Genomic DNA, 118,507 nt, shown 5'->3' on the forward strand with positions numbered 1-118,507 from the left:
TAGCAACTGCACTCGGTCTGTTTTGTTTTAAGAGATAAGGTCTTGCTGTGTTGCCCAGGTTGCCCTCAAACTCCTGGGCTCAAGAGATCCTCCTGCCTCAGCTTCCCAAGTAGCTGAGGTTACAGGCACAAGCCACCATGCCTGGCTAGCATATTTGTTTTTATTAACTAATTTTTTCTTTTGTTTCCTCTTTTATCCTTGTTATTTTATAGAAGGATTATTGGCAGGAGCTTGTAGGTTATAAACTCTTCAGGCAGAACTGCCAAGGAATAACCTCACTCAAAAGATGGGTGCAGTGTCTGTTGGGGCTTCCTATCTCCCCTCTGTGGGAGAAGGGGAGAGGGCCTTGTGTTAATATGAAGGATGCATTGAAACTTGTTATACAAAAAATATACATTTATTAATGTAGTACAGAAGACTTAATATCTGTAGAAGAATGTGTGTGGATGCTGAGCAACAAAAGGGGTGGCTGGGCCAGTGAGAAGCTATTGACACCTGGTTAGGTGCAGTGTCAGGTAATTCCAGCACTTTCGGAGGCCGAGGTGGATGGATCACCTGAGGTCAGTAGTTCAAGACCAGCCTGGCCAACATGGCAAAACCCTGCCTCTGCTAAAAATACAAAAATTAGCTGGGCATGGTGGCGGGTGCCTGTAATCCCAGCTACTTGGGAGGCTGAGGCAGGAGAATCACTTGAACCTGGGAGGCAGAGGTTGCAGGGAGCCAAGATCGTGTCATTGTACTCCCGACTGGGCAACAAGAGTGAAACTCCATCTCAAAATGAAAAAAGAGAAGCTACTGACTCTCAGCTCCAAACAGCCTTCCATACTTAACTTGGCAATGGTGGGACTGGAACTGTCTGAATTACATTAGTTTTGCCAGCCGGCTCCTTGTTAGGGGCTGTCAGGCAGACAAAGATACACTCTTTTCTGTTGTCTTTGTTGTTCATGCCAATGTCATCTCAGCAGTGTCATTTCACTTCCAGTTTCCAGTTTTTTCCACACTCCTAGAATCAGCTTCATCTCTCTCTTCAGAGGCTCCACTGGGCAGTGCTCCCCCACCAGAGGTCTGGGTCCCAGCTCTGCAGAAGCCCTGATCTGAGCTCCCAGGAGCCAGCCCCAGCTGGTCTCTGCTCAGGTGTCTGGGTTGCAGGTCCTGGGGGGTCCCTCTGTTGACCTTCTAGGTTCTCACAACCTAATCTCTTACTATTGTCCCCAGTCCTTGAGGGGGTGCCTGCATCCTGCAGTTACTTTCTCTGTTACCTCAATGTCTTCCTTTGCTTTTCTAGTTCCCTGGTAGCCACCAATTTCCTGATATTAAATTCTTTCCATTTTTCTTTTTCTTTTTTGAGATGGAGAATCACACTATCACCCGGGCTGGAGTGGAGTGGCGCTATCTTGGCTCACTACAACCTCTGCCTCCCAGGTTCAAGTGATTCTCCTGCCTCAGCCTCCTGAGTAGCTGGGATTACAGGCACCCACCACCACGCCCAGCTAATTTTTTGTATTTTTAGTAGAGACGGGGTTTCACTATGTTGGCCAGGCAGTCTCGAAATCCTGACCTTGTGATCTGCCTGTCTTGGCATCCCAAAGTGCTGGGATTACAGGCGTGAGCCACGGCGTCCTGCCTCTTTCCATTTTTCTAACTGAACTCTTAGTGATACAAGATAATGCAGACTTCCTTCTCACACGGATCCTACAGTCCAGTGGGAGAGACAGATATTAAGCAAATAATTACATTTAATTATGTTGAAATAAGTGCCATGAAGGAAAAGTACAAAGTTTATTAGCATATTAAAGGCCCTGAGAAGTTCTGCAGTAAATAAGCCTGGTTAGCATTGTTTAGGGCAACATCTCATTTTATTTGACCAAGAAACTTCATGGTAAACCTATTAGCACCCAGCAGAGTTAGCGTGCTACATAGTAGTGCATTGTGCAAATGGAAAAGGGAAGTCATTGAAGAAATGTGAGCTGGGGGACTTGGAGTGTGAGCATTTGCCATGTTCCTCCAGTAGCATCCAGTGGGTTAGGGGCATCTTAGCTGCAGGATTCCAGTCATAGGATCAACTGACAATTCTCCTTGCTCTTTTCTTTTCTTTTCTTTTCTTTTTTTTTTGAGACAGAGTCTCGCTCTGTCGCCCAGGCTGGAGTGCAGTGGCGCGATCTCGGCTCACTGCAAGCTCCGCCTCCCGGGTTCACGCCATTCTCCTGTCTCAGCCTCCCCAGTAGGTGGGACTACAGGCGCCCGCCACCACACCTGGCTAATTTTTTGTATTTTTAGTAGAGACGGGGTTTCACCGTGTTAGCCAGGATGGTCTCGATCTCCTGACCTCATGATCCGCCCGCCTCGGCCTCCCAAAGTGCTGGGATTACAGGTGTGAGCCACCGCGCCCGGCCTCTCCTTGCTCTTACTCTAGCCCCATGAGGCACCTTTCTGGTCATCACCGACTTACTGAGTAAATTTCCCTATAGGGAGAGGATGCTCTCATTCACCAGCACAGATGTTCTGGTCTACCTGGCAGTTTCTTTCTCATTATAGAGCAAGGTTTCTTGACCTAGGTCTTTAGAGGGACCATCCACCCCTTAAGACTATCTGCAAAATGTGTGTGTGTGTGTATGCATGTGCGCGTGTGGGCGCACGCGTGTGTGTGTGTGCATGCATGGACATTTTTCCGGCAAGAGGGTCCATATCTTTTGATATTCCTAGTGGGAGTGTGACTTCAGAAAAGGATAAGTTTAGGAATCACTGCATTAAAGGAAAATGTTCTATTATTTGTGTATTGATCTCCTGTGAGTGTGGTCACTGTAAATGGGTTCTTCTTCGTCTGATCAGCCTTGTGTTGACTCACCAAACTGAGGTTTTGGATCCTCCAAGGTACCTACTCCCCTGGCTAAAGGATGAACCAACCTTCTTGGACCTCAAGGGATCACTCCCCTCTAGGCCATTGCCTGTGCCATTTCCTCTCGCTGGGAAACCCTCTCCCCAGGCCTTGTGGTCAACTCCCAGTTATTCTTCAGGTCTCAGCTTAGAAGTCATTTCCTCCTTGAAACCTTCTCTGACTAACCGCTTCGGGATTTGATGGCCCTTATTTGTGCTCCCACAGCATCCGTCCCACCTCTCTGGGGCCCCTACTTTCCCTTCCCACAGGACCATGTTTTTCCCTTCATTGTGTCTGTTCCATGATACAATTAACTGTTTATAGTACTTCTCTGCCACTTTTAGAATGCAAGCTCCACAAGGAAGGGGGGCTGTGTCCAGCTTTGCTCTGCTTTTCCCCCAACACCAAGCACAGTGTCTAGCATATATTAAGTGCCCATTAAAATCGAAGGAATGCATACAAAAATAAGTACCTTAATCCTTTCAGTGCGACATTTATGTGCCGTCACAGCTAGACCACGAATGTCCTTTTACCTCACTCTAGGACTATGTACAGATTTGCCAGCCACGAGAAGTCCAAAAAATAAAACATCCAGGTAATCAACTTTCATCTTCTATCAGCAAAAGCTTCTTTCTCGTCAAGTGTGTGCATACATTTGTACATACAGATGCACATACTTATATGTGGGTGAAGAGAAAACGTGCTGCAGTGTCGGAAGAAACCTACCTGTGTTTCTTAGAAAGCGGTTCCTATAGCCCTTGACTACCCTTGTGACTGGGTTATAGAAGCCATCTCCACAATCGTAATAGCCCCTGGGGATTTTTCTAGGTGGGTCCATATTGGTGAGTTGAGCCATACCTTGAAAGAACATAATGGGCAATTAGTTCACCATCAAGGCCAAATCCAAACCCAGTGTTCCCATAAGGTCCACTTGTGGCTGGTGGCTCATGTGACTATCTGGCTCCCCTGTTGAACTAAATACCCCCTACTCAGGGCAAGAAGCAAACCCAGCAGAAACAGTGCCCCAAAGGAACTTTCTGAACATGGCTCTTGGGAACAGGGTCTTGGGAACGAGACCCTCTGTCTTCTTCTTCCTTTGACCCCATCGTCCTCCATTTCTTCGGATACCATGACAAAGGGCACAGGTTCTGAAGTTAGACAGATGCTGAGGGTAAGTCAGAGTTGGCAAATGGATAGGAGAGCATCAGATCCAGAAGAGGGGTGGCATTCAAAGCGTGGGCAGAGGCCAGAGGCATGGATCCTTAAGCCCCACTCTGGAAACCTTGTAGAGCAGAGCACGTATGAAGGAGAACAGCAGAAAAGAAATGGATCAGGTGGACAAGGGGCAGGTGGTGGAGAACTTTGACTCTTGCCAAAATTACCACGGTGGCTGCCACTCATTGAATGTTTATTATGTGCCAGGCATTGTGCTCCTCTTTTATTTAATCCTGAGAGCAACTCTGTGGCTCCATTTTACAGATAAGAAAACTGAGGCTCAGAGAAGTTAAAGTAACTTTCCCAAGGTTATCCAGCTAGGAGGCAGTCCAGCTCTGGAACCTGTATGTTCAGGTGCCAACATCAGGAGAGGAGACAGCCTAGGTGCAGCCACAGGTCCAGGGACACTGAGATCTCTGGGAGAGAAAGAAGATTGAGTGCACCTTTTAGGTCATGCACGCTAGGTATGTGTATCTTGAAACGCCATGGCTCAAGTAAAGGGAGAGGTTGGAATAAATAACTTCTCAGGTTCCTTCTAACTATAGTTGCTATAGTTCCTTGTTCTCTAGACTGAAAGCTGGATGCCCACTGAGCACACAGCACCACGCCCACAACCCAGAGTCTTGCACACAGTAGGAACTCTTGTGTTGCTTAATGACATGCCTAACCGTAACCCTGACACTGACCCTGATCCTAAACCTAACCCCATATGTACTGGCTAATGACTACCGAGAACTTACTCCATGTCAAGCACTTTACAGCCATTCTCTCACCAAAGCCTCATGCCAATGCCCATCTCACAGATGCTCCAAGAGGTCACGGGGCACTTTTAACCCTCACCCTGCCTTACAGGCAGGACGAGTTGCCCTAACAATGCCAGCCCTGAGAGGCAAAATGTGGAGTGACAAGGGAAGGAAGTAGCTACTTAGAATCAAGCTGCTCTTCTGAGGGTCACAGGAGAAGTAGGGGAGAGCCAGGCAGGTTCGGGGAGAGCCAGGCAGGTTCGGGAAAAGCCACCACGAGACTGGCAGAGGCTTAGCTTTAGCAAAACCAGCCATTGTGTGAGAGCTAAGGCTTAAGGCTGAGGGCTTTTTCCTACAGCCTTAATTGGGGTGAAGAGCCCATGGCAAAGTCCAGGCCTCCCATCATAACTAATCCGGGAGGAGTGATTTGCAAGGTTCTCAAGCTGCAGCTAGACTGGCAGCTCTTTGAAGGGAGAGATGATGTCCTCTTAACTCTGGTCTCCCTGGGTCCAGCCAGTGTCTGACATACAGTAGGAGCTTAGGAAATATTTCTTAATGTCATTGCCTTAACTCCCCTAAGCACATACTTCACCCTGCACTGTGATGTCAATATCATTATCCCTGTTTGACAATAACTCTTTAACGAGTACCCACTGTATGCCAGACAATGTGCTAGGGCCCTGTCCTCATGTTGCTCACAGCTTGGGAAGACGAGATGAACACTCACGATCCAAGCCCTGGGAAGAGGTCATGGCTGCTGTGATATGCCACAGGGAGACCTTACCTAGTGTGGGAATTCAGGGAAGGGGCTCCCAGCTTCAGGACGTTGAGCTGAGACCTGAAGGATGGGAAGGAGTTATTTGGGTGAAGTAAGAGGGTTAAAGTATTCCAGGCAGAGAGAATGGCAGGAAAAAGTGTGGTCTCTTTGAGAAATAGAGAGAAAGCAAGCATGGCAAGAAGGGAGAGAGAAAAACCGAGAAGGGTGGGTAGCCTAGGATGAGGCTGGGACATGAGCAGGAGCCAGAGAATGTCACTGTTTCTGAGAATTTGAAACCTTATCTTGAGGGTATAGGGAGCACTCAAGGGGCGGGGCGGGAGGGAGGCAATCAGATTCACACTTTAAAAGATGTAAGCGGCCGGGCATGGTGGCTCACGCCTGTAATCCCAAGTTAAGGAGGGAAGGTTGCTTAAGGCCAGGAGTTCTAGATGAGCCTGGGCACCATGGCAAGACCCATCTCTACAAGAAACTTAAAAAAAAAAAAAATTAACCAGGAATGGTGGCACATTCCTGTAGTTCCAGCTACTTAGGAGGCCAGATCACTTGGCAGGAGGATCGCTTGAGCCCAGGAGTTCAAAGTTACAGTGAGCTATGATCATACCACTGCACTCCAGCCTGGGCAACAGAGCAAGACTCTGTCTCAAAAAAAAAAAAGATGGACGTGACTGCAGAATGGAGAATGACCTCAAGGGGGCCAAGTGGGGATCTCTGGACTCAGGTCATCAAGGGGAAAGATGATGGAGGGCTGGAACAGGGCAGTGGCAAAGAGTATGAAGAGAATGCTGCCTGGCACATGGAAGTGCTCAATAAATATTTGTTGAATAAACAAATAAAGTCTATATTTCAGAGGTAAAATCCATAGGACCATTGCACTTAGGGGGCAGGGGAAGGGAGGATTAGGCTTACCTAGGTGGATGGGCATGACATTCAGTGAGGCAGCCATCACGGTGGGGGTGACAATGAATTCAGTGCAAACAAGTTGAGAACGACCAATACAGGTGTCAGGGAAGCTTGATGCAGGGATCTTAGGCTCAGGGATTCTGATTTCAGTTTAGAAGCCGATGGTAGTTGAAGGCTTAGAAGTGTATCAACTTGTTCAGGAAGAGCATATAGAATGAAAACAGAAAATGCCTAAGCCAGAGAGCCCCGGGAACCTCAACGTGAATAACTGGGGGTGGGGGGATGTTGAGGAGGCAGTGGCAAAGAAGCCTGGGGATAGGAGGAAAATAGCAGAGTAAGTGTCAGGAGGGCAAAGGGAGAGAAGGCGGCTCACCCGGTCAACTAACTGACCCAAGGTCATGAAGCTGGGAAGGGAAGGAGATGGGGGTTTGAGCTCAGGTCTGCCTGACTCCAGTGCCTGGGTGCTTCCTGGAGGCTTCTGCCCTGACGGAGGTTGACTTGTGCAGGCTCATCCAGCTATAGACAGAGAATGCTAGGACTCAAACCCACAATTTCTGGCTCCATGCTCTGTCAACCACAGCTCATGGTCTCTCACAAGCTAAGTTGGGATTGTTTTTATAGTATACAGAGTTGTTTCCCCATCTGTCATTTTGGATATATTATCTCTGCTGTGCCAAAAACTACACTCTTCTTTTTTTATTTTTTTATTATTTATTTATTTTTTATTATACTTTAAGTTCTGGGGTACATGTGCAGAATGTGCAGGTTTGTTACATAGGTATACACATGCCATGGTGGTTTGCTGCACCCATCAACCTGTCATCTACATTAGGTATTTGTCCTAATGCTATCCCTCCCCTCCCTTCGTCTTGAGGCTCACCTGACCTGGAACACGTCTCAAAATTTTAAGGTGCCACTCTCTGAATCCAGACTTATAGTCCAAATGTAGCCCTCCGTGATGAAACACGGTTTTTGCAGGGAGGTAGCATGATACAGAGGACCTCAGAGAGGAAGACTGGGCTGCCAGTGTGAGCTCTGCCACAGGGAACCATGTCTGAACTCCACAGCCTCAACCTGGAGTGACATGGGACTAGGAAGGCTGACTGGGCAGGGTCATCTGGACATTAGGGAGACAGGGATTACAGAGAGCCTCCCCCAGCACCTGATACACAAAGCACATGCTCTGTCAGTACTGCTTTCGTCCTTAACTCTTTCTTTTTAAAATATTTACATAATTTTAGTGTTATAGTAGGTACCACGAATAAGAACAGCTGACATGTACCGTGCACCCACATGCATTCAAGGCATTGTTCTAAACACCTGACATGAATTATCTTATTTACAACAATCTTGGGAGGTAGATGATGCTGTTGACCCCATTTTGATTTTTTTTTTTTTTCCTGAGACCAGAGTGTCGCTCTGTCGCCCAGGCTGGAGTGCAGTGGCGTGATGTCAGCTCACTGCAAACTCCACCTAGTGAGTTCAAACGATTCTCATGCCTCAGCCTCCTGAGTAGCTGGGATTACAGGCATGCCACCATACCCGGCTAATTTTTGTATTTTTAGTAGAGACAGGTTTCACTATGTTGGCCAGGATGGTCTGGAAGTCCTGACGTCAAGTGATCCACCCGCCTTGGCCTCCCAAAGTGCTGGGATTACAGGCATGAGTCACCACGCCCAGCTGATTGACTCCATTTTGAAGGGGAGAAACTGAGGCACAGTGGGTAAAGTCCCTTGCCCATGGTCCTCTGGCTAGCACAGTGGAGCTGAGATATGAGGACTGGCCTTCCTGGCTCCAGGACCTGGCTCTTTTGTATTCTTCTACGCCTGCTCAGTTCCTCTTCCCCTTTAAGTTACTTCAGTAGGACACAGTCCACTTATCCGAAACTGTCTTAGTTTCCCTCTCAGTTTGGGTATGAAGGAAAGGGTGGGTGCCTGGGTACCTGCAGGCTTCAAGCCATTGAGGATCTCTGTGTAAAACCTCCGATCATAGCCGTCGCAGTAATGCCAGTTCTTCTCATCATAGTGCAGCCCATCTACGAAGGTATATGTGCCCTGGAAGACAAGGAGCACACATGTGCATCTGAGGAAGCTGAAGGCTTTTGGCCAGGAGGTTCAGATATCAAGGGAAGTGGGGGCCTTTCTGATGGCTGCAGTAAAGAAGTGGTAACTATCACAATTACTATGGTTGTGACGACAAGAGGGAATGGGTATAAGTGCAGAGCCCTGTCCCTGCCGCTCAAAGTGGGTGAACTCACTTTGGCAGATGAACTTGGGCAGATGACCCACTCTCTCTGGTCCTTCATTTCCTCATTTGTAAAATTAAGTTAATGATACTGTACATAAAATAGGGTTGATTGAAAATTCAATGAGATAGCACACGTGAAGCATTTAGCACAGTGCCTGGCTGTGATGGTTGATTTTGTGAGGCAACTTGACTGGGTTAAGTGAAAGGGATGCCCAGATAGCTGGTAAAACATTTCTGGGTGTGTTCATGAGGGCGTTTCTAGAAGGGATTCACATTTTAATCGGTGGACTGAGCAAAGAAGTTCCACCCTCACCAAAGTGGGTGGGCACCATACAATCCGTTGAGGGCCTGGATAGAACAAAAAGGCAGAGGAAGCGCCAATCCCCTGTCTCTGCTTGTGCTGGGACATCCATCTTCCTTGCCCTTGGACATCAGCATTCCTGGTTCTCAGGCCTTTGAACTCTGACTGGGACTTACACCATTGATCCCCCTGGTTGAGGCCCTTGGGTTTGGACTGGAACTACACTAACAGCTTTCCTGGGCCTCCAGGTTGCAGAGGGAAGATTGGGAAGCTTCTTAGCCTCCATAATCTTGTGAGCCAATCCCTAATATAAATCTCTTTCCATACATCTCTGTATATCCTATTGGTTTTGTGTCTCTGAAGAACCCTGACTGACACACTGACACAAAGTAAGCCCTCAATAAATGTTATTATTCTTTTATTATTATTATAGCTGGAAAGGTCAGAGCCATCAGCCACGGCCCTTTGTCCAAACGCATACATTCTGCCTTTGCTGCCTTACTGCTAAAGGAAGCCTCAGGATGTAGAAATTGCATTGGCCTGGGCATCAGGAAACATGGGTGGAAATTCCAATGATACTATTAATTCACTGTGTGACCTCGGGAAAGTCACATCCCCTTCCTGGGGCTTAGACTCTCCAAGCTATAAAACAAGGAGCATTTCTTAACCTTTTTTAGGTCATGAGTCAGGCCCCAAGATGCTCTTAGTGAAACTGATGAAAGCTATAGATGCTTTTCCTGGAGAAAAACTTAGTCCCCTTTACACAGAAATTTCTGTATATAAATCAAGAGGTTTCAGTGACTCCCTGAATTCTATTCATGACTCACAAATACCAGGGGGTAAGAATCCTTGGATTAGGTAAGTTATAATGATAGTAGCAGTGATGGTGGTAATAAGAGCTAACACTTATTGAGTGCCTCTTGTGTGCTGGGAACTTAGCAAAGTGTTCACATATATATATTGAGGTGCCTTGTACTATTGTGGTAGGCTGAATAATGGTCCCCCAAAGATGTCCCTGTCTGCTGCAACCTGTGAGTATGCTACTTTACATGGCAAGAGGGATTTTGCAGATGCAATTAAATGAAGGATCCTGAAGTGGGAAGATTATTTGGATTATCTGGGTGTGCCAAATATGATTGCAAGGTTCCTATGAGAGGGAAATAGTAAGGTCAGGGTGAGAGAAGATGAGATGACGATGAAAGCAGAGGGATGAAGGGTGGCGTGATGATGAAAGCAGAGGTCGGAGTGATGCGTGGCCATGAGCCAAGGAATGCAGGCAGCCTCTAGAAGCTGGAAAAGGCAAGGAAACAGGTTTTCCCATAGAGCCTCTGGACAGAATGCAGGCTTGCTGACCTATTTCAGACTTTTGAGCTCTAGAACTGTAAGATAATACATTTGTGCTGATTTCAGACTAAATCTGTGGTAACCTGTTATAGTACCAACACATAACTAATGCAACTAACTGTCCTGAGTTGATAGGTGAAGAACTCTCAGGGAGGTGAAGTCGTGGGCCTAAGACCAGGCAGTAAGTGGTGTAACAGATGCAAACTCATCATGGCCTCTCCACAGATCCTTCCAGATCTAGAGGGAGAGGATTCTAGAGCCCTGGGAGATCCAGAAGCAGGGAGAAATTAGCCGGGCATGGTGGCACATACCTGTAATCCCAGCTACTCAGGAGGCCTAGGCAAGAGAATAGCTTGAACCCAGGAGGCAGAGGTTGTGGTGAGCTGAGATCACACCACTATGCTCCAGCCTGGGCGACAGAGACTCGTTTTCAAAAAAAAAAAAAAAAGGTCAGGTGTGGTGGCTCGCACCTGTGCACCTGTAATCCCAGCACTTTGGGAGGCCAAGGCGGGTGGATCACAAGGTCAAGAGATTGAGACCATCCTGGCAAACATGGTGAAACCCAATCTCTACTAAAAATACAAAAATTAGCTGGGCATGGTGGCGCATGCCCGTAGTCCCAGCTACTCGGGAGGCTGAGGCAGGAGACTCGCTTGAACCCAGGAGGTGGAGGTTGCAGTGAGCCGAGATTGTGCCACTGCACTCCAGGCTGGTGACAGAGTGAGACTAAAAAAAAAAAAAAAAAAGTTGGGGGAGTGGGGGAGAAGCAAAGAGAAGAGTGAATGGAACGAGGTGGGCACCAGACAGGGACGATGGGGCGCCAGAGGGTGAGGCTCTTCTTGCCCGAGGATCTCTCCTCCACAGCACCCGCCCCCCCAGCTGATCACCTTTATGGCCAATCCGTTTTCCCAAATGGCGTCGTATTGGCTTCCACTGGGGAGGTACAGGGTTCCTTCGCCGTGAAACATGCCATCCTTCATTTCCCCAACATATATTGTTTCGGTAGGGAGGATGTACTTGGCTTTGCCCTCCATCCTGTAAAGACACAGGGAAATCACTGAGCCCTGTGTGACAGCTGGAGGATCAGAGCTGGCAGGCAACAGAGTGAGCAGGAACCCCGTTCTCAACATTCTCATCCTTCTCATCCCATCAGTACTCTGCTGAAAACAAAATTTTTGTTTTGTTTCCCTCAAAAGCTCAAAAACGAAAAGAGGGGAATAGAGTTTGCTCTGTTCATTCTCCCCTTCACCTAGAGGCTCACTCTCACCTTGGAGTTCACACTGCTCCCTGAAATAAACCCCCTTAGTAGGCCCAGAGAGTGTAGAGATGTGCCCAAAACCACACACAGTAAAAACTGTGGACACTAGAGCCCAGGTTTTCTGGCAGCTGGTTCTGTGATTTCTCTGTCCCCCATGACCAATCCATCCTTGCCTATTATGCCACTAGTGGAATATTAGGGAAAACATGAAATTTAGAGACAGGAGTAAGGGTTTGAAGCTTACCACCATTATATATATATATATAAAATCGTGGATATTGATATTGTTTGGCTGTGTCCCCACCCAAATCTCATCTGGAATTGTAGCTCCCATAATCCCCACATGTCATGGGAGGGACTCAGTGGGAGGTAACTGAATCATGGGGGTGGGTTTTTCCCATGCTGTTCTCATGATAGTGAATAAGTCTCATGAGATCTGATGGTTTTATAAAGGGCAATTCCCCTGAACATGCTCTCTTGCCTGCTGCCATGTAAGATGTGCCTTTGCTCCCCCTTTGCCTCCACCATGATCGTGAGGCCTTCCCAGCCATGTGGAACTGTGAGTCCATTAAGCCTCTTTCCTTTATAGATTACCCAGTCTTTGGTTATGTCCTTACAGCAGCATGAGAACAGACTAATACAGATACTTTCCCAAACCTCTTTGCTTGTGCCTCCCTCCCTTCCTTCCCTTCCTTCTTTCCTTCCAAACAGATATTTACAGAGCACCTACATTTTGTCAGGGACTATGCTGATGGTCCAACTTGCTGAATACAACACAGATTCAACAGTGATCAAGGCAGATGCAGTCCCTGTCCTCGGGGGCTCACAGTCTAGTGGGCGACAAAATTGAGTAATTATACAATGTGTGATAAGTGCTATGCAGGAGGAAGACAGGCTCATACAGGAGAACAAGGCAGGGACACCAGCTTGACCAGTTGACTAGCTTCTTTGTTTTGTTTTTTGTTTTTTTCCCAAGACCAGATCTTGTTCTGTCTCCCAGGCTGGAGTACAGCGGTGTGATCATGGCTCAATGCAGCCTCAATCTCCTGAACTCAAGTGATCCTCCCACCTCAGCCTCCCAAGTAGTTGGAACCACAGGTGTGCCCCACCATGCCTGGCTTATTTAATTTTTTTTTTTTTTTTTGTAGAGATGGGGTTTCCCTATGTTGCCCAGGGTGATCTAGAACTCCTGGGCTCAAATGATCCTCCTGCCTCAGCCTCCCAAAATGTTGGGATTATAGGTGTAAGCCACTGCACCGGGCTGACCAGTTTCTTTATGGGTGAAATGGCTGCTATTAATACAGGTAACATATAACTATTTTCCTAGTAAAGGGCCTGACATATAGTGAGTGCTTAATAAATATGCTTTCATTCATTCCTTCTCCATTCCTCCTAACAAGCTGAAGGCTCCTCTCCTAACTCTGACCTTTTTAAGGCTTTTGCTAGTACCTCTGTCGGGATGCGTAACACTTTCTATCTTGTTTTGTAATTAGATATCTTATCTCCGGTATTTAAGAAAAGCTTCTTTAAAGGAAGACTTTGGTATCCTCAGCTCCTAGAACCACTAAGCAGGTGCTTCATAAACATCTCCTGAGTAAAGAATGAAGGAAACAGAAAGAGTAGTCAGTGAACAGAGTGGATGACAAAGTTGTTGAGATAACTGAGTGAGACGATGGTTGTGAAACTATAGCAGAATGCCCGGCATAGAACAAGAAATTGAAAACTATTTCACTTTTATTCTAGTGCAAGACATGGGGGGAAGGGAGAATTCCTCTTCTCCTTCCCTCCTGTACTCTTTGCTTGAGCTCACATCTATCATTTCTAAGCACCATCTCCATATTCAAGTTCTACACCCTTCTCTGAGGTTAGACCCCACCCCTTTTCTTACCTCGAACTGGACATCACTGTTCAGACCTCTCACAGACATCTCCAACTCGCCTAAAACAGAATCATCTCCTCCTCCCCTAAGCAGCACCTCCTTAGAGTTCTCTATTTCCATGAATGGTATCAGAATCCTCTGGTTCAAGGCCAGGAGCTGGGCCCAGGGCTGGGGCTGTAAGCCATCTCTGGACGGGACTGGAGCCAATCAGCTGCCAACTCCTGGCAGTAAAATCCCCAAACCTCTCCTACATTTTTCTCTTTCCTGCGGCTTCACTGCTTCTGCCTTGGCCCAGGGTTCTGCTGCCTCCTACTGGGACAACTGCAGTGAGCTCTGAGCTGATCTCCCCATCTTCACTTTTCCTGCTTCCCTCCTCTCTGTCCCTCCTTCTCTCCTTCTCCTCCCTTCTTCTTTTTCTCCTTCACTCTCTCTCTCTTTCCCTTCCTTTCTCCCTCCTTCTCTTCCATTTTAAAAAATTCATTCAAGGCGAAAAGCCTGCCTTCTAAATTCAAAGTAAGTTAAAAAGAAGAAAAAAACCACTTTATAGTGAAGGCTTCAATCCATAATAAGGATATGATTTCCAGATCTCAAATACCTATCAATTAGCTGGGCATGGTGGCGCATATCTGTGGTCCCAGCTACTGGGGAGGCTGAGGTGGGAGGATCGCTTGAGTCTGGTGGGGTGGACATTGCTGTGAGCCAAGACTGCACCACTGCACTCCAGCCAGAGCCCTCCAGAGTGAGACCCTGTCTCAAACAAACCCCTCAAAACCTATGATTCATTCATTCATTCATTCAGCCAACATTTACTGAGTCTCTACCACACATATGCATTATGAGGAGAGTTACAGAGATGAAATAAGTTTTATTTCCTGATGCTTGGCCCTACCAGGATCTATCAGTGGTTCCTCCACCACCAGAATTGTGCACGGTATTGAAATTTCTTTGCCAGAGCACAGACCGCCTGTCCAGCTTCCCTTTGCATAACTCCTCTGGGCACAACCCACTCTCCTGCCAAACTGAACTGCCAGCTCTACTCCATACGTGCCCTCTGGGCTATTGCTCATGCTGTTCCCTCTGCCTAGAAACTTCTAGAAAAAGAATTCTTCACCTTGCATCTCCAACCACCTAAATCCTACCCAACCTTCAAGGCCCATTTCAAATACTATCTCTTCCACGAAGCCTTTAAGGACGGCTCCGACTGTATGTGGCCTCTGAAGGGCCCCAGCAGCAGGGCTCTATTGTAGGAAGCACGTGGGCTTTACAGTCTGATCGACCTGGGTTTTAATACCTGCTCTGCCAAATGCTAACTGGGTGACTTTGGGCAAGTTTACTCCGAGCCTTACTTTTCCCATCTGTAAAACAGGATAACGATATCTATCTCAAAGAGTCCCTGTGAAGAGAAGATGCAGGCAAAGCCACCCAGAGCACAGTAGTTACTACATAAATGCTATGGGCGTCCCTTCCTCCCCTGTGTCTGTAGGTCTCTTCTGGCACTTACCTTGTGGTGCTTTGGAGTGGAGTTATCTAGAACTCCATTGTGCGACTACTCCAAAGAAACCATAATATTGAGGTCAGACAGATACTACATTAACCTTTTTTTTTTTTTTAATATTCACACGTGGTACAGGGAAATCATGTCTCTTTAAAGGTTTTTTTTAAAGTAGATTTATTGAAGTGTAATTGACATACAATAGGCCACGTGTTTAAAGTATACAATTTGACATGTTTTGACATCACCTGGGAAAACATTATTACAATCAAGACAAAATATCTACTTCCCATAAAAGTTTCTGCATGCCTTTCTGTAATACTTCCTCCTTGCCCCTGACCACAATCCTCATCTCTAGGTGACTACTGATCTACTTTCTGTCACCATAGATTTGCATTTTCTAGAATTTTACATAAATGGAATCATACAGTATCTACTCTTTTTGTCTGGCCTCTTTCAGTTAACATAATTTTTTGAGATTCATTCATGTTGTTCTGTGTACCAATAGTTCACTCCTTTTTATTGCTGAGTAGTATTCCAATGAATGGATATACCACAATTAGTTTCTTCATTCCCCTGTTGATGACATTTGGGTTTGTTTCTAGTTTTGGTTATTATAAATAAGGCTGCTATGAGTACTTGTATACATGTCTTTGTGTAGATATACACTTTCGTTTCTGGGGTAAATACCTATAAGTGGAATGGCTGTTTAACTTTTCAAGAAACTGCCAAACTTTTCCAAAGCAGTCGTACCATTTGATGTTCCTATCAGCCATGGAGAGTCTACATAAACTTTTTAAACCAAACGTTAAATATCAACTTCCTACTGTATAGAGAGGTTACTCTATTCATTTAAACTCCAAGAGGAAAATATCCCCTCCCTAAATTAAAAAAAATCGATTGAGTATCTACCATTTGTAAATAACACCCATATATGATCATTACATATTCCTTGAAACACTGCTGCTGAATGTGCATTGCTTTCCCATTTTACAGATGAGGAAACTGAGATATGGATGGTTGATTAAGTGTACAACAAGCAAATGGCAGACTTGAGCCCAGACCTGTCTCATGCTCTCATTACATGCTGAAATTTGAGATGCCCCAAATAGAATTCTAGTTAACTGTTGTTAAAAACACAAAATCAATACAGAATAACACATGTCCAACTTATGAAAAGAAGTATAACAAGTGAAAAACTGCTGACTTCTTGCTAGTTATGGGAAATTGGGAAGCCCTGTTCAGGTCTGGAAATCCCTATTGTGGTTACAGAGGTACCAGACAACCTCAAGCAAAGCCCAAATTCCTAGGGCCAAAGCATGGAAATGGCTGATTTGGCACAAAAACCCAATGAAAATACACAGAAGGCCAAAGGCAAATGGTTGAAAGCCTTCCCTCTTTTACCTTGTCTGTGTGTTTCTCTCTCACCCATATACAGCCCGTCAAAAATTAATGTAGTTTCTCAACTTTTTGTGCCTGAAATGCCCAATACCCCATCTCTATCTGCCAAAATTCTACCACCTTCACTGTAGCAGGGCCTTGTGAAAAGTAAGAATGTGGTTTGGACAGAGGATTGGGTTCAAATCCTGACTCTGTTACTTCCTAGCTGTGTATCCATAATGGTGGGCCAGTCATTTTGCTTCTCTTAACTTCTGTTCCTTTATTTGCAAGGTTAGCCTGAACTATCTCACTGAGTAGTGAGAGGGAGTACACACCAAGCACCTCAGCCACTTACCTGATGAGTAGGATAAGTGTCTCAAGCCCTGTAAGGGTCACCTTTGTTACCTGGAAAGATAATAACATCTTCCTTGCAAAATTGATGTAATGATTAGAGAGATAGCATCCCATAGCATTCCTACCACCCTCTCTAGGAATCTATCTCCTATCCCTGTCCAGACCACAGATCCCTCTTTCCTATTAACTCAAAATGCCCTGGAATTCCACCAACTTGTGAATACAGAGCCCCAAGGTGGGAGTGCTTCACAGTCCCGACAACTAGCACTGGTTCAGCAAACCACTTCATATCGTCCAGCCTTGGTTTCCTCAGCTATAAAAACAGAGATTCCACTTTCTTCATCCAGGGTGGTTGGCAAAAAAGAGTGGCCACCTCTGTGTTTCCTCTGCTTCTCTCTACTACAGCTCTTATCACACTGAATCGCAGTTATCTGTTATGTCTACTTGTCGCATCATGTTTGAATGAACTTTCTGAAGACAGGGATTGTGCCCAGAGTCAATTCCAGGGCCTGGTACTTGGTAGCCACTCAACATTGTTGAATTGCTGGGCACGGTGGCTCATGCAAGAGGATCACTTGAGCCCAGGAGTATGAGACCAGCTTGGACAACATAGCAAGACGCCGTGTCTACAAAAGGCGTTGAAAAATTTGCTGGGGGTAGTGGTGCACACCGGTAGTCTCAGCTACTTGGGAGGCTGAGGCGGCAAGATTGTTTGAGCGTAGGGGGTCGAGGCTGCAGTAAGCAGTGAACAGGCCACTGCACTCCAGCCAGGGCAACAGAGCGAGATCTTGTCTGAAAATAAAACAAAAACGAGAGAGAGAGAAAGAAAGAGAGGAAGGTAGGAAGGAAGGAAGGAAGAAAGGAAGGAAGGAGGAAAAGAAAAGAAAAAAAAACTGTTGAATTGTTTTTTACTACTAGTCCACTACAGTGATTTGTGTATAAAATCCTCTATAATAATCCCTAGATCGTGAACTCCTCCTGGAAGGAAGCGACCGTGTAGATTCAGATTAGCCAGTCTCTCTTCCCTAATCTTCGTGTTTGTTTTTGTAGCATTTACCATTATCTGTAATTATTTTATTACTTATTTGTTTATTGGCAATACATCTCCAACTGGATTATAAACTCCCTAAGAGCAAGGATCTTGACATTTTAAATATTCCTATGTTTAAAACTGGCAGATAGCACACACACACAGTCAATGCACACACACATATAAGTATATATGGAATGAATGCATCTCAGCTTTGCTGCTTGTTAGATACGGTCCTTGAAAAAATCACTCGGGCAAGTTTGTGAAAGTGCCTGGCACAAGGTGTTTCGCAGAAGCAAAAAGCCGTCTTTTTCCAGTCACAGCTATTCAAGGTATAGTAAGTGAATCAAATGAGCCCCTTACCTCCCATCTACATATTCCCCGATATATTTGCTCCCTGTGTACTCCATGGCGCCTGTTTTTAGCTTCCAGCTGTTAGGATCCGGAGTCTCAGTGGATACGGCATCACTATGACAACCTGGAGGGGTGGGCGGAGCCGAATCGAAGCCCCACCCCGCCGGAGGCCGAAGAGTTCTCGGTATTGCGCACGCTCCCTCGCTCGTGGTTGGGCAGGGCGATACGCCTGCGTGTTGCCGGATGCGCATGCGCAGGCGCCGTGTGGCACTCGGCGGTCGAAAGGGGAGTTCGAGGAGACGGGGGCGACGCGGCTGAGGGCTTCTCGTCGGGGTCGGGGCTGCAGCCGTCATGCCGGGGATAGTGGAGCTGCCCGCTCTAGAGGAGCTGAAAGTAGATGAGGTGAGGCTATCCGGAGGACAGGCAAGGGAGACATGGGGCTGCGGCTTCTCGGGCCTGGGCCTAGCCCCGCTTGGGCTCCGCGGATCCTGGGACCCGGGCCCCCCTCCCCAGTCCTCCAACGCATATACAGGTCGACCCCCGGAGGTCCCCTCCGCAGCTTTGGGAGTCGCCTCCCCTCTCTACCCCACCCTGTCGCATCCTGCAGTGGCTCTAGAATCCTCCCCCTTTCGCCCTCCACAGCGACCTGTTTCTCCTTCCGTGAATAATAGTGATACATTTTATTAAGCACCAACCAGTCATTTTCCTTAGCTTATGTCGCTTAATCCTCAAACTTGCATGCGAGGTGAGTATACAACCCTAGGGGCTCACAGTCGAGGGGGACGGTCACCTACCTTAAAGTGGTATCACCGGTGCCGAGTGCATAGAGTGGGGTGACGAAGCCGCGGGAAAATGAGACAATATTGGAGCGTGCATCTACTCACAGCCTTGGGAAGGTGTTTGGTAACAGGACCCATTTAAAGCATTCGTTTATTCAAGAGATATCATTTGAGTAATTAACGTGTACACGTAACGCTGGAAGAGATGTACTTCGTGCTTTCATGGACTTTACAATCCAGTAGGGAGACAGACACATAAAGAGGCAGTCACAGTACAATGTAGTTAGTGCTGTGAGAAGTGAAGTAGAAACATACCCTACTAATTATAGCTAACATGATCAAGTCCTTTCTAGATACCAGGCAGGATGCTAATTACTTTCCATGCATTAATTCATTGAATCCTCCCAGCAACACTATAAGGTAGGATATATATATATATATATATACACCATATATATATATATACACACCATATATATATATATACACCATATATATATACACACCATATATATATATACACCATATATATATATACACCATATATATATATATATACACCATATATATATATATACACCATATATATATATATATACACCATATATATATATATACACACACACAATTGGTCATATATATATATATACACACACACACACACAATTGGTCGTAACGTTATAAATAAGGAATTAGTCCCCGAGAGTAGAAATGATTTGCCCAAGGTCACGGAGCTCGTAAGTAATAGAGCTGGAAGTGAACCCAGGTCTGATTTTAAAACCAGTGCTTTTCCACTATATTATGGGTGAGAACTCACAAGAATGAGACGGCCTAGCAGAACTTGTGTGTTTAGGGAGCCAAGTACAGTTTGATGTGACCCTAGTGGTGGTGGTGGGAAGCAGCAGGTGCTGAGCCTGGAGAGGCAACTCGGGCTGAGATAGGACTTGGAAGCAGCTTCTACAAGGCCAGACCAAACAGTTTGGACTTGATCCAGTAAGGGAGGTGGTGGGAAGAGGTGGAAGGTTTTAAGGCAGAGGAGTGTCATGGCCGGGCTGGATAGTAGAACAGGCTGTATTAAAGGAGAGGAAGGCCAAGACTAGAAATGATGTACCAGCAATGATATACCAGGCACCATGTTAAGTATTTTGTTTGTTTGTTTTGTTGTTTTTGAGAGTCTCGCTCTGTCGTCCAGGCTGGAGTGCAGTGGCGCGATATTGGCCCACTGCAACCTCCACCTCCCGGGTTCAAGCGATTCTGCTGCCTCAACCTCCCGAGTAGCTGCGACTACAGGCGCTCATCACCACACCCGGCTAATATTTTGTATTTTTAGTAGAGACGGGGTTTCACCGTGTTAGCCAGGATGGTTTCGATCTCCTGACCTCGTAATCTGCCTGCCTCGGCCTCCCAAAGTGCTGGGATTACAGGCGTGAGCCCCCGCGCCTGGCCATATGTTAAGTCTTCTACCTGCAATGCTTCATTTAATCTTAGATGCCTGTGAGAGTGGCAACTGTTATTTTCCTCAGAGGAAGAAATTATTAGCTATGTTCAGGGACTTTATTATATTAAAGTGACATTTACTCTGAGGTGGCAGAGGAGAGCTGCCATGTGGCCCCCACTCTTTTGTTCCCCCCGGTGAACCACCCCCCTGCCCCCACCCCATGTAGCTGGGTTAATCTTGAGTTGCTGTATTTCTTGTTGCAATTTTTATTAGGTTCAACAAACATCTGAAGTTCTACTTCATACAACTGATGTATCTGAAATACATTTGCCTTTACTCTTCACACAATTGAATGAACATACGAATAATTACATAAATAACTAAAATACAAGACAAGGTGTGATTAAATACTATGAAAGGGGGAAGATGTGGTTTAGGAAAAGATTTGAAGTTGTATCTAAATTCTAGGCCTACCTGCCGGTCACCTTGATTACTTGATTTTAGCATTTGCAGACACGGTTATTTGTAAGATGAGGTGATCCCAGCTATAAAATTCTCTGAAACTAAAAAGGGAATAGAGAAAGCACTTTTTGGGCATAATGTAAGACATGACTAAATGGCATATGAAGAATGGCATTTATGGGCGGAGATGAAGAGAAGACCCCTCCCTCTAAGTGAGGGTAGGGTCCGAGCAAAAGTAAGGAGATAGGAAAATGCAGAGAGTCAAAAAGGAGTTCAGTGTTTTGAGAGAACAGTAAATAGTCAGTCCCTTTTTGAAATGTTGCGGGTGAGAAGGGTGGAAAGATAGTTTGGGTCCAGAAGCCTTTCGGTACCCGTTAAGAAGTTTAGGCTTTATTCTGCTGTTAAGGCTGAATGAGAGTTTGGTTGCTAATATAACAGCAGAGTAAAATAAGAATTGTCATTTAGGGAGATCACGGTAGCAGCTGTGTGAAGAATGGATTGAAGAAAGAAAAAGAAAAGCAGGGAGACTGGTCTCAGTGGCTCTGAAAATTATTGAGAAAGATGTTAATGATCCCAGTGTAATTGGTGCTTACAGAGACTGTGCTTACAGAGAGCAAAGAACAAGTATATCTAGAATTGATCAGACTTAGCAATGGATTAGATATTGGAGGTAGGGAAGGTTGAAGAATCAAAGTCAGATTTGCAGCGTGGCAATAGTACTGGTGAAGCCAGAAAAAGAAGCCCGTTTGGAGAGCGAGTTAAATACATTTTGGGCCTCATTGGCTTAGGAGTTATGACACATCCCCATTGAAAAAGCAGTCAGAAGCTTTGGACTGGAAAGTCCTTGGACACATTTGATAATTTTGAGTAAAAACAAAAATAGCTAATATTTATGGTGTGCTTTCGATGTGATAGGCACTGTTCTTATTATTTTTATATATATTAACTCATTTAATCTTCATAACAGTTCTATTAAGTACTATTCTCTGTTTTACATAAATTTAGGAAAACTCAAGGCATGGTATAAATAAAGTACTATAAAAAGAGGTACAGACGTAGTTTAAGGAGACAAGGACAGGACTAGAAGGTTGATTGGCTCTAGATGGTGACTTTGTCTCAGTTTCCACACCTGCAGACTGTGTAGCCCTGCTGTGCAGTGAGGCTGTTGTGAGAATAAATGAGAAGGATGTTGAAATTCTGTGTTGTTTGAGACAAAGAGATCTGAATGAATTTGAGACGATATTCATGGTAAACAGCTGTGAAAGGATGTTGTTTCTGTTGGAATTCATCAGTCTCAGTGAAGAAGCAGGTGAGGGGATATGGTGACATCTCAGGCTCATCCACCTCAGTGATGGTGATATAATGGGAAGAAGCCTGGTTGGAGGTCACAATCACTGTGTTCTAGTTCTGGGGTTGCCACTGACTCACTGTGTTGTCTCTAGCACATCCCTCTTTTTCATTAATTATGAAACAGACTCAATGTCTTCCTTTATTTTCCTGTGACAGGGATGGTGTTTTATATGCTCAGCAACATGTGTATACCTTCATTTTGATAAGATTTCCACATTTGTAGGGAAATAAATAATGTGTCAGGCTTTTTGGGCCGTATAGTTTTGGGCCTTTGAATAATTGAATCAGCCAGTTAAAGCTCTTTTAAGGCATATGACAAGTAAATATAACTAACTTAATTATTAAAATATATTAAGCTTTTAGAAAAGTTTGAGTGTTAGTTTTTATTCTCCTAGCTGTTTATAGGTAATAAAACAAGCAAATGTGTGCCAGTTTACCTAAATAAATTCTTTTATTTTCAAAAACTTTAATACAAAAACTTTACAGATTTTAAACATAAATTTATTAGAGTCATCATGGCAGATTTCACTTATGTCATAACTTTATCTTTGATAATTATAACAGTTGCACTATTAATAGACATAGTCATAACTTTATTCTCCTTTCTGTAGTGTATAGATTAATTACTCTTGTCATCTTTCCTTGCCTTTTATTAATAACCTAGCTGCATAAAGTGCATAAAAAATAAAATTACAGCTGGGCATGGTGGCCCACGCCTATAATCCCAGCACTTTGGGAGGCTGAGGTGGGAGGATCATCTGAGGTCGGGAGTTTGAGACCAGCCTGACCAACATGGAGGAACCCGGTCTCTACCAAAAATACAAAATTTGCCGGGTGTGGTGGTGCATGCCTGTAATCCCAGCTACTCAGGAAGGCTGAGGCAGGAGAATCACTTGAACCCGGGAGGTGGAGGTTGCGGTGAGCCGAGATTGCGCCACTGCCCTCCAGCCTGGACAAGAGCGAAACTTGGTCTCAAAAAAATAATAAAATAAAATTACAGACTGTTCTCACACAACAATTTTTAATTTTACAAATCAAATTCAGTAGTGTATTAAAGCATAATACACTGTGACAGACTAGATTTTATTCTAGAAATACATTGGATCAGTTTTACAAAATCTGTTAATGCTCTATGTTACATTTATAAATTAATGAAAACAAAGCCTAAAAATTTTAGTCTTTTCTGGTATAGAAAACAACAGTAAAGCAAAACTAATTAGAATTAGAAAGAAGCTTTCTTAACAAGGAATATCCAAACAACTATATTCCAGATACCAACAGCAAATATTATACCAAACTTGCTTTTAATTTTAGAAAAAGGGAAGGTTGTCTGCTGTCATTGCTCTTCATCTGTATTGTCCTGAAGGGGTTGGTTAAAGCAATAAAATAGGAAATGAGAATAAGAAGAAAAAAATAAAGTAGCAGAAGGGAAAGAGACAGTTTTTATTTGTAAATGGCAGTTTTTCTGTTAATCTTCTTGAGTTTTGTGTCAGAACTAACAAGAGTTCAGTAAGATGGCTGGAGAGAAAATACAGTATACAAGCAAGCAGTAAACAGTTTGAAAGTCTAATAGAAAAACTATCCTATTTAGATAGTATCAAAAGTGCTAAAATACTGAGGAATAAACAAGAAATGTTCAAGGTCCCTATAATGAAGGAAACTAGTTTTAACCAAAGGACAAGAATGACTTGACTATGAATAAATGGAGAGAAATACTGTGTTGTGGATGAGAAGGTGTGATTGATGTATTCATATCTGTTTTCTAATTATTGTATCCCCATTTTCTAGCAAAGAGTGGGTGCTCAACAGCTACTTGTGCTAGACACTATTTTGGGTGCTTGGTGTGTACCGTATTCAACATTATATTTAATTACCATAGCTTAATATAGGGAGAATTGATATCTTTACAGTAGTGGATCTCTGTTGAAAACAAAATCCCTTCCCTCTGGGAGCTTATGTTCTAGTCACACACAGACCACTCAGGGGCTCTTAAAATTATTGAGAAAGATGTTAATGACCCCAGTGTAATTGGTGCTTAATACAGAAACTGTGTTACAGAGAGGAAAGAACAAGTATGTCTAGAATTGATCAGACTTAGCACATGAATGCTAAGACCAGACCACATGAGTGACCACTGATGATAGCTTATATAAGATGATTAGAGAGAGGCTCTCTGAGGATGTGAAGTTTGAGCAGGCACCCAGTATTATAAAAAGTGCCTATTGTTCCCTAATTTAACATATAACTAAATTTAATACTATTTGAATGCAAATTATTGGGGGAAGGTGTTCATCTGAAAGAATAGCCAAAAAAGTTTTGAAAAGGAAGAATGAGGAGGATGGTTCTCCCAGATAACAAAATGTTATCTTCAGTGACAGTAATTAAAACATTGTGGTATTGGTATAAGAAAAGGTAGTACAGAAAAGGGACCACAGGTCTCTTGCTTAAGCAGCTGTTTGTAGGCCCTGGACAGTTTGCAGTTCTCTCTGAGCTGGCTATATCTACACTGTGTATCTTCTCAAGAAAATATCACTAAAATACTATTGAGCGAAACTGGTGGGCATAGTTAAAGGGATGGCAACCTTGGATATGCTCTGATTTTTAAAAAATTTGTAGATTTTAGTACTTTATTATTAGTTATTACTAGATGGACTAGATGGACTATTACTAGATGGACTAGATGCTCTTTGTGATCTCTTCCAGCCTCATCTTCTGTGACTCCGTAGTCCTCTGGGAGTTTTATTTATCCTTTAATTTAATTTAATTTAATTTAATTTTTTTTTTTTTTGAGACAGAGTCTTGCTCTGTCACCCCGGCTGGAGTGCAGTAGCGTGATCTTGGCTCACTGCAACCTCTGCCTCCTGGGTTCAAGCAATTCTCATGCCTCAACCTCCCTAGTAGCTGGGATTACAGGTGTGCACCACCACGCCCAGATACATCTCTAGTATCTTTACTAGAGACAAGCTTTCACCATGTTGGCCAGGCTGTTCTTGAGCTCCTGGCCTCAAGTGATCTGCCTGCTTTGGCCTCCCAAAGTGCTGAGATTACCTGTATGAGCCACTGTGCCCAGCCTTATATATCTATTAATTTTATTCCAGCAGCAGAAACTCAGCAAAGCTCTCCAGAGTTGGTTCCTCTCCCTGCATCCCAGAAGACTTCATCCTTCTCTACACCCCTTTTCTCTCTACCATAAATAAAGATTCTATTAGAGGTGCCATTTCTTCTGCTCTAAAATGGGAATATTAATCTCTTCATGAGACTATTGTAAAAGTGAAGAAAATAATATATGTGAAAGAGCTTCGTGTTCTCTAAATCACCATAGATTTTAAAGAATCGCTGGGCGAGGTGGCTTATGCCTGTAATCCCAGCTACTTGGGAGGCTGAGGCAGCAGAATCGCTTGAGCCTGGGAGGCCGAAGTTGCAGTAAGCCGAGATCGCGCCACTGCACTCCAGCCTGGGGGATGGGAGTGAAACCCTGCCTCAAAAAAAAAAAAAAAAAATTATTATTATGACAGTGTTTAATTTTCTTGGTAAAGTCAGAACAGTGCTACTTTTGTGTTCTCTATTCTGACCCGCATGAGGTAAAGCTGAGAAAGTGGTATTCTGGTTCACAGTCTGTGGCCTTTGTCCCATCTTTCCTTTCCTAGGTGAAAATTAGTTCTGCTGTGCTTAAAGCTGCGGCCCATCACTATGGAGCTCAATGTGATAAGCCCAACAAGGAGTTTATGCTCTGCCGCTGGGAAGAGAAAGATCCGAGGTGGTGTTTAGAGGAAGGCAAACTGGTCAACAAGTGTGCTTTGGACTTCTTTAGGTAAAAATCTTTGGTATCAGTGCCTACTTGGTTGAAGCATAAAGGTTTAAATGAATAAGTGAACAGCCAGCTAATAATCTGGATTTTATTAGGAAGTACATAGGCTTTGAAATCAGACCAAGGTAAAACATTCAAAGGATGATAATTATTTTTGGTTTTGTTTTTATTATCTGGCAAGTTCTTTTATCTCCATGAATCTCAGTTTCCAAATTGTAAAATAATACCTATCTAGGTTTGCTAAGCAAGTGACTGGTGACCATTTTTGCTACAGCAAGGGGAAAGCCTTTTTGCTGTGAAAAATTTGAAAAGGCACGTAAAACAACCTATCACAGTCCTTTTTAAGCAGGCATTCACTAGGTTTTGTCATTACTACAGAACACAGGTATGATGGAAAGAAAACTGTATTCAGAGTTAGGTTTTAGGTAGGTCATTGTGCTTGATACTTAAGTAAAAAAAAACTAAACAGTGTAATTGTAGGAAAATGTTTTAACAAGCATATTAGCACTCTATTTAAAAGGAGAGAGAGTGAACTCAAAGGAAATTGGCTCTTGTAACTCTGAAGTCCAGAAATAGGCCTGGCATCAGGCAGGGCTGGATTCAAGGGCTTAAATAATTTCACAACTACTTGATGTCTTTTTGCCTCTCCTCTTTTCACAATCTCTTAGTCCTGGTTTTCTCTGTTGACCTCATTTCAGAAAGACTCTCACCTTGCTGTACCAAAAATGGCCACCAGCCACTCGAGTTGCTGTTCTGTTGATACTTGCTTAGCAAACCTAGACAAAGTGTGCCCTTTATCCAGAAGTGAGCAGAAGCTCCTGAACTGAGTCTAATTGTCCTGGCTGGCAGACTTCGTATACGTATCATTGCATCACTTGTGCTTCAGGAGATAAAAAGCTCTAATTGGTCAGGCCTGAGATGGGGAGTGGACTTAGCTTCATCCAAACCACATTGCTGAGAGACAGGGAGGGGTTGTTCCCAAAGGAAAATTAGAAGGATGTTACAGAAGAATGGGGAATGACTGCTGGCTAGGCAGAAACCACCGATGTCCACTACAATGAAGTTAGAGAAAAAAAATAGATACCTTAGCACAGTAGCTGCTTTCCTCCTTTCTTGCATCTGCTGTCTCTGTCCCTATGCAAAGATATTTTTGTGGTTATAATCATAGTATGTATACATTGAGAAATTCATTTTTCACTTGATATTATTGGAAACATTCTTCGAAGTTGCTATATAGTCTTCATGATCATCTTTTTTTTTTTTTTTTTTTTTTTTTTTTGAGACGGAGTCTCACTCTGTTGCCCAGGCTGGAGTGCAATGGTGTGATCTTGGCTAACTGCAACCTCTGCCTCCTGGCTTCAAGTGAGTCACATGTCTCAGCCTCCTGAATAGCTGGGTCTACAGGCCTGCGCCACTACGCCTGGCTAATTTTTTTGTATTTTTGGTAGAGATGGGGTTTCAGCATGTTGGCCAGGCTGGTCTTGAACTCCTGACCTCAAGTGATCAGCTCTCCTTGGCCTCCCAAAGTGCTGGGATTGCAGGTGTGAGCCACCGCACCTGGCCATGATCATCATTCTTAATGGTTATATATTATTCCATCAGTGGATAAACCAACCATAACGTACCTGACCAATTCCTGTTATTGAACATCATTGTTGATTTCAGTTTTTGATTATTTTGGATAAATCTGCAGTGATTACCTTTGCGTACAGATCATTTTCATCAGTTAATAATTCCTTGGCATAAATTTCCTAACAGTGAGTTTACTCTATAAAGGGCTTTGAACATCATTATGGCTCTTGAACTGTATCGCTTTTTTTTTTTTTTTTTGAGGTGGGGTGTCACTCTGTTGCCCAGGCTGGAGTGCAGTAGCACGATCTTGGCTTACTGCAAGCTCCGCCTCCCGGCTTCACACCATTCTCCTGCCTCAGCCTCCCGAGTAGCTGGGACTATAGGCACCCAGTACCACACCTAGCTAATTTTTTGTATTTTTAGTAGAGACGGGGTTTCACGATGGTCTCAATCTCCTGATCTTGTGATCCATCTGCCTTGGCCTCCCAAAGTGCTGGGATTACAAGCGTGAGCCACCGTGCCCAGCAAATGCTTTTGTTTTTTAAATGTTGGATCAATTTATGCTGTCCTCAGCGCTGGATTCTGGTATGCATAGTATTTAAATATTTGGGAGGTGCAAATATTTAATTTGCAGTATTTGGGAGGTGCAAATGTTTCAATTTGCATTGATTTGATTGCCAGCGAGATTGAGTGTGTGTGTGTGTTTATTTAAACAATTTTTCTTTTTTTTTTTTGAGACAGAGTCTCACTCTGTCACCCAGGCTGTAGTGCTGTGGCGTGATCTTTGTTCGCTGCAACCTCTGCCTCCTGGGTTCAAGCGATTCTCGTGCCTCAGCCACCTGAGTAGCTGGGATTACGGGTGTGTGCCACCTGCCTGGCTAATTTTTGTATTTTTAGTAGAGATGGGGTTTCGCCATGTTGGCCAGGCTGGTCTTGAACTCCTGGCCTCAAGTGATCCACCCACCTTGGCCTCCCAAGGTGCTGGGATTACAGGCATGAGCCACAGCATCCAGCCTAAACAATTTTTATTTTCTAAGAGAACTTTTGCAAAGCATTTTTTCCATGGCCCAGTGGTAGTACATTTTAAGGAATGTTTGGATTTCACAAATTCCCAAGGTGCCTAACTGCCTCCATAGAGGAATTTCTCACTGCTGAAGTTGCTGGTTTTAGGCATTAGTAGATAATTGTTAGGTATGGGTAACAGGGTCCAGAACAGGGATCCGTGCTACTAGAGTAGTGGCTTGCAGCCCGTCTGCTGCTGCTGCGTTTTGGAGGAATATAAAACTCCCATTGGAAATGGTTGCTTTCTACCAAAGTGATTCTTGAGTAGAAGTTATGTGGGTGCAGGTTATGCTTAGTATAGCCGGAAGGGAAACCTAAGAAGCTGGTGACATTGGTGGACCTCTAGGAGAGCAACTGAGTGGCTTATTGGGCAGGGTGGAAAGCAGATTTTTCACTGTATACTTCCTTAAGCCATCTCTGAGATCCTTCCTTCCTGATCCATGTTAAACAAGATTCATGTGAGAATGTAGCTAGATTTCTGGAGTATGACAGGTAAGCACTTAAATAATAAAATTATTATTTCATTGGGAGAAAGAGGTGTTCTGAATTTCACTGCCTCAAGTATGGCTTTTACATAAAATGATGGTATTTTATTCTTGCTTGAACATGCATACTAGCAGGGTTGAATGATAAGATAAGGAGGATTTTGCAAAAAACTGAAACTTATTCTTTTTATACACAGAAGTTAAATTTTCTCTAGCCATTTTTGATGGCCACAGAATGAATTATATGCTAGCCTGCTTCTTAACAGAGAATACCAAATATAATATAACTTTGTTCTTGATAGCAAGGATTAATATCTATTTTTGTTCAATGCGTAAATAAAATGAGGACCTTGAGCTTTTGAGGAGTGGAGTACAGTTTGTCTTTATACTGAATGATCCCAGGATCTTCTGCTTGTTAGTTTGTGTATTTGCTTTTTATAATTCTGTCTCTTCCTTTGCCGTTGTCTGTCGCGTTTGACTTCTATCAGCATGTCCATGATTTAATTATGCCTCCTTCTCTTCTAAATTTGCTAAGCTGATACCCTTAGAGGAATTGGATCTGAAGAAAAGAATAAATAGGCCCCAAGTAAGGAGTTCCCCTCTGAGTAAAATAGGCGTGCATTAGGCTACGCTCTTTTCTTCTTACTATATAAAGAAATTAGGTTTTCTACCTCAGAAATCTTTTTTGTTTACTAACTTGTTCTCAAATTGAGGATCCTGAAGTTGTCTTGTAAGTGAGGTAAGAATATGTACTCACATACCTTTCAAAAAGCAAGGCTATGTATTTGAGATCTGTACCTATTTTTTTCTCACTTTTCTGTTTTTCATTGTTTTGCAAAGAGATGCCCCTAACCCAGCTTTCTTTTCCAGGCAGATAAAACGTCACTGTGCAGAGCCTTTTACAGAATATTGGACTTGCATTGATTGTACTGGCCAGCAGTTATTTCATCACTGACGCAAACAGCAGGCAAAGTTTGACGAGTGTGTGCTGGACAAACTGGGCTGGGTGTGGCCTGACCTGGGAGAACTGTCAAAGGTAAAAAGGCTTCTGCTGGAGGTCTCACTTTCTGACTCGGGTGGGATAAAGGCAGGAGGTGGTCAGCAAAGGGTCTCTGTAAATACAGATATGATGTAAGAACTTACCAGATTTACCAAGCATATTAATTAGGCAGTGATTATACACAATCCAGAAAGGAATTTTTAAAAATAGAAATATTTCTGGCTGGGCGTGGTGGCTCATGCCTGTAATCCCATCACTTTGGGAGGCTGAGGTGGGCAAATCATGAGGTCAGGAAATTGAGACCATCCTAGCTAACATGGTAAAACCCCATCCCTACTAAAAATACAAAAAATTAGCCGGGCGTGGTGGTGGGCGCCTGTAGTCCCAGCTACTTGGGAGGCTGAGGCAGGAGAATGGTGTGAACCTGGGAGGTGGAGCTTGCAGTGAATGGAGATTGTGCCACTACCTCCACTCCAACCTGGGCAACAGAGCAAGACTCCGTCTCAAAAAAAAAAAAAAAATTTCTTTAGGCCTTCTAGCATGTGCAGATTTGTTTTTAGTTAATTAGCTAATTAAAGAACAGAAGGGAGTAGAGAAAGATAAAGTATTAGTGAAACACTGTCAGTTGAAAACATTGTGGAGGTTATTGTGGAATTCACTGGGGAAATAGGATCAGGCTTATGCCATATTTTTCAGAACATATCTAAGATTTTTTTTTTTAAAACTACATTCTTGTAGTTTTAAAAGTGTTTCTCTTTCTCCTATATTTCCTATCTTAGTTGTGACACCACCATCTGTTGAAACATCAGAGCTAGAAACCTGAATTCTTCATTCCCTACTGATTCCATGCAGTCATCACTTCCTTTAGATTAGCATCTTCTGGAATTTTTTTTTTTTAATCCTCTCATTGTTCCTGCTGCTGTTATCTTATTCTTGGACAGGAGTTCTTAACCTGGGGTACATGAATTTCTGGGAGAGGAGGGTGGATCAATGTGGGCTTTAGATGAAATTGAAGAATTGAGGATTAAATTACACCTCCACAAGAAGAGTGATCTGTGTGGAAAACAAATCTTACGTCACTGTGTTTTTAAAAACTGTACGGGGACTCTGCATTGCTGGTGAGATAAAGCATCTTCTCCATAATATGGCATGCAGGCCCTTTATGATCTGACCCATCCCTGCTTCTTCAGCCTCAGCTCCCTCCGTTCCCTGTGGGGCAGCACAGGTAGCAAGGCATGGAGGAAAAAACTCAGGTCTCACTCTCTCTCCTAGGCTGGAATGCAGTGGTGCAATCACAGCTCACTGCAGCCTTGACTTCCTGGGCACAGGTGATTCTCCCACCTCAGCCTCCCAAGTAGCTGGGACTACAGGCGCAGGCCACCATGCCCAACTAATTTTTGTATTTTAGTAGAGACAGGATTTTGCTGTATTACCCAGTCTGGTCTTGAGATCCTGAGCTCAAGCAGTCCTCCCACCTTAGCCTCCCAGTGTGATGGGATTACAGGTCACCATACCTGGTCTAGTTCCCTTCTCTTTGTGTATAGCATCTGTGAATGGTTGGATTATAAGCTTGGTGTCATAAGTAATAACTTAGCAATTTTTTTGTCTTTTATATCTGGCTTGATTATTTTCAGATACTTTCTGATGTACTGAACATATTATTTTAAATAGTTGATAATTCTAGGTTGGAAAGTGGTAGAACTTATACATGTAACAAATAAAACTACCTTTTCTCATTTCTGACTTATGAAAGAAGAAATAACAAGTCATGCTAGTAAGAAAGCATATTTATTCTTGAATCTTTGTATTAACATTTTTTAAAACTCTGTGAGATAAAAAAAAAATTCTCTTAACTCTTTTCAAAAGTGTATTTCTTGATCAGGTGCCATGGCTCACACCTGCAATTCTAGCACTTTGGGAGGCTGAGGCAGGAGGATCGCTTGAGCTCATGAGTTCAGGACTAGCCTGGGCAACATTTTTTTTGTTTTTCTTTTTGAAGTGGAGTCTCACTCTGTCACACAGGCTGGAGTATAGTGCCACGATCTCTGCTCACTGCAACCTCTGCCTTCCGGGTTCAAGCAATTCTGCCTCAGCCTCTTGAGTAGCTGGGATTACAGGCACCCGCCACCATGGCCAGCTAAATTTTGTATTTTTAGTAGAGATGGGGTTTCACCATGTTGCCTGGGCTGGTCTTGAACTCTGACCTCAAGTGATCCACCTGCCTCAGCCTCCCAGAGTGCGGGGATTACAGGCATGAGCCACTGTGCCCAGCCAATTTCATAAATGTCTTTAATTCCTTAAAGGAGCTGCAAATACCAGGGAACCACTAGTGGATCATTAGGAACCATCTGTACTTATGACAGGGCGGTGGGATAACTTTCAAAAGCAAACAAACAAAACTAGTAGACTTGAAGACTTAGGTTCCAGCTTTAGCTCTGACATTAGTGTGTATCTTATCTTAGGCATGCCAGCCTCCCTGGTCTTCATCTGTGCACTAGAGATAATAATGCCTCATAAGGTGGTTATAATAATAATTGTGTGATTGTATACACAAAAGCTCTGTTCCCAATAAAAGGTTTATGAATTTATACATCTAGGAAGATGAATCTGGTCATTTTACATGAGGTGACTTAAGAGTTCAGAGCAGTGGCTTAATACAACCAAAGTTTATTTCTTGCGCATGGGTTCAATGGGCGCTGGTGGGGTTGGGGAGCAGGGGTCTCTCATCATCTTGGTTATTGAGATCGTGGTCTCCCATTGTGACACCTGCTTTCATGAGTCACTGAGGGAGGGAAAGAGCATGTGGTGGTGAATTTGCACTGGTTTTTAAAACGTCTACCCAGAAGTGATGCATCCCTTCGGCTCACATTTGATTCGCTGAAGCAAGTTACAGGGCCATGGCTAACCTCAGAGGGATGGGGGATGTGCAGTCCCACCGTGAGGGTGTAAAGAGGAGAATCAGGCTATTTGGTAAACTGTGCTAATTACCACCATGATATCACATGTAGAGATACAAATATATGCTGTATATAAATATAAATATACACATATTTTATTTTTTCTTTCTAGAGAGGGTCTTGCTCTGTCACCCAGGCTGGAGTGTAGTGGCGCAATCTCGGCTCACTGCAACCTCCACCTCCTGGGCTCAAACCATCCTCCCACCTCAGCAACCCTTGCCCCCCAGGAGCTGGGACTACAGGTGCACACCATGCCCAGCTAATTTTTAATATTTTTTTGTAGAGACAGCATTGTGCTATGTTGCCCAAGCTAGTCTCCTGGGCTCAAGTGATTCTCCTGCATCGGCCTCCCAAAGTGCTGAGATTACAGATGTGAGCCACTGTACCCAGCAGATATTTCATTTTTTAAAATGCTGCAGTTATACCATATAGATAGTGTTTGGCAACTGCTGTTTTAGCAGTACCTCATATACATCTTTCTCTGTTAGTATATATAGATTCATTTCATTTTAACAACCTAATAGTCCATTTTATATACCACAATTTATTGACAGTTGTTGTTTCTACGTGTTTTCTTTGCTATTACAAAGAGTGGTGCAATTAACATCACCCTTCAGACTCTTTTTTTTTTTTTTTTTTGAGACAGAGTCTCACTCTGTCACCCAGGCTGGAGTGCAATGGCACTATGTTGGCTCACTGCATCCTCCACCTCCCAGGTTCAAGCAATTCTCGTGCCTCAGCTTCCAGAGTAGCTGGGATTACAGGTGTGTGCCACTATGTCTAGCTAAGTTTTGTATTTTCAGTAGAGATGGGGTTTCACCATGTTGGCTAAGCTGGTCTTGAACTCCTGACCTCAAGTGATCTGCCCCCTCTTGGCCTCCCGAAGTTTTGGGATTACAGGCATGAGCCACTGCACCTGGCCTTTTCAGACATTTTAAGTGTGTATTTGTGCAAATACTTCTGTAGAATAAATTCCTAGGAATTGTTGGATGAAAGGGCATATGTGCTTTATATTTTGATTGTTACTATCAAATTGCCCTCAGCAGGGTTTGAGACTGCCTGTTTTTGCATATCTGCTCCAATACTATATACTATTCATCTTGTGTATCTTTGCCAGACTGACAGGTAAAAATGTGTTCTTTTAATTTACATTTCTCTGATTGTCAACAAGGTTAAACTTTTTGCATAAGTTAATTTGTCATTTGTCTTGCTTCATCTGTGAAATGACTGAATCTGTTTTTTGTTCATTTTATCTTTTGGGTTGTTTTGTGTATGTTTTTTCTTATTGGTTTGTAAATATTATGGTTACTTTTTATCTCATATGCATTGTAAATATTTCCCCGTTGGTTATTTAAATGTCTACCAAATATTCATTTGCCTTGCATGATCCACATTACAATTAAAAAATTTCTTCTTCTCATTCACTAAAAACAGTCCTTAATTACTTTTGACTTGTTAGCTCAAGAAGGCAGAAGAAACACATAATTCTGCCTTCAGGTGCTATGAAATACCTAGTGAATTAAGAGATTGTGTGGAGAGGCTTAGAGTTTTCCATATCCATGGAACTGGATATTTTATATGAAACTTTCACATAGATTTATCTAACATGACTTTGACTTTGTGCAGTAAGTATGGTAGATTTCATTATTTCTGTTGTACAGATGTCCCTGCATCTATAGATTTGGGTTTGAATCCCCACCAGGTATTAGTTCTGTCACATGGGGCGTCATGGTACTTAGGAGGTTATTCCATGTTAATCATACATGTAACATGTATGGCAAAGTCAGTACGCAATCAGTGTTTGTTCTCTTTCAACTCTTCCACTCTTCAGAGGTGTTAAGAGACACACAGCTTAGATCTAGAGGCTGGCTTTCCTGGCTTGTAGGCCAGGTCTTTTTCTGGTGGACTGTATTGCTCCTCTGAAGAGAGCGTGAGTTCCTGGCCCCTTTAGAAATAAGAACATCAGAGTTAGTGTTTACATAAGTCCTTCAGTGCAGGACTGGGCCTTGAGCCTGGATGTTGGTTTTATTGAAAAAGCACATTTCTCACTTATATAAATAATCCTTGTACATTGCTTAAAAATTTGGAAAAAATATTTTTAAAACATTTATAGTCCTACCATTGAGATGGAATGACTGCTTTCACGTTCGAGCATTTCTTTCCAGTATTTCTTCTGGGCATATATTTTTTTTTGTTTTATAAATCTGATACGATTTTATTGTATCATTAACATTAATGCCCACATTATAATTTAAACATTTTTCCTTGCTATACAACTTTTTGTTAATGTCATTTTAATTGCTGCAAAATATTTCATTCAGTGGGTTGTATTTCATTATTTATTTTCCTGGTATTAAATGTTTAGATTGAACCCTCTATTAAAAATTATTCAGGAATGTGCTTCCTTCCTATATTTCATGTTCTTTTCTTTTTGTTTTTTTTGTCTTTAGAGACAAGGTTTCACTCTGTCGCCCAGGTTGGAGTGCAGCAGCGTGAACATAGCTCACTGCACCCTTGAACTCCTGGCCTCAAGTGATCCTCCCACCCCAGCCTCCAAACTAGCTAGGACTAAAGGCGTGCGCCCCCATGCCAGCTAATGTTTGTATATATATATATATTTTTTTGTAGAGATGGGGTCTCCATATGTTGCCCAGGCTGGTCTTGAACTCTTGGCCTCAATGATCCTCTGGCTTGAGCCTCCCAGATTGCTAGGATTACAGGTGTGTGTCACTGCACCCAGCATATTTCATATTACTTTCTTAAGCTAACTTTCCAAAAATGAAATAATTAGACCACACGGAATATACATTTTAAGGCTTTTGGAATATATGGCCAAATTGCTTTCCAAAATAGTTTTAGCAATTTATGCTCAGCTCTGAGGGTTCCTATAAATACTTACTTTTGAAGAATATAATGACAAATACTGGAGAAGAGAGTGAAACAAATGAATCTTCTCCAACCTGTGGGCCCTGTCTTCACCAAATACTTAATTCTAATCATCAGTGCATAGTTCAAAGTGGGGCATTTTGATATGGCTATTTTGGTGTGGCCATTATGCCTAATTTGAAACGGCCATATCACAATGTAAACTCACTCTTTTTAACATTCAAATAATGTATTCAGTGGACATGCTTGGCTTTCTCTTTATCCTTGACCTTCTTTTTTTTATTTTTAAAATAAAAAGAGGTGGTGTCTCACTATGTTGCCCAGGCTAGTCATGAACGCCTATCCTCAAGTGATCCTTCCACCTCGGCCTCCCAAAGTGCTGGGATTCTAGGTGTGAGCCACTGTGCCTGGCTCATCCTTGACCTTCTCATTAGTTCTAACTCCTTATGTCATCCCTGATCTTCTACCCAGAGGTAGGGCTTAAGCATTTCACATACTTTGGCAGTTTTATTGCCAAAAGTTTTGATACGTGATTTCTTTTTTTTTTTTTGAGACAGAGTCTTGCTCTGTCGCCCAGGCTGGAGTGCAGTGGTGCGATCTCAGCTCACAGCAACCTCCACCTCCTGGGTTCACACCATTCTCCTGCCTCAGCCTCCCGAGTAGCTGGGACCACAGGTGCCCGCCACCATGCCCAGCTAATTTTTTGTATTTTTAGTAGAGATGGGGTTTCACCGTGTCAGCCAGAATGGTCTCAATCTGTTGACCTCATGCTCCACCCGCCTCAGCCTCCCAAAGTGTTGGGATTACAGGCATGAGCCACTGCACCCAGCCAGTTTTGATAGGTGATTTCTTAGGTTTTGTCAAAATATTTCTGGAGTTAAAAAAAAGGGGGGGGTACATTAAGAGCTGCATTAAAATGTCATATGCCATCATTAGCTATTAGGGAAATGAAAATCAAAACCACAGTGAAATACCACTTCATACCTATTGGGTTATCTATAATAAATAAGACAGATAGTACATGTTGGCAGGGATGTGGAGAAATTGGAACCCTCATACACTCTTGGTGGGGCTGTAAAATGGTGCAGCCATTTTGAAAAACAATTTGGCAGTTCCTCAAATGTTAAACATCCTAGCAGTTCTCTCCTGATATATAGCCAAGAGAAACCCAAGAGAAATGAAAACATATGTGCACAAAACAACTTGTACACTAATGTTCATAGTAGCATTATTCACAATAGCCAGAAAGTGGAAACAATCCAACTGTTCACCATAAGGTAGTATGCAACCTGATGGAAGCTGTAACAGTACTCTAAACTTTCTTCGTAAGAATGACCTTTGTTTTTTTCAGGGAAATTTTGAATATTTTCCTGAAGAACAAAGTTCAGACTCCTTATGAAGGCTCCATATGACGCTTTTCACAACCCAAGATGCATTATGTCTTGGTGGGTGTAAGCATGAGCTCTAGACCTACACAGATAGGGGTTTGAAACAACTCAATGTGTAACTTTTGGCATATTTTGCTCTGAAACTCAGTTTCTTTTTCTGTAAAATGGGCATAATACAACCATATTTCATGGAGTTATGTATTGCCAGCATAAAAAGCTATAATCATGTAAAGTGCCAGGTACATAATGAAGACTCAGTTGAATATTTAAAAAAATTAACACTTGGCCCTAACCTTCTCTAGGCTTATTTCCCATATTCCTTGAACTTTATGCACTACTGACACCACACTGCATGTGGTTTGCTTGAGCCTTCATGCTGTGCTATTCCTCTTGACCTTTGTTCATGTTTTTCCTCCTCTGAATGCTCCCTCCCTTTGTTTGGCTACCTTTTTACGTATCCTTCAAGAATTAAGTTTTACCTCATGTTTTCCGTATATCTTCCCTGACTCCCACACACATGCCCCAGGCTAGGCTAAGTCCCCTTCCTTGGGTCATTTAGAGTATTTTATATGTATCTCAATTTGATTAGTTTTTTCAAAGAAGCAACTTTTGACTTTATTCATCATCTCCATTGTATCTTTTTTTCTATTTCATGGCTTGCTGCTCTTTATTACTTCTTCTCTTCTACTTTTTGAGGTTTATTTTGTTGTTCTTTTTCCAATATTAAGTTGGCTGCTTTGCTAATAAAAGCACTCAAGACTACAAATTTGCCTCTAACTACTGCTTTAGCTACACCTATGAGTTTTATTATGCAGTATTTAAAAAATCACCTTGTAGTTCTATGTATTTTACATTTTCATGAAGATTTCTTCCTTGACCCATGGGTTATTTAGATTTGTGTTTCAAGAACATTTCTAAGCAAATAAGGTTATTTCTACTTATCTTTTTGTTATTAATTTCTAACTTAATTTCATTGTGGTTAGAGGATGTTTTTTCTTTCCTTCCTCTCATCTTTTTTTTTTTTTTTTTTTTTTTTGCAGGTTTTTGCTTTATGGCCTAATACATGGTCAGTTTTTGTAAATGTTCCATGTATGCTTGAAAACAACATGCATTCTCTAGTTATTGAAAGCAATATTTTACATATGTATGTTAGATTAACTTATGAATTGCATTATATAAGTTTTGTAGCCCTGATTTTTGTCCAATATTTTACATATGTGTGTTAGATTAACTTGTGAATTGTGTTATATAAATTTTATGGCCCTGATTTTTGTCTGATCTATTAAGAGTTATGTTAAAAATTTCTTCTGTGATAGTGATTTCATATCTTTTTTAATTGATTTTTTTCTTGTTCGTTTTCTCCCTGCACTAGTCTGGAAGTTACATATTCTATTTTTATTCTTCTATTGATTACTCTAGAAAATTTAATATGTGTGTATAATTTCACAAAGCCTAAGGTTACTGTCTTTATTCTCTTTTTAACAACGCAAGGATCTTTAGTATGCTTTTTCATTTTGGCCACATCACTTCTGACATATATGCATTTGTTGTCCAATATTTTAGTCCTATCTTATTCTTTTTTGAACTTCACAAATTAGGCGTTATTGGTATTTTATATAGTCTGTGTCCTTTTGAGTTACCCACATTTGTCATTTTCTTTGTTTGCTGTTCTATTTTACAACTCAGACCTACCTTCTGGGGTCATTTCCTTTCTCTTGGAAGTATGTTTTAATAAACTCAGTTTTTATTTGTCCAAAATTACCTTCATTTTCTCCTCGTTCTTGAAAAATAGTGTTGCTGTACATACTGTTCTAAGTTGATAGCTATAGGGTCTCAGCGCTTTGAAGATATGCCACTGTTTTTTCATTTCCATTTTGCTGTTGAGAAGTCAGTTGTCAGTCTAACTTTTTCTTCTGCTAGTAAAATGTCTTTCCTTCTGGCTGTTTTTAAAATCCCTTTGTCTTAGATGTCTTCGCTGTCAGTAAGACATTTCTAGGTGAGGATTTCTTCTGATTTATTCTTCTTGGGATTTGTTGGGATTCTTGTCTCTGAGGTTTGGTATCTTATCAATTATGGAAATACTGTCTCTCATCCACTCTTTCTCTTCTGTCTTTTTGGAATTCTGATTTAGATGTTAGGCCTTTTTTTTTTTTTTTTGATGGTGATCTTATGTTCCTTGGAACTTTACTTGCTGATCATTCTTTGAGGCTTAGGTTTCAAGTTAGAATCTTCCTTTTATACAGATGTCTCAGGGGGCTTTACTACCCAGAACACTTAAAACTACATTTTTTGGTGTTAGACTTTTCTTTTGGTTATAGGTGTAGGATGAATTCTGACTCCATACTTGGATAGGAAGGTATCATGGTTAGACATTCTGAGCAGAGACTTATTCCTTTTATTTCCCCTTTCCCGAGGCAAGGCCAAAACACAGAAGGTTTGCTTCCAGTTTCACCCACTGAGGATGTGGCATTTCAGAGGGCCTGGCTTGGTATGGGAATTTCCAGTCTAATTCTTGCCTTGCCAGCAGACACTCGGGGGCCAGACCACTGCCAACATGTACAGGGAGCAAGATAACTACACTTTTAAAAAGATCGCTCTGGTTGCCTTATGGAGGATGGCTTACAGACGGCTTGAAGAGTGGAGGCAGAGAGGCAAGTTAGGATGCGATTATAAACCTCAGGAGAGAGGTGTTGGCCCCGGGACAGACAGAATGGTGGTGGATGGGGAAGATTATTGATTAAGATGATCTGTCTCTTCCCATAGACTGTAAGATACCCAGCCTCAGGGTGAGTATCATCACAAAGATGTTTTTCATCTCTGAGTCCTTCCAGTGCCTGGCACAGAGAAGGCATTCACAGATGCTGATTGAATTGAACTGTGGAATCAATAATGGTTCTAGAGCTGATTTTTTTCTACCTTCTAAATGACTGTTTTCCTTAAAGGGAAATTACATGAAGGGATTCCAGGCAGTGAACTCATGCCTGTCTCTGGCATTGCGAAGCCCAGTCCAGAAATAGAGAGCCAGCTGTTTGTAAGCCCAAAAGCCTTAGGTTTTGGAAGGGTTTACTTTCCATGATAACATAGCTTTCTTTAGCCTGTGCACTTGTTCCTTACTTAAGGAGTCTCAGACTCTGCTTGAGATTACTTACACAAAACCTTACCATCTTACTGGATTTTTATGGCATTTTCTTAGAAATTACTAAACTTTATGACTCTCTAGGCAGGTTGCAAAGATGTTCCTCTAATGATATATTACAGCTATGAAAAATTCTTCCTCCTAAGGCGTTCTTTTTGGAAAAATGCTCTGTGTTTAGAGAATGAAGGGAGAGGCAAGTGGTTCCTGCTGTGTGACAGTTTAATAAGCTTTAGCTGGTCACTAAGAACTGTTATTCTAAGAATGTATGCAACACTTTTCCATTAACTGTGCAGAAGTATTTCTAGAAGGTATCGTAAAATAAAGCATATATATGTGATTTTTAACTTTTGAGGCCTGGAAGTTCTTTATTATTCATTCAACAAATATGTGTTGAATGTCTGCTGTGGCCCAAGGCTTGTGCAAGGCACGGGTCATCACTATCAGACACCATCCCTGTGATCCCTACTCGCCCATCGTGTTCTTTTGTGTGAATTAGAAAAAGGCACCCATTCCTCAAGGAAAGAATATTAAATTCGTCAATATAGTACTTACATATCAATAGCAAATTTGTTACAACAATGGATTATTAATGATAAATAAATGTTGGTTATTAATATTTATGTAGCATTGTTGATTTGAACTTGAAATTCAAAAATATTCTGCCACAGTAAGCAAACAGCAGATTATTGAATTACAATATGAATGTGAATCTGATACCAATGAGGGATTTTTAAAAAAATTTAAAGGGACTCATCAATCATCTATCAAATGTCAAAGCAGATCCCTATTTAGAAACACAGACTATTTTAGATATGGTTACATCAACAAGGTCTTTTTTTTTTTTTTAAGAGACCAGGGTGTCTTGCTGTCTTGCCCAGGCTGGAGGGCAGTGGCACAATATCAAATTCTTGGGCTCAAACCATCCTCCTACCTCAGCCTTCCAAGTAGCTGGGACTAGGCGCATGCCAACCCACTCAGCTATTTTTTTTTTTTTTTTTTTTTTTTTTTTGTAGAGACGAAAGTCTTATTGTATTGCCCAGGTTGCTCAAACTCCTGGTCTCAAGTAATCCTCCTGCCTCAGCCTCCCAAAGTGCTGGGATTGTAGGTGTGAGCCACCATGCCCAGCAGATGGTCTCTTGATTATTGAATTTGTCAAAGGGGAACAATACATACTGGCTTATTAAAATAAGACATGACTGCCATTGCCAGAAAATTCTTGTTGTAAATAAAAAAACCACCCAAATATAAAATCATCTGATGTTAGTTTACAAAACCAAAATATTTCTCAATTCCCAGTTTAAATCAACAAGTACCTTCATGATGACAATATGTGTTATACAATAACTTACATTTGTTATCATGAATAATCCATTTGTTATACAGCTTATAATTATAAAAATATTCCATATGTTAAAGTGTTAAAGATGTTTACCTGTGAACAGCATCATGGCACTCTTTTTTTTTTTTTTTTTTAAATTGAGACAGAGCCTTGCTCTGTTGCCCAGGCTGGAGTGCAGTGGCACGATCTCGGCTCACTGCAATCTCCGCCTCCCAGGTTCAAGCAATTCTCCTGCCTCAGCTTCCCAACTTGCTGATATTATAGGTGCACACCACCACACCTGGCTAATTTTTTGTATATTTGGTAAAGATGGGGTCTCACCATGCTGGCCAAGCTAGTCTCAAACTCCTGACCTCAAATGATCCACCTGCCTCAGCCTCCCAAAGTGCTGGGATTACAGGTGTAAGCCACTGCACCCAGCCAGCATCATGGCACTCTTGTACATGACTTAAAAAGCCACACATGGTGGCCTTGGATGCTCTGTGCTGGGGGAAGCAGACGTAGCTGATGAGTCCACTGTGGGCTGCTAAGAGCCCTATTGGAAGTATGTACAAATATGGTGGGTGACAGAGGAAGGCAAGATGAGGTCAGCCTGGAGGTAGAGAAAGGCTTGTGTGAATGAGACGCTTCTGGGCAAGTAAGGTCCATGGCCTTTTTAACATATTTTGGCTGTAAGTAGCCTTTAAGCCTTCTTTCCTGGTTCTGGCTACTGTCTGGATACATGAGATAGCTGTGTTCCAGATTGGTGAGGTGTTTCTATCTTTAGATAGACTGTCTGATCTTCTTTCTGCCTGCCTACAGCTTCCCCTGTCTTCAGGTCTCAGCTTAAATCTCACTTTCTTTAAGAAGCCTTCCCGGCTCCTTCCTTCCCCACCTTGGGTTGATGCTCCTGCTTTGTGCTCCCTCAGACCCCATCATAGCATGAAGCAACTTTATTGTGGTGATTGCTTGTTGGATTTTCTTTCTTTCCCACAAGATTTTATTTTATTTTATTTCATTTTCTGAGATGGAGTCTCACTTTGTTGCCCAGGCTGGAGTGCAGTGGTGCAATCTTGGCTCACTGCAACCACTGGCTCCCAGGTTCAAGCGATTCTTGTGCCTCAGCCTCCCGAGTAACTGGGATTACAGGTGCATGCCACCATGCCTGGCTAACTTTTTGTATTTTAGTAGAGATGGGGTTTCACCATGTTGCCCAGGGTGGTCTCAAATTCCTGATCTCAAGTGATCCGCCTATCTCAGCTTCCCAAAGTGCTGGGATTATAGGTGTGAGCCACCACCCCTGGCCACCCACCAGGTTTTAAATTCAACAAGTGCAAGGGCCACATCTGTCTTGTTCATTATTGTTATTATTGGATCCTCATACTGCACAGTGCCTGATAGATGATATAATCAGATTTTGATAAATATTGGCTGAAGTAATTTTCTCATTCATTCCTCAAACATTTTCTAAGCCCTTACTTTGTGCCATGGACCCTGCCAAGCGCTGGGCAAACAAAGAAATGACACCCTGCATGTCCCTTCCCCAGAGAGCTCCCTCTCTGCTTATTACTATCCGGTGTAGGAAGCGCGATGTTACAGGGGAGGAGGAGGGGAGGGACGGCTGGCTTAGGTTAAGGGTCAGAGGGGTTCTCCTCTAGGATGCACCTCTGAGCTGGATCTGGAGGATGAGGGGTGAGCCAGGGAGCAGGGGGCAGGGGCTCAGCATGGATTGTGGCATGGTGGCAAGCGAGAACACTGGGTGTTTAGGAGACTGCAAACTTTTATTTTTTTGAGACAGAGTCTTGCTCTGTTGTCCAGGCTGGAGTGCAGTGGCACGATCTCAGCTCACTGAAACCTCCACTTCCCGGGTTCAAGCAATTCACCTGCCTCAGCCTCCCGAGTAGCTGGGATTACAGGTGTGTGCCATCACACCCTGCTAATTTTTGTATTTTTAGTAGAGACGAGGTTTCACCATGTTGACCAGGCTGGTCTCGAACTCCTGACCTCAAGTGATCCACCCACCTCAGCCTCCTAAAGTGCTAGGATTACAGGTGTGAGCCACCGCGCCTGGCTGACTGCTAACATTTTACTCCGGCTGGATCACAGGATATGGGAGGAGAGTGAAGGGAAGGGATCAGAGAGGTATGCAGGAGCCAAGTCATACAGAACTAAGCTGCAAGCAGAGACCTCTAGGGAGCCATTGGAAGGTATCTATTTTAAACTTTTAGAGGCTGGGTTTTGCTATATTGCCCAGGCTGGCCTCGAACTCTTGGGCTCAAGTGATCCTCCTGCTTCAGCTTTCTGAGTAGCTGGGATTATAGGTGCATACCATCATGCAGGCCTACACTGGAAGGTTTTAAACAGGGGTGTGTGTGTGTGTGTGTGCGCGCGCGTGTGTGTGTGTGTGAAAAATCTGATTTGTATATTAGAAAGACCCATCGGGCTATGGTGTGGAGTGTATTTAGGGGTTGCAGTGGTGAGCTGGAAGTGGGGACACCCTCCTTGAGGGCAGAGAGCATTGCTTCCTCCTCAGTCTCTAACATCTGGCGAGCAGCTGGTGTCCAGTAAGCACTGAAGTGATGCTTTATGATGGAGTCAATCTGCAGAGACAGCAAGGTAGGATTCAAAAGTCCTTTATTGCAGAATGGCAGCAGAATCACCACTGTCACTTTACTGAGTCTCCCGCAACCCTCTGAGTGAGTAGGGGAATAGCATTAGTTCCACTTTTCAGGCCAGGTACCTGATCTGGCCTGACCAGAGGACATGTCCCTGGTCACACAATCTTTGTGGGTGGCAGGTCAAGCACCTTCTCCTTCATCCCGTGCTGCACCTAGGGGCTGGGCTGGGGGGCGGCAGCAGTGCTGGGGAGAGCGAGGCTTGCTGGTGTCTCTCCTCTCTAGGGACCACCCTCCTCCTTTCTGCTGAGGGAGCGGCCCAAAGAGGCATCTCCAGGTTTCCAGCCACAGAGGGCCATCTCACATGTCCCCTCCAGGCAGTGGTGCCCCCTTTCTTGCATCTCCTTCCAGGCAGAGAGAGACGGAGACCCAGGGGGCAGCCGAAAGCTGTCTTCACCAAAGCAGCGGGGAGAGATTTGTGTGCGGCTCGCATTCTCATTGCCTGGGTATCATGCTGCTATTTAATAAAGGCCTCATTGCTTGAAGGGCCATTAAGTAACCAATGACATATTTCAACCTCACCGAGGAGGAAAACTCAGAGTTAAATCAAATTCAGACCGTGTGGAAGTAAAATCCTAAAGAGACTATTCACATGCACGCCCTCTCCTAAGGGGAAGGGAACAAGCCATGGGGTCCACTCTAAGCCAGGCACTGGATAGATGCTTTCACATTAGTTTTCTTGCTTAAAAAGTTCCAGCAACACTGACAAGCAGAGACTGTGCTGTCAGTTTTGTAGGTGAGGAAATGGAGTGCCCGAGACACCGGCCAGTTAGAGGTAGAACTATCCTCTCAGCCCTTGGTCTCTGATCACACGGTGCCTGCTCCTTCCATGATACCATGCTGCCCTCCTGTGGAGCCTGTCCTCTCCATAAGACAAGCAGTGATTGCTTTTCGTGCCAAGGCTGAATGGCAGGGAGGTCAGCAGCCTGTGCCCGTGTACACCGTACACTGCCCGAAGGTAGGAACCCCTCTGTCTGCCTCCACACCCTGGCACGATGCTGCACACACAGCCGGATGAAGTTTGGTAGGTTCTTCCTGCCCTGAGGAGGGGAGCGCTGGCCTTTGCTACCCTCTCATCACATTCCTTTTGTCTGTCCTTCCATCTCCTTCATTCCTCTGTCCCCTCAGAGACACTCGTCCAGCCCTACTGGAAGATCATTTTGAGTCCGTCCCAAGACCTTTGCTGGGTAGTAATGAGCAGGTAGATGAATCAGGTTGTGATTCTTCCTCGGGGTGTCACATTTAAAAGGAGACTCTGGATGACAACTTTGTCTGCAGGGGCCGAGGGGACAAGGTATCTCAGGTGGGATGAGGGCTGTGGAGTTGATGTTCTCACACTCAGTTTTTGCTCGTGTCCTGGAAAAGCACCTCAAGCCCTCTCTAGCCAGCCTCACCCCTGCCAGGCTTGCCACTGCCCCCACCCCCTGTTGTGCTGTGGCCTAACAGCCTGAGGTAGTTGTGCCACCAACCTTTGCTCACACAGAGCTCTTGGCCTGGAATAACTTTTGTTACCCTGACTCCCTGCTGGCTGAATTGGAGCCCCTTTCAATATCCAGCTCAGTTATGAGCTCCATCTTGAAGCCTCACCTGCCCTGCAGAAGGAGCCACTTCTTCCTGTCTTGTCAGAGCCCTTGGTGTGTCCCTCCCTCTATATGTTGCTCTTCATGGGGGATAATGATTTGCTTAAGAGCCGTGTCTCTCACTAAACCCTAAGAAGTTTGAGGACAGAGATAGTGTTCTGTTGTACGTGTGTGTGTGTGTGTGTGTGTGTGTGTGTGTGAGATTCTCTATGCCTGGCCTAGAGTAGGTGCTCAGGAAGGGATTGTGACCCAGGAGAATGTGAGAATGTATAAGGTGGGGCCAGCGGTGCCATGATGAGCAGGAGCAAGTCCAGTCCTATTATTCTCCTCTCTCTGTCCTCTGGCCTCCTTCCAGGAAAGGCTGTTTTTGTGTGGGGTCACACTGCTGGGTCTTCTCTGGGGCTGTCCAGCAGGGGTGTTCATCTACCCTCACCTGGGAGAGTGACCAGACTGCACTACCTCAGAGTCCCATCCCTTCTGGCCCTTCTTTTGTTGTTGCTGTTGTTTTTTTGAGACGGAGTCTCACTCTGTCGCCCAGGCTGGAGTGCAATGGCGCGATCCCACTCACTGCAACCTCCACCTCCTGGGTTCAAGCGATTCTCCCGCCTCAGCTTCCTGAGTAGGTGGGACTACAGGCATGCTCCACCCCGCCTGGCTAATTTTTGTATTTTTAGTAGAGATGAGGTTTTGCCATGTTGGCCTCAAACTCCTGACCTCAGGTGATCTGCCTGCCTCAGCCTCCCAAAGTGTTAGGATTACAGGCGTGAGCCACCACGCCCGGCCCCTTCCAGCCTTTCTTGTCTTCTGTCCTGAACCCCTGGCTGACTAGCAGTGAACAAATGAAAACTGGACACGCAAGCTTTGCTTTGAAATGTCTCTGACCTAGCCTGAGGAGGTAGGGCTTAAGTACTTGGGGAGTCTCCCACTGCACAGGTAGGGACCATGCTATTCATCTCTGTATTCCCAGCCCCTTAGAACAGTGCCTGACTCACAGGAGTTGCTCAGTGATGATTTGTTGAACACAAAGGGGTTTTGCATTTCTTGGTCTCTTGTTTTCTTTGTTCACTGTGTGTATTCACTTGAGTAGGATAAACAGTTGTAACGAGTAGGCCCAAATGTGTAAGGTCTCAACATCTGGAAGTCTATTTCTTACTCTTGTGATATGCGCCACTTTCACCTTGGCAGGTTCATCATTCAGGGGCCCAAGATCCGTCCATCTGTGGCTCTGTCATTCTCTGGGGTCTCTGCGTCACCCACACCCAGGCAGCAAAAGGGGACAGAGCATGAAGGAGCACATACAGGAGGTTTTTATAAGTGAGCCCAGGAAGTGGTGCATGTCACTTCTGTCCCCATCCCACTGGCTGGAACTCAGGCACTTGGTCACACCCAAGTGCCAGGGAGACTGGGGAATGTAGCCCAGTGTTTTGTCCAGGAATAAGAGGAAATGGATTTCGGTGAACACCCCCCAGTATCTGCCACAATGCAGTGTAGAAAAAGCGCAGGATTTGGAGTCGGCCAAAATCACCTTCAAACCCAGGCTCTGCTTCTTACTAGCTGAGTGCATTTGGGTGAGTGATTTAACTTCTTTGAGCCTTAGTTTCCTCAGCTGAGTGATGGGGTATAATATCCCCCACCTTAGAGGAGGGTTGAGAGATAATGTTGGAACAGTCTCAATGGTACATAATAAGTATCCAACAGTATAACTATTACTATTAATACTATGTGGACTTTTATCTTTATTATTACTGTATATCCCAGTTTTATTGATTAGCAATTTAATAACATGCACGTGATAATGAATTTACATAGTAGACCAGTACATCCCACCTATAGTTCCCTTCCTCAGAGGCAAACCACCTGGAGCAGTTTTCTTGGTCTGTTTCCAGAGATATACATATCTAGGTATATATTGTATAAATAGCCCTTTTTATGTACCTAATGTTTTAATATAATCCACTCTATTCTGTACCTTTTATATAATTTAGTAACATAACTTAGCTATTGTTTTGTATCGTTATATATTGATTTACTGCATCATTTTTCGTGGCTACATCACATTCCATAATACAAATGTACCATCATTTACTTAATTAATGCCCTATTGACACACCCTTGGCTACTTACAGGGTGTTACCACCGTATGTAAAGCTGCAATGACCATATCCTTGTATATATGTCTTTGTGTACTTGTGTAAGAATATCGTAGGATAAAAATCTAGGAATGACATCATGCATTTAATTCTCTTCAAAACTAAGGTATAAAATTTGGAATGTTTTCACTCTGGTAACTATTGTGGAGTGAAAGAATTAGGACTTGAGATTTGGCTTGTCATAAGAAGTGGGAAATTAAGTACATTGTTTACATTTAAAACCTTTTGCTCAGGCTGGGCATGGTGGCTCACACCTGCAATCCCGGCACTTTGGGAGGCAGAGGTGGGTGGATCACGTGAGGTCAGGAGTTCAAGACCAGCCTGACCAACATGGTGAAACCCTGTCTCTACTAAAAATACAAAAATTAGCTGGGCGTGGCAGTGGGCGCCTGTAGTCCCAGCTACCCGGGAGACTGAGGCAGAAGATCTTGGCTGTAGTGAGCTGAGATCGCGCCATTGCACTCCAGCCTGGGTGACAGAACAAGACTCTGTCTCAAATAAATTAATAAATAAAAAATCTTTTGCTCACATAGAGTTTTGTATCCTCTTCTCATGGTGCCTTGGATTCAGATTCTGCAGCAGTAATATTGGCAGATTTATAAACCAATGCAAACCTACTCTTAGTGAGTTTATCTTCCCACATGAATAAGTTGTCTACCAGCTTTCCAAAGCCCATACCTGTCAAAGAAGTCGGATTCACCATAATAGAAACAAAGTGCCTCTTTTGTTTTTGTTTTGAGTGGTAGAGAAGCAAACACATTTGGGAACTTTTCTGTGTTAGGGAGTTTTTATAGGTTATTTTATTAATTCTTGCAAATCCTTTGAGGTGCAGTTATTATTCCTGTTTTCCAAACAAAGAAGGGGATGGGTTCACAAAGGTTGAGTGACTTGCCCAAGGTATGCAGAACTAGGATTTGAACTCAAGTCTTGATGTCATTATGATATGGGCTGGCTTTGTGTCCCTACCCAAATCTCATCTTGAATTGTAATCCCCATAATCCCTATGTGTCAAGGGAGAGACCAGGTGAAGGTAATTGAATCATGGGGGAAGTTTCTCCCATGCTGTTCTCATGATAGTGAGTGAGTTCTCATGAGATCTGATGGTTTTATAAGGGTCTCTTCCCCTTTTGCTTGGTACTTCTCCTTCCTGCCGCCTTATGAAGAAGGTGCCTTGCTTCCCCTTCTGTCATGATTTTAAGTTTCCTGAGGCCTCCCTAGCCATGCTGAACTGGGAGTCAAACCTTCTTCCTTTGTAAATTACCCAGTCTGGGGCAGTTCTTGATAACAGTAGGAAAACGGACCATACTACTCTGGACTTAATTAGGGGATTCAGCAGAACATTCCCGGATATCAAATAAGTTTTACTGATTGTGTAGACATTTGCTGATTTGCAGTGCTTCTGAGAGATTCTGTGGCCTCTCTAAGCTTAGTGGAGAAAGGGAGTCATGTCTGTTATGGCCCCAAACTTGGTTTTTAGCATGCTTAGTCCTAAAGTCATGGATCCAGCAATTCTCAGGTGACCAGTCCTGTCTTCATGGTCAGCTCTGCTGGTTTCCATCTTTCCATGGTCTCCACCCCTTAGTTCTAAGGCAAGATTGCTGTCTGCATGACCCTGGACTCTGGCTCAGTGATTTTTTTTTGTCCTTCCCTGTTGTCTCCCACTCCACCCCCTGCACCTTTGATTAAACTTCTCTTGTGTCTTCTCTCTCTTAGTAAAGGGAAATCATTTAAAGCACTTTTTAAATTGGATGACATTATTATTACTAAGATGACCTATAAACCCTACAACCCTACCACCACCACCACCACCACCAACAACAACAACACTCTGCTCCCCAGTCCACCAGCCTTTGAGCTCGTGTCACTTCAGTCTGTAGTCTGCTATCATTTTTGGAACATGCATTCAGTTCTTACAGCTTCCAGGAAATCTATTACCTAAGAACAAAATTAGCACATTAACGCTCCCCCTCCTTCTACTCCACCCCCATTTAAGAACGTCCTACCCAGAGAACCAAACTGTAATTCAATCCACTCTACACTGGGAAGGGCCTGTTTTTCTGCAGTATAGCTTAGAATCAGTACTTTGTGGCTGTGAATGTCTCTTTTTAAGATTTAATATGTCTTTATTAACTGCTGATTGCATATTAGTACAGTCCCTCTCTTGCTGGGCTATAAATTCACTCTAGTTTTATTATTCATTGACAAACACTTGTTAATGACCTGATAGTGTCAGGCCACCCCCTCCATTATCTCACCTATTCCTCAGAATAAGTCTACGATGGAGGTAATCATTAGCCCCATGTGCAGTTTGGGAAAATGCAGCTCAGAGAGGTTCATTAATTTATCTATGTTTGTCTAGTAAGTGGTAGGTCTGGGATTTGAACCCGGGTTGTTTGGATTCTAAATCCATAACCTCTCCCAGCTGAAAGCCGAGGCTTGTAGTTTCTTATTATCTTGCTGCTTCCGTGAGTCTACTCAAGTCCTTAATTAGTGATGACTGGAAATTAGTAGTGTTACTGAGCCTCCTGGTGTGGGAATCAGTTTTGTTTTGACAGAAGTCACATAACCTATACTAAGGAGACATTACTTAATCCAGAATGAGAGACTGTAAAAACCCATAGGAAACCTGGAAGAAAGGAGGGGCAGCATTTTTATTTGACTGGCTGGCTGATTGACCTCTAGAGGTTTTTATTTTTTACCCATTCCTTTTCTTCTTGCAAGGCTAAATTACTTTGAGGAACTCTACCCAGTTCTTAAAATTGGCCAGGAGATTGCAGTTAAGTAAACGATTGTTTTGGGTTTTAGGTTTCCTGAAGCCATAACTTGGCATCTCCCAAACTTGTCTGATCCTAAGAATCACCTGGGGCATTTGTTAAAATGTGATTTCCCAGTAGGGATGGGACCTAGGGACTATTTATTTTTTTTTTAACAAGCCCCTTTACGTGATTCTTCTGATCAACTAGTTTGGGAGACACTGAGCGTCACCACTGGGAATTTGGTCCCCTTTGTGGACCATCCTCTTTAGAATTGAAGCACCAAGGCTCACATTGTCTTACAGTGGAGGGAACATGAATTTTGGAGTCAGAAAGCACAGGTCTAAGAACCCCAACCTGCCTCTTATAAATTGGGTTAATCTTGGACACATGACTGAGTGTTCTAATCTGAAGACCTCTGTGTGCCATTTCCTCTGCCTAGAAAGAAAAAATTGTTCTCCTTTCTCTCCCCACCTCTTCCCTCCTCCTTTGTCTTCTTACTCTTCAGCTTTCAGGAAAGCATTCCTTGATTCCTCCCAAGCTGGGTCACTCGTAATTATTTTTGTCATGAGTTCTTGTGTCTATCATCCCCCACTAGATTCTAAGCTCAACAAAAGCAGAAACCATGGCTCTAATGTTTATTATTGCACACCCAACACCTAGCACAGTGCAGTGTGAATGACTCAGAGTCTAATTTGTTTCATCTGTAAAATGGATAAACGCTATTGATCAACAGGCGTATAGGGAGATTAAAATACTGAGCATGAGAGCAACCAATATACCGTAGGCATCTAATAAATGTTAGTTTTTGCCTTCTTTTGAGGAACTCATTTATGATTATTGTGCTGAATAGAATGGATTATAACCAAGGCTTTGAGGGTCTTTGCTTGACCCGCTATCCTAAAAAGTTTCCAGTATTTTTAACATTTTAGAATTTAGCCTTCTTTTCCTCCCCTCCCCCTAAGTCAAAAGAAAGTTTTTCACTGTCTTTTAACTTTGTTCTGGTGACCCATTTTGAGGTCTTTAATAATTTTACTTGATTTCCTGTGGATAGCATATCTTTAAGATTTCTTTATTCAGTTTGGTGCTGAGAAGGAAAATGATATAATTGTAGATTAAACTTAATATTTTAAAAAGATTATGAATGGCAGAATGGATTTGAAAGATAGCTTTATGGAATCTCTTTTCCTGGAATTCTTTAGAAGAGAATAAGAACATTGATGTGTGAAGAGTCTCTCTAATCCATTATGAAATCCAGGCTGATATTAAGTGAACTAAGTTCAGAATTTTATTGTTTCCTAACACTTAGGAATACCTTTCAGATATATGACTGCCTTTGAAATTTAAAGGGTATGAGAAAGACTTGCTGTTAATAGGCTCTTCCTTCCACACATTGGCAAAAGGAGGCCGCCCCATTGCTAGGGTGACCAGCTGTCCTGGTTTGCCCAGGACTGAGGGGGTTCCTAAGACACTGGACTTCAGTTTTAAAACCTGGACAGTCCTGGGCAAACTGGGATGAATTGGTTGGCCATCCTGTTCTTGGAGAAAGAATTGGAGCAACAGTGAATTAAGCATTAGCATGCTTTCCTGTTGTTTTAAGAAAAAAACAGGAACCATAAGAAGTTAAAATTGCCTTTAAGAAATTCTGTGAAAGTTTTTGAAAATAAATTTTGCTTTTAAAGCCACTAAACGAAATACAGGTGATCTTAAATAAATGTAATGGTTTTTGCACCATTTTTGAACTCAATAATAGTGATTTCAAAATAAATAGTATTGTATTTTAAAATGCAATCTTATTTTTTCTGTACCTGAATGGCTACAGCTAGTGACCTGTTTTCTAGCATTAATATAATTTTCACTGATATGTTTTGAATAGTTCATGTTTGAAGTATTTTCTTCCAGTTAAAAATCAACAATAGATCTGATGTTATCATATATGGATCTTCAAATAGGTCGATTTTGAAGTAAGGGTCTTAACTCACCTAAATTTTATATTATTTAAATCTCACAAGGTAAAATGTAAAATTATTTTAATATGTACTTATGCCTATTTTGTTCCCCAAAAGTATGTAAAATGGCTTTCAAAAAGACACACATTGTTATAAGTTTTTGGTTTCTTGACATTCAGGTAAAAAAAATTCGGGCAAAGGAGCAATTAAGATGATATAATAAGATAAACTCAGGCCAGGTGCGGTGGCCCAAGCTTGTAATCCCAGCACTTTGGGAGGTCAAGATGGGAGGATCTCTTGAGCCCAGGAGTTCAAAACCAGCCTGGGCAAGATAGCAGGGTCCTGTCTCTACAAAAAATAAGCAAAATTAGCCAGGCGTGGTGGCATGCACCTGTAGTCCCAGCTATGGCGGAGGCTGAGGTGGGAGGATTGCTTGAGCCTGGGAGGCTAAGGCTACGGCGAACAGTAATTGTGCCACTGCACTCCAGCATGGCTAATAGAGTGAGACTCCATCTCTTAAAAAAATCTGGGGAAAGTTAATATCTAGAAATGCATAATATATCATGCCTGTAATCCCAGCACTTTGGGAGGCCGAGGAAGGTGGATCACCTGTGGTCAGGAGTTTGAGACCAGCCTGGCCAAGATGGTGAAACCCCATCTCTACTAAAAATACAAAAATTAGCCAGGCATGGTGGTGGGTGCCTGTAAACCCAGCTACTTGGGAGGCTGAGGCAGGAGAATTGCTTGAACCCGGGAAATGGAGCTTGCAGTGAGCCAGGATCATGCCATTGCACTCCAGCCTGGGCAACAGAGCAAGACTCCATCTCAAAAAAAAAAAAAAAAAAAAGCATAATATAAAGATCTTGCACAGTTCTTATAACGGGGTACAGATTTGGTTTGGAGCTCTCTGGTTACCAAGGAAAAACAGAAATGTACCAAGTCGTAAGTCATATCTATCAGATCAAATAGAAGATGTTGAAGAGAAGCTTGGCTTTTCCTAGCACTGAGGCTGGGAGAAACTCCCCCAGAGGGCTTCATAAAAGAGCCCCTGTGTGATGTGGTGAATAGCATCCTCCAACAGCCTCCTCTGATCAGTGCAGTGTCACGGTTTTGTAAGAGATCGAGCCCCTCAGTGCACTCTGAGGTATAATAACAAAGTGCCCATGAGATTGGCTACTATATTTAATACAGCGGGATGTGCCCAGGGTGTGCCCCCATGGGGCTGTGCCTCAGACTCCCCTGGTGAGTATTTTAACATTCAGATTCCTAGTTCCCTGACAGGATTACCTGACAGAGAACCACCTATTTAGAATTTTCAAAAGAAATTCAAAGAGGAAACCCAAATGTCTAATAGACACTTGAAAAAGATAATTCGGCTGGGCGCAGTGGCTCACACCTGTAATCCCAGCACTTTGGGAGGCCGAGGTGGGTGGATCACGAGGTCAGGAGTTCAAGATCAGCCTGGCCAATGTGGTGAAACCCCATCTCTACTAAAAATACAAAAATTAGCAGGGCGTGGTGGTGGGTGTCTATAGTCCCAGCTACTCACGAGGCTGAGGCAAGAGAATCGCTTGAACCCAGGAGGCAGAGGTTGCAGTGAGCCAAGATTGCACCACTGCACTCCAGCCTGGGCGACGGAGTGAGACTCCATCTCAAAAAAAGAAAACAAAAAAAGGAAGAAAAACATTTTGTCTTACTAGTCTAATCATGAAATGCAAGTTAAAATAACAATGAGCTACCATTTCACATCCATCAAATTGGCAAAAATATTTAGCAATATTTAGTGGTGTTAAAAATGTATCTACTCTTCAACCCCAAAAATTCCACTTCTAGAGAAATTCTTGTCCATGTGCTCAGTGAGATACAATAAAGATGCTTATTACAGTGTTCTGTGTAATGGAAAAATTGGAAAGCACTGAAATTCCATCACTAGTGGGATGCATACATCAATTTATGTATAGGGGTTGAATTGTGCCCCCCCCAAAAAGATATGTCCAAGCCCTAACCAGTATCTGTGAATATGACCTTATTTGGAAATAGTCTTTGCAGATGTAATTAAAGATCTTGGGATGAGATGATCCTGGTTTTAGGGTGCGTCCTAAATCCAATGACAAGTGTCTTTATAAGAGACAGAAAAGGAGAAGACAGACATATGGAGAGGGGGGCCATGTGTGAAGACGGTGACAGGGATTGGAGTGATGTGTGAACAAGGCAAGTGATGCCAAGGGCTGCTGGCATCCAACAGAAGCCAGGAAGAGGCATGGAATGGATTCTCCCTTGGAGTCTTCAGAGGAAATCAACCCTGCTGACATCTTGATCCTGGACGTCGGGTCTGCAGAGCTGTGAGAGAATAAATTTCTGTTTTAAGCCACCAAGTTCATGGTAATTTGTTATGGCAGCCTTAGGAAACTAATACACTGATCTTCTCCCATACCCCAGGAATACCTGGAAGAGGGCATAGTTATACAGTTCTTCTTCAACAAGAAAATGGACCGTTGGAGCTAATAATCTCCCACAGTGTAGTTGAAACAGTCTTGTCCTGATTTGAGGCTGAAAGAGCCCTTGGAGACCATGTAGTCCAACTTCTCCCCCCATTTTACAGATGAGGATACCCAGAAAGAGGAAGTGGTTTGCACAAGACCTGGAACTAATGGGTTTGAATCCAAGCGGCAAAACTTGGATTCAAACCAAGGTCTGATTCCTGTGTTCTTCCCACTTCAGTCAAGGCACTGGCACTAGCTTGTGTCTGGTCCTTTTGGATCTATATGGGAGCACGGGCTAGAGGAAGGAGCTCAGATGTTGGAACTGGAAGGCTTAAGTTAACGTCTTGGCTTTCCCGTGCTCTACCAGCATGGCAGGGAGCAGGCTATGTAACTTCTCTAACCCTTATATTCCTCTTCTGAGCAGTGAAGCTAACCTTTTCTCCTAGAGCACTGGGATTTCTGGATGGTAAGGCTCATATAACAGACTACATGTGAAAAGGTATTTATTAAATTGTGAATCACTATACAAATAGTAGCTATCGTCATTGTCATCTAGTCTAGCCTCAGGAAAGTGAAAACTCAGCAAGTGTGGTGGGAAGAATTCTAAGATGACCTTGAATGATACTCTGCCTTGTATAATCCTCTTCCCTTTGAGTGTGGGTGGACCCTGTGTCTGTGATAAGACATAGCCCCTGTGACCATATTACAGTGTAGGGCAAAAGGGAGATATCCCTGGGGCTGATCTAATCAGGCCAGCCCTTTCAAGGAAGAGTTTTCTCTGGCTGGTTGCAGAAGAGGAAGTCTGAAAGATGCATTCCAGCCAGTCAGGAAGAAAGCAGATACCCATGTTATCAATTACCTATGGGGGTCACTATGACAAGCAGCTGTGGGCAGTCTCTAGTTGCTGAGTGTGGTCGCTGGCTGACAGCTAGAAGGAAAATAAGGATCTCAGTCCTGCGGCTGCAAGGAGATGAATTCTACCAACAACCAGTGAGCACAGATGATGACCCTGAGCCCAGATGAGTGCCATAAACCCGGCAACACCTTAATTTGAGCCTCGTGATAACCGGAGCAGGGAGCAGAGAAACCAGTTACACCATGGTGGATTCCTGACCTAAAGGACTGTGAACTAATAAATAGGTGTTGTCTTCAGGCACCACATTTGTATTAATTTTTTTGTGCAGCAAGAGAAAGCTAATACAGGTTACACATTTTTTTTCTGGATCATAGAGCATTAAGTGCACATGTGTACATGTCTGTGTATCCCTCCAAGAAACTTCAAGCTTCTCTAGGGCTAGAGCTGCATCTCATTCATCTCTAGAGTCATTTTGGCTGGGTTTGTTCCTGGCTCTGCCACTTATGAGGTTGAAAACTGAGGCAAGTTACTTGACGTCTCCGTGTCTCAGTTTCCTCATCTGTTAAATGGGTATGATAATAGCGCTTACCTGTAGGGTTGTTAGGAGTTTTAAGTAACTTCGTACATTGAAAGTGCTTAGAGCCATGCCTGGCACATAGTAAATGCTCAGCAAACATGGCAATAGTGATTTTATTTTATATCCCAGCACTTAGCCCAGTAGCTAGCATGTGATGGGCATTCGATTAATGTTTGTCAAGTGGATGAATGAATTAATTAGGACTGGAATCTCAGTTTCCTGAGCCTTGATCCCGCAATGTTTCTTTTAATCATTATTTGCAGCAGGACACAGGCTTTTCCAAAGCTAAGTTGACTGGCTTGGTTTCTTCAAGGTGCAGCGAGAAAGCATCAGATTTATCACAGCATGGAAATGCAGAGGTGTGTGAGCCAGTCCCAGAGTGCTTAAGGACCTGCAGGCTGTGGATGCTGACTGAAAGCCGTACGTGGCCTAGCTCTGCCTTAGTAGACCACGCCAGCTGATCAGGGTGACACACACTTAATGCAACTGCCTCATTATCTGGTCACCAGGGAAATGCCAGCTGTCATTGCCCACTGAGCTGGGCCATCAATCAGTTTGTTCTGAGTTCATTAAGTAAATTAAAAGGTATTGCTTAAATACTTAGTAGAGGAGTAACAGCTCTCATCTCAAGGAGCTAGTGAAAGCACTGGATTTGGCCACAGCTATTAGCTGTGTTGAGCTGTGAAAAATGAGAAGATTTGGAACTTATAGCTCAACATCAGAAACAAAAGGAGGCTCCAAAATTTGATAAAGATGCCCATACGCGCTAGTCCCCTCTCCCATCATATTTGAGCAGTTATTGCTGATGATACCTTTTAAAATTCTAAACAGCAGAGTGGACTCTCCCTCTTGCAGCCGGGAGCTGGCCCATCCCTCTTGAAATTAGACCCCACTGTAGTCATATATTTCCTTTCCCCTGTGGTGAGGTGGACATGAATGTTATTGTTAAATCCTTGCCTGGAGAAATGAAGGACCAAATCTGAACATGACAGCTGTAGGCTTGAGCAGTTTCACATTAAAATTGGTCTTGAGGCTTATGGATTCTGTCTCCACTGAGTTCCCTGTCTGTTGCAAAGCCCCGTGGGCAGGCTTTCCTCCCTCCACATGGAGCTACATGCCATTAATTCCTCTAGCATCTGTTTCACGCCTACTCCCTCCCAGGCACTGGGCTAGGCACCAGCAGTATGGAAATCATGAAGGTGTTCCTGCCTCGAGGAAACCTATGGTCATGCTCCTCATGGTCCCGTGCCCACACCACTTTCCTGGCTTCTAGACTTGGCAAATTCTACCTCACCTTTGACATTTCTTCCAAACCACACCTTTCCTTCCAGCAGAATAACTCATGCTCTGCTTCATGCTCCTGTAGCCCTTTGGCCCTGACCTGCTAGGACGTGGGTGAATTTGCATTATCATTTGTTTACAAGTCCATCCTGAAGACAGGGACTGAGCCTTATTCTTTTCTGAACCCCTCAGTGCCTGACACTGAGTTGATGCATAATAAAGTGGGCTTGAATGAGAGACTAAGTTCATAAAAGGGCATAACTATTTTTATGTAAGGTCTGTAGGAGGGTGGAGGTGGGGATGGAGCCAGAGAATAAATGTGCTTTTTAAATACCTCTGTTACCACCAGAGGGAGAGGTGTGTTTATAAATATCCCTTTATGTAAGCCTTTTGGTTCTGTGGTCTCAAGGCCAAAGAGAAGCTCAGGGCCTTTCCAAGTGACTTCTCAAAATTTTAAGATGTTTTTACTTCAGTTAAAAGTGGATATGATTGGCGGGGTGCAGTGGCTTACACCTGTAATCCCAGCAATTTGGGAGGTTGAGGCAGGCGGATCACTTGAGGCCAGGAGTTCGAGACCACCCCGGCCAACATGGCGAAACCCCATCTCTACCAAAAATATGAAAATTAGCCAGGTGTAGTGGTGGGTGCCTGTAATCCCAGTTACTGACTCCGAAGGCTGAGGCAGGAGAATTGCTTGAACCCGGGAGCTGGAGGTTGCAGTGAGCTGAGATTGTTCCAGTGCACTCCAGCATGGGTGACAGAGTGAGATTCAGTTAAAAAAAAAAAATGTGGATTTGAGCTTGAATCGTGTCACCTTACAGCAGATCACTCTCTATTTTCTATTTTTCCCTGGAACACTTTGTCATTTCTTGTTCTTTCTTACTGGAGGTTTAGGAGTGGTAGTGGGAATTTATTCACCGATTTAAATCTACAGGCAGTAAAATGCCATCCTCCCTGAACACCTTTAATACAATAGTGGGGTTTAATGCAATATTTGTTCTTGGTGCCCACTGTCTAGGGCAGCTGAAAGGAGTCTCCTTCCCTTCCCACCTCTGGCTTTGCTGTTTCTCAGCAATCACTCCAAGAACACATCCACCCATTCAGCACTTCTTTCCTCTATGATTCCTCTGTGAAGCAGACACGTGCCCTTCTTGCCTTGGCTTCTCTCTACTCCCATTCCTGAATTTCCAGTTCCTGTGGGATACCTCTGATTGATGTCCTGTTATCCCCTCTAGCTCAGTTCTTCTAAAAGTTAATTTTTTCTCCCGTTTATACTCCCATTCCCAACACTATAGCATTAGCGGTTCTGTTGGTCACTGATATCAGGAGGTGAGGCTTGACATAGGCATGGACACCCAGGTGGAAGATGCAGTGCTTTGAGTGGGAATGCTGTGGCAGTCTGTTCAGCACTCTGGAGAGCTCCTAGGTGGGGCCAGGTCCCTCCCCTGACTCTTCTCCCAAGAATGGGCCTAGGAACTCAGTACACACCCCATCATCACCGCAGTTCTATGACAGTTAAAGGAATCTCATCCATTTCTCCTAGGCTCAGTTCCATGGGGCCTAAGGATTTAATGAGGCTGGGTTCTAGTCCTTGTTCTACCACTTACTGGATGCAGTACCAGAGGGTTAAATAAACCAGTTATTTAATTGCTCTGAGTTTAGGTTTTTCACTTAGGTAAAGTGAAAATAATATATCTACCTATTTCGTAGTGTTGTTGTGAGAGTGAATTGAGATAGCACGTGTAATATACACAGCACATAAATATTAGCTACCATTTTCATTATTACAGAAATTATTGGTGCAATATTAATTTTTGTTAATATGTGATTGTATGACTGGAGTCTCTTGTGGCAGTGGCACATCTCTGGGAATTTCAGGCTGGGTTTTGGGATCAGGAGGAGCAAATGAATTTGGAGGGGGCAGAGCCCAGTCACCTTTAGTTAGTCCTCTAGGAGACCTCTTCTCTCTCCCTTGGGTACGTTATTTTGGCAGCAGTGGATACATCAGGCTCAGCACAAGTCATTGTCGATTGCTGGAAAAGAAGAGCAGCCCCTTGCAGATTTGCAGAATGGGGGATATCCTGCGTATGGCAAATGGGGAAATAGGCTTGAAGAGGTCTGTGAATGCCCGAGGCAGCTCCGCAAGTTAGTGGCCACACACAGGACCAGCAGCTTGGGCTCCTGGCTTCTCGCTGCTCAGTCTTTGCCCATGCGGTTTGCTTCCTCCTGAGGGAACACCCTCCCTCCCAGTCTTTTGGTAACTTCCCTTTTTTTCGTCAGGAGTCAGTTCAAATGGCTTCAACCTTTCCGAGCCTTGGTTGCTCCTTCTGTGAAATGAGGATATGATGGCTGTTTACAAGGTGGTGTGGAGCTCTGACTGGAAATTTGACAGCATAGGTAAAAAGCTTGGCTTAGATGGTGACTGCAGGCCTTATTTATCTGACTGGTCCACTGGTTCATTCATCTTCCTATGTTCCCCTGTGATGGTTAATACTGAGTGTCAACTTGATTGCACTGAAGGATGCAAAGTATTGATTCTGGGTGTGTCTGTGAGTGTGTTGCCAAAGGAGATTAACATTTGAGTCAGCGGGCTGGGAAGGGCAGACCCACTCGTAATCTGAGTGGGCACCATCTAATCAGCTGCCAGGGCATCTAGAATATAAAGCAGGCAGAAAGATGTGAAAATCCTGGAATGGCTTAGCCTCCCAGCCCACATCTTTCTCCCATGCTGGATGCTTCCTGCCTTTGAACATTGGATTCCAAGTTCTTCAGCTTTGGGATTCGGTCTGGCTTCCTTGCTCCTCAGCTTGCAGATAGACTATTGTGGGACCTTGTGATCATGTGAGTTAATACTTAATAAACTCCCCTTTATCTATCTATCTATCTATCTATCTATCTATCCTATTAGTCCTGTCTTTCTAGAGAACCCAGACTGATACATCCCCCCTTCAGCTTTGCCTGTCACCACTAACCCTCTGCTCCTGTGTGTGGAATGTCTGAGCATTCCCCGAGCATACTGCCTGGCTCAAAGGCATGACTTGCTTATGTGTTGAATAAATGAATTTATGGACTGGCAACACCGTGGTGCCTTTAGACCAATGCTCTGGTGGGACTTTTTATTGGGGAAAGTACTGAATTGGACTGGGTTCCTGGATAACTGGGGAAAAGCCGCCCTAAGAGAAGTCAGGTGCGACTTTGGATAAAGTTGTCTGATATCCTGGGTGGGAGGTAAGTGTTGCTGAAACGGAAACCTGATTTGCGTTGTTTCCATTTCAGTTAATAAACCATTTAAAGTTTTGATGTGGAAGAGTCTAGGTAATTTGAGGCCTAGTGGTGAATTGATGTAATTTACCAACTGTGAGAAAGTAGAGAACTGGGAGATTACTGTTGATAATTTGCAGGGTATAATGGAGTTCATTTATAATTTATAATTGATATTGGAGCTCTTTTCCATGGGCTGAATTATGATGGAATGGAGTAAGAGTCATTTAAAGAGATTATTTTGTTGTTTGTATCACCCTAATGAATTGGAAAGTGGAAAGAGAACATAGTGCTAAATTGGTATCTAATCTTTTCAGAGCTATTTGCTAAATAAACTGGAATTTTAATTAAAACTGCAAGCCAAGAGGTAAATCACTTTAGAAGTTTGTGAAGTTTTTCTTTTTCTGTTGCCTAATAATATAATTACTACTAATAAAGATTCTTTATGGGTGGGAAATTAGATAGCAGAATAAATAACTGGAGGAGATTGCTATGGTACGCTGAAATTATGAAAGGGGCAAGGTTATCTTCCCCTCCTACTAATGGGTTTTTTTCCTCCCCATTGTTAAATTGTTTGGTAACAATTTTGATCTCATTAAAAGTATTGCAATCACAAGCGGAAGCAAGGCGGACGATGGGCCTCACCACCGCTCTTCCAGCTTCCATTCATATGAGTCAATTATAATGAATGGATTTAATAAAAAATACAACATGCTTTGGTGATTAACTCAGTGAAGGATGAATGGCACGCTTACCCGGGGTATCATATTTGCAATAATGAAGAAGAGGTGAACAGGAAAAGGAAACTTCATAGATCACAAGAATTGCTACTTTCCAGCAAAAGGTTGTTAATTACTTATCCTCTTGCTATATTTATTGGCTCTATTAGAGGATGAGTAATTATTGTGTTCCCGGGAAACCCACTGGAGCCAGACGGCGCCTTTATTACATGGGAAGGCTCTTCAGAGCGCTAGTTATCTCCGTGGGAGCCTCTCCCTTCAGATTCCCAAACGACTAGGAACCTGGCGGAGGTGAGACAGGAAGGTAGCCCACGGGCAGTAGGGAAGGGCACTGTGAAGTGTGTGAACTGTCAGAGCAGTCCTTGCACGCGGAGCCATGACTGCCTTTACTCTCCCACGCCTTCCCCCAGCCCTGCTCCCTGCGCATACTTTTTTCTGGGCCCAGTCCCCACCCATGCTCCCTCCCCTTTCTCCCAGCCTAGGTCAGCTTCCTTATGGTCCTGGCTGCTCTCAGTCTCTCTCTACTCCTCATCCACTCTCCATTCTGCCCTGGTCTGACACAGCCCTGCTTGGGCACTTCCTCCACCTGCAGAGTCAAGCTCCAGCTCCGCAGCTTGCCCTGTGAGCCTACCGTGATCTGTGTGGGCTGTGTGGGCTGCGTGGACCTCTCCAACTTTGGCTGTTCCCCTGCCCCCCAGGCTCCAGGCACGTGGGACGTCTCTGCTGTCCTATAGTCCTCTGCCTGATTTCCCTTTGTCTCTTCCTTTGCGAAGGCCTACTTCACGCCCCGCTCCAGTGGCCCCTCCTTGGTTAAGCTTTTCTCATCTAGACCAGAAACCACTGCTCCTCCCTCTGGGCTCTCACACAGCACTTTGACACGCAGAGTGCATTTGCAGATCTGTCGACACATCTGCCTCTACCCCTACCCAGCTCCTGGATTCCTGGTGGACCAGAGCCATGCTTGATGGACTGTGTTTCCTGAGGTGGGTTTGTGGAGGGCCAGCTTCTGCTTTCTCTGCCAGCAGGCATGTCTGGGGACTCTTCCTCTCTGCCTTTCTCACCAAGGGACTTAATTAGGTGAATAATCCAGGAGGCTTGCTCTCAATATTCTCTAATTGGACTAATTTGACTCCTACTGTCTGCCAGGCCATTCACAAACAGACTTTCACCTATGCGGTTGTTTTCACCTTTACAACATCCCCTGTGAGGGAGGCTCTGCTACTCATCTTTCTCAGATGATGAAACCCAGGCCCTTAATAGTTGGCAGGGCTGAGATTTGAATCCAAGTTCCTGAACTCGAGGGAAGGAGCCTTTCTGCACTTGTGGGCTTTCTCCAGAGGTTACGTGCCTACCCATGAAGACTCACATGGCTTTAATACCCTGATTGTACCATGTGCACATTTAAACTTAGGCTAGTCCTGCAAAACACCCCCATCTCCTAGCTCTTTTGGGTAATAGAAAGATGGATGAAGGAAGAGTTTTTAAAAATCTTATCAGTCAATAAGTATGAGGTGAAGAATGATAGGAAAGAATGGAAGAGAAGAAGAAACCAGCATTTTTTGAACACCTGCTATGCATCAAGCATTGTGTGCCAGGCCCCGTGCTAGGTGGTCCAAACATACTATTAATCCTTGTAATAACCCAAATCAAGTCGACATTATTGTTCCCATCTAGGAAACAGGCTTGGAGTTGCTCCCACAGGTGGGCTTCCCCACCAGCCCCATCCAAAGACACTGCAGTCGGGAAGCTGTCTGGTCCCTCGCTGGCATGGGGAAACCTTTTCTCACCAGCTCCATTTTCCATAGGCAAGAGTGAGCCTGGAATCTTCCTGAGCCCCTCAGTTGGGGTGGAATTTCTCCTCTGTCTGGGGAGCAATGCTGTTCACTGAGATGTGAGCAGCAAGGCAGAGAAGTGAGCGGGCCTCCCTCTTTCAGGCCTGAAAGGGACATGCCTTCTTTTGATGTGCTCACATTTGGCAGATAGAACTGTGTTCCATCTGGTCACACCCTCCAGGATTTCATCAATTTCCACCAGTATTTTCTTAGTCTGCTTTTTTTCTCGATTGAGGAAGAGTGATAGTTTTTTTTTTTTGTCCACTCTTGAAGGGCAGTTGCTTAGTTCTTTCTTTGTCTTAATTGGCCTCTTCTGGACTTTTCTGTGCTATGTTTTTTCTTTTATGATTTTTATTGTTATGGGTTCTTTCTAATTTGGTCTCGAGGTCTCTCTGTTGAGCATGGCCACAGGCCAAGATAGCCAGTCTCCAGGAGAGCCCTGACCAAGGGGAAAGTTAGGTTTGGGTGTGTGTCAGATGAGACACAATGAGGAGGTGAAACAGAAGAAATTTATTACTCAGAGGATCCAGAGAGTTTAGGGGCATTGACTGGGGACTCTCTGGAAGTCTGGAGGGGACAGAGAGCTCAACCAGCGAGTGGGAAGTGAGAGCGAGTGAGTGAGCAAGAGAGAGACACAGAGAGAGAGAAAGAGAGAGAGAAGAGAGACAGACAGACTCTGGTGTTGGTGATTAGGTTTTGTTGTGGTCAGCAGCTGTGGGTGTGTTGGGTTTTGGGTCCGTGGGATGAGCAACAAGCAGGCAGTATCACAAACAACCACATGGGAGGAAAAGTTTTAACTAGGCCAAAGGCGATGTGGTATGACTGGGTTTCAAATAACTTATGCTAGACCACAAAATGGATGTCAAGGCAGAAACTGCAGGGTATGTTAAAGAAATTTATGATATCTTCTTTGAAGTGTTTGTCACAAATCTCTGCTGTATGTGCTCATTTCATCCATCCATCCATCCATCCCCCTTAGTCGAATTGAAGGAGTGCAGTCTTTGGAGATAAACCAACATGGCTTCAAATTCTGGGCTTGTCACTTATTAGCAATGGGATTATATTTCTTTATCTGCAAAATGGAGGCATTTATGTAAGATACCTGGCACATTGTTAAGTACTCAATAGTAATTACTATATTCATTATATTATAAGGATATATTAATCTTAAATTCCTGCATTCTCAGGACATGTTCTTTCTCTGGGACCTTGCTCTGAAACTGAAATGGTGCATTCATTATCTATTGCTGTGTAACAAATTTCCCCAAAACTAAGCAGCTTAAAACAAAAACATCCATGATCTTACACCATTTTTGAGGGTTAGGAATCTGAGTGTGACTTAGCTGGGTGGTTCTGGCTTAGGCTTTTTCATGAGGCTACAGTCAAGCTGTTGGGCAGAGCCGCAGACCCTGAGTACTTGACTGTGGCTGACGGATCCACTTCCAAGCTCACTCACATGGCTGATGGCAGGTGACTTCGGTTGCTTACCACGTGGGCGTCTCCCTAGGCATTCCCAAAACAAAGGGGGAGTGAGGAGACTAAGGCAGACACCGTAATCTTTTTATAAAAATATCCTAAATATCAGAAGTGACGGCTTATCACTTCTGCTGTATGCCATTGGTCATCTAGACCAAGCCTGTGACAATGTGGGAGAGGACACACAAGGGATTGAATTCCAGGAGGCAGGGATCACTGGGGACCATCTTGGAGGCTGCAGACCACAGGTAGGGGAGAGGATAGAAAGAAGAATAAAATGTCTCTCCCCTGAAGCATCCTGTCAGGTGAGGGAGGCCGTCATGTAAACATTAATGCCCCGTAAGACAGTGGCTATATTACTGGCACCAACAGAATGCCAGGGGAACATTGGAGAGAACTCTATTAACCTGCCTGAAGGCATCATGGAAGGTTTCCCAAGTGCACGCACACCGCAGTGTCCTTACTCAAGAGCTGTCCTAATGACACGCGATATTTGGTTGGCGTCTTTTTAAATTGAAGTTACTTGTTGAGGTGATTTCCTTGGACATTAAAAATAATAACTTGTCTCATATTACAGCAATGTACTGTTTACAAAATGCTTTCCCATGTGTTATCGCAGTCCACATAACAGCCCTGGGAGGTGGACAGGTTTTATTACTATTGTTTTTCTCAGTTGTAGCTGAGCTGCGGAAGCAAAGTCACTGTTGGAGTCTCTGAGTGGGGTGTGGTGGGTTGGGGCTTGAGCTGGGGTCTCGCTGGTCCACGCTTGGTACCTTAGCCATGACAGCACCTTCCCTGTGTTTCCTTTGAGTACTTTGGACCCCTCATCTTAGAGCAGCCATTTGGACCATTTCCCCCCTACAGATGCATTGCACACAGACTTGCTTATATCAAAGCTTATTTGCCACCTTTATCCTCAGTCAGTTGAAATGCTTTCTGTTCATAGAGAAGCTTTATGAAGAAAATCATTCACAAAGTACAGAAATGTGAACTGTGCTTTCATCAGCATTCACTGTGAAATTTCATTTTGCAAAGTCCCCAGGGGGACTTGAATTTTCTCTTTGGGCCATTAGAAGAGGGACCCGAACATCAATTCCTTAAACACGGATTTGCTCAAAGAACATTTAACAGCTTCAGTTGTCGTTTGAACGTGACTATTTTGCAAGTTTGTTTTTAGTTCTTCTGGTCAAGAGGGAAAAGATTTCGGGTCCATCCAGGTGTATACTCTGGGGGAGGAACTTTCTTTGTGACAAAGATGGTAGCATGTAGGGTGAGGGTTACAGTTATTCACGCGTGACTAGTAAATAAGACTATAGCAGTCTCCAAAAAGACATCTGTAGTGCTTAAGTGCATGGGCCTGGAAACTGCGCAGACCTGGATTTGATCCTGCTTCTGCCCTTAATATAATACCTCTGTGACCTTGGGAAAGTTATTTACTCTCCTAGCACTTGGTGCCCTCATTTGCAAATAGGGTTAATAGTAGCACCTATATCATAATCTTTATTATAGGGTTAATAGCACTTTTATCATGTTTGTGGATTAAATAAGGTAATACATGTAAAGTGTTTAACACATAGACATAGGAACAAGCATTACCTAAATGCTAATGTTAGAGGTGATGATGATGACATGTATTTGAGTGGCTGCTCTTTGTGAGTTCATTTATTCATGAAACATTACTGCAGGCATTGCTAACACTGGTATCTGAGAACAACTAGGGGCTGTAGGGAGTCTTTGAATCTCCTAAGCTCATGTGGAAGATTTTGTGCATGTGCGTGCATTTTTTTTTTTTTCTGGCAAGAATCTCAAAGGAATTTATGACCTCAGAAAGGTTAAAAACAAAGCCTACAGGGTGCTGAAGACTTGGTGTTAGGGATACACTGATGATCATGGGCTTTCCTTGTGCTTAAGGAGTTTGCAAAGTGGCCAGGTGGACAGATGTACAGACAAGATGTTGCAGAATGGCCTGTGATGGGTGTAGCGACAGAGGCCACAGACAAAGAGAGCTGAGAGATCATCATCATGGAGGGGGAGTGGATGGGCAAGCCCAGTCAGAAGATCCCAGGCGGAAGGACATGAAGAAACCCAGGCCACCAAGTAATAAAGTGCTGTATCCTTAAAGGATCGAAAGTAGTCACAGTGACAGTGCAAGTGCCCAAGAGTTAAGTGGCCCAACTTGAGGTGGGCAGGTTGGCAGAGGGGAGTCTGTGAAGTGTCTTTCAGATGAGGCTTGGAGCTTAGCCTTGATCCTGTGGTCGGTCCACGGGGAGGCATTGAAGAGTTGTAGCAAAGGAGAGATATGGTCAGAGCTGTGTTTAAAAATAAAAATCTGGGCTGGGTTCAGTGCCTCACATCTATAATCCCAGCACTTTGGAAAGCCAAGATGGTAAAACTGCTTGAGGCCAGGAGTTTGAGACCAGCCTGGGCAACATAGCGCAACTCTGACTCTACAAAAAGTAAAAGATATAGTCAGGTGCTGTGCCATGTACTTATAGTTCCAGCTACTAGGGAGGCTGATGCAGGAGGATCACTTGAGGCTAGGAGTTTGAAGCTGCAGTGAGCTATTATCACACCACTGCACCCAGGCTGGCTGAAAGAGTGAGACCCCATCTCTGAAAAAATAAAAATAAAAATAATGAAAATAAAAGTCTCTCATCCTGCTGTGTGTCAGGTAGACTAAAGAGGAGACCCTGGAGGAAGGGAGATGGGGGAGGAGGCTGGTGAGAGATGAGGCCCTGAAGTAAGGCAGAGGCAGTGGAGATTCAGGAAGGAGAGGAAATTAAAAATAAGCTAGGAGATCAGCCAGAGGGCTTGCTGCCCAGTGGATGTTGAGGAGGGAGAAGGTGACATGGGTGATTCTCAGGATTATGGCTTCTAATTTTCCTGTGGGCCTGGGACCTGCCAGATACCTGGTTACACCCCACTGGAGACCTGAGACATGCATATCAAATTGTCCCTAGCCCTAGAAGTGCATAGTGTTAATGAGGGAGATAAGGATTACACATGAAATAACTAAAGAACAGCACAGGCACATCCTAAGCATAGTAAGGGAATCAGGAAGGTGATGGTGTGAACTGGAGTGGTTCCAAAGCTCTCTGTGGCGTTATATCAAATGAGCAGTTTTTAATGTTCATCTTGTCTGACCTCTCAGCTTCCCACCACTCCTTTAGTCTTGAAACACTTTTCCCTTGCTTTTACAACATGTACTCTCTCTCTCTGTGGTCTCTCTTTCCCAGCTGGCTCGCTGGGTTCATTCTCTTCCGGGGAGAGGGGGCGGGGGCATGCTCCAGCACAGGGTGCAGCCCTACCTGAGCTGCCCCCTGCTGAAGTCTCATCTCCACCACTTTCCTCTTGTCCTCTCTGCTGCAGCCACCCTGACCCTCCATCAGGCTTTGCCTTGAGCCAATGACAGTCCTACCTCTGTGCTTTTACACATTTATTTTCTGTCTGAACACCCTTCTTCCCTCATCTCCTAGTCAACTCCCATTCTTCCTTCCAATCTCAGCTCAAATTGCCCATCCTCAGGAAAAGGTTGACCATTTTATTTATTACCCAAACTGGGATACATTTGAAAGTGCAATGGGTGTTATGAATAATAACACCAGGACAACAGGCATACGCTGGAACCTTCTGGACAAATGGACAGGTGGTCACCTGACATGGGGTGGCCTTCTCAGGCTCCCCAGATGTGACTGCGTCTTCCTGTGCCCTCGTTGCTCTCTGGGATTCCTTCCACAGCCCCTACCATGGTTTATAGTGATACCTTTGAGCACCATCTGGCTTATCATCTTCTCCCCCGTGGACCATATACTCTGAAGGCAGACATTTCCCATTGTGTTGTTGGCTCCTGAGACCCTTTGGTGCGTAGGAGGTACTTAATCAACACCTAATGAGTACCTGAATCAATGATGGAACTCAGATTGTGTTGTTCTGTGGCATGTACTAAGCCCTTCCATTTCCATATCTTGGTTGGTTCTCCTCGCTATCTTGCCACGTTTCCTCATCTCTATCTCCTGAGGATAGAGGCTTAATTACAATCTCACAGTGAGTGCCAGAGACAAGTCCAGGACTCTCAGGTCTGCTGATCCCAAATCCAGTGCTTTTTCCAAAAGTGTCTGAAGAAGAGAAAAGGAAAGATGACTACCAGATTTAGAACCCGGGAAACTGGGAGGATGGTCGGGACTGGAAAAAGATGGAGAATGGGGATCTGAGAACCATTTGTCAGCTTTCAATGCTCCATGACAATCTGAACAGCATTCTATGCTGCAGACAGCTCAGAGTAGAGCCACAAATGGCCCCTCAGCTGCAGGGGGCGTATTAGTCTGTTCTTGCTATAAAGAACTACCTGAGACTGGGTAATTGATAAGGGAAAGAGGTTTAATTGGCTCATGGTTCGCAGGCTGTACAGGAAGAATGGCTCTGGAGGCCTCAGGAAACTTACAATCATGGAAGAAGGCAAACAGGAAGGAGGTGTCTTACATGGCTGGAGCAGGAGGAAGAGAGAGAAGAGGGGGAGGTGCTACACACTTTTAAACAACCAGATCTCGTGAGAATTCACTGTCACGAGAGCAGCAAGAGGGAAGTCTGTCCCCATGATCCAATCACCTCCCACCAGGCCTCTTCTCCAACACTGGGGATTGCAGGTCGACATGAAACTTGGGCGGGGACACAAATCCAAACTCTATCAGGGGGCTTAAGTAGATGGTGTTTTGTTTTTATTGTGGTAAAACATACATGATATAAAATTTACCATTTTAACCATTTTTAGGTGTACAGTTCAGTGGCTTTAAGTACAATCACACTGCTGTCCGACCATCACCGTCATGCATCTCCAGAACTTTCTCATCTTCCCCAACTGGCACTCTGTACCCATTAAACACTGACTCCCTATTTCTGTTCCCTTCAGCCCCTGGCAACCACCATCCTACTTTCTGCCTCTATGAATTTGACTACTCTAGGTTCCTCAGATAAGTAGAATCATATGATATTTGTCTTTTTGTGTCTGGCTCATTCACTTAGCATCACATCTTCAAGGTACGTCCATGTTGTAGCAGAATTTCCTTCCTTTATAAGGCTGGATAATTTTCTATTGTATTTATATACCATACTGTGTTTATTTCTTCATCCACTAATGGGCACACCTGGGCTTTTTCTACATTTTGGCTATTGTGAATAATGCTCCTATGAATGTTGGTATATAAATATCTGTTTGAGTTTCTGCTTTCATTTCTTTTCTTTTTTTTGAGATGGAGTCTCACTCTGTCGCCCAGGCTGGAGTGCAGTGGCGTGATCTTGGCTCACTGCAACCTCTGCTTCCTGGGTTCAAGCGATTCTCCTGCCTCAGCCTCCCAAGTAACTGGGATTACAGGCGCACCACGACGCCCGGCTAATATTTGTATTTGTAGTAGAGACAGAGTTTCGCCATGTTGGCCAGGCTGATCTTGAACTCCTGACCTCAGGTGATCTGCCCACCTCGGCCTCCCAAAGTGCTGGGATTACAGGGGTGAGGAACCACTCCCAGCCTGCTTTCATTTCTTTTTGGGGATACACCCAGGACTGGAATTGCTAGATCGATCAGCCAGTAATTTTTTTTTTTAAACTACACAGCTTTCTATATTCTTAATGTGCAAGGGTTCCAATTTCTCTATATACTTGTCAACACTTAGGTCCTGTGATTTTTTTTTCTTTTTTTTTAGATAGGGTCTCTATCATCTAGGCTGGAGAGCAGTGGTGCAATCATAGTTCACTATCGCCTCAAACACCTGGGTTCAAGCAATCCTCCTGCTTCAGCTTCCCGAGTAGTTGGGACTACAGGCATGCCACCATGCCCAGCTAATTTTTCAGGTATTTTGCTGTTGTTGTTTGTTAGATGGGGGCCCTGCTACGTTGCTCAGGCTGGTCTTGAACTCCTCCTGCATCAGCCTCCCAAAGTGCTGTGATTACAGGTGTGTGCCACCTCGCCCAGCCTGTTTTTGATAATAGTTATCCTAATGGGTATGAAGCAGTTTCTTATGATTTTGATTTGCAATTTTTTAAATGATTAATGATGTTAAATATCTTTTCATATGCTCATTGGCCATTAGTATATCTTAGGAGGAATGTCTATTCAGGACTTTTGTCCATTTTGTAAGTGTTTTTTCATTGTTGAGTTGTAGGAGTTTAAAAATATATTCTGCTCATCATCACTGGCCATCAGAGAAATGCAAATCAAAACCACAATGAGATACCATCTCACACCAGTTAGAATGGCGATCATTAAAAAGTCAGGAAACAACCGGTGCTGGAGAGGATGTGGAGAAATAGGAACACTTTTACACTGTTGGTGGGACTGTAAACTAGTTCAACCATTGTGGAAGTCGGTGTGGCGATTCCTCAGGGATCTAGAACTAGAAATACCGTTTGACCCAGCCATCCCATTACTGGGTATATACCCAAAGGATTATAAATCATGCTGCTATAAAGACACATGCACACGTATGTTTATTGTGGCACTAATCACAATAGCAAAGACTTGGAACCAACCCAAATGTCCAACAGTGATAGACTGGATTAAGAAAATGTGGCACATATACACCATGGAATACTATGCAGCCACAAGAAAGAATGAGTTCATGTCCTTTGTAGGGACATGGATGAAGCTGGAAACCATCATTCTCAGCAAACTATCGCAAGGACAAAAAACCAAACACCGCACGTTCTCACTCGTAGGTGGGAATTGAACAATGAGAACACATGGACACAGGAAGGGGAACATCACATGTTGGGGACTGTTGTGGGGTGAGGGGAGGGGGAAGGGATAGCATTAGGAGATATACCTAATGCTGAATGACGAGTTAATGGGTGCAGCACACCAACATGGCACATGTATACATATGTAACAAACCTGCGCGTAGTGCACATGTACCCTAAAACTTAAAGTATAACAATAATAAAATAAAAAAAGAAAAGAAAAAAATATATTCTGACTGTTGATCTATTATCAAATATATGATTTTCACATATTTTCTGCCATTCTGTGGGTTACCTTTTCACTCTGTTCATAGTGTCTTTTGATGAAAAAAGTTTTTGATTTTTATCTTTGATTTACCTATTTTGTTTTTTGTTGGCTGTGCTTACGTGGTCATATCCAAGAAATCATTGCCAAATGCAGTGTTATGAAGCTTTTCTCCTATGTTTTCTATATTTCTAGTGTTATGAAGCTTTTCTCCTATATTTTCTTCTAGGGGATTTAATAGTTTTGGCTCATATGATTAGGCCTTTGATCTATTTTGGGTTAATTTTTGTGTATGGTATAAGGTAAAGGTCCAACTTCATTCTTTTTGCACGTGGATATTCAGTTTTCCCAGCACCACTTGTTGAAAAGACTGCCCTTTCTCTATTGAATAGTCTTGTCATCCTTGTTGAGAATCATTTGATCACACCTGAGAGGCTTTATTTCTGAGCTATCCTATCCCACTGTCCTCTATATCTGTCTTTATGCCAGTACCACACTGATTTTTTTCATTTGTTTTTATTTTCATTTTTAAAGCATTTTTGGTTCACAGCAAAATTGAGCATATGGTGCAGAGATTTTCCCCCACCTGCATTGATGGCCTCCCCCACCATCAAAATCCTGAATCAGAGTGGTGTGTTTTTTACAACTGATGAAACTACATTGACATGTCATCATCACCCAAAGTCCATAGTTTACATTACTCTTCACTCTTGGTGCTATTCTATGGGTTTTGAAAAACGTATAATGACATGTATCTACCATTATAGTATCACACAGAGTATTTTCACTGCTCTAAAGTCCTCTGTACTTCACCTGTTCATCTCTTCCTCCCCTCTGGCCCCTGGCACATACTGATCTTTTTACTGTCTCTGCAGTTTTGCCTTTTCCAGAATGTAGTTTAGTTGGAATCATACAGCATGTAGCTTTTTCAGATTGACTTATTCCATTTAGTAATATGCATTTAAGATTCCTCCATGTCTTTTGTGGCTTGACAGCTCATTTCTTTTTAGCACTGAATAATATTTCAATGTTTGGATATACTGTAGTTTATTTATCTACTCACCTACAGAAGGACTCACCTACTGAAGGACATCTCAGCTGCTTCCAAGTTTTGGCAGTTATGAATACAGCTGCTATAAACATTCATGTGCAGATTTTTGTGTGGATATAAGTTTTTCAACCCATTTGGATAAATACCAAGGAGAACTAATTGCTGGATTATATAATAAGAGTATGTTTAGTTTTGTAAGAAACTGCCAAACTGCCTTCTAAAGTGGCTTTACCATTTTGCATTTCCACCAGAAAGGAATGAGGGTTCCTGTTGCTCGACATCCTTGCCAGCATTTGGTGTGTCAGTGTTTTGGACTTTGGCCATTGTAATAGGTGTCTGGTGGTATCTCATTGTTATTGTATACACTATTTGATTACTGTAGCTTTGTTTTTGGCATCAGGAAATGTGAGACCTCCAGCCTGGGTGCAGTGACTCACGCCTTTAATCCCAGCACTTGGGGAGGCCGAGGCAGGTGGATGGCCTGAGACCAGACTGGCCAACGTGGCAAAACCCAGCCTCTACTAAAAATACAAGAATTAGCTGGGTGCGCTGGCATGTGCCAGTAATCCCAGCCACTCAGGGGGCTGAGGCAGAAGAGAAAGAATCACTTGATCCAGGAGGCAGAGGTTGCAGTGAGCTGAGATTGTACCACTGCACTCCAGCCTGGGTGACAGAGGAAGACTCTTGTTTCAAAAAAAAAAAAAAAAAAAAAGGAAGTATGAGAACTCCACTTGGTTCTTTTTTTTTTTTTCAAGATTGTTTTTGCTATTTGGGGTCCCTTGTAATTCCATATGAATTTTAGGATGGATTTTTTTATTTTGAAAAAAGTTATTGGGATTTTGATAGAGACTGCATTGCATCTGTAGACCATTTTGGGTAGTATTGACATCCTAACAATATTAACTCTTCCGGTCTATGAGCATAGGATATCTTTCTGTTTATTTGTATTAATATCTTCTTTAATTTCTTTTACAAATATTTTATAGTTTTCAGTGTACAAGTCTTTCACCTTTTTGGTTAATTCCTAAGTATTTTATTCTTTTTGATGCTATTATAAATGGAATTCTTAAAAACATGTCATTTTTGGATTGTTCCTTATCATGTATGAAACACAGTTGATTTTTATGTGTTGATTTTGTATCCTGCAACTTTGCTGAATTTGTTTATTACTTTTAATATTTTTCTGTGGAATCATTAGAGTTTTCTACATATGGGATCATGTCATCAACAAACAGATAATTTTGCTTCTTATTTTCTAATGTGGACACCTTCTATTTCTTCCTCTTGCCTATTCTGGCTAGAATTTATAATACTATGTTGATGTTAAATAAAAGTGGGCATCTTTGTCTTATTCCTGATCATGGAGGAAAAGCTTTAAAGCTTTTAGTATTTTACCATTGAGTATGATGTTAGCTGTGTAAGCGGACAGTTTTTAAAGGAGCTTAAAAAGAGGTAGAATTGTGAAATCCTGGGACTTAATTAAAATTATATCCCCCATATTCCTAGCACCTAGTCTGGCATATAATAATTACTGAGTGAATGGACACATTTTTAAAAATGGTAGTTTCTCAAAACTGAATGAGCTACAGGTGCCTCTAAAAGGAGGGGCAATTTGGTATTCATGAGGGTGGTAAGCATTGAAGAGTGATGAAAAAGGAGATAAGAGTCATTGGGTTGCCCACTGACAAGGTGTTTGTTCCTCATTGTGGGCAACAAAGCAAAGCCACTTTACCCTTTGCTTGGATAGCCTGCTTAATTCTGGTTATTTTCTCCTTCTCTATATTAGCACTTAACAGCTAGAAGAAAATAACATATGTTGTATCTCATTGTATTTATGAGTACTGAATTAATAACTTACAGCCCATTGCATAAAAAGAAAATGAGCAAAATGCTGTAAATTATAGATAGAAGTTGTTAATGTGAGTAGAGTGTACAACATATGCCTCACTGTGCACGGCTTTGAAATAATGTGACTGATTTAAATGACTTGAGGCTGGCTTCATTTTAATGTGGAATGGATGGAAAGCATTGAGTCACCACCATTTCATTAGGAAGGCTATGTTCTTCCATTGGACCTTGGCCCCTCAACTTGAAGTAGATAAAAATTCTGATTGCCTATAGTCCTAGAATGGGAAAATCAAAAGATTTTTATTTAATATGTTGGCATATCTATTCGTGTGCACTTTTAACAAGCAAATTCTGAATATGAACTAACATGGCCTCCCTTTTCTCCTTTAACAAGGTCATCTGAGTTACAGATTTAAAAAATATGTTCATTAAATGCAGAGCTTGTTGATAACTTTGAGAAGCAGCAGGATGTAGTGGAAAGAACAGGCCCTTTTGTCTCGGTGAGAAATTTTCTGGCTGCAAATAATTGAAACTCTATAGCTTGTGCCAAACAAGATTTTAGAAGACCAAAAAGGTGTTCTCAGGATACAAGGCTATCTTACAGGCTCACGCGGGTCTGAGGCCACTCAGTCTGAGTTTCTAGGGCCATGTTGTCTCATCTCTGCTTTCCCTCCCACACCTGCTCCTTTCTTGTCTCTCAGCAGACTGGCTGTCTCTGCTCCTGTGCACATAGCCAAGCACAGCTGCCCTGCCCTGGCTTTTTATCCCTGCCAGTTCAAGGGCCAGCAGAGGCTGCCTGGCGTCTCTGATTTCCAGATTTCTGGAAGAGAGAATCTGGTTATCTCATCTTGAGTCAGATGACCACTCCTGATTTGTTCATTTATTAATTCAGGAAGACTCTACGAGTTTTGGGAACTGTTTCAGGCACTGGGATTCATCTTACCCTCATGGAGCATATGTGTGTGTGTATGTGTGTGTGTGTGTGTGTGAGAGAGAGAGAGAGAGAGAGAGAGAGATAAAGGAAGAGGGACTCTGAAAGCTTATTCTTTTGGGCTCGGTTGAGGGTTGTAATTTTCAGAGGAAGGGATGTATGGGCTTGGAATTTGGATAGACCTGGACTCTAATCATGGTTCCTCCCCTTACCAGCTCTGTGTGACCCTTGGGCATGTTAAATTACCTCTGTCAGCCCCAAGTTTTGAATCAGCAAAATGGGAGTAATCCTTTATAGGGTAGTTATAAGGATTAAAGTGAAATGGTGCCTGCAAAGCCAGGAGTGTAGTATCTGCCACATGTAATCAGAGCTCTACCACTTGGAACAAGTTATTAAACCGGTTTGAATCTGTTTCCTCATCTGTAAAATGGCAAAGAATATCACTTACCTCATATGCGTATTGTAAGGATTAAACCATGGTAAGTACACCAGGGTGCCAGGAATGTGTACATAATGGATACTCAGTGTGGTCGCTGCTCTTCTTCTTCTTATTGTGAGTCACATTTTTTCTCTTCTAGTTCCCATTTGGCCGGCGCTTGACTTGTGACATCTACTGGCATGGAGTTTCATTTCACGACAATGACATATTCTCCGGTCAAGTGAACAAGTTTCCAGGTATCTGCTGTTATTGTTGACATTTAAACATGTTTCTAGGGCCAAGTCTCAGGTACACTCTTCTACTAAAACATGACAGTTATTTTTGAGATCAGATTTGAGGACTCTTAATTGGGAATTGCTGTGTTCACTAGCCATTAAGGGTTTAAGGATTGGAGACAGGCTTTTAAAGGTTCAAAGGCAGGCTTTCTTGGTCTAATGCCACTGGTGGAAGAACATGGTTTCCACTTTTTGGGTTATACATATAATATGGGGTTCTAATGAGAGGAATATATTCTGAAAATGAAAAAATAATAGAACATTTCATTCTTGCGGGAAACAAAAGCACCAAAATTCTAGGCATATGTCATAGAAATGGGGTATCAGCTTCCCTTTTCTTTAAGTATTATATTTGGAGGTACCATTTTTAAAACCAAATATACTGGTCTCCATATTAAGTACTACAGGCTGCACACAGCCTCTGCCTTTTACCTAATGACATTATCTCAGCAAGACTTATCCTGCAAGGAGAAATCTTAGTGCTAGAAAAGCATCATAGCCAGCACTAAGATATCCCTCTCACTCCACTACCAACCTCCCAATACAACTTTTTTGTTTTGCATTTTAATCTCTACCACTTTTCTGAGATGGAGTCTCACTTGGTCACTCAGACTGGAGAGCAGCAGCACGATCTTGGCTCACTGCAACCTCTGCCTCCCAGGTTCAAGCAATTCTCCTGCCTCAGCCTTCCGAGTAGCTGGGATTACAGGCCTGTACCACCATACCTGGCTAATTTTGTATTTTTAGTAGGGACAGAGTTTTGCCATGTCACGTTGGCCAGGCTGGTCTCGAACTCCTGACCTCAAGTGACCCACCTGCCTCAGTCTCCCAAAGTGCTGGGATTACAAGCGTGAGCCACTGTACTGGGTCTCTTCATTATTTTTGATGGCTGAATGAAGAGGATATTTAAGATGGTAGGACAGCTTAGGGAGAAGGAGCACTGGATTAAGCTGGGTATGATGCAGTCAAAGGGCCTTCCACTTATTTTTTTAAAATGTTAATATATTACACAGACCATATTATAATGCCATAATAAATACTTTCTAAAAAGAACATCACCCTGAATCCCATATCTCATTTAACAAAACAGCAATATGAATATTTCTATATTTCCTCCCAAACCTTAAGCAAGTTTACTCATCCTTTTTGCATGGTTGCAGTCCTGGTGTAGTTGCCTAAATATAGGGTGTTTTCTCTTAGTATTTTATCAATTTTACCTATTTTAAAGGGAGAATCAATTTACTCTTTCCTTGAAATTCTATCCCACGTCTTTAAGAAAACGCATTGCAGAAAACACAATAGCCATACGTTATACACGGGGTGGTAGTTATGCCACATCCACTAGGGGTTTTCACCTAAGCATGCAGTCTTACAAGTTCACTACCATAGGCCACACTTGGCTCAGATTCACTTAGAAGGATACAGGGCAGGAAACACGGCTTGCTGGACAGTCAGTGTCAAGCATTTCTCTTCAGTGGAGTATTTGCAAGAGTTCCAGAGACTAGTCTCTGGCCCCTCAAGTGAAAGCTCGGGTGCAAAAGGACAAGATCCACATTGGTGGATATGAGTCTTTCTTGGCTTAGATGCCCCAAAGAAGCCAGTATCTTTTAGAACTGCTCCATAGTATGCCTTCTAAGGTCCCAGCAAGAGTCATATTAAGTTACAAGAATCATTGCACTCAGAAAAGCCTAGAGCTATGACTTTCTACTAGATATTTATGCAATTTACCAAATCTGGGATCATTTTAACCATATGCTTTGTTGCCTAGTAATTCAGCTAACATTCTACCTTCATTGTTTTCTAGGGGAACTGAGATAGAAAGTTAACCCAAGGTCAAATTTATCCTTAGAGAAGGAGAAAGGGTTTTGTTACAGAACAAGAGTAATTCTTGCAGCCAGAGTTCTTGCCCAACAGTTTAATGGGATAGCTATTATTTTTTGTGTCTTGCTGCTCAGAAAAGGATGCTTTGTGATGCCACTTAAAGGACTTATTAGGATATTGGGAGAATACAGTTTGGAAGAGAAAACGCTTTGAATGAGGACAGAGTTCCTAAGACATGAATCATCAAATGAGGCTTTATTTACATTTTCCCCATTTGCTCATGCCTCATCTAGTGGCTCAGAGTAGGAAAGAAGTAGCTATAGATCTACATTTGGAATACAAATTAGAAATATAGAATGAAGTACCCACAAAGGATTAGTTTTATAAAGGTGATAGAATGATATTCATTCCAAAGAAGCAAGTTTGCCCCATCCCATGTTCCACATGCCGGTGATTGGAACATAGACTTTTCCACATTACTAACAGAAATTAATTAGTTCTAATGACAAAGCAGGCTCTTGAACCTCTAGGCAGAGGAACAGTGCTGCCACACCCTCTACCCTGTGAAAGGTAGTAACCCTCAGCAGGGGGGTAATTCCAGAACAGTCTGTCCTCTGATACCAGTTTGTGTCCAAGCTTATCTTCTGTCTCTCATATATCTCATTATTCTAAAATGCACTTTCTATGCATTGTATATTACTTAGGGTAAGTTCTAGTGGATATCCCAGGCAAGTATAAACGCTTTATGTGCTGGGTCAACGGAGAACCGATATATACAGATGGAAGTGATTAATTTTGTTTGTGTCAGCACATTAGATTTTAGTCACTTTTCTATGGGTAATTTCCTGGTTCAAATTACATTATTATATTTTGGCTGATGAATTAAGACTTTCTATGAAAATAATCTGATTTAGATATGTCTAAAGAAAGTAGATTATTAGATATGTCTACTTTCTTTAGATGTATCTAAATCAGACATGTCAGATTAGACATATCAGATTTAGCTTTAAGAAAGTCCAAAACTGTCCATTCTCAGGTTCTGAGCAGGTCTTTTGCTGAGTTTCAGGGTCTGAGATGTATGGCATCACATGGCAGGTGGTACCTGAGAGCCCACCTGAGGAGGGGGCTTTCTGCTGGAGAGGGAGGGAGCTTCAGTGAGGAACCTGTGGGGACAGCCATCTGTCAAGCATTGGTCTGGGCTCTGGGGCTATAAAGACACAGAGAAAGGCATGTAAAGAGAGAAGACAAGTACAGCCTAGGGGCTATGCTGGAGGAAGCTGGAATGCTGTGGGGGTCCGGAGCAAGGGCAGGCAACCTAACCCAGATTTGCCCAGGGAGCAGCAGGGTGAGAGCTCCTGGAGAACAGGACTGGCATGGAAACTGAGCCTCCAGGATGGATGGGCCTGATCCCCATGCCAAACAAGGGAGCAGAGTTGGTGCAAAGACAGAATGCCTTCAGCATATTGCTCGTTCAGCGAAGGGCAAGTGGCCCACCACGGTTAGAGGGCATCAGGTGAGCAGGGCAGGGGAGGGGTGATGAGTAGGAACCCAACTACAGCATTGTTAGAGCCTGAAGGTCATGGGGAGCCACTGAGGAATTTTTAAGCCAGACAGTGACACGGGTCAGCTTGCATGTTAGCAAGATCAGCCAGAGGGACACATTAGAAATGAGATGGCTCAGAGAACAAACAGAGATGTAGCTCAGAGTCTGCTGCAGCATCCACCCAACAGATGAATGAATTAGTGGCAATCAGAATAGAGAGAACAGGATGGATCTGAAAGGATTTATTTGTTGTTTGGTGGTTCTAATGTGTTTTTGCCAAGAATTATTGTTATAAATAATATTTTGATTGAATAGTGCTCCAAGTATAGCTCAGTTTTAGTTTGTTTTGTTTTACATTAACTGGGTTAAGTAGGGCTGCATGGGCAAACCTGAGATTGAACTGTTATGCTGTCAGTTAACTTGAATGGGATGAGACCCACCAGGCCTTGAGACTCCAGCGTAGCAGACAGAAAAGCCCAGGCCTCAGAAGGAGGGGCAGGAGGTAAGCCCTTGGTGTCAGAAACTCCCACCTGAATTAGGAGGTTTTCCCAATCGATAGGGGAACTGCCCTCACAGGGACATCTAGGGATAGACCTTATTGAGAAACCTAGGTGGGCAGTCAACCTCAAAAGGAGCTGTTAGGTAGCAGGACCCCAGACACTGGGCGAAAGTCACAGACAAGAGGATTCCAGCCCTTGCAGGGTGGGCTTGAGGGGAACAGAGGAGAGGTTGGAGAGAGGAGGGGCATTGGAGAGAACAGAGAAAAGGACGAAGCTCTGCATTGCTAAGGCAGCCACTCAGGCTCCAGGAGCAAAAGATAAGGTCACCAATATTTGGATACAAGCAATAGAACACCGGAAAAATGGGTAAAATCCTTCTTATGTGATTGGAATACAAAGTCTAGGTCAGACTTTTAGCAGAAGGGAGCTGGGGGTTAGACCTAGAGCTTCTATCTCAGTTCAGAATTGGTCCTAGAGCCCAGGGAGGGGACACAGGTGACGAGGGGTCAGGTGCTGCAGCTGCTTAGGGAAAGGGGACAGGGCCTGGAGCCAGTAGGGCCTGAAGTCAGCAGAGCTGGCCATGACCTTCCTTCTCACAGATTTACTCTGGGAACGCGTGCCCTGGATCAGCTAGAAACCCTGCTACGCTTGTCAGGGTCATAATGGAGAAGATGCCACTCCCACACCTGTCTCTGAGCCACCTCCAGAGGTGGAGATGCCAGAAACTTCCATGTGGGTTCTAGTGAGGGGCCAGAAACTCTTTCCCCGGTGGCACTGCATAGGAGTACAGCTTAGATATGGAGGAGCAAAGGTTTGGTGCTAAGTGGATTGAGAGAAGTCTGTACGCGTCCCTCCTGGAGACAGACATTCAGGCAGGTTTGGAGGGAGCTGCCTCCGGCCTGCAGGCAGGAAGTGCCTGGCTTCCAGGGGTGCTTCTTAAGTTGGCCATTTTCAGTAGAAAACTGCCTGGAGACATGAAGGTAAACTTGGAAACATCTATTAGCTGGTGTGGGGCCTGATGATGCACATTACAGAAGGAGCCATTGCCGATATTAAATGAATATTGACTGAATTTGCTGGACATAGATTTTCACAAAACTTTTCTGGAGCACCCAGACTGCCCTCAAGTACCCACAGCTCTCTGTGTTGTGTGAGCCCTTCTGACCTGCTGAGGGATTTTGGAAGAGAACATTCCCCCGGCACAACGACTTTAAAGTGCAGAAAATACCTCAACACTATTTGGTCAGGAGGCATCCTCTACGTGGAGTAAGGTGCTGTATTACAGTTAGTTATGAAGGCTTTAAGTTCAATACGGTAACTAAAATGTTAGTAAACCTCAAGCAAAAGGATTCCAAAAAAGTTGAAGTTTTGCTTTGTTTACTTTATGGTCAGCTCTAGTGTTTATAATGCAACAATTCTAATTTCGAGGGAGAATAAAAGGAAATAGCTGTGATTTTCCAGACTCCCTTCTTGGGAAGCTCAGAACAGTGTCCTCAGTGAGTTTTCTTGACTATTGAACAGTCCGTGTTAGAGCACAGTTTATTAGTGCTTTTTAAGCTCCTTTATTTCTTACTTAATCCTTCCCTACATCCTTCTAAACAACAACTAAGACCTGGGCACTGATGTCTTGAAGCTGGGATCTTTAGATTTATTGCACTTTTTAATATGCTGATGGAAGCAAGAAGTTGGTTCTTAAAACTTTCCTTCCCAGATGTTTACCCTTTTCTTCCTGAACGTGGGAATTTAGAGGAAACTCATTCATTCTGGCTGCCCATTTGGAATGTGTGATAATTTGGGCATGCCAAGCTGACATGGAACTTTGTATTTTCTATTAAAAATAGCTTTGCCAAGCACATTTCTGGTATCAGTAATGGAACTGTTTGGTCTCTTTCAGGGTAAAGGCCATTTGTAGCCGCCATTTTTGGCAATGATATTTGTCTTAAGAAACAAGCATGATAGCCGGGTGCGGTGGCCACGTCTGTAATCCCAGCACTTTGGGAGGCCGAGGTGGGTGGATCACCTGAGGTCAGGAGTTCGAGACCAGCCTGGCCAACATGGTGAAACCCCTTCTCTACTAAAAATACAAAAATTTGCTGGGCATGGTGGTGCACACCTGTAATCCCAGCTACTCAGGAGGCTGAGGCAGGAGAATTGCTTGAACCTAGAAGGCGGCAGTTGCAGTAAGCCAAGATCATGCCATTGCACTCCAGTCTAGGCAACAAGAGCGAAACTCTGCCTAAAAAGAAAAAGAAAAAGAAATAAGGATGATGCCAGGCATGGTGGCTTACACCTGTAATTCCAGGGCTTTGGGAGGCCAAGGCAGGTGGATGGCTTGAGCCTAGAAGTTCGAGACTAGCCTGGGCAATAGTGAGACCCTGTCTCTACAAAAACAAAAACAATACAAAAATTAGCCAGGCATGGTGGCACACACCTGTAGTCCCAGCTACTCGAGAGGCTGAGGTGGGAGGATCCCTTGAGCCTGGGAGGTGGAGGTTGCAATGAGCTGAGATCATGCCACTGCACTCCAGCCTGGGCATTAAAGCAAGGCTGTGTTTCAAAAAAAAAAAAAAAGAAAAAATGAAATAAACATGCTAAAATTGATAATAATTTTTACCTATTTGCTTAAAATTTGCTACAATATATAGTACTCAGTTTCTTCTCTTGTCAGAGTTACTAATGATGTTACAAGAAAGAAAATCCACCAACCTTTTTTTTTTTTTTGAGACGGAGTCCTGCTCTGTTGCCCAGGCTGGAGTGCAGTGGCTCGATCTTGGCTCATTGCAAGCTCTGCCTCCCAGGTTCACGCCCCCACCATTCTTTTAATGTTTTATAACAGTGAGACATTTCAATTCCCTCTGGGCAAATTAATGAGATAGGATCAATGTCAGTGTCAGTCCTTATAACTGAGGAACTCCTACAGATTGCATTTTTTCCCTTGAAGTATAAATTATGGTATTCTTTTTATTTCCTGTCCTTCATTCAAGGAGACAGATTTTATGCTGAAAGATGTGTATTTTCCTATTCCATGCCTTTAATACTCATGAAACAGTAAAAGAAATAAACTTAATTAAACCTCTCATAATGTAACCAGAGTCCACTAGATGATATTCTCTAGGGTACAAGACGGAAGGAATCCCAGAAGCACGTAAGGTGGCCCCAAATTAAAGAAGGTATTAAATTTTAAGTGCAAGATATAAATGCTTCCCTATTCATTACCTAAGGGGGTGACAAAGAATAAAAGAATAAACTAGGTGAAAACTCATTCCTTCAAACTGATGCTTCATTTTTATAAAGAGAAAAGAACACCCGTCCGTTACCTCAAGTTTTTCATTAACTCAGTAGTTCTTTCCAAACCATGAGTCACCGCTGTGGGGAACAACTCAGACCTTTTTTAAAAATCCTGCCTGAAAAAGAGAATATTCGGGTGGGTGGTTTTAAAAGTCCCGAATAATGGCTGTTTTATAGCTAGTAGCCCACTGTTGTTAAAACCTCACAGCGTCTCTTCTCCCCAGGCATGACGGAGGTGGTGCGTAAAATTACTCAGCAGAGCAGTGAGAACCATGCAGAATCTCTTTCCTGAGGAGTACAACTTCTACCCTCGCTCATGGATTCTGCCTGACGAGTTCCAGCTCTTTGTTGCTCAGGTAGATGGCACTCCGTCCCCATGACCCCTGAATTATATTATGGTTGCAACTGTGTGCTGGGTCCTGTGTGCTGGGAGCTGGGACGGGGGTCCCAGGGAGCTGTGACTAAGGGAGCATCTTAGCAGTACACAGTAGGTGTTGGCGGCTATCAAAACAGCTTGCAGAGTTGAACGAGTAGGGTGACAGGTAGGTAAACTGAAGAAACGGGTCTTGACACAAGGAGACAGCCCTAAGGCGGATATCAGAGCTGGATCATGGAGTCAGGACGCTGGGGAGCCGGGGAGCTGGAGCCGGAGCAGGTGGTTGGGCCCCCAGGTAGGATGGGGCCGCTGGGGGAATCCTAGAGCCGTGGCCTCGCCGGCTTCCTGTGGCCTGAGATGTGGGAGGTCAGGCTCTGTTTAAAGGCCAGGGAGCAGGTCTGACAAACTCATGGGGAACCTTTTAAGTGTTTTGCTTTAAACTTGTTCCAGAATCAATTGTCAAGTGACCCATTCCACCTCGAAGCACCAGGTTTGAGCATTTAATACACTGGAGCCCTCACCACTGATTGTGAAGTGGAACTCAGAATTGCCATTTTTGTTAGCCTTTTAACAGTTTCATTTAGGATCCCTTCAAAGCCTTTGTGTACAAGTTTCACAGTCTGTCCCATAACTCTGGGGTAACTATACAACCAATGCCTGTCTAATTGTGATAAGGCTAACACCATTTACTGTTCCTGCTATGTTCCAGGCTTTGTGCTAGAAGTTTAACATTTTTTATTTATTTTTATTTTTGTGTTTTTGAGACGGAGTGTTGCTCTGTTGCCTAGGCCAGAGTGCAGTGGTGCGATCTTGGCTTACTGCAGCTTCCGCCTCATGGGTTCAAGCCATTCTCCTGCCTCCGCCTTCTGAGTAGCTGGGACTACAGGCGGGTGCCACCACACCAGATTTTTTTTTTTTTTTTTTGTATTTTTTGTATTTTTGGTAGAGATGGTGTTTCACTGTGTTGGCCAGGCTGGTCTCGAACCCCTGACCTCATGCGATCTGCCCGCCTCAGCCTCCCAAAGTGCTGGGATTATAGGCATAAGCCACCACGCCCAGCCCACATTATTTCTTTTAATCTTCACAGCAATCTTGTGAGGCTGGTTTTATTATTATCCGCATATTATGGATGAGGAAACTGAGGCTTTGAAAAATTTAGCAACTTGCTTGAGAAGTAAGGTTTAAAACCTAGAGCTATTTCCAAGGCATATGCTTTCTATAGTCTATTTTATTGCCTCTGTATTGTTTTGGTTTTAATATTGAATTATAAAACTTGTAATAAAATTATCATTTACTAAACACAAAAACAGCTTGAAGTGATAATTTTTAAAGGAAGTTTTCTCTGAGATGGTGGTCACATGGGTTTATATACATTGCTTAAAATTCACCGAACTATTAACTTAAAATGGGTGCATTTAATTGTATGCAAGCTATGCTCCAATAAAGTTAATTTTAAAAGATAATTCTCAGCTGTTCCTCATAATTACCCCCCCCGCCAATGTCTCTCTTCTGTGGCTCTGCTCATGCCGTTGTTGCTATGTGGAATACCTTTCCTTCCCAGCTTTGCATCCAACTACAGTCATGAGTCACTTGACGGGCACACATTCTGAGAAAAGTGTCATTGGGTGATTTCATCATTGTGCCAACACCATAGAGTGTGCTTACACAAACCTAGATGGTATAGGCTCCCACACATCCAGGCTATATGGTATAGCCTATCGCTCCTAGGATACAAACCTGTATAGCATGGTACTGGACTTAATATTGGTAAGTCTTTTTTGTATCTAAACATAGAAAGGGGAAAATACTGTATAAAAGATGAAAAATGATACACCTATGTAGGATACTTCCCTCCACTCCCCACCATCTCAGGCGAAAGGGTTTGGGGTCAGGTATGTTTACCCTCCACTCCCCACCATCTCAGGCGAAAGGGTTTGGGGTCAGGTATGTTTACCCTCCACTCCCCACCATCTCAGGAGAAAGGGTTTGGGGTCAGGTATGTTTATCCTCCACCCCCACCATCTCAGGCGAAAGGGTTTGGGGTCAGGTATGTTTACCCTCCACTCCCCACCGTCTCAGGCGAAAGGGTTTGGGGTCGGGTATGTTTACCCTCCACCCCCACCGTCTCAGGCAAAAGGGTTTGTGGTCAGGTATGTTTACCTTCCACTGACTTTTCAACTTCCGGCTCCTTCATTGCTCCAAAATCCTAACTACCGCAAGGAAAAAACACACAGAGAGGCCGCAGCACAGAATCAAGAGACATGCAAGATTAAACTACACGCCTGACCACACTTGAACCCTGGCAGCATGGCACAGACACAGTGAGAGACACGAACATGGGGTCAAGCCCACGCATACGGTGACCAAAGGAATTCCCAGCTTGGTGGCTCCCATTATCCCAGGGGCCTGCACCGAAGCAGGTGAAACCCACAAGGGCCCTGCACCTATGTCCACTGAGGCATAACCTGTGAACCAAGTCCCACATGAGGGTGTGGGGTCCCCAGAGTACACTCAGAGCCACTTGGGAGCATCAGGGAACACACCCACTTGGGTGACCAGAGCTTGGTTGAAGACCCAGCTGTGCTGTAACCAGCATTGAGGCTGGATTTTCACCCCAATCTTCAGGCTGCAAAGCCGACATGCATTCCACAGTGGCAACCCACCTCCTGCTTTGGCCTAGAGCTACTCTGCATCTGGAAGCTGATGGACAGTGAGAGTTAGCCTCATCAGTGATAGGAAAAAATGAGCCCAGAGTCCCCCTGGGGGTGCCTGTGGGGCTGAGAGAGGCTCTGGAGGGAGGTGGATGAAGTCCAGATCTGGAATTCTGCACTCCAGCCTCCTGAGCTGCCAGGACTCTGGACTGCTGCCCTCAGCAGGAGTTGAAGCAGTAGGACCACCCACGGTTCTGCCTGAGGTCACCCTCTGTTCTTGGTGGCCCTGGCAATCAGAGTCCCAGGCACTGGTCACCTTTCATTCACTCATTTATTTATTTAAGACAAAGTGTTGCTCTGTTGCCGAGGCTGGAGTGTAGCGGCACCATCTTGGCTCACTGCAACCTCCACTTCCTGGGTTCAAGCAATTCTCCTGCCTCAGCTTCCCAAGTAGCTGAGGTTACAGGCACGCACCACCACATCCAGGTAATTTTTGTATTTTTAGTAGAGACAGGGTTTCGCCATATTGGCCAGGCTGATCTTGGACTCCTGACCTCAGGTGATTCACCTGCCTCAGCCTCCCAAAGGGCTGTGATTACAGGCGTGAGCGACTGGGCCCGGCCACCTTTCTTCTATTCACAGTCTGTCCCTCGTTTTATTGCTTGACTGTTTAACTTACATCTGCCAGGCGAAGAGTCAGAGCCCTGGCATTGGGAAGTGGTCAACTCACGGGTTGGTAAAAATAATTTACCAACAATAGTATAGGTTTGAAAAAGGAAAGTTTATTAGAAAGGAATCACACTGCAAAAGGGTGCAGTGGGGTGCCTTATTGAGAGAGGATTGAGCATGCCGCAGTGAATTTTCCTTAGGAGCATTTACGGAGCTTAAGAGGGGAGCTTGAGGGTAATTTGGGACACATTAGCCACGTAGGTTATAATAATGATTACATTTGTAGACGTTTTGGTGCCTTAATGTAAGCAAGCATTGCAAAATGAGTTTCCACATGGCATTTCAGAGATGTATGGACATTTTAGTTACTTACAAAAGTTGAACGAGGCCTGGAACCAGATGCCGACTTTAGATACTAGAGAAGTTTAATTATTATTCCCAGGGAAGGAGTTTTGCCTCCGGATGGCCTGTTTGATGGTCACCAGGGGGTCTTTGCTCCCTTCCAAATTCCGCAAATTAGGAGTTTTTTACTCCATTCTCTGTTCAGTGGTCACCAGGTGACTTTTACTCTCCTCAGCAACTGCCACCCTTTCTAGACTGTAAATCTTCCTGAAAGCAGGGATCATATCTGTAGTAGTCCATTCTCACACCACTATAAAAAACTGCCCAAGACTGGGTAATTTATTAAGGAAAGAGGTTTAATTGACTCACAGTTCCCCATGACTGGGGAGGCCTCAGAAAACTTACAACCATGGTGGAAGGGGAAGCAAATATGTCCTTGTTCTCATCGTGGCAGGAGAGAGAAGTGCCAGCAGGGGAAATGCCAGACATTTATAAAACCATCGGATCTCATGAGAACTCACCCACTATCATGAGAACAGCGTGGGGGAAACTGCACCCATGATCCAATTATCTCCACCTGGTCCCGCCCTTGATATGTTGGGATTATTACAATTCAGGGTGAGATTTGAGGGGGGACACAGAGCCAAACCATATCAATATCTGAGCCACCTCTGTATCATTCACACGCATTGCCCCATCGACCCTCAGGACACCCCTTTGAGGCTGAGTTAGCATCTGTCCCCAGGGATAATAGGAGGCCTCAGAAAGCACACATGGCGGCACCGGACAGACCTGGAGCTGGTTCCAGCTCCTCCACTCCTTAGCTGGTGTCTCTTTGTGCAGATTAGTGAAACTCTAAACTCCTCTTTTCTCTTGGGGGTCAGGCGCTGATGTGGAAAGGAGACATAGCAAAGGCTCAGAGTAACTACGTGAGCGACTGTTGTCATGTCCTCATTGATATGACAGGAGGAAACAGGCTTAGTGGAAGGCTTGTCCTGTCTTGCTGCCCAGCAAGGCAGTGGGGGGACCTGGTGCTCAGGGACTCAAATTCATTCCTCTAAGAAAAGTGTGAAGAGGGTACACAGATTCAAAGACACTCTATGTAGTCTGTTCTTCATGATCAGATGAGAAAACACCATGAACGGCGTGTTTCTAAGCTTAGCGAAGAGCAACGTGGAATGAACCCCAGGGGTGAAGGAGAAGCCCTAGGAGGCCCCAGGCAGCCTTCACAAGAGCAACTGGCGGCTTGATGTCCAGCAGATTCCTTTGTCCATGGTGACCTCTCCCTCCTGTCTCCTGACCACTGCCTCAGCCCTGCCTGTTCAAACGCCTAGAGGAAGTGGCTATTTTTCCTGCGTGAAGTCTCCTGGGGAAAAGTCTTTGAATCCTAGTGCCTGGGGGAATGAAAGCATCTAAAGTGACAGCATCAAGGCCCAGAAGGCCGACTCAGGGATGAGGTCCGGGAGGAAATCACTTAAACCTCACCCCTCTGCTGCCCTGAACCTCCTGCAACCTGGACATTGGGGTGGCACCCAGAGCACTGGCTTAGCTGTGAAGACAGGAGTGTGCACTCCAGCGCTGCCTTCTCCTAATAACTGGGTGATCTTGCAGAGTTACTTTGAATCTCTAAGCCTTGATACCCTCCTCTGTAAAAACATACAGTTTGAGGGATTAAAGCTGAATACTTTTTTAAAGTACATGCCACAGTGAAGTGATCGACAGCATCAACTTCCTTCCCCTTTTCCTTTTCCCCTCAGAACTCCCCCCTCATAGTTATGGATTCTCCACATCTTCAGGGCAGAGATCTGAAACAGTGGAGGTTGAGGTGGTAGGGGAGTTCAGTCTAGGTTTTCTGTAGCTATGAAAGATGGGTACCATGGTCCTGTTTCCCCCAAACTGATGTTGAAACCTAATGCCCTCCAAAGTGATGAGTTTAAGAGTTGTGGCTTTTTGGAATTGACTAGGTCATGGAGGTGGAAATTTCATGGATGGGATGAGTGACCTCTTCAGAGAGGCCCAAGAGAGACCCTTCATCCTTTCTAGTATGTGAGGACACAGTAAGAAGCCACCATCGATGAACTAGGGAGTGAATCCTCCCCAGACACCGAATTTGCTGGTGACTTGGTCATAGATTTGACGCCTCCATAACTGTGCGCAATAAATTTCTGTTGTTTATAAACCTCCCAGCTTATGGTATTTTGTTATAGCATCCAGAGCAGACGAAGACAATGGGTGACTCTTGCCACAGGAGTGTAAAGGTCTCGTCGGTGTAGTGGAGGGGAGGGGTCTCTCCCAGCCCATGGCCTGCTCTGATTACTGAAGCAAGGACCCTTATGCCCTCAACACCATTTACGAGATGGCTCCAAGGCTGCACCTGCCAGGACATATGGCCCCTGCTGGGTACGTAGAGAAAGCTGACATGTGCAAACATCACTCACTCCTCTTCCACTCTTGCTCTCTGTTCTCTCACTGTATTGATCAATTCATGTTCTAGATCCTACCAGTGCCAAAATCACCTTTTCTGTTCCCCGTGCTCCACTTTAACTTGTTTGAAAAGAGATAGCTCCTCCCCACCATTGGACAATAATTGCTTTACCTGGGATTGAGGAGAAAGGCAGTGTGAGCTTGCCTTGGAAGTCAAAGCCACTGAGAAACCTGAGCCTGGAGGTGCATCACACACAGGTCCAGAGTTTTCTCTTCTGGGCTATTATGGAGAAATGGCCATCCTGGAGGAAGAAGAAGCTGTCTCCCAGGGACTTCCAGGCCTTGGCGGCCCAGGGAGGCTCACTCAGCAGGCCCAGGCTCAGCTAAGACATCCCATTCTCAAAGCCCTGGGGACAGAGGCAGCTCCCTCTCCCCAGAATTGTCTCCCCAGGTCTCTGAATCCTGGCAGGAAGGGGGAAGAGCCTCAGCATTTTGTAAGAAGAGAAGGGCAGGCTTATGGTTCAGCCACTGGATTATAGACACTGTCCTGGGCTTCCACCCCTGATGATACCTGAACTTACAGCTGAGCATCCTCTCCTGGAGTTCTGTGTAGCTTCTTGCTTTCTGGAACTCCTTCCTGGCTGTGCCATCCACTCAGTTCCCATTTCAAGGAGTCCCTTGTGGTTGACATTTGAATACTACCTTGCAGGAGTCAGCATTATTTCACACCTTCAGCATGGATCATCTCTTTCCTGCTTGAAATGCCTTCCTCTCCAGGATTCCAGGATCCCACACACTCCACCTCAGTCTCTTACCAGGTTCCCCTTCTCTGCCCCTTCTGTCTAGGAAGTGTTCCTTTTGCAAAATAATGACCACATCTGTAGCTTCAGCCCTGACTTCACTCCTGGACTCTAGGTTCATTTATCTATCTGCCTCTGCCTCCTCTGCAAGCATCTCAAATTGAGAAGATCCACAAAAATTGTTGAATTCACACATCCAAAAACTGTTTTGCCCATCTTCCTTGTTTTTGTAAATGGCATCATCATGTGCTCATTCCTGAGACTAATGCCCTAGGAGTCATTCATGGTTCTTCTCTTTCCCTGGAAACACTGGTCTGGCCCATAAGAGATTCTCCTGAATTCTACCTTCTAAGTCTTTTCCTAATCCAGTCATCTTCCCTGTCTCCATTGTGACCAGTGCCATTCAGCATGCCATCATTTCTTGCCTGGACAATGCAACAACCTCTTATCTAGCCTTTCTTTCTTCCCTCTGAAATAAAAATTTATTATTCCCTCAGAAGGCAGAGTAATTTTCTGAAATGTGCATCAGACTGCATGATTCCAGTGCACACTGAACATGGTTCTACATGACAGCCAGTCTCCCGAGTTATCCAGCTCACTTCCACACCTCACTGTGTCCCAGCACACTCATCCTTGCCTTCTTTCAACATCTCAGGGATGTTTCTCTGCCTAGAGTCCTCCCCGCAGGGCTGCACACATAGCCACCCATCTCCCATCACTCAGGCTGGAGAATTACCCACTCAGAAAGGCCTCCAAAGACATTACAGTCAGAACCTCATGTTTCTTCCCACCTCAGTCTCTCTCTCTTTATACTCTATTTAGATTTATATTATCTTTCTCTTTTTTCCCTTCTTTTCTGCTTTTTTTTTTTGAGATGGGGTCTTGCTATGTTGCACAGGCTAGAGTGCAGTGACTACTTACAGGCGTAAGCATAGCTCACTATAGCCTCGAACTCCTGTGCTCGAGTAATCCTGCCTCAGCCCCCTGAGCCCACGGACACATGCCATGGTGCCTGGCAAATATTTAGATTTTTTCACAGCACATATTACTACCTGAAATTGGCTCAACATTTTCATTATTTACTTATTTATTGTCTTTCTCCCTGGCAGTAAACCATAGGAACATGTTCTCTGAAGTATGCCCATTAAAAAATTGTGTATATGCCTAACCCCAGCTACTCAGGATATTGAGGTGGGAGAATGACTTGAGCCCAGGAGTTTGAGATCAGCTTGACCCATATAGCAAGGCCCCATCTCAAAAAGTATATATTGCATGTATTGGAAAATTATTATAAAATTATTTATTGTATACATTGCATGTATATACTTTGTGTATAGTATACATATGTAACATGTGCATAACTAACATTTATTATTTTAACCATTTTTAAGTGCACAGTTCAGTGGCATTAAGTACATCCACACTCTTTTCCAAACATCACCATCTTCCATCCCAAAACTTTTCCATTAACTGAAACCCTGCACTCATTAAACACTAACTATTCCCCTAATCCAGACCCTGGCAACTACCATTCTACTTTTGGCCTCTATAAACAGGACTACTCTAGGCACCTCACATGCGTAAACTCATACGTTATTTGATGTTTTGTGATTGATTTATCACAAAATAAATGTGGAATTACAAACCAAAATATGGTATATGTATATGTGTGTATATTTACTCATGGATTCGATTTACCAGAAACCGTTATTTTTATATGCCACGGCTTCCAGTTACTCTTTGGGGTCCTTTTATTTAGATTTGAAGGAGTCCCTTTAACATTCTTTTTTGGGCAGGTCTTGTGGCGATGCACCTTCCACCATTTGTGTTTCTGGGAATGTCTTTATTGTGCCATCATTTTTGAAGGGCAGTTTGTTCAGATATACAATCCTTAGTTGAGAGTTGAGTGTTTCCTTGTTTGTTTTCTCAGCATTCTAAGTATGTCCTCTGACTGTCTTCTGGCCTGTAAAGTTTCTACTGAGAAATTCCCCGATAGTCTACTTGGGAATCCCTCTTACATGGCAAGTCACTTTCCTCTTGCTCCTTTCAAGACTGTCTATTTTACTTGGTTTAAGGCAGTTTAACTATAATACGACTCAGTACAGGTCTCTTAGGATGATTCTATGTGGACTCATCAAGCTTCCTGAATTTGTAGATTCAAGGATTTCTTGGGAAGTTTTCAACCATTATGATTTTGTAAAAATAATCTCTGTCTTTCTCTCTCAGTATCTCTCCTCTCTGAGACTTCCACAATGCATGTGTTGGTTCACTTGTCAGCGCCTTATAAGTCCATGAGCTCCTTTTACTTTATTTATTGTTTCTGTTGTTCCTCAGACTCGTAATTTAAACGACCTGTCTTCAAGTTTATCGGTTCTTTCTTCTCACTCTTTGAATCTGCTGTCGAACAGCTCTAGTATATTTTCCAATTTGGTTACCATATTTTTCAGCTCTAGAATTTCTGTTTGCTTCTTTTTTTTATAATTTTGGTTATTTTCTTATCATTTTAATGTATATTTGTATATTGCTTTTCTTATTTTCTTTAGTTGTTCGTTTGTGTTTTTCTTTAACTCTTTTAGCATATTGAAGTGTTGTTTTACTTTTTTTATCTAGGAAGCCTGATGTGTGTTTCTGCAAAGACAGTTTCTGAAAACTTATTTTGTTTTGCAAATGGTTGATGTTTTCCTGTACCTTTGTGTGCCTTGTAATCTTTTGTTTAAAACTGGGCATTTGAAGAAACAGGTACCTCTCTCAGTCTTTACAGACTGATGTGGCATACTTTTGCTAATTGGTGAAAGACGTCCTAAGTCTGGATCAGCCTGGGATAAAGCCTTATGGTCATTTTAGGTATTTTCTGGGCATGTGTCCTCCCTGGGCGTGTGTGTGTGTGTGTGTGTGTGTTGCGTGTCTGTGTGTGTTTGTGTGTGTGTGTGTGCATTGTCTTGTTTTCTTCCCCCAATTTCTCCCATATAAACAGCCGCTTTTACATGTCTTAATGAGCCTCATTCAGCTTCTCTCAGGCTCAGGCCTGAGATGTTCTATTGCATTTCTCTGCCCATGTTCCTTTGCCCCAGGTGTCCACAGTCTGCAGCCTCCCCACCAGTTCTCCCATGCCTTAGTGTCTGCCATTGCTTTTCAAGGCTTCCAGCAGCCTGAGAGCCAAGCCATGGCACCATTCTCCACCTGAGCTCCCAGCCAGGCAAAACAGAAACAAGTCTCTTGGGCAGCCACATACAGAGTAGAATATTACAGATAAATGCTGTCCTTTTTCTTCCAGCTTGAGGGAGGGAACTGGGAATTGTGCTGCAAGATGCCAAGGATGGGTAGAGCGAGGGTGAATATAAATTTCACAGTGTTTCCTGCTGGCTTAAATGTAACTTTTTCTTAATTTGGTGTTTTCTTAGTTGCTGTAGATGCTAGACTTGTTTTCAGAGCTCCTATAAAGTTATTGTAGTCCATCTGTAGTTGCTTTCCTAATATTTCCATGGGGAAACAAGTGTTTGAAGCTTCCAGTCCACTGTCTTGCTGATATCACTCCTGGCAAGCCCATTTTTAAAATTATGGAACTAAGACTCAGAAAAGCTGGTAAGTGACAGCACTTTGACTAAAATCTGTGAATGTGAATCTTTAGACTAGTGTTTCTTCTACACGGCTGACCTCAAGCTGTCCTTCTAATAATCAGAGTGATAATAACGACGTGCATACAAATGGCACACTGCAGTTTAAAAACTAGCTTTGTGGCCGGGCGTGGTGGCTCACGCCTGTAATACCAGCACTTTGGGAGGCCGAGATGGGCGGATCACAAGGTCAGGAGATCGAGACCATCCTGGCTAACATGATGAAACCTCGTCTCTACTAAAAATACAAAATAATTAGCCGGGCGTGGTGGCGGGTGCCTATAGTCCCAGCTACTCTGGAGGCTGAGACAGAAGAATGGCATGAACCCGGGAGGTGGAGCTTGCAGTGAGTCGAGGTCAGGCCACTGCACTCCAGTCTGGGTGACAGAGCAAGACTCCGTCTAAAAAAAAAAAAGAAAAGAAAACTAGCTTTGTTTTCTTGTAAGGCATCTAGAGTTCCTGTTTAGGGTAGTTGGGAGAGAGGGGAACTGTCCCATTTGCTAGATGAAGAAACTGGACTATTTGTCCAAAGTCACATGCAAATTAGTGGAAAACTCATATTAGTTTATCTGCCTCCATATGGCCATTTTGGCCTCTGCTCCACACTTTCAGAGGCTTGGAAGGTGCAGGTGGGAAGATGAGGAAAAACATATCAGAGAGGGATATATTACAGGGCAGGTACCTCACCTTCCCTTACCCCAGAAGCTGCCTGCCATGCAAAAGCCGCAGGCCATGGCCTGTGAGAGTTCCCTAGAATTAAGCAATAAAGGGAAGAGTCATGGGGAGGGTCAGAAACCTGAATTCCAGGTCCCTCTGTGAGCCCCAGCCTCTCTGTACCTTGGTTGTGCAGTATCTGCACTGAGGCCTGACCCCATCTCCTTGTCTAGGACTGCTGGCCTGTTCCTCTCCCTCCTCTTTACCCTCCCAGGCTCTGTAGGGACAGCTTGAAGGCTTCCCTGAACCTGGATCCAGTCCCACAGCCAGGACTTCCCTGTGCCCACCTCCTTGGTGACAAAATCTACCCTGGCTGCTGGCCTGGTTGGGGACAGTGGGAGGAGAAGAGGCTGCCCAGCGCTGCAGCTTTTATTCTCTGAAGCCAGAGACCCACCCTGGGAGATTTTATCAGGACTTCTGCTCCCAGATCCCTCCTTCTACAGACACCCTGATCCCCAGGATCTAAAGCCGCCTCCTTGGAACTCTCTTCTCAGTCAATGCCCTGTCTCCTGAGTGGGTCCCAGTCCTCCCTGCTTCCTGCCACCCCCTGGGAGGTCCCAGCCCTCCTGCACATGCCCACAGCTGTGGAGTTGTGCAGGCACAGCCCCTGGGATGTGGCCTCATCGTAGTGTGCAGGGAGGCCCTGCAGTGAAAACCTGCACACTTCTGCACCAGGACACTGGAGTCTGCCGTCCTCCCCTGGGCTGGGGATGGGGAAGCAGCACCTAAGGCTTCCTCACAGGTGACAAGCCTGCGGCCTGTGTGGAGGCCACCAGGTGAAGTTAACTACAGGAGTGGTTAACTGTACAGTCTCTAAAGCCAAGTTATTGTTGGGTGTGGAAAACAGAGAATAGGAGCACACAGCTGAGGCTCTGCAGTGATCACTAATTTTCAAAAAATAATTGGAAATTTTTCTCTAGTTGCTAATTGTTCAAGAAACTTAGATCATGATGAAAATAAATACAAAATCTGAACTACTGTATAATGGTTTCTAACAATCTTGAACTTGGACTTGGTTTTCAGAGTAAGGGAACAAGGGAAAGTGCAAATTAACCTGGGAGGTTATCTGGGCAGCAAAAGCCTCTCAGGAGCATATGTAGAGTCCAAGGGTGGAGGAATCTGAAGCGCTTTTGGTATGAAATTCTTTTATAAGCAATTTTCTTCGGTCCTCTCAGAAGAGACCTCTAACTGTATTCTTTTAGCGTGTCAGAAATGATGCATCTAGCTGCTTCCTCAGCGTCTTGTGATTGGCATCTGAAGTGGAGGGTGATCTTGTGTGACTGAGCCCCCAACCTGTGGAATCAGCTGCTGTCTCCAGGTAGATAGTGTCAGAACTGAATTGAATTGGAAGAAACTCAGTTGTATCTGCTGGGGAATCTGTAGGATTGCTTGGTGGGGAAACTCCCCACAAATCTTGGTGACGGGAGGTCACAGAAGTATTGCATGTTGATGGTTGAGTGAGGAGATGGGAAAAGTGCGCTTTGGCTGTCTTCTCCCTGTCTCTCCTTCGAGGGTTTGTCGGCTGTACACCGATCTCCCAGCAGCTTCTGCGTCTTTTCTCCCTCAGATGTTCTCTCCTGTACCCTCCTCCTTCAGTGAGATGTAAACAAGCTGCCTCATGTGTCTTGTCTTATTGGAAGCCCGGGGCTTGACACCAGATATTTATCATCTCAGGATGTGTGCACCCCACAGTTCTCTACCCCAAAACTCTTTTTCTCACTTTCTTAAACAACTTGATTTTCAGGCATTGCTGAAAATGCTTGACTTTCAAAAAAATATCAAGACTCATCTTAAGATCTGGATTTTGCAGTGCCTTTATTACTTCATGTGTCTTCTGCTTATTCTTATGTGAAATTGTATTCTAGGTACTAATTAATTATGCCAAGGCTTTCTTCCCTTTCTGGATAACTTGCAGTGTTTGGGATGCTAACTGCATGGTGTCCTTACTGTTTTGTCAAACATCAGCCCCTTTATTGCCTTGGTCCATCAAACAAGCCCATGGTCCTTTATTTATTTTCCAAGCCTGGTTTTCCTGCAGGGATAAGCACTGACCCTGATGGTCCCTCTAAGGTCACGTGTGTGGCTGTGAAGAAGTTCAGTGGAGCAAGTGCCAGACAGAGGCAACACAGCCCAGTCCAGATCCCTGCCGGCCCTGTCCACAGCCTCTCTGTCTCAACTCCTTACTTAAGGAAAGGACAGAATGCCCCAAAGGTCAAGACAAAGCTGGGGCATGTGAGAGCTCTTGGGACCATGGGAGAGTGGACAGCGACCCCAGGAATCTGCTCAACACTGGGTGAGGAAGGTAGATTGTGTTTATCCAATTTTCTAGGTCTTATCTCCAGAATTCGTCACAACTGCATAGGAGACCAGGTGAGTGATTGCACCTAGACCCTCCCATACAGGTGGGATTGCACCTTAATTGATCTCGCTGTTGATACTGGTGGATAACTCCATTTGGTTGGCCAAGAAGGATGTCTAAATACACATGACAATGGTGAACGAGGTAGAGAGTCAAGAAAGGCTGGGTCCAAAGTAAAGAAGCAAAAGTTTCTCTGACACACAGAGTGGGTGGAATTTGGGAGCCCAGGCAGCAGAGCCCCACAGAAGTATCTTCACATGGAGCAGAGCCCCATTCAGCCTAGGATTGAGGGCTCATTCTCAGGATGGACTGGTAATACCTAGGCAGTGCTTTGGACTTAGGAGAGCCTCAGGGTACTAGGGCATTCACTAAAGCAGGACCCAGGACATAAATATAGTTCTAAGGATTAAAGCCCAGGGTGGGGCTTGGCTTCAGAAACCACACTATCAGATTCTGGGCACCAGGTCAGTGTTGGGCCGGTAATAAGGATCTTTACCATCAAGTCCCTGAGTGTGTGGCTGTAGCTGTTGAAGTACTACAGGACTTCTGGTAGAAGGACTGACACTTTCTGTAGATAGGGATCAAGGGGCTTTGCTGTGTTGAGGAGGCTGCATGTAGAGGCCAGAAACTAGGCTGAGCCTGGCAGGTTGGAAGGTCATTCATGGACCGAGCACATGGGCTTCAGTCCACGTGAGCCACTTGGCATTATTTCACAGCCAATGGGTGCTGTTTGTGAATGTTCCTTGAATGCATATTTTGGTCGAATGAGAGAATTCATTCATGTGAATTAATGAGAGAGGGAGTTGGAATAGTAAGAGGCGGGCACAAGCAGCCACTCATTAAACTCTGCGGAATTAATGAATGACTAATACAAAAAGGATCACCAGCTGGAAAAAAAAGTCACTCCACGCACTCCTCTAGTGAGAGGAAAGAATCATGAGGTTGTGGCACATGGCAGGGTTTGTTGGTGGGTCAATGACAAGCTTTCAGTTTGGAGGATGACTTGGGTACATTGGAGACAAAATAAATCCGCACAACTCTCACCTTTTTGTGACACCTTGTCACACTGCATACCTATTTTACCTTCAAGACAATCTCATGAACTGGGTATTTTTATCTATATTGTAGAGCCCAGAAGCTGAGCCTCAAAGGTCCCTCAGCTCTTGGACACCTAGAACTGTGCAGTTTGAAACAAGCCATGGTGAGAAGTGTTCCCTGAGTCAGGGAGAAGAGACTGGCTCCACAGAAACAAGCCCTTAGCCAGGCAGGGCTCAGGAAGTAAACGTCAGTGGCTCTGAAGGCAAGGCTGGTGCATTCTGATCCTGGACACAAGGTGACTTTTGCGCTGCAGGATGTGAGCAAGCTAATTTCCAGGCGTGGATCACTTCGGGAAGAAGGTCTACTGGCCCGTGTTTGAGGCAGGAAGAGAAATGCAAGGATTAAATTTATACCAATTTTGCCACAAAGTAACAGATTGTGAAATCTCACAGATCCAAGTGAGGTAGGCAATGTTCACTGATGCTCATGAAGAGTGACAATACATTTATAATCTCATCCGTGCAACTTTCAGAAGCAAATGTTTGCATATTTAACAACTACTGTAGACCTCAGACATAGCCAAGAACTGTCTACAGCAAGCTGAGACCAGTGGCACCATGGATCTGGGGACTAGGTCTCTGCAGCAGGCTGGGCACAGCCTCAGGACTCCAGGATGCAGAATCCAATGGCAGAGGCCAGATGAGGGCGACATACAGCACACTCTCTGCAGGAATCATCCCCGTTAGACCCTGGAAAACTGAGGGGATAACTGAAAGTGCTGAACTCAACGGACATAAGAAAAACTGCCCCAAATGGTTGTGTGACTAAGGCAAGTCACATGATCTGTTTTGAGTCTCACGTTCATCATCTTTACAATGGGAATAAATAATTTCTTGCCTGTCTCCCATGAGATTGTTCTGATGTTTGAGTAAAACAATGCCTGTAAAAGTGCATTTTGAAGGGAGCAGTGTGACGCACACGACAGAGCACAGTTCCGAAGCATCATTCATTTCCACCACCACAGCCACACGAGGGAGTGGGAGTGATGTTTCATATCCCTTCAGGGATAACATGAAGATCCTGCTCCCCAGGTGTAGAGCTTTGGGGGACAAGGTCAGGGAAGGCAGGGCTGGCACAGGTGCTCTCAGAGTGATGTGTGGTCCTAGAGAGCCCAGTTAGAGCGGGGACACTGCAGGAGCCACATTTGGGCATGTGGACACCCTGGGTCTCAGGATTTTATACCTGAGACAGTCAGCCAATATGTGTTATTATAAATATGTTTATTAACACATACTTCAGAAACACCCTGTCCCTAAACTAGAGATGACCCATGGGAGGTGTCCTTTCTTCCTTTGGATCTTACAGTGACACACCAGAAAGAGTGATGGGAAACTCTCTAATCTACAGAAGAGTCAGAATCTTCAAAGGTGAGGAACAAGTCGCAAGAAGTCATACCAGGGTCTGATCTAGAAGTCATATCTGTCATTTTATCTAAATGAGGGCGAGTGAGACAGGAAAGACCTTGTGCGTCCTTTGCTTCTAAAAGTAAAGGCAATGAAGATTCCAGCAGTACATTCTGAGCAAAATTTACATTTACAGACAGAAACCATACTTGTTTGTTATGCGAAAGTTCTGTAAAAGCTTGGATATGCACTAGAAATTATTTAGGTTGAGACAACTGGTAACAACTCTGGCTATTGCTAGGGGTCATTGCACTTAAATACCTAATGCCCTCCTGCCCAGGGCATCACATTCCTTCTGTGTGAAGCATACAGTGGACAGTTGGTGTATTAGTGAAGTAGAATTTATGCAGTTTTACCCCTTCCAAGGCGCTGTTATCCCTTGAAAGACTTCTCAGTCAACCCTGTACAGAAGGAAAGTTTGGAGAAATGTTGAAGAAAGAAGACTCACAGAAAGTTGAGGGGCAGGTTCTTAGAGAAGGCAGTCTGCATTATCCCTCTACTGCTGTGAACATCACCACAAAATTTAGCATCTTAAAACATCACACATTTATCTCAGTTTCTGTGGGTCAGGAATCTGGGCACAGCTGGGGTGAGTCCTCTGATTATGGCCCTGGAACAAGCCTGCAAACAAGATGTAAGCCAGGGCTGGCATCTCACCTTGCAATGGAAAACTTTCTGTGTCTACTTGACTGGATTAAGGGACATCCAGATAGCTAGTAAAGCATTTTTTCTGGGTAAGTCTGTGAGGGTGTTTCTGGAAGAGATTAGCAATTGCATCAATAGACACTGTATTCACCAGGGTTCTCCAGAAAGACAGAACCAATAGGATATCAATATCCAGATACAGACAGAGATATGTGAAAAGAGATTTATTAGGGGAAATGGATCACATGATTATGAAGGCTGCAATGTCCTACCATAATCTGTGTGCAATCTGGAGACCTAGAGAAGCCCATAGCATGTCTCAGTCCAGGTCTTCAGGCCTCACAACCAGGGAAGCCCATATGTAACTCTCAGTTCCAGGCTCAATGTCTGGGAACCCGACAGGGTGGTGGGGACTTTGGGCATGGTTCTAGTGAGAGTCCTGGAATCCACAGGCCAGAGAGCTTGGAGTTCCGATGTTCAAGGGCAGGAGAATGGTGTCCTAGCCCCAGGAGAGAGAGTAGGATAATAACCTTTCCTCTGCCTTCTTCTTTAGGATTCTCTCCAGCTGATTGGACAGTGCCTGCCCACAGCCAGGGTATCTTCCCCACTCAGTCTACTGACTCACACACCGGTCCCCTCTGGAAACAGCCTTGCACACATCCAGGAATAATGCTTTCCCGGTGCTCTAGGTATTTCCTAATCCAGTCAAGGTGACACCCAAAATTAAGAATCACACTGAGTAAAAAGAATTGCCCTCGCTGATGTGGGCTGGCATCACCCACAAAACAGAACAGAAGGCTGGGAAGGGTGGATCTGCTCTCTGAGTTGAGACATGCATCTACTCCCACCCTCCGACACAGGGGCTCCTGGCTCTCAGGCTGCTGGATGCTGATTGAACTACACCATGGGCTTTCCTGGGGCTCCAGCTTGTGGGGGACCGGCCATGAGGCTGATTCCTTGGCCTCTGTAATCACAATTTCCATAATAAATTCCTTTCTTATCTCCACATATATATCCTAGTGATTCTCTTTCTCTGGAGAACCCTGGCTAATCCACACCTGAGATCTTGGCTGGGGCGGGGTTGTTCCTCCCTCACGTGGTGTTGGCAGGACTCAGTTCTCTGTGGGTTATTGTGCTGAGCCCCTTGGCTTCCTGCTGGCTGTGGCTGCAGGGTACCCTCAGGTCCTGGCCACACAGGCAGCTGCTCATGATGTGGCAGCTAGCATCATACAAGCTGGCAAGGGCGAGTGTCTGTTATCAACGAGGATATTATAATCTCATGTGATTCAATCACATCTGTCACAGAAGCAGCATCCCGTCAACCCTGAGAGATCCTAACGCCACAGCAAGTTACTCAAGAAAAGGAAATTGCACTGGGCTGTGAATACCAGCAAGCAGGGGTCACTGGGGTCATCTAGAGGCCACCTACTGCAGCCTGCCCGTCAACCCCTGGTGATGCCACCCTCTGGCATCCACATTCTCATGTCACCTTCTCCCCTAAGTGTGGGCAGGACCTGTGGCCAATTCAACAGCCCACGAAATGCCAACCCTCCAAGGACCACATGAGCTTGGAAGTGGATCTCTTTCTCAGTCAAATTTTGAGGTGAAACCTCCAACCTGAAGGCTCATGAGACCTCCTGAGGAAAAGAACGCAGGTGAGCCCGGATTTCTGCCTCCCAGAAACTGCGAGATGATGATCGCAAGGAGTTTACAGCTGGGAAGTCTGTGGAAATGTGTCACACGGCGTTAGATACCCAAGGCACCATCTGCAATTACTCTTCCAATGGCAGAAGCTGCAGACAACAGCTTTGGGATGCTGGGAGGATTTCTGTGCATGTTAACTTCCAGGAGAGACTTAGTGTAGAGATAAACCCTGGAGTAAATGGAAAGAGAGCATTGCAGCAAGTCTATGCATGAAGCACTGGCCTATGTGATACGGCGATTTACAAGTCCACTGTGTATTATGTAATATTATAGAATACCCCTCTTTTCTGTGGCTCTTGTCAATTTTTTGTATCTCTGAATGATGAACTCTGCACTTGGCAAACAGTTCCTGGCATGCAAATGTAAATGTTGAAGGCACTGATCCAGCCTCTCCTTTCCTTTAAGTTTTCACTCTTTATCACCAGACATCAACTATCCGTTTGAGTTTGGCACTGGAGATGTTGACCTGAGCTGACCTCCTGGGCATAGTTTTTTCATTGGAGGGAGCTTTCACCCTAAAAATGGCATCCCTCTAGCAAGGAGTCATGTGTCTTGAATCCTCGTTTCGGCTCAAATCCTGCCTTGGGGTGCTCTTGGCTGAGGAAAAGTCCTCCTTTGCTGCCTTTGAAATGTTTGTAAAGCCCCGAGGCCCCCCAGCCTGGCCTGTTTCCCTTGGGGGGCTTCCCCATGGGCAGGACATGCTGTGTGCTTCTCATGCCTGGCGGGGTTGCTCATGCAGGCCCAGGTGAAGTGATGGGTGATGGAGTCTGGGAAGGAGGGTGCAGGTCCGTATGCTTCCTGCCCTGGTACTCCACAATTCTCCTTGGGACTCAAGTGGCCCCAAATATTGGCATGCACCAGGAAGGATCCCAGAACAACTTGGCTGGCCCCATGGTCTAACTCGTGGGCTTCACGGTAGTGAGGGCTGGACAGTCACACTCCCAAGGCAGTCCAGCAAGGCCCAGCAGAGGGGTGGGTGGTAGGATGGCAGGGCTTGCAGGTCACAGCATTCTGATAGGCCAGGGGCCAACCCGAGCAGGGCTGCTGTGTGGGCCCATATTCACAGGCATTGCTATGGCTTTAGCCACACATGCTCCATGTGTGAGCATCAGGAAGCCCCTCTCCTTTAGGGAAGATGGACAGTTACCCGAGCAGGGCCATGTGGGGTAAATCACAATGGTGGTTGTGAAGTTTTTTCAGAGACAAGATGCTGTGGCCACAACACATGTGGAATTCCACTGCAGGAACACCCAGTGCCACGTTAAAAGACACGTGAGTTTGGAGTGTATGTGGGTGTTGGCTTAGTGGTTTCTCTCCATCTTCTTTGTCTACTTTTCTCTTTCTCCTCCTGCTTGCCATGAGCCTGAGGGCAGTGCCTGAATCCAGCAGCACCAGAACCCAGGTGGCCTGGCTCTCAAATAATTGGAAAAGAAAGCTGGGTGGAAATATGGAGGACAATGGTAAAGGCCTGGATTACAATTGAGTGTTTACAGATCTGAAGTGGCCTGTGTCCAGGTGCTGAACTTAGTCCATCCTATGCAGCTCAGTGGTTCCAGACGTCAGCCACTCCCAATCCCTGTCCTGCTTGCCTGCAGACACCAGGCTCCCTGCAAGGCCCTTTCCCTCTGCCCTTGATCTAAGGGCATTCATGCCTCCCTGCTCTGTTCGGACACTATCCTGCACAGAACACAGCTAAGCACACGCTTACTATAAGAGTCAAGCTGCATTTCTCCCCAGCCCCAATTCTGGCCCTCACTCCTCTTTCTGGTTTCCTCTCTCCAACCTCTGAGCCTCTGCACTACTTTTCCTCTTGTCGAGCACACCCTTCCCTCCATTCCACACATTACAATCTTACTCACACATCAAGCCTGAGTACAGGAGGATGGGCCTGACCACTCGGTGAGTTCCCACTCCTCTGAATTCCTGTGTTATTAGATGAGCAGCCCTCTGATTTTGTCCTCAGTTGTAGTTGGACATGACTGATTTAAGCAGCAGAGGCATTTGTCTAGCTTCATCTCTAGACTTCAATCTCCCTGAAGACAGTGAGCAAATGTTGTGCATCTTCAATGTGTCCCTGCAGTTTGCATGGTGTTGGCAAGTAACCGAGCCTGGCATGTGCAGTGAGGTGGATGGGTGGACAGGTCTAACATGAACCCCAACAAGAGGGAGAAGACAGGCAGGAAAGTGGCGAGGATGCAAAACAGAAAAAAGCTCAGGGTGAAAAATACTATCTAGGTGGGGGTGCTGGGGCTGCAGATCCTAGAGTTTCTCAAAGGCAACTCGATGTTTTGTAATTCCGTCCAGTCTCCAGCACCACTATGCAGCCTCAGCATGTGTGCTGTCCAAGCAACTCCACCCCTGGGGGAAGACGGGTGCCTCCTTCAGAGGGTGTCCGCAGGAGGACGTCAGGACCCTGGGGGAAGAGGGGTGCCTCCTTCAGAGGGTGTCCGCAGGAGGACGTCAGGACTCTGTGGGGCCTGTGGGTGGCCTGGTATCTGGGGTCTGGGAGTCGTGCTTGGCAGCAATCAGATGATGCCTGGAATCCTGGGCTGGCCTCCTCCCTGTCTCCTAAGAGCTCCATGGAACTTGGTCTCCCATTAAGTGGTTTTTGACCCCAGTTTTCCTGATTCTCAGATTCATCTGGCATGAAAGCCAGATAGCTTTACTGCATTCTGAGGCTTTTTTTCCCACTGACAGTGAGTTTATAGGAGTGCTTCTGTGCCGCTATTTTATTTTTTACAGGAAAGTATGAGTGACGCCTGGGGGACGTTCACTTTCTGCAGAAATTAAAAAAAAATAAAAATGGCCTTGCTGAGGAAATTAAATTTACATTCAAGTGCTATTTCTTTACTGCACTGGGAACAAGCATTTCAAGCAATTTCAACCCTGCTGGACCGCATCAAGTGAGGGCCGGGATGGAAAAGCGGCCGTGCCGAGGTGCCCCGGAAGCAGCCTCCGGAGTGTGCCTCAGAGTTTCTGGCCATTTCAGCTAAGACTTTTCTTCTGACAGACTAGAAGTGAAAAAAAGAATTATTTACTTTGCTGGGAAATGTGACAAAAGGTTAAAATTCTACTAGTTCATAAAATATTTGAAGCTAACTTTGTTTTTATAAATAAAATTGTATTTACAATTTAAGTTTTAGTTCTCATCCTTGCTGTTATAAAAGTTATTCTAAGTTATGTCAGTCTTTGAGGGTAAATGTAGAGTATTTAAAATAGCTTATATTTGGAAAACTGAACGGTGTTTGTTGTCATGATTTTACTTTGTTCTTGACCACATTGGTCCCAGAGAAAGTCAAGGTCTTCACCCACGGATTCAAGATTCTTGTGGCAGCTGCTGAATTCTTTTCCAACAATGCTTGGGCCTCATCAGCGTCATGTTTGTGCACTACCCCAGCCCCAACCACAGACATGGGCAGGAGGAACAGAGCTCTACCGTGTAGCGTCACTGCCAGTAAGAGTCTGGCTCTCCCGTGAAGCATTACTCTTCCTCTGCATGTATCTTAGAATTTCAAAAGCCATTTGGCCTCCATTTCTTTAGATTGTGGATAAGATCCATAAACTTGTACTGGGGTCACTGTTCCTCCAGCCTCTTTAGCGCGTATCTGCAGTCTCATTTCCAGGCTGTTTCCTCTACGGGCCACTGCCTGCAGAATTCCCAGATGAATCCATTGCCCATTCCCTGTAGCCACATCTCCAAATCCACAGCCGTTCTCAGCAGCTGCCTTCACACTCACATCCCAGAGGTCAAGTTGCCACAGCTGGTGTGTGTTTCCAGCCACTAGGCAACCCCAGGTCTTCATCTGAGCACCCAGGGCCAGAAGTCTCACCCTGTCCCCCATACCATCCCTTCCCAGCCAGCCACAGTTTCCTTCCTTCTGTTGCTCACACAGTGCTCTCAGCCCCAGATGCCCTTCCTGACACTTCCTCCCAAGGAAACCCAAGTCATCCATCAGGGTCCACCCAAATGTCCACACCCTCTGGTAGCCTGCCCAGCCCCAGAGGCTCCCCTGAGCTCCCTTCCCCCATTACAGCCTACAGAGGCAGTGCTGCCCAGCAGACATCTCGGCTGGGAGTCAAACAGAGCAAGGCTATTTTGGTCCCTCTCTCCACTCTATGTGACCCTGAAATGTGCCCTGGCCTTAGGAAACATTCAGCTACATCAGAGAACGTGAGTATGCATGTGGTTTGTATAACACAGGCAAGACATGGTTTTTAGATACGTTCAGAATAGATAGTTACAGAGGACAGGTATGTTACATGTGGGAAGGAAGAGACACAAGGGCCAAGGATACTTAATATGCATGAGGCTCCTGGGCACTAAATGTTCAATTCACAATGTGCCTTTATACAAGAGACACCTAAACATGCAGAACCATGGGGCCTTTGTTCTCCACCATTTCTGGTGCCCATTCTGGTCCCATGCGTCCTCTGCCCAAGAAACACGTAGAACCCATGGCAGTGCAACAGCTGCTTCTTGGCAACTCCACCATGATCAGGCACACTTGTCCCATGTCTGTCCCGTTGAGCCGGTGTGTGTCATAAGCCCTTCAGCTGTGAGCACTCTTGCCCAGACCTCGGCTCTGGTCCTCGTGGCCACACCTGAGTGTGTGAGGTTGACTAGCAGAGAAAGAAGAGAACCGATGAATGTTGACAGCACAGGAATCAGGTCATACGGCCCTCCCATCTCCTTCCCTCAGCTGCTTGCTGTGTTTTGCGAATGGATTTTATAAAACTGTGATTCGAGCATCCTCAGTTGCTTCTCGAGCCTTTCTGCTCCATGAACTCTGGGACAGCTTGCCTGGTACTGCAACTGGAGGACATCATTGCATCCAGAGAGCTTCCCACATGACAGTCTGTGAGCAAGGGACTTCGCCTCCCTGGATGGTGGTTTTCTTTTATGTAAAAGATGTGATCGTAGTCTCTATTTCTCAAGGGTGCTGTGAGAAACACACAGAATAAGGCCACGTGAAAGTGTGTGGCAGGTAGCGGATGCTCAGTAACGTGAAGCCTGCCCTTCCCGTAGCCTTTCTCTTCCTCCACTGGGTCTAGACTTCACATTGTCCCATGGTTCGAGATCCTTGGTTCATCCCGAGTCTTATCATCATCCCAGAAGCTTGGAGGGAGCTCCTGGGGAAATCCAGCTTCACGGTCCCACACTGATCACTTCCCCTGGGCATGGCCTGGTAAATGCAGCTCAGATCCGCTCCCCAGGCAAGTCAAGGAAGTTGCTGCCCAGAAACCAAGTGAGGACATTTACAAGAACCGGCAGCAGCAGCAGCAGCAGCAGCAGCAGCAGCAGCAGCAGAAGAAGAAGAAGAAGAAGAAGAAGAAGAAGAAGAAGAAGAAGAAGAAGAAGAAGAAGAAACTGGATTTGCTTTTTCACCAGAGGATCCAGATTTCCCTGTGGCCTCGCAAACAAAAAGGAAGGAAGAAGGAGCAGCACAGTCATCCCTTTGTGAAAAAGGCATTCAAGTAACTGAGTGACTCAGCAAGCCTGGGTCTTGGGGCAATTACGAATACCTGGTTGAAGGGCAGTCCTCAGGCAGAGCCCCTGAGACCTGTTGAACTCTAGAGTGTGGGAGCAGAGGAGATTCAGGGCCTGCCCAGGGGCAGTGTCCACAGGGGCAGAGTGCCCCCAGGACTCGCCCTGGCTCAGTTAAGGACTCCCCTCAGGATCTGCAGAGGTGCAAGGCAGGGTGCATCTCTGCCTAGACTGAGCTGGAAATGCAGCCGTGTGGCTGAAGTGGCCACTTCCTGCTTTCTGTAAAGCAGCCACAGGGACCTGTGAACAGGTAAGACCCTTACTCTTGATTACTGAAGAACTAGAACCCAGGCTCCCTTGACCTTCTCTCCAAAAACCCAGATGACACGAGGACCCTCTCCCAGCTGAAGGGGCAGATTCATGCTTTAGAGTGTGGGGAGTCAGCTTGGGGGCACGTGAGTGTTTAGCTTAGGTGTGGGCCTCACAAAAGAGTCAAAACAAGTCAACCAGGACTCCAGCAGCCTTCATTGTGTGAGAGATGCCAGCACTGTGGCCACAGCCTGACAGCTGCGCAGGCCACATAATGTGTGGGGCCGAGTGGAAAACGTGGGTTTTTTTTTGTTGTTGTTCAAAATCATGAGCTTCCAGGGGCGGCAGCAGAACCTTAAACTGCTCTGAGGCCCTTCTGAGCACAGGACTTGGTATGACTGCACAGGGATACCTGGCAGGCCAAGTGCAGGGACACAGCGATCTGCCCAGAGGCCAGCAGGTCCCCAGTCAGTGTCTGGCACCAGCTCCCTTCATGACCTGGGCTGGCTCAGTTTCACGGGACTCCTAAGGCTGGAGGCTTCCCCGGAACACCATCCTCAGGGATTTCCCAACAGGAGCAGCCTCTAGCTTCAGATCTGTCCTTGTTTGACTCATAAATTATCACTCAGACTGAGAAAATTAACACTCAGTGATTCCTGAAAGGGTGCCCAGTGCAATAGATAATTTTCAAAGTGAGTTCATCGGGGATTTAATAGCAAGGCAATGTCCATTAAAACAGCGACAAACATGGGGAGAAAAGGAAAAGTTCCAACTGGAAACTCATGCTGGCTTGACAGTTGTTCTCAGGGAGCAGAACAGAAGTGGGCATTTTCATTCTGGTTACACCATCAGCGATACCTCCACGGAGCCTCTCAGCTGGTTCCTCCTGGGTCTGGGCCACAGGCCTCCCAGTACTGCCGGTCTCGGAAGACATCTGTGGGCAGGTTCTGTAGAGGGAATCTGAGGCTGTGTGGGATGAGCTGCAGGACCCCCTGTGGGGAAAGGCAGGAGGCAGCACCAGCTCCTTCACCAGGACCTGAGGGTACTGTGGCTCATCAGGGGCCATCGAGGACATGGAGACCCTGCACAGTGTTTGAGGAGTCCTGCTACATCAGTTTATTCTGGTTTAGGTGGTTGAGGGGAGACTCAGTGAAGTCTTGGGGGTTCAGGGCTACACTGCCAGCCTCTGGGACAGCAGCCCCAGTGTCCCCCGACCCAGGCCTTGCTCCTCCCTGCTGATGAATGCCCAGTCTGCTCCCAGATGCACATGTGTCCTGAAGACACCCGGTTCTCATGCTCTTCTCTGCAGCACCTGAATTGGGCATTCCTGGGTAAAGCAGTTTAAGTTACTTTCACTTTTATCCACCTTGTTTCCGTTATTTCAACCATGCATGTCCCTTGTGTATGTAGGATAAAGGTGTCTAAGAATAAAGGTCCATGATTTAAAGTTTTTTCCTCTTCTTTCCCTGTCCTGACCACCTGATCATAAGCTTGTAGAAATAAATTGTGTCTCATGTTGTGTATCTTTTGATGCATCTAGAGAGATGGTTATATTCATATAAATAAACGGGCACATCCAGCACATTATTTCTAGTTGTCGTCTGCTAATAAGTTTACATCTGGTAAATGCCAGTGTTTCTTCAAATGGCTGCATTGCACATGAGTCAATCTGTGTGACAAAGAAAGTGGCAGGTTTTGTACAGCCTTTGTAAAGACATTCTTCAATGCTGCCTTTTAAAATAGAAATGTTAAATCCTGTAACTAATCAACCTATGCCTTGTTAGAGGGCTGACATTTTCAATAATTCCTTTACAAAGGGTAGTGAGATGCATCAGATCCCCCAGTGGCCCCAAGTAGGGACAGTGACAGTCAGCAGTTCTTTACAGACACCTGCTCCGTGGCAGGTTCTCTGCCGGCCCTGGCTGCGGGCGCCCTCATCTAACAGGATGCTTCGGTCCATGGGTGGAGGACAAAGGCCTATGGGCTTGGGGAGCGAGTTCTTTCGTCTCCTACATGACCTTCATCTGCTCGCGTTTCCCACGAAGTGCATCTGGGTTGGAAGGAGATGGTGGTTTCCCACGGAAGTCTGGTCCCTAAGTGACGCCTCTGCTGCCTACATCAAAATCTCCCCGGCTTGCTCCACAATGGTCCCGTCACGTGGTGCAGACTCAGGCGCAGTCTTGTGTGTGCAGAGGCAGGCTTGGTCTAGTGTGCTCTTGATCATGCACCTAGTCACATCTGTTCTACAGTGTTGCATTCTTCTAATTTCCATGCACATCTTTGCATAGGCGTGTTCCCATGCCAATAAGTGGTGTGCAAGGTTCCAGAGTGCGCCAGTATTTCTTTAGTCAGTGTCATGTTGTTGGATATTCAGGTTTTTTAACCTAGTGTAAATAACATTCACATTTCTAAAAACCAGAAGAGTGTTTGTGATTAACATATCATCTTAGTGGATATTAAATTGCTGCATCTGATTTCATTTCTCTTTCCCAAATAAAGAGTCAGTTGTGTGGGCTAGTCTCATTCTGAAACTGCACACTCCCATCCCAGAGGTAGAAAGCGAGATCTCCTGCCTGCATTTCATGGAGCATGTGATTATGGAGGTGTCCAGTCCCAGCAAACAGACCCCACATTCTTTTCCTTCAGTGACTCAGACGCAATATGTGGAGAGTCCCAGACAGTATCGCTCCCTCACGTTCATTAACCTCCAGAGATTAAACATCACCTGATACACAGAACTGTGGATTCCCCGTTTGGCTAAGCATCAGGTGCAGCCAGGTTCTTATCTAGGTGCACGTGACAAGGTGCTGCCAGATGCCACCAGCGCAGACAGTCAGTGAGCCCACCTCATCAGAGGGCACATGAGATCCCCAAATGAGAAAGAACTCTAAGGAGCCGAAATCTGCCAAGATGGGTACATTAAAGCTTGCAAGTTTGCATGTGAGCGCACCCCCAGACTCAGCCAGTTTATTCTCCTTTGCAGTCCATTCTGAAAAGTCCAGCCAGATGATGGCTAAAGAGTAGAGAATGGAAGGTGGAAGGCAGTTGCTGCTTGCAGAAGAGGCACGCTGGCAGCATTGGCAGGGAGGAAGAGACTGGAAACTGAGTAGCAGATCCGAGAAACCAAAATGCTCAGCAAATGAGGGCAGGTGGCATGGAGCTACTTCCCTGGGTCCAAGAGCCTAATTACCTTATTGTTCCATAAGTTCATGGCCTGCGGTCATCAGGGAAAATAAAACACTGACTGGGGGTCAGTCTTTTCTGTTTAGAGGAGGCTCCCTGAAACCTCCCCCTCCCGGGTTCAAGCGATTCTCCTGCCTCAGCCTCCCGAGTAGCTGGAACTATAGGCGCCCGCCACCACTCCCGGCTAATTTTTTTTTGTTTTTGTTTTTTTGTAGAGACGGGGTTTCACCGTGTTAGCCAGGATGGTCTCGATCTCCTGACCTCGCGATCCGCCCGCCTCGGCCTCCCAAAGTGCTGGGATTACAGGCGTGAGCCACCGCGCCCGGCCTCAGCTGGTTTTTCAAAAGTCATGGCGTGTAATTGTCAGAACAGTGAACTTCGGAGATCCACCGGAGGGGCGAGGCCACAGCTCAACCGCGGGCACCTGAGCATCCTGCACCGCCTGCGACGGCCGTCAGGGGGCGCGATGCCGCCTCACAGAACCTCAAGAGGCGCCCGGGTTCCGGCACAGAAGCCCGGCGGCTCCAGGGGGCAGAGCCGAGCCTCCTCCTCAGGACCTACGCAGGAGGCGCCGTCATCCCTACAGGGACACCTGAGAGGACCCAGCCTCCTCCTCCTCAGGACCCACTCGGGAGACGCCGCTGGCTCTATAGGAACACCTGGGGACCGTGGCCAGGGACGACCCAGCCTCCTTCTCCTCAGCTCCTCAGGAACGACTGGGGAAGCTGTGGCTTCATGGTCCCCGAGGCTGCCCGAGGAAAGGTGAGGAAAAGCTTTCCGTCCCGGCTCAGTGCTGAGGCGGCCGCGCTGCCTCGCGCTCCACTTTCTCAAGTTGTATTTATTTTATTTTACAAAGTGGCCCATCATTAAGTGGCTTTGTTATTCATTATTACAGCATACCTGAGTTGTTTCGTTTTTTAATTTTTGACCAATTTGGGTTTGTTTGGGGTGGATCCGGGACAGAGAAGGGAGAAACCCTGAGGGCAACATGGAGAGCCCCAGGGAGACGCGCACCCCACGACTTGCTTTTATTTGCGTTCCAGTGGCTCGTTTTTCTTAGAGTGTTAAAGTACTTGAAAAATATTGAAGACCAGATGTAGATGTGAGTTTTCACAACCGTATTTTAAGTGTAAATAGTGGACTTTGTCTGTTAACAGGATTTTAGGTAAAATAAATTTAAGCGGAGTTTATTTCGGCAAAGGAATGGTTCATGAATCACGCAGGAAGCACCAGAACGGAAGTCGGCTTGGGGCTTCGAGCTCTTAGGGTGGCCCGTAAGTGAGGCTCCTCAGTGGCTCCAGCTAGGCGACCGCCTGTGGTGGGGATGCTTCCCTCAGCGTCCCTAGTCATACAGCCAACTGGCTGCTGGGCTTTTTGGCATTGACTGTGGTTGGTTTGTGAATTTTTTTAAGTCAGTTCACATGCCTCCAAGTTCGGTTTCTGTTTGCTTAGGGAAGGCCTCAGGCTAACCCCCGCCGTATTTGCTTTAACATGTCAAAACCATAATTTATTTTTCATTTTACTTTCCTGGCATTAATAGAAATAAATTCACATTTGTGCGTTATTCAGAAAGTCAGTTTAATTGGCAACCTATTTGTGATGGTGCATAAAATAATGTCTTTTAATCATTGGCATCTTAGATTAGATGAAATATGTTAACTCTCTTAAGCTTTGTTATTAACCCATAACAAGAGTTAAGTTTCTTTTTTTCTCCTAGGCTTTGACCATTTAAAATACACTCAGGCATCTCGTAACGATGTTATACTTTCTGAGAAATCTGTCCTTAGGTGATTTCATCTTTGTGTGAACACTGTAGAGTGTCCTTATAAAACTTAGATGGTGTAGCCCACTCCACACCTAAGTTACATAGTATAGCCTATTGCTCCCAGGCTACGAACCTGTACAGCATGTCTCTGTACTGAATGCTGTAGTCAACCATAACACCATGGTGATTGTAGATTGTGATCCCAGAATATCTGGGACAGGTCTCAGTCAATTTAGAAAGCTTATTTTGCCAAGATTAAGGACACGCCCGTGACACAGCCTCAAGAGGTCCTGACGACGTGTGTCCAAGGTGGCCAGGGTAGAGCTTGCTTTTGTACATTTTAGGGATACATGAGACGTGTAAGATGTACAGTCATTTGGCCCAGTAAGGCGGGACAACTGGAAGCAGGAAGTGGGGGTGCTTCCAGGTCAGAAGTAGGTTAGAGACAAAAGGTTGCATTCTTTTGAATCCTTCATCAGCCTTCCACTGAATACACAATTTAGTCTGGCTCAATGAATCTGCATTTTTACATAAATAATAGGGCAGAGGAAGCAATCAGATATGCATCTGTCTCAGGTGAGGGATGACTTTGAGTGCTGTCTGTCCTTTGTCCAAAAGGAAATTCTTTGTGGGCAAATTGTGAGTGAGGTATGTAGCTTTTTGTCTTTGTAGCTATCTTAGTTAGGAATAGAATGAGGGCAGATTTGCCTGACATAGCTCCCAGCTTGACTTTTCCCTTGGCTTAGTGATTTGGGGGTCCTGAGATTTATTTTCCTCTCATGGTATCAGAACAGAGAAAAGGTAATGCGTTGAGCCATGAGCTTATGACAAGATGGCTAGGAAGGAATTTTTCAGCTCCATTTTTATCTCATGGGACCACCATCATATGTATGCAATGCACGAGTGTAAAATCACATTTAGTTAAGTCAGCTTACACTAAGCTATGGACCCAGATGGTCCTGGGGCCTTTTTCCACTGGGAGATCTTTAAGGACCTTTCTTAGCTTTTCTATGCTAATTGGTATATTCATAGTTGCCTTATTTCAGTGTCCATTTTGTTAATGTGTATTTTTACTAGGAAATCACCCATTTTTCTAGGTTTCCAGTTTGATGCAATTATTTGACTTTTAATTTCTCCTCTGTTTTTAGTTTTGCACATAATTTTCCTATCTACTTTTGCACTCTTTTTTCCATCAACAATATTTTTAAAATATACTTTTTAGCTTTTTTTGAAGAATTGTTATGTTTGACAATTTTTTATGACCTAATCATGACCGTAAATGATTTTTAATTAATTTCAGCTTAATGTCTTTTGTAGGGCACAACTGTTAAAATACAAAATTACAACAAATGTGGGTTTGCAGATCTTAATTGGCTTTTTTTTGTGGTTCTAGAATCAGGCAGCAGTCCAGACCAAAAATGGTTCAGAATGATCTGCAACACAACATGTGCGGGTTATATTTATAGCCAGAGAAAAAAAGTGACATACAGAAAACAGAAGTGAGGTATAGAGGTGGCTGGATTGGTTACAGACCTGGTTACAGCCCGGATTTGCCTTCTTGGAACTTGTTTTGAACAGCTGGCTGCCGGCCATTGACTGACACTCGGCTGATGTGATTGGCTGAACCGCCGCAATTTGTTACCATGATACATCCCCAAGTCAGATTTTCAGTTTGTTTCTATACTAAATTAGGTTGCGATTCTTCTTCTTCTTCTTCCCTTTTCTTTTTTGAGGCGGAGTCTCGCTCTGTCGCCCAGGCTGGAGTGCAGTGGCGCGATCTCAGCTCACAGCAAGCTCCGCCTCCCGGGTTCATGCCATTCTCCTGTCCCGGCCTCCCGAGTAGCTGGGACTGCAGGCTGCCGCCACCAAGTCCGGCTAATATTTTTGTATTTTTTTTTAGTAGAGACTGGGTTTCACCTTGTAAGCCATGATGGTCTCGATTTCCTGACCTCATGATCCACCCGTCTCGGCCTCCCAAAGTGCCGGGATTACAGGCGTGAGCCACGGCGCCCTGCCGCGACTCTTTACAAGGACTCCTTGGGAGGCTTCTAAAGCCCAAATGTTGTTTGATGTAAGAATTCCTCCCTTTTGGTCAGCCTCTCAATTTTGAGATATTGATCAAAACTTTGGGCATTGGTGTCACTCTTTGTTATCGTAAATTGAGTTATTAGGACTTATTTGCTTTCAGTGTGGCATTTTCAAGTTTTATTTGGTCTCAGTGCCCTCTGGGCAATAGCAGAACACTGTGTTGTGTAAGGCGGAAATAGAGCAATAGAAAATAACAACTGATTTGTTAATATCAGATTACTTCAAGTTACTTGTTTTGGTAAGAATTAAAGCAGAGGGGACTTCTTTATGCTGACTCAGGTAGACTGGAATCTCTTCAGGGAAAAAGGGAGCTCTTTTGGGATCTATCTACTTCCTTAAAGTTTCAGCTTTGTTGCGTGTCATTCAGCGTGAGTGTCTCCATTCTGGTTTTGCCTGCTCAGTGTGGCCTAATGCGGGAGTTGTGACCAAAACAATGACCTCCCGTAATTTGTTCAACAGTTCTCCCCTTTTGGTTAGGTTCCTACCTAGGTGAGGGTGTGACTAAAAACTTAGGGCATTAGCAGTATTCTCAGTAACTATCATTTTAGGTTTCCGGTCTCAACACATCATTTAAGAAGTCAGTAAAGCTTTCTTCTATTGTGACAGCATATTTAATACTGAGAAAGAAAAGAAAATTTTTATCTTGCGAATGTGAGCTTCCTCTAAATTATCAGGTCCAGGGAGGCATGGGAATGAGGCAGCAGTCACGTCCCATTTCCCTCTTAGCTAAGTAATCATATCTTGAAGCTGCTTGCTATGTAGACTAGACTGACTGTCATCAGCTATAGCTTAACCTAAGAGTGTCTTTGAATATTTTTTCCAGTGGCAAATATTTGCTTCTGTTGTATCGTAGCTGAAAGGAATGCTGGGAAACAAAATAAAGACAAGCATTCATTAGAATAAGTGATCCAGTCACAAGGAATCAATTTGAACTTTTTTTTTTTCACAGTCATACTTTGAAAACGTCCAGCCATAAATTGAAATAGTCTCCAAAATGTGAATTTTTTTCCCTGGTTCTAAGATGACCAGCTTTCTTAGAGAGTGAACTACACCATAAGAAAAATGATATGACCATGTTTACACGTATATGTTATCTTAACATAAAACATGTAAAAGGGGCATTTCTTTGAAAGTATATATTAGTCTGTATAATTTACTTTGCAGTATCATGAATGCTCTTATTTTTAAAAGTAGGAGTAGTTACTGTCAATTACTAATTTTTAGTACAAATAATTTAGCAGATATCTGAAAAAATTACAATTTTTAAATAGAGGTTTTATTTTAAATTAGTTTTAGATTCATACAGAAATTGGGAAGAAAATGCAGATTTCCCATGTAGATGCAACCTAGTTTCCCCTCTTTTTAACATATCAACATGTATCAGATAGGTTTAACAGCTTTTTTTTTTTTTTTTTTCCCAGACAGAGTCTCAACCAGGCTGGAGTGCAGTGGCGTGATCTCGGCTCACTGCAACCTCCGCCTCCCAGGTTCAAGCGATTCTCCTGCCTCAGCCTCCTGAGTAGCTGGTATTACAGGTGCCTGCCATCATGCCCGGCTAATTTTTGTATTTTTAGTAGAGATGAGGTTTCACCACGTTGGCCAGGCTGGTCTTGAACTCCTGATCTCAGGTGATCCGCCCGCCTCAGCCTCCCAAAGTGCTGGGATTACAGGCATGAGCCACCACTCCTGACCAACATCTTACATCATTTCTTGTCATACTTAATGACTGGGTATTACTATATTATTAAATAAGCTCACATCTTATTTGGTTTCCCTTAGTTCTGCCTTTTTCTCTCCCAGGATCCTATCTAGGATCCCATAGGACATTTAGTCATCATGTCAGGCTCTTCTTGGCTGTGACAGTCTCTCAGACTTTACTTCTGAGGACCTGGAACAGTGTTAGGAGGATTGGTCAGGTATTGTGTAGAATGTCCTCCACTGTGGTTTACTTGGGGTTTTTCTCATAATCAGCCTGGGTTTAGGGGTTTGGGGGAAGCAGAGCAGATGTGTAGTGTGTCCACAAAAAGAGTCAAAGACTGTAAAATATTTGAAGAGATGTATTCTGAGCCAAATATGAGTGACCATGGCCCTTGACACAGCCCTCAGGAGACCCTGAGAACATGTGCTCAAGGTCGTTGGGGTGCAGGTTGGTTCTATACATTTTAGGGAGATAGGAGACATCAATCAAGTGTATTTAAGATATATATTGGTTCGGTCCAGAAAGGTGGGACAACCCAATGGATTAGGGTGGGGTGGGGCTTCCAGGTTATAGGTACATTTAAAATTTTTCTGACTGGCAGTTTGTTGAAAGACTTACTATCAGTAGAAAGGAGTGTCTGGGCTATGATAAGGGGTTATGGAGACCAAGGTTTTGTCATGGAGATGAAGCTTCCAGGTAGCAGGCTTCAGAGAGAATAGATTGTAAATGTTTCTTATCAGATTTTAGGTTGTGTTGATGTTAAATGCTGATTGGCTTTTCCTGAATTCCAAAAGGGAGGAGGGCATCATGAGGCATGTCTGACCACCTCTTTCCCATCATAGCCTGAACCAGTCTTCCAGGTTAACTTTGGTGTCCCCTGGTGGAGAGGTGGTTGTGGGAAAGATCTTTGAATTTTATTTTTGGTTTGCAAGTGCTAGTGTAGTCACTTCATGCTCTCAAGATGTGTTATCACCATTAATGTTAACTTTTATCACTTGGTTGAGGCAGTGTTTTCAGGTTTTTCACTGTGAAGTTACTTTTTTCCCATGTCTATATTGTATGTATGCTTTTGGAGGAAGTCATCA

The 118,507-nt window shown here is 44.4% G+C and overlaps 1 protein-coding gene, 1 long non-coding RNA gene and 1 pseudogene across 2 annotated transcripts; 2 read left to right on the forward strand and 1 right to left on the reverse strand.

Moving 5' to 3' along the window:
- Nucleotides 1–3,344: 3,344 nt before the first annotated feature.
- On the reverse strand, nt 3,345–18,503 carry LOC129528382 (MORN repeat-containing protein 5-like). The gene is made up of 4 exons (XM_055368700.2): nt 18,160–18,503; nt 11,291–11,438; nt 8,454–8,565; nt 3,345–3,733 (listed from the first exon to the last, which is right to left on the reverse strand). The coding sequence occupies exons 1-4, from the start codon at nt 18,501–18,503 to the stop codon at nt 3,513–3,515; spliced, it is 825 nt and encodes a 274-aa protein (XP_055224675.2). The 3' UTR covers nt 3,345–3,512.
- On the forward strand, nt 18,419–30,303 carry LOC129528383 (NADH dehydrogenase [ubiquinone] 1 alpha subcomplex subunit 8-like; annotated as a pseudogene).
- Nucleotides 30,304–38,366: 8,063 nt separating this feature from the next.
- On the forward strand, nt 38,367–84,504 carry LOC134756415 (uncharacterized). Its single transcript, XR_010131272.1, has 3 exons — nt 38,367–40,123; nt 76,807–76,903; nt 84,319–84,504. It is a non-coding gene; the product is annotated as an uncharacterized lncRNA (long non-coding RNA).
- The last annotated feature ends 34,003 nt before the right edge of the window (nt 84,505–118,507 follow it).

The sequence above is a fragment of the Gorilla gorilla genome, chromosome 17 (genome assembly GCF_029281585.2).
Source record: "Gorilla gorilla gorilla isolate KB3781 chromosome 17, NHGRI_mGorGor1-v2.1_pri, whole genome shotgun sequence".
NCBI lineage: Eukaryota > Metazoa > Chordata > Mammalia > Primates > Hominidae > Gorilla > Gorilla gorilla.

Excerpts from the sequence above, each read along its gene's own strand:
- LOC129528382 (XM_055368700.2), bottom strand. The coding sequence starts at position 18,503 with ATGACGGCTGCAGCCCCGACCCCGACGAGAAGCCCTCAGCCGCGTCGC. Across the intron at positions 8,566-11,290 it reads AAAACGGATTGGCCATAAAG|GGCACATATACCTTCGTAGA; the intron begins GTGATCAGCTGG and ends CTTGTCTTCCAG. Across the intron at positions 3,734-8,453 it reads CAATGGCTTGAAGCCTGCAG|GTATGGCTCAACTCACCAAT; the intron begins GTACCCAGGCAC and ends TGTTCTTTCAAG.